At 45.4% G+C, this 144179-nt stretch overlaps 1 pseudogene; it reads right to left on the reverse strand.

Moving 5' to 3' along the window:
- Nucleotides 1-1761: 1761 nt before the first annotated feature.
- Nucleotides 1762-96430, reverse strand: LOC135530260 (multidrug and toxin extrusion protein 1-like; annotated as a pseudogene).
- Between the last annotated feature and the right edge of the window lie 47749 nt (nucleotides 96431-144179).

Genomic DNA, 144179 nt, shown 5'->3' on the forward strand with positions numbered 1-144179 from the left:
CTGGCTATACAAATTCTTATCTAGTTAATAACCAGTAAATTACATTATTAAGACGACATAATGTGCCAAATGTTGCCTTCTGGGTTAGTGATCATTCCCTTCTATTGTCCATGATTAAATGTCCACAGCAGTGACATGGCTGTGTGTATGGCTGTGTGAGTACCATCTTTGGTTTAAATACATATGGCTCATGTATATGTGGTTGACTGTAACCTCCTGTACTGTATATGTATATTTGGGTCATACAGTAACTCCTGTATGACTGAGTACCATCTTTGGTTTAAATACATATGGCTCATGTAATAATAATAATATAATAATATATCCCATTTAGTACCATCTTTGGTTTAAATACATATGGCTCATGTATATATGGTTGACTGTAATCTCCTGTACTGTATATGTGGTTGACTGTAACTTCCTGTATATGTGGTTGACTGTAACTTCCTGTATATGTGGTTGACTGTAACCTCATGTACTGTATATGTGGTTGACTGTAACCTCCTGTACTGTATATGTGGTTGACTGTAACTTCCTGTATATGTGGTTGACTGTAACTTCCTGTATATGTGGTTGACTGTAACTTCCTGTATATGTGGCTGTGGGTAACCTCCTGTATTGTATATGTGGCTGTAGTAACCTCCTGTATTGTATATGTGGCTGTGGGTAACCTCCTGTATTGTATATGTGGCTGTGGGTAACCTCCTGTATATGTGGCTGTGGGTAACCTCCTGTATTGTATATGTGGCTGTGGGTAACCTCCTGTATATGTGGCTGTAGTAACCTCCTGTACTGTATATGTGGCTGTAGTAACCTCCTGTACTGTATATATGGCTGTAGTAACCTCCTGTACTGTATATGTGGCTGTAGTAACCTCCTGTATTGTATATGTGGCTATTGGTAACCTCCTGTACTGTATATGTGGCTGTAGTAACCTCCTGTACTATATATGTGGCTCTAGTAACCTCCTGTACTATATATGTGGCTGCGGGTAACCTCCTGTATTGTATATGTGGCTGTAGTAACCTCCTGTACTATATATGTGGCTGCGGGTAACCTCCTGTATTGTATATGTGGCTGTAGTAACCTCCTGTATTGTATATGTGGCTGTGGGTAGCCTCCTGTACTGTATATGTGGCTGTAGTAACCTCCTGTATTGTATATGTGGCTGCTGTAACCTCCTGTATATGTGGTTGTGAGTAACCTCCTGTATATGTGGCTGTGGGAACCTCCTGTATATGTGGCTGTGGGTAACCTCCTGTACTGTATATATGGCTGTAGTAACCTCCTGTACTGTATATGTGGCTGTGGGAACCTCCTGTACTGTATATGTGGCTGTAGTAACCTCATGTATTGTATATGTGGCTGTAGTAACCTCCTGTATTGTATATGTGGCTGTAGTAACCTCCTGTATTGTATATGTGGCTGTAGTAACCTCCGTACTACATGTGGCTGTGGGTAACCTCCTGTACTGTATATGTGGCTGTAGTAACCTCCTGTACGGGATATATGTGGCTGTGGGTTATCTCTTTGGCTCAGTTTATACATGAGCAGCAGGTTGAGCAGTTCACTGAGGATGATTCCAGCAGTGAGGATGAGGAACATGAGGATGACAACCAGCCCACGACGAAGAACCAGCTGTCTGACAGTCAACCCACCGCACTGACCACCGGCCCCGCCAGTCTCTAACTCCCCCCCCGCTCTTCCCCCTGTCCCCACCCAGCCCCTCCACGTCCGTCTTCCTCCCCAGGGCTCTCGCCGTCAGAACGCCCGACCAGCCTAGAGGATTACACAATCATGTAAAGTTACACCATGTAAAGACATAGGGCTGCTGTAAAAAAAACAAGCATGTCAAAGCTTTCAGAGCTCTATATGTCAAGTGTCATACCGTATATGTAATCATGGAACTCGGAATATATGGAACTATCGGATTTACAATATATGGAACCCTAAAATTTGGTTTATATGTAATCATGGAACTCGGAATATATGGAACTATCGGATTTACAATATATGGAACCCTAAAATTTGGTTTATATGGAACCATGAAACTTGGAATGTATGGAACCTGGGATTTAGAATATGTGGAACCGTGGGATTTAGAATATATGGAACCGGGTGGGATTTAGATTATACGGAACCATGGGATTTAGAATATATGGAAACCGTAAAACTTGGAATATATGGAACCGTGATTTGAATATAATGAACATTGGGATTTAGGGATTATATAGAACAGTAAACTTGGAATATATGGAAATGTAAAATTTGGAATATATGGAACTGTCGGATTTAGAATATACGGAACATTGGGATTTAGAATATGGAACCGGATTTAGAATATATGGAACCGTGGGATTTAGAATATATGGAACCGTGAGATTTAGAATATATGGAACCGTGGGATTTAGAATATGTGGAACAGTGGGATTCAGAATATATGGAACTGTGGGATTTAGAATATGTGGAACCGTGGGATTTAGAATATATTGAACCGTGGGATTTAGAATATATGGAACCGTAAAATATGGAATATATAGAACCGTAAAACTTGAATCTGTGGAACCGTGGGATTTTGAATATATGGAACAGTGGGATTTAGAATATATGGAACCAAAACTTGGAATATATGGAACCGTTGGATTTAGAATATATGGAACCGTAAAACTTGGAATATATAGAACCGTAAAACTTGGAATATGTGGAACCGTAAAACTTGGAATATATGGAACCGTAAAACTTGGAATATATGGAACCGTGGGATTTTGAATATATGGAACAGTGGGGATTTAGAAGATATGGAGCAAGTAAAACTGGAATATGGAACCGTGGGATTTTGAATATACGGAACAGTGATTTAGAATATATGGAACCGTAAAACTTGGAATATATGGAACCGTAAAACTTGGAATATATGGTACCGTGCGATTTAGAATATATGGAACCGTGGGATTTAGAATATGTGGAACCGTGGATTTAGAATATATGGAACCGTGGGATTTAGAATATGTGGAACAGTGATTCAGAATATATGGAACTGTGGGATTTAGAATATGTGGAACCGTGGGATTTAGAATATATGGAACTGTGGGATTTAGAATATGTGGAACCGTGGGATTTAGAATATATTGAACCGTAAAACATGGAATATATAGAACCGTAAAACTTGGAATCTGTGGAACCGTTGGATTTAGAATATATGGAACCATGGGATTTAGACTATATGGAACCGTAAAACTTGGAATATATAGAACCGTAAAACTTGGAATATGTGGAACCGTAAAACTTGGAATATGTGGAACCTTTAAAACTTGGAATATATGGAACTGTAGGAATTAGAATATATGGAACCGTGAATTTAGAATATATGGAACCGTGAATTTAGAACATATGGAACCGTGGGATTTAGACTATATGGAACTGTAAAACTTGGAATATTTGGAACCGGGGGTTTTAGAATATATGGAACCGTGGCATTTAGAATATGGAACCGTGGAATTTAGAATATATGGAACTGTGGGATTTAGAATATATGGAACCGTGGGATTTAGAATATATGGAACCGTAAAACTTGGAATATATGGAACAGTGGGATTTAGAATATATGGAACTGTAAAACTTGGAATATATGGAACCGTGCGATTTAGAATATATGGAACCGTGGAATTTAGAATATATGGAACGTAAACTTGGAATATATGGAACCATGCGATTTAGAATATATGGAACCTATGGGATTTAGAATATATGGAACCGTGAGATTTAGAATATATGGAACCGTGGGATTTAGAATATATGGAACCGTGGAATTTAGAATATATGGAACCGTGGAATTTAGAATATATGGAACTGTGGGATTTAGGAAATGTATGGAACCGTGGGATTAGAGTATATGGAACAGTGGGATTTAGAAAATATGGAACTGTGTGATTTAGAATATATGGAACCGTGATTTTGAATATATGGAACCGTGAGATTGAGCATATATGAAACTGTGGGATTTAGAATATATGGAACCGTGGGATTTAGAATGTATGGAACCGTGAGATTGAGCATATATGAAACTGTGGGATTTAGAATATATGGAACCGTGGGATTTAGAATGTATGGAACCGTGGGACGGCTGGGAATGTTACTCTCTTCTCCAGTCCAAACTGCTCTTCTTTCCTTTCAGGGAGCTGGACTCCTGCCCTCTCCAGAGCCTGACAACACACACATGTTGGTTTTACTATCCTTTGGGAACAAATTATTCCCATTCAAAATACTATTTTCCTTAACCCCAACCCTTAACCTAACACTTCAATTGCATTGTTCCTTGTGGGGTCCGTTCAAATGTCTCCACTTGTGCAAATTTTCAAAGTTTCACTATCCTTGTGGGCACACACACACACACACACACACACACACACACACACACACACACACACACACACACACACACACACACACACACACACACACACACACACACACACACACACACACACACACACACACACACACACACACACACACACACACACACAGAGAGAGAGCAGGGCCTGATGAGACAAATCAGCTGTTAGAGGCAACTCGTGAGGTTAAAACACAACATAAATAGTGACTGACCTCTGACTGGCTTTTTTTCCAGTCCAGTTTACACAGCAGAACTACCAAGAACAAGGACTGGATTAACACACAGGTGAACAGGCCTATCCACAAACCTGAGAAGAAGAGAGAGAGGGGGAGGGGGAAAAGAGGGAGAATAGGGGAGGCAGAGAGAGAGAATAGAGAGAGGGGGGAAAAGTGGGAGAATAGGGGAAGCAGAGAGAGAGAATAGAATAGAGAGAGGGGGAGGGGGAAAAGAGGGAGAATAGGGGAGGCAGAGAGAGAGAATAGAAAGAGAGAGGGAGAGGGGAAAGAGGGAGAATAGGGGAGGCAGAGAGTGGAGAATAGAAGAGAGAGGAGAGGGGGAAAAGAGGGAGAATAGGGGGAGGCAGAGAGAGAGAATAGAAAGAGAGAGGGGGAAAAGAGGGAGAATAGGGGAGGCAGAGAGAGAGAATAGAAAGAGAGAGGGAGGGGGAAAAGTGGGAGAATAGGGGAAGCAGAGAGGGAGAGTGGGAGAATAGCAAGAGAGACAGAGGGGAAAAGAGGGAGAATAGGGGAGGCAGAGAGAGAGAATAGCAAGAGAGACAGAGGGGGAAAGAGGAGAATAGGGAGGCAGAGAGAGAGGGTATATTACCATGTTGTCTCTCCTCTACTCACCTCTGATATATTACCATGCTGTTATTTATCCTCTACTCACCTATGATGCCCATCTTGTTAGGGAACATGAGAGAGACTCCGATGGGAAGCCAATGAAGTAGTACCCCACCAGATTACAACGCTCCAATCTTCTGCTTTCCTGCTCCACGCACGACACCGCCCATCACGCCCTGTCACGACAAACACATTACGCCCTGTCACGACACACACATCACGCCTGTCACGACACACACATCACTCCCTGTCACGACACACATCACTCCCTGTCACGACACAGCCCATCACGCCTGTCACGACACACATCACGCCCTGTCACGACACACACATCACGCCCTGTCACGACACACACAACTCCCTGTCACGACACACACATCACCCTGTCACGACACACACATCACTCCCTGTCACGACACACACATCACTCCCTGTCACGACACACACATTACTACCTGTCACGACAAAGCCCATCACGCCCTGTCACGACACACATCACGCCCTGTCCCGACAAACACATTACGACCTGTCACGACAAAGTCCATCACTCCCTGTCACGACACACACATCACTCCCTGTCACGACAAAGCCCATCACGCCCTGTCACGACAAACACATTACGCCCCCTGTCACGACAAAGCCCATCACGCCCTGTCACGACACACACATCACTCCCTGTCACGACAAAGTCCATCAAGCCCTGTCACGACACACACATCACGCCTGTCACGACACACACATCACTCCCTGTCACGACAAAGCCCATCACGCCCAGTCACGACACACACATCGCGACCTGTCACGACAAACACATTACGCCCTGTCACGACAAAAGCCCATCACGTCCTGTCACGACACACACATCACTCCCTGTCACGACAAAGCCCATCACGCCTGTCACGACACACACATCACGCCCTGTCACGACACACACATTACGCCATGTCACGACAAAGCCCATCACGGCCTGTCACGACACACACATCACTCCCTGTCACGACAAAGCCCATCACGCCCCTGTCACGACACACACATCACGCCCTGTCACGACACACACATTACGCCCTGTCACGACAAAGCCCATCATGCCCTGTCACGACACACACATCACTCCCTGTCACGACAAAGCCCATCACGCCCTGTCACGCAGCACACACATCACGCCTGTCACGACACACACATTACGCCCTGTCACGACAAAGCCCATCATGCCCTGTCGACACATCACGCCTGTCACGACAAAGCCCATCACGCCCTGTCAAGACACACTCATCACGCCCTGTCACGACACACATCACGCCCTGTCATGACACACATAACTTCCTGTCACGACACAGCCCATCACGCCCTGTCACGACACACACATCACTCCCTTTCACGACAAAGCCCATCACGCCCTGTCACGACAAACACATCACTCACTGTCACGACAAAGCCCATCACGCCCCTGTCACGACACACACATCACTCCCTGTCACGACACACACATCACGCCCTGTCACGACACACACATCACGCCCTGTCACGACACACACATCACGCCCTGTCACGACACACACATAACTCCCTGTCACGACACACACATCACTCCCTGTCACGACACACACATCACTCCCCCTGTCACGACACACATCACTACCTGTCACGACAAAGCCCATCACGCCCTGTCACGACACACACATCACGCCCTGTCACGACACACACATCACGCCCTGTCCCGACAAACACATTACGACCTGTCACGACAAAGCCCATCACGCCCTGTCACGACACACACATCACTCCCTGTCACGACAAAGCCCATCACGCCCTGTCACGACAAACACATTACGCCCTGTCACGACAAAGCCCATCACGACCTGTCGACACACACATCACGCCCTGTCACGACACACACATCACGCCCTGTCACGACACACACATCCCGCCCCTGTCACGACACACACATTACGCCCTGTCACGACACATACATCCCGCCCCTGTCGACACACACATCACGCCCTGTCACGACACACACATCACGCCCTGTCACGACACACACATCCCGCCCTGTCACGACACACACATCACGCCCTGTCACGACACACACATCCCGCCCTGTCACGACACACATCACGCCCTGTCACGACACACACATTATGCCATGTCACGACACACATCACTCCCTGTCACGACGCACACATCACGCCCTGTCACGACACACACATCACGCCCTGTCACGGCACACACATTACGCCCTGTCACGACACTGCCCATCACGCCCTGTCACGACACACACATCACGCCCTGTCACGACACACACATCACGCCCTGTCACGACACACACATAACTCCCTGTCACGACACACACATCACTCCCTGTCACGACACACACATCACTCCCTGTCACGACACACACATCACTACCTGTCACGACAAAGCCCATCACGCCCTGTCACGACACACACATCACGCCCTGTCACGACACACACATCACGCCTGTCCCGACAAACACATTACGACCTGTCACGACAAGGCCCATCACGCCCTGTCACGACACACACATCACTCCCTGTCACGACAAAGCCCATCACGCCCTGTCACGACAAACACATTACGCCCTGTCACGACAAAGCCCATCACGCCCCTGTCACGACACACACATCACTCCCTGTCACGACAAAGCCCATCACGCCCCTGTCACGACACACACATCGCGCCCCTGTCACGACAAACACATTACGCCCTGTCACGACAAAGCCCATCACGCCTGTCACGACACACATCACTCCCTGTCACGACAAAGCCCATCACGCCCTGTCACGACACACACATCACGCCCTGTCACGACACACACATTACGCCATGTCACGACAAAGCCCATCACGCCCTGTCACGACACACACATCACTCCCTGTCACAACAAAGCCCATCACGCCCTGTCACGACACACACATCACGCCCTGTCACGACACACACATTACGCCTGTCACGACAAAGCCCATCATGCCCTGTCACGACACACACATCACTCCCTGTCACGACAAAGCCCATCACGCCCTGTCACGACACACACATCACTCCCTGTCACGACAAAGCCCATCACGCCTGTCACGACACACACATCACTCCCTGTCACGTCAAAGCCCATCACGCCCTGTCACGACACACACATCACTCCCTGTCACGACAAAGCCCATCACGCCCTGTCACGACACACACATCACGCCCTGTCACGACACACACATTACGCCCTGTCACGACAAAGCCCATCACGCCCTGTCACGACACACACATCACTCCCTGTCACGACAAAGTCCATCACGCCCTGTCACGACACACACATCACGCCCTGTCACGACACACACATCACTCCCTGTTAAGACACACACATCACTCCCTGTCACGACACACACATTACGCCCTGTCACGACAAAGCATATCACTCCCTGTCACGACACACACATCACTCCCTGTCACGACACACACATTACGCCCTGTCACGACACATACATCCCGCCCTGTCACGACACACACATCACTCCCTGTTAAGACACACACATCACTCCCTGTCACGACACACACATTACGCCCTGTCACGACAAAGCACATCACTCCCTGTCACGACACACACATCACTCCCTGTCACGACACACACATTACGCCTGTCACGACACATACATCCCGCCCTGTCACGACACACACATCACGCCCTGTCACGACACACACATCACTCCCTGTCACTACACACACATCACGCCCTGTCACGACACACATCACTCCCTGTCACGACAAAGCCCATCACGCCCTGTCACGACACACACATCACGCCCTGTCATGACACACACATTACGCCCTGTCACGACAAAGCCCATCATGCCCTGTCACGACACACACATCACTCCCTGTCACGACAAAGCCCATCACGCCCTGTCACGACACACACATCACTCCCTGTCACGACAAAGCCCATCACGCCCTGTCACGACACACACATCACTCCCTGTCACGTCAAAGCCCATCACGCCCTGTCACGACACACACATCACTCCCTGTCACGACAAAGCCCATCACGCCCTGTCACGACACACACATCACGCCCCTGTCACGACACACACATTACGCCCTGTCACGACAAAGCCCATCACGCCCTGTCACGACACACACATCACTCCCTGTCACGACAAAGTCCATCACGCCCTGTCACGACACACACATCACGCCCTGTCACGACACACACATCACTCCCTGTTAAGACACACATCACTCCCTGTCACGACACACACATCACTCCCTGTCACGGCAAAGCCCATCACGCCCTGTCACGACACACACATCACTCCCTGTCACGACAAAGCCCATCACGCCCTGTCACGACACACACATCACTCCCTGTCACGTCAAAGCCCATCACGCCCTGTCACGACACACATCACTCTCTGTCACGACAAAGCCCATCACGCCCTGTCACGACACACACATCACTCCCTGTCACGACACACACATTACGCCCTGTCACGACACATACATCCCGCCCTGTCACGACACACACATCACGCCCTGTCACGACACACACATCACTCCCTGTCACTAAACACACATCACGCCCTGTCACGACACACACATCACGCCCTGTCACGACACACACATCACGCCCTGTCACGACACACACATCACGCCCTGTCACAACACAAATATCACTCCCTGTCAAGACACACACATCGCGCCCTGTCACGACACACACATCACGCCCTGTCACGACACACACATCACACCCTGTCACGACACACACATTATGCCATGTCACGACACACACATCACTCCCTGTCACGACCCACACATCACGCCCTGTCACGACACTCACATCACGCCCTGTCACGGCACACACATTACGCCCTGTCACGACACTGCCCATCACGCCCTGTCACGACACACACAATCTCACCACGAATGTGTCTGCCAGATGGAAGAAGCCATACAGGATCATGATTTCAGCCACCCTCTTCACAATGTCCCTGGAACACACAGAGAGACAGGTTCTTTCAGGTCTAAGGGGCCACTGGATTCTACTAGAGTGGTCCCAGACCTGTTGGTGCTAACATTCCAAACAAACTGGCCCCCAGGCTAAGGGGCTACTGGGTTCTACTAGAGTGGTCCCAGACCTGTTGGTGCTAACATTCCAAACAAACTGGCCCCCAGGCTAAGGGGCTACTGGGTTCTACTAGAGTGGTCCCAGACCTATTGGTGCTAACATTCCAAACAAACTGGCCTCCAGGCTAAGATACTACAGAGATCTATGGGTTCATAACGCCTACAGTGTCATGCTGTTGGTGAAGCAAGTTATAACATGATTACTGGATGTTACGGAAGTTATGTGATGTCTGTGTGTCTACAAGATGTCACGCACACACACACACAGACACATACACACACACACACACACACACACACACACAGACACACAGACACACAGACACACACACACACACACACACACACACACACACACAGGTGGGTGTGTGTCTACAAGATGTCACGCGCACACACACACACACAGACACACAGACACACACACACACACAGACACAGACACACAGACACAGACACAGACACAGACAGACACACAGACAAAGACACACACACACACACACACACACACACACACACACACACACACACACACACACACACACACACACACACACACACACACACACACACACACACACACACACAGGTTTCTAAAGTTAATCAGTGTGGTGGGTGTGTGTCTGCACTCACTGATCTGTGGTGAAGATGTACGCCATCACGTCTTTAGTCACGAGGACGAACGTACTGACAAAACACGAGACGATGACTGGACAGAAAAGACAAAGAGTTAGTAACCATTCTGACAATCATTAATATTATTCAAGAAACAAAGTCACCCTCTATATACAGTGCATTCAGAAAGTATTCAGACCCCTTGACCTTATCCTCACTTTGTTACATTACGGCCTTATTCTAAAATGGATTAAATAAAACATTTTCTCATAATGACAAAAAGAAAACAAGTTTTTTTTTGTGCGAAAATTCTGACAGAGCTCTAGAGTTGAACTGACCCCACTCCTGCAGGCAGTCAGCTGCCCAGCCTAGGGGTAAGAGGTCAGGGATCACCCCCACCAATAGAAACGTCTCAGAATCCGTAGATGGCAGGTTAGTGGAGTGATACAGGACCTGTCATGCTTGGTCCATTAAGATCTGGCCAATATTAGAGCCATGCTAGCATCACTAGCTAGTTGCTGCTACGTACATGCACAGATGGAGGCAACCTTCCCAGACAGCTTGGCCTGTTCTGTGTTCCCTGCACCCAGAGCGTTGCCCACCCTCACACTGGCTGCTACTGAGAATCCAAGAGGAAACTGAAAGAGGACGATGTGGGGAGAGAAGGAGAGAGACAGAGAGAGAGACAGAGAGAGAGAGAGAGAGAGAGAGAGAGAGACAGAGAGACAGAGACAGAGAGAGAGAGAGAGACAGAGAGAGAGAAAGACAGAGACAGAGAGATGTGAGCTAGAAAAATAACATTTTTGTTCTAAATATCATGATGTAATGTATCTTAGTGTAATGTTAGCTAGCTGATAGACAGTGTGGTGTTACCATGGTAGAGAGCTGATAGACAGAGTGATGTTACCATGTTAGCTAGCTGATAGACAGTGATGTTACCATGGTAGCTAGCTGATAGATAGTGTGATGTTACCATGTTAGCTAGCTGATAGACAGTGTGGTGTTACCATGGTAGAGAGCTGATAGACAGAGTGATGTTACCATGTTAGCTAGCTGATAGACAGTGATGTTACCATGGTAGCTAGCTGATAGATAGTGTGATGTTACCATGGTAGCTAGCTGATAGATAGTGTGATGTTACCATGGTAGCTAGCTGATAGATAGTGTGATGTTACCATGGTAGCTAGCTGATAGACAGAGTGATGTTACCATGGTAGCTAGCTGATAGACAGTGTGATGTTACAATGGTAGCTAGCTGATAGACAGTGTGATGTTACCATGGTAGCTAGCTGATAGACAGTGTGATGTTACCATAGTAGATAGCTGATAGACAGTGTAATGTTACCATTGTAGATAGCTGATAGACAGTGTGATGTTACCATGTTAGCTAGCTGATAGACAGTGTGATGTTACCATGTTAGCTAGCTGATAGACAGTGTGATGTTACCATGGTAGCTAGCTGATAGACAGTGTGATGTTACCATGTTAGCTAGCTGATAGACAGTGTGATGTTACCATGGTAGCTAGCTGATAGACAGTGTGATGTTACCATGGCAGATAGCTAATAGACAGCGTGATGTTACCATGGTAGCTAGCTGATAGACAGTGTGATGTTAGCATGCAGGTGATGGTAGCTAGCAAATAGACAGTGTGACATTACCATGGTAGCTAGCTGATAGACAGTGTGATGTTACCATGGTAGCTAGCTGATAGACAGTGTGATGTTACCATGTTAGCTAGCTGATAGACAGTGTGGTGTTACCATGGTAGCTAGCTGATAGACAGTGTGATGTTACCATGGTAGATAGCTAATAGACAGCGTGACGTTACCATGGTATCTAGCTGATAGACAGTGTGATGTTACCATGTAGGTGATGACAGCTAGCTGATAGACAACAGACTGAGCCCCCAACTCCACCTCACTGATAAGACCTAAGAGAGGGGAGAGGCAGAAGATGGGAAGATAAGGAGAGATGAAGAAATTGGAGAGGGGAGAGATGGACAGAGAAGGGGACATAGGAAGAGAGGGAATATACATAAGATAGAGAAGGGAAGGGGGAAGAGAGAAAGGGAGAGAGAATGGAGAGAGACAGGAGAGAATGGAGAGTGAAAGGGGTGATGAGGAGAGAGGGGTCATGAGAAGAGAGGGGTGATGAGAAGAGAGGGGTGATGGGGAAACAGGGGTGATGAGGAGAGAGGGAAGATATGGAGAGAGGGGTGATGAGGAGAGAAATGGAAGATATGGAGAGAAGGGCGATGAGGAGGAAGGGGTGATGAGGAGAGAGGGAAGATATGGAGAGATGGGTGATGAGGAGAGAGGGGTGATGAGGAGAGAGTGATGATGAGGAGAGAGGGGTGATGAGGAGAGAGGGGTGATGAGGAGAGAGTGATGATGAGGAGAGAGGAGTGATGAGGAGAGAAAGGGAAGATATGGAGAGAGGGGTGATGAGGAGAGAGGGGTGATGAGGAAAAAGAGGAGAGCGGGAGAGAGGAGAGTGGGGAGAGAGGAGATTGGAGAGAGAGGAGTGATGAGGAGAGAAAGGGAACATTACGAGAGAGGGGTGATGAAGAGAAATATAGAGAGAGGGGGAGAGAGGCAGAGGGAAATAGAGGAAAGAAGGTGAGTGGGAAGATATGGAGAGAGGGGTGATGAGGAGAAAGGGAAGATACGGAGAGAGGGGTGATGAGGAGAGAGGGAAGATATGGAGAGATGGGTGATGAGAAGAGGAAGATATGGAGAGGGGTGATGAGGAGAGAGGGAAGATATGGAGAGGGGTGATGAGAAGAGAGGGAAGATATGGAGAGATGGGTGATGAGGAGAGAGGGAAGATATGGAGAGGGGTGACGAGAAGAGAGTGAAGATATGGGAGAGGGGTGATGACAAGAGAGGGAAGATATGGAGAGAGGGGGTGATGAGGAGAGGGAAGATATGGAGAGAGTGATGATGAGGAGAGAGGGGTGATGAGGAGAGAAAGGGAACATATGGAGAGAGGGGTGATGAAGAGAGAGTGATGCTGAGGAGAGAGGGATGATGAGGAGAGAGGGGTGATGAGAGAGAGGGTGATGAGGAAAGAGAGGAGAGAGGGGGAGAGAGGAGAGTGGGGAGAGAGGAGAGCGGGGAGAGAGGAGTGATGAGGAGAGAAAGGGAACATTACGAGAGAGGGGTGATGAAGAGAAATAGAGAGAGAGGGGGAGAGAGGCAGAGGGAAATAGAGGAAAGAAGGTGAGTGGGAAGATATGGAGAGAGGGGTGATGAGGAGAAAGGGAAGATACGGAGAGAGGCGTGATGAGGAGAGGGAAGATATGGAGAGAGGGGTGATGAGAAGAGGGAAGATATGGAGAGGGGTGATGAGGAGAGAGGGAAGATATGGAGAGGGGTGATGAGAAGAGAGGGAAGATATGGAGAGAGGGGTGATGAGAAGAGGGAAGATATGGAGAGAGGGGTGATGAGAAGAGGGAAGATATGGAGAGGGGTGATGAGGAGAGAGGGAAGATATGGAGAGGGGTGATGAGAGAGAGGGAAGATATGGAGAGAGGGGTGATGAGAAGAGGGAAGATATGGAGAGGGGTGATGAGAAGAGAGGGAAGATATGGAGAGGGGTGATGAGAAGATAGGGAACATATGGAGAGATGGGTGATGAGGAGAGAGGGAAGATATGGAGAGGGGTGACGAGAAGAGAGGGAAGATATGGAGAGAGGGGTGATGAGAAGAGAGGGAAGATATGGAGAGAGGGGTGATGAGAAGAGAGGGAATATATGGAGAGAGGGGTGATGAGGAGAGAGGGAAGATATGGAGAGAGTGATGATGAGGAGAGAGGGGTGATGAGGAGAGAAAGGGAACCTTATGTAGAGAGGGGTGATGAAGAGAGAGTGATGATGAGGAGAGAGGGGTGATGAGGAGAGAGGGGTGATGAGGAGAGAAAGGAACATAAGGAGAGAGGGGTGATGAGGAGAGAGTGATGATGAGGAGAGAGGGGTGATGAGGAGAGGGGGTGATGAGGAGAGAGGGAAGATATGGAGAGAGGGGTGATGAGGAGAGAGGGAAGATATGGAGAGATGGGTGATGAGAAGAGAGGGGTGATGAGGAGAGAGGGGTAATGAGGAGAGAAAGGGAACATAAGGAGAGAGGGTGATGAGGAGAGAGTCATGATGAGGAGAGAGGGGTGATGAGGAGAGAGGGGTGATGAGGAGAGAGGGAAGATATGGAGAGAGGGGTGATGAGGGAGAGGGAAGATATGGAGAGATGGGTGATGAGAAGAGAGGGGTGATGAGGAGAGAGGGGTAATGAGGAGAGAAAGGGAACATAAGGAGAGAGGGGTGATGAGGAGAGAGTCATGATGAGGAGAGAGTCATGATGAGGAGAGAGGGGTGATGAGGAGAGGGGTGATGAGGAGAGAGGGGTGATGAGGAGAGAAAGGGAACATAAGGAGAGAGGGTGATGAGGAGAGAGGGGAGATATGGAGAGAGGGTGATGAGGAGAGAGGGAAGATATGGAGAGATGGGTGATGAGAAGAGAGGGGTGATGAGGAGAGAGGATGGATGAAGAGATAAAGGGAACATAAGGAGAGAGGGGTGGTGAGGAGAGAGTGATGATGAGGAGAGAGGGTGATGAGGAGAGAAGGGTGATGAGGAGAGAGGGGTGATGAGGAGAGAAAGGGAACATAAGGAGAGAGGGGTGATGAGGAGAGAGGGGAAAGAAGGTGAGTGGGAAGATATGGAGAGAGGGGTGATGAGAGAGAGGGGTGATGAGGAGAGAGGGGTGATGAGGAGAGAAAGGGAATATAAGGAGAAAGGGGTGATGAGGAGAGAGGGGTGATGAGGAGAGAGGGGTGATGAGGAGAGAAAGGGAACATAAGGAGAGAGGGGTGATGAGGAGAGAGTGATGAGGAGGAGAGAGGGGTGATGAGGAGAGAAAGGGAACATAAGGAGAGAGGGATGATGAGGAGAGAGTGATGATGAGGAGAGAGGGGGTGATGAGGAGAGAGGGATGATGAGGAGAGAGGGGTGATGAGGAGAGAGTGATGATGAGGAGAGAGTGATGATGAGGAGAGAGGGGTGATGAGGAGAGAGTGATGATGAGGAGAGAGTGATGATGAGGAGAGAGTGATGATGAGGAGAGAGTGATGATGAGGAGAGAGGGGTGATGAGGAGAGAGTGATGATGAGGAGAGAGTGATGATGAGGAAAGAGTGATGATGAGGAGACGGGAGAGAGGAGAGCAGGGAGAGAGGGTGAGAGAGGAGAGCGGGGAGAGAGGAGAGCGGGGAGAGGGAGAGTGGAGAGAGGAGAGCGGGGAGAGAGGAGAGCGGGGAGAGAGGAGAGCGGGGAGAGAGTGGAGAGAGGAGCCGAACATATTGTAAAGTCACCTTGTTCTATAGATTTACATGGTTATCAAAACGCCAGGGTAAACCTACACTGAACACAGCCCTTATTTGAAGTGTTTTTAAAATCCCCTATGTGAAGAATTCATTGTGGAAAAACGATTGGACCCATTTCCCTGTTTGGCTGCTAGGTTTTATGGGTATTATAACACTTCCAGTGTGGGGCTGTATAATAGGGCAGAAACCTTCCCAAACTCGGCCCGAGGGACCCCAAGGGGTGCACGTTTTGGTTATTGCCCTAACACTAAACAGCTGATTGAAATCATCATGAAGCTTTGATCATTTAAATCAGCTGTGTAATGTTAGGGCATCAACTAACCGTGCACCCCTTGGGATCCCGGCGACCAACGTTTGGGAAACGCTGGAATATGGTGCCATTTTGGACATAGGCGGAATTATTCTTATTATGATATACAACAGTACCTGCCAGGAAACCGCCGATCTCATAGGTCCACCATTCCAGACACAGCATTAGCATACTTGGGATGGCCAGTGAGATGAACTGACCCCACTCCTGCAGGCAGTCAGCTGACCAACCTAGGGGTAAGAGGTCAGGGTGAGGAACTGACCCAATTTCTGCAGGTAGTCAGCTGACCAACCTAGGGGTAAGAGGTCAGGGTGAGGAACTGACCCCATTCCTGCAGGTAGTCAGCTGACCAACCTAGGGGTAAGAGGTCAGGGTGAGGAACTGACCCCATTCCTGCAGGTAGTCAGCTGACCAACCTAGGGGTAAGAGGTCAGGGTGAGGAACTGACCCCATTCCTGCAGGTAGTCAGCTGACCAACCTAGGGGTAAGAGGTCAGGGTGAGGAACTGACCCCATTCCTGCAGGTAGTCAGCTGACCAACCTAGGGGTAAGAGGTCAGGGTGAGGAACTGACCCCATTCCTGCAGGCAGTCAGCAGACCAACCTAGGGGTAAGAGGTCAGGGTGAGGAACTGACCCCATTCCTGCAGGTAGTCAGCTGACCAACCAAGGGGTAAGAGGTCAGGGATCACCCCACCAATAGAAATGTCTCAGAAAGCGTAGATGGCAGGTTAGTGGAGTGATACAGAACCTTTTGAGACGGCAGGTTAGTGGAGTGATACAGAACCATTGAGATGGCAGGTTAGTGGAGTGATACAGAACCATTGAGACGGCAGGTTAGAGGTGATATAGGACCTTTGATATGGCAGGTCAGAGGTGATACAGAACCTTTGAGATGGCAGGTTAGAGGTGATACAGAACCTTTGAGAAGGCAGGTTAGAGGTGATACAGAACCTTTGAGATGGCAGGTTAGTGGAGTGATACAGAACCTTTGAGATGGCAGGTTAGTGGAGTGATACAGAACCTTTGAGACGGCAGGTTAGTGGAGTGATACAGAACCTTTGAGATGGCATGTTAGTGGATTGATAAAGAACCTTTGAGATGGCAGGTTAGAGGAGTGATACAGAACCTTTGAGACGGCAGGTTAGAGGTGATACAGAACCTTTGAGATGGCAGGTTAGAGGTGATACAAACCTTTGATATGGCAGGTTAGTGGAGTGATACAGAACCATTGAGACGGCAGGTTAGTGGAGTGATACAGAACCTTTGATATTGCAGGTTAGTGGAGTGATACAGAACCTTTGAGATGGCAGGTTAGAGGTGATACAGAACCTTTGAGATGGCAGGTTAGAGGTGATACAGAACCTTTGATATGGCAGGTTAGAGGTGATACAGAACCTTTGATATGGCAGGTTAGAGGTGATACATAACCTTTGAGATGGCAGGTTAGTGGAGTGATACAGAACCTTTGAGATGGCAGGTTAGTGGAGTGATACAGAACCTTTGATATGGCAGGTTAGAGGTGATACATAACCTTTGAGATGGCAGGTTAGAGGTGATACAGAACCTTTGAGATGGCAGGTTAGAGGTGATACAGAACCTTTGAGATGGCAGGTTAGTGGAGTGATAAAGAACCTTTGAGACGGCAGGTTAGAGGTGATACAGAACCTTTGAGATGGCAGGTTAGAGATGATACAGAACCTTTGATATGGCAGGTTAGTGGAGTGATACAGAACCTTTGATATGGCAGGTTAGTGGAGTGATACAGAACCTTTGAGATGGCAGGTTAGAGGTGATACAGAACCTTTGAGATGGCAGGTTAGTGGAGTGATACAGAACCTTTGAGACGGCAGGTTAGTGGAGTGATACAGAACCTTTGAGACGGCAGGTTAGAGGTGATACAGAACCTTTGATATGGCAGGTTAGAGGAGTGATACAGAACCTTTGATATGGCAGGTTAGAGGTGATACAGAACCTTTGAGATGGCAGGTTAGTGGAGTGATACAGAACCTTTGAGATGGCAGATTAGTGGAGTGATACAGAACCTTTGAGATGGCAGGTTAGTGGAGTGATCCAGAACCTTTGAGATGGCAGGTTAGTGGAGTGATACAGAACCTTTGATATGGCAGGTTAGAGGTGATACAGAACCTTTGAGATGGCAGGTTAGAGGTGATACAGAACCTTTGATATGGCAGGTTAGTGTAGTGATACAGAACCATTGAGAAGGCAGGTTAGTGGAGTGATACAGAACCTTTGAGATGGCAGGTTAGTGGAGTGATACAGAACCATTGAGACGGCAGGTTATTGGAGTGATACAGAACCTTTGATATGGCAGGTTAGAGGTGATGCAGAACCTTTGAGACGGCAGGTTAGTGGAGTGATACAGAACCTTTGAGATGGCAGGTAGGTGGAATGATACAGTATCATTGAGACTGCAGGTTGGTGGAGTGATACAAAAACTATGAGATGGCAGGTTAGTGGAGTGATACAGAACCTTTGAGATGGCAGGTTAAAGGTGATACATAACCTTTGAGAGCGGCAGGTTAGAGAAGTGATAACAAAATCTTTGAGATAGCAGGTTAGAGGAGTGAAACAGAACCTTTGATATGGCAGGTTAGAGGAGTGATACAGAACCTTTGAGATGGCAGGTTAGAGGAGTGATACAGAACCTTTGAGACGGCAGGTTAGAGGTGATACAGAACCTTTGAGATGGCAGGTTAGTGGAGTGATACAGAACCATTGAGACGGCAGGTTAGTGGAGTGATACAGAACCTTTGATATGGCAGGTTAGTGGAGTGATACAGAACCTTTGATATGGCAGGTTAGTGGAGTGATACAGAACCTTTGAGACGGCAGGTTAGTGGAGTGATACAGAACCTTTGAGATGGCAGGTTAGTGAGTGATACAGAACCTTTGATATGGCAGGTTAGTGGAGTGATACAGAACCTTTGAGATGGCAGGTTAGAGGTGATATAGGACCTTTGATATGGCAGGTTAGAGGAGTGCTACAGAACCTTTGATATGGCAGGTTAGTGGAGTGATACAGAACCTTTGAGACGGCAGGTTAGAGGTGATACAGAACCTTTGAGACGGCAGGTTAGTGGAGTGATACAGAACCATTGAGCCGGCAGGTTAGTGGAGTGATACAGAACCTTTGAGATAGCAGGTTAGTGGAGTGATACAGAACCTTTGATATAGCAGGTTAGTGGAGTGATACAGAACCTTTGAGATGGCAGGTTAGTGGAGTGATACACAGCCTTTGATATGGCAGGTTAGTGGAGTGATACAGAACCTTTGATATGGCAGGTTAGTGGAGTGATACAGAACCTTTGATAAGGCAGGTTAGTTGAGTGATACAGAACCTTTGATATGACAGGTTAGTGGAGTGATACAGAACCTTTGATATGGTAGGTTAGTGGAGTGATACAGAACCTTTGATATGGCAGGTTAGTGGAGTGATACAGAACCTTTGATATGGCAGGTTAGTGGAGTGATACAGAACCTTTGAGCCGGCAGGTTAGTGGAGTGATACAGAACCTTTGAAATGGCAGGTTAGAGGTGAAACAGAACCTTTGTGATGGCAGGTTAGTGTAGTGATACAGAACCTTTGATGTGGCAGGTTAGTGGAGTGATACAGAACCTTTGAAATGGCAGGTTAGAGGTGAAACAGAACCTTTGTGATGGCAGGTTAGTGGAGTGATACAGAACCTTTGAGATGGCAGGTTAGTGGAGTGATACAGAACATTTGAGACGGCAGGTTTGAGGTGATACAGAACCTTTGAGACGGCAGGTTAGAGGTGATACAGAACCTTTGAGATGGCAGGTTAGTGGAGTGATACAGAACCTTTGATATGGCAGGTTATTGGAGTGATACAGAACCTTTGAGATGGCAGATTAATGGAGTGATACAAAACCTTTGAGATGGAGATTAGAGGTGATACAGAATCTTTGATATGGCAGGTTAGAGGTGATACAGAACCTTTGATATGGCAGGTTAGTGGAGTGATACAGAACCTTTGATATGGCAGGTTAGAGGTGAAACAGAACCTTTGATATGGCAGGTTAGTGGAGTGATACAGAACCTTTGAGACGGCAGGTTAGAGGTGATACAGAACCTTTGATATGGCAGGTTAGAGGAGTGATACAGAACCTTTGATATGGCAGGTTAGAGGTGAAACAGAACCTTTGATATGGCAGGTTAGTGGAGTGATACAGAACCTTTCAGATGGCAGGTTAGTGGAGTGATACAGAACCTTTGAGACGGCAGGTTAGAGGTTATACAGAACCTTTGATATGGCAGTTTAGAGGAGTGATACAGAACCTTTGATATGGCAGGTTAGAGGTGAAACAGAACCTTTGATATGGCAGGTTAGTGGAGTGATACAGAACCTTTGAGATGGCAGGTTAGTGGAGTGATACAGAACCTTTGAGACGGCAGGTTAGAGGTGATACAGAACGTTTGATATGGCAGGTTAAAGGAGTGATACAGAACCTTTGATATGGCAGGTTAGAGGTGATACAGAACCTTTGAGATGGCAGGTTAGTGGAGTGATACAGAACCTTTGATATGGCAGGTTAGTGGAGTGATACAGAACCTTTGAGATGGCAGGTTAGTGGAGTGATACAGAACCTTTGAGACGGCAGGTTAGAGGTGATACAGAACGTTTGATATGGCAGGTTAAAGGAGTGATACAGAACCTTTGATATGGCAGGTTAGAGGTGATACAGAACCTTTGAGATGGCAGGTTAGTGGAGTGATACAGAACCTTTGAGATGGCAGGTTAGTGGAGTGATACAGAACCTTTGAGATGGCAGGTTAGTGGAGTGATACAGAACCTTTGATATGGCAGGTTAGAGGTGATACAGAACCTTTGAGATGGCAGGTTAGAGGTGATACAGAACCTTTGATATGGCAGGTTAGTGGATTGATACAGAACCATTGAGACGGCAGGTTAGTGGAGTGATACAGAACCTTTGAGATGGCAGGTTAGTGGAGTGATACAGAACCATTGAGACGGCAGGTTATTGGAGTGATACAGAACCTTTGATATGGCAGGTTAGAGGTGATACAGAACCTTTGAGACGGCAGGTTAGTGGAGTGATACAGAACCTTTGAGATGGCAGGTAGGTGGAATGATACAGAACCATTGAGACGGCAGGTTAGTGGAGTGATACAGAACCTTTGAGATGGCAGGTTAGTGGAGTGATACAGAACCTTTGAGATGGCAGGTTAGTGGAGTGATACAGAACCTTTGAGACGGCAGGTTAGTGGAGTGATACAGAACCTTTGATATGGCAGGTTAAAGGTGATACATAACCTTTGAGATGGCAGGTTAGAGGAGTGATACAGAACCTTTGAGATGGCAGGTTAGAGGAGTGATACAGAACCTTTGAGATGGCAGGTTAGTGGAGTGATACAGAACCTTTGATATGGCAGGTTAGTGGAGTGATACAGAACCATTGAGACGGCAGCTTAGTGGAGTGATACAGAACCTTTGATATAGAAGGTTAGTGGAGTGATACAGAACCTTTGAGACGGCAGGTTAGTGGAGTGATACAGAACCTTTGAGATGGCAGGTTAGTGGAGTGATACATAACCTTTGAGATGGCAGGTTAGAGGTGATATAGGACCTTTGATATGGCAGGTTAGAGGAGTGATAAAGAACCTTTGAGATGGCAGGTTAGAGGAGTGATACAGAACCTTTGAGACGGCAGGTTAGAGGTGATACAGAACCTTTGAGATGGCAGGTTAGTGGAGTGATACAGAACCATTGAGCCGGCAGGTTAGTGGAGTGATACAGAACCTTTGAGATAGCAGGTTAGTGGAGTGATACAGAACCTTTGATTCAGCAGGTTAGTGGAGTGATACAGAACCTTTGAGACCTTAGGTTAGTGGAGTGATACAGAACCTTTGAGATAGCAGGTTAGTGGAGTGATACAGAACCTTTGATTTAGCAGGTTAGTGGAGTGATACAGAACCTTTGAGACGGCAGGTTAGTGGAGTGATACAGAACCTTTGAGATGGCAGGTTAGTGGAGTGATACAGAACCTTTGATATGGCAGGTTAGTGGAGTGATACAGAACCTTTGATGTGGCAGGTTAGTGGAGTGATACAGAACCTTTGATATGGCAGGTTAGTGGAGTGATACAGAACCTTTGATATGGCGGGTTAGTTGAGTGATACAGAACCTTTGATATGACAGGTTAGTGTAGTGATACAGAACCTTTGATATGGCAGGTTAGTGGAGTGATACAGAACCTTTGATATGGCAGGTTAGTGGAGTGATACAGAACCTTTGAGATGGCAGGTTAGTGGAGTGATACAGAACCTTTGAGACGGCAGGTTTGTGGAGTGATACAGAACCTTTGAAATGGCAGGTTAGAGGTGAAACAGAACCTTTGTGATGGCAGGATAGTGTAGTGATACAGAACCTTTGATGTGGCAGGTTAGTGGAGTGATACAGAACCTTTGATATGGCAGGTTAGTGTAGTGATACAGAACCTTTGATGTGGCAGGTTAGTGGAGTGATACAGAACCTTTGATATGGCAGGTTAGTGGAGTGATACAGAACCTTTGATATGGCAGGTTAGTGGAGTGATAGAGAACTTTTGATATGGCAGGTTAGTGGAGTGATAGAGAACCTTTGATATGGCAGGTTAGTGGAGTGATACAGAAAATTTGAGACGGCAGGCTAGTGGAGTGATATAGAACCTTTGATATGGCAGGTTAGTGGAGTGATACAGAACCTTTGATATGGCAGGTTTGAGGTGATACAGAACCTTTGAGACGGCAGGTTAGAGGTGATACACAACGTTTGATATGGCAGGTTAGTGGAGTGATACAGAACCTTTGATATGGCAGGTTAGAGGTGATACAGAACCTTTGAGATGGCAGGTTAGTGGAGTGATACAGAACCTTTGATATGGCAGGTTATTGGAGTGATACAGAACCTTTGAGATGGCAGATTAATGGAGTGATACAGAACCTTTGAGATGGAGATTAGAGGTGATACAGAATCTTTGATATGGCAGGTTAGAGGTGATACAGAACCTTTGATATGGCAGGTTAGTGGAGTGATACAGAACCTTTGATATGGCAGGTTAGTGGAGTGATACAGAACCTTTGAGATGGCAGGTTTGTGGAGTGATACAGAACCTTTGATATGGCAGGTTAGTGGAGTGATACAGAACCTTTGATATGGCAGGTTAGTGGAGTGATACAGAACCTTTGAGATGGCAGGTTTGTTGAGTGATACAGAACCTTTGAGATGGCAGGTTAGAGGTGAAACAGAACCTTTGTGATGGCAGGTTAGTGTAGTGATACAGAACCTTTGATGTGGCAGGTTAGTGGAGTGATACAGAACCTTTGATATGGCAGGTTAGTGGAGTGATACAGAACCGTTGAGATGGCAGGTTAGAGGTGATACAGAATCTTTGATATGGCAGGTTAGAGGTGATACAGAACCTTTGAGACGGCAGGTTAGTGGAGTGATACAGAACCTTTGAGATGGCAGGTTAATGGAGTGATACAGAACCTTTGAGACGGCAGGTTAGAGGTGATACAGAACCTTTGAGATGGCAGGTTAAAGGTGATACATAACCTTTGAGATGGCAGGTTAGAGGAGTGATACAGAACCTTTGAGATGGCAGGTTAGAGGAGTGAAACAGAACCTTTGAGATGGCAGGTTAGTGGAGTGATACAGAACCTTTGATATGGCAGGTTAGTGGAGTGATACAGAACCATTGAGACGGCAGGTTAGTGGAGTGATACAGAACCTTTGATATGGCAGGTTAGTGGAGTGATACAGAACCTTTGATATGGCAGGTTAGTGGAGTGATACAGAACCTTTGAGACGGCAGGTTAGAGGTGATACAGAACCTTTGAGATGGCAGGTTAGTGGAGTGATACAGAACCATTGACCCGGCAGGTTAGTGGAGTGATACAGAACCTTTGATATAGAAGGTTAGTGGAGTGATACAGAACCTTTGAGACGGCAGGTTAGTGGAGTGATACAGAACCTTTGAGATGGCAGGTTAGAGGAGTGATACAGAACCTTTGAGACGGCAGGTTAGAGGTGATACAGAACCTTTGAGATGGCAGGTTAGTGGAGTGATACAGAACCATTGAGCCGGCAGGTTAGTGGAGTGATACAGAACCTTTGAGATAGCAGGTTAGTGGAGTGATACAGAACCTTTGATTTAGCAGGTTAGTGGAGTGATACAGAACCTTTGAGACGGCAGGTTAGTGGTGTGATACAGAACCTTTGAGATGGCAGGTTAGTGGAGTGATGCAGAACCTTTGAGACGGCAGGTTAGAGGTGATACAGAACCTTTGAGATGGCAGGTTAGTGGAGTGATACAGAACCATTGACCCGGCAGGTTAGTGGAGTGATACAGAACCTTTGATATAGCAGGTTAGTGGAGTGATACAGAACCTTTGATATGGCAGGTTAGTGGAGTGATACAGAACCTTTGATTTAGCAGGTTAGTGGAGTGATACAGAACCTTTGAGACGGCAGGTTAGTGGAGTGATACAGAACCTTTGAGACGGCAGGTTAGAGGTGATACAGAACGTTTGATATGGCAGGTTAAAGGAGTGATACAGAACCTTTGATATGGCAGGTTAGAGGTGATACAGAACCTTTGAGATGGCAGGTTAGTGGAGTGATACAGAACCTTTGAGATGGCAGGTTAGTGGAGTGATACAGAACCTTTGAGATGGCAGGTTAGTGGAGTGATACAGAACCTTTGATATGGCAGGTTAGAGGTGATACAGAACCTTTGAGATGGCAGGTTAGAGGTGATACAGAACCTTTGATATGGCAGGTTAGTGGATTGATACAGAACCATTGAGACGGCAGGTTAGTGGAGTGATACAGAACCTTTGAGATGGCAGGTTAGTGGAGTGATACAGAACCATTGAGACGGCAGGTTATTGGAGTGATACAGAACCTTTGATATGGCAGGTTAGAGGTGATACAGAACCTTTGAGACGGCAGGTTAGTGGAGTGATACAGAACCTTTGAGATGGCAGGTAGGTGGAATGATACAAAACCATTGAGACGGCAGGTTAGTGGAGTGATACAGAACCTTTGAGATGGCAGGTTAGTGGAGTGATACAGAACCTTTGAGATGGCAGGTTAGTGGAGTGATACAGAACCTTTGAGACGGCAGGTTAGTGGAGTGATACAGAACCTTTGATATGGCAGGTTAAAGGTGATACATAACCTTTGAGATGGCAGGTTAGAGGAGTGATACAGAACCTTTGAGATGGCAGGTTAGAGGAGTGATACAGAACCTTTGAGATGGCAGGTTAGTGGAGTGATACAGAACCTTTGATATGGCAGGTTAGTGGAGTGATACAGAACCATTGACCCGGCAGGTTAGTGGAGTGATACAGAACCTTTGATATAGAAGGTTAGTGGAGTGATACAGAACCTTTGAGACGGCAGGTTAGTGGAGTGATACAGAACCTTTGAGATGGCAGGTTAGTGGAGTGATACATAACCTTTGAGATGGCAGGTTAGAGGTGATATAGGACCTTTGATATGGCAGGTTAGAGGAGTGATAAAGAACCTTTGAGATGGCAGGTTAGAGGAGTGATACAGAACCTTTGAGACGGCAGGTTAGAGGTGATACAGAACCTTTGAGATGGCAGGTTAGTGGAGTGATACAGAACCATTGAGCCGGCAGGTTAGTGGAGTGATACAGAACCTTTGAGATAGCAGGTTAGTGGAGTGATACAGAACCTTTGATTCAGCAGGTTAGTGGAGTGATACAGAACCTTTGAGACCTTAGGTTAGTGGAGTGATACAGAACCTTTGAGATAGCAGGTTAGTGGAGTGATACAGAACCTTTGAGACGGCAGGTTAGTGGAGTGATACAGAACCTTTGAGATGGCAGGTTAGTGGAGTGATACAGAACCTTTGATATGGCAGGTTAGTGGAGTGATACAGAACCTTTGATGTGGCAGGTTAGTGGAGTGATACAGAACCTTTGATATGGCAGGTTAGTGGAGTGATACAGAACCTTTGATATGGCGGGTTAGTTGAGTGATACAGAACTTTTGATATGGCAGGTTAGTGGAGTGATAGAGAACTTTTGATATGGCAGGTTAGTGGAGTGATAGAGAACCTTTGATATGGCAGGTTAGTGGAGTGATACAGAAAATTTGAGACGGCAGGCTAGTGGAGTGATATAGAACCTTTGATATGGCAGGTTAGTGGAGTGATACAGAACCTTTGATATGGCAGGTTTGAGGTGATACAGAACCTTTGAGACGGCAGGTTAGAGGTGATACACAACGTTTGATATGGCAGGTTAGTGGAGTGATACAGAACCTTTGATATGGCAGGTTAGAGGTGATACAGAACCTTTGAGATGGCAGGTTAGTGGAGTGATACAGAACCTTTGATATGGCAGGTTATTGGAGTGATACAGAACCTTTGAGATGGCAGATTAATGGAGTGATACAGAACCTTTGAGATGGAGATTAGAGGTGATACAGAATCTTTGATATGGCAGGTTAGAGGTGATACAGAACCTTTGATATGGCAGGTTAGTGGAGTGATACAGAACCTTTGATATGGCAGGTTAGTGGAGTGATACAGAACCTTTGAGATGGCAGGTTTGTGGAGTGATACAGAACCTTTGATATGGCAGGTTAGTGGAGTGATACAGAACCTTTGATATGGCAGGTTAGTGGAGTGATACAGAACCTTTGAGATGGCAGGTTTGTTGAGTGATACAGAACCTTTGAGATGGCAGGTTAGAGGTGAAACAGAACCTTTGTGATGGCAGGTTAGTGTAGTGATACAGAACCTTTGATGTGGCAGGTTAGTGGAGTGATACAGAACCTTTGATATGGCAGGTTAGTGGAGTGATACAGAACCGTTGAGATGGCAGGTTAGAGGTGATACAGAATCTTTGATATGGCAGGTTAGAGGTGATACAGAACCTTTGAGACGGCAGGTTAGTGGAGTGATACAGAACCTTTGAGATGGCAGGTTAGTGGAGTGATACAGAACCTTTGAGACGGCAGGTTAGAGGTGATACAGAACCTTTGAGATGGCAGGTTAAAGGTGATACATAACCTTTGAGATGGCAGGTTAGAGGAGTGATACAGAACCTTTGAGATGGCAAGTTAGAGGAGTGATACAGAACCTTTGAGATGGCAGGTTAGTGGAGTGATACAGAACCTTTGATATGGCAGGTTAGTGGAGTGATACAGAACCATTGAGACGGCAGGTTAGTGGAGTGATACAGAACCTTTGATATGGCAGGTTAGTGGAGTGATACAGAACCTTTGAGACGGCAGGTTAGAGGTGATACAGAACCTTTGAGATGGCAGGTTAGTGGAGTGATACAGAACCATTGACCCGGCAGGTTAGTGGAGTGATACAGAACCTTTGATATAGAAGGTTAGTGGAGTGATACAGAACCTTTGAGACGGCAGGTTAGTGGAGTGATACAGAACCTTTGAGATGGCAGGTTAGAGGAGTGATACAGAACCTTTGAGACGGCAGGTTAGAGGTGATACAGAACCTTTGAGATGGCAGGTTAGTGGAGTGATACAGAACCATTGAGCCGGCAGGTTAGTGGAGTGATACAGAACCTTTGAGATAGCAGGTTATTGGAGTGATACAGAACCTTTGATTTAGCAGGTTAGTGGAGTGATACAGAACCTTTGAGACGGCAGGTTAGTGGAGTGATACAGAACCTTTGAGATGGCAGGTTAGTGGAGTGATGCAGAACCTTTGAGACGGCAGGTTAGAGGTGATACAGAACCTTTGAGATGGCAGGTTAGTGGAGTGATACAGAACCATTGACCCGGCAGGTTAGTGGAGTGATACAGAACCTTTGATATAGCAGGTTAGTGGAGTGATACAGAACCTTTGATATGGCAGGTTAGTGGAGTGATACAGAACCTTTGATTTAGCAGGTTAGTGGAGTGATACAGAACCTTTGAGACGGCAGGTTAGTGGAGTGATACAGAACCTTTGAGACGGCAGGTTAGAGGTGATACAGAACCTTTGAGATGGCAGGTTAGTGGAGTGATACAGAACCATTGACCCGGCAGGTTAGTGGAGTGATACAGAACCTTTGATATAGAAGGTTAGTGGAGTGATACAGAACCTTTGAGACGGCAGGTTAGTGGAGTGATACAGAACCTTTGAGATGGCAGGTTAGAGGAGTGATACAGAACCTTTGAGACGGCAGGTTAGAGGTGATACAGAACCTTTGAGATGGCAGGTTAGTGGAGTGATACAGAACCATTGAGCAGGCAGGTTAGTGGAGTGATACAGAACCTTTGATTTAGCAGGTTAGTGGAGTGATACAGAACCTTTGAGACGGCAGGTTAGTGGAGTGATACAGAACCTTTGAGATAGCAGGTTAGTGGAGTGATACAGAACCTTTGATTTAGCAGGTTAGTGGAGTGATACAGAACCTTTGATATGGCACGTTAGTGGAGTGATACAGAACCTTTGATGTGGCAGGTTAGTGGAGTGATACAGAACCTTTGATATGGCAGGTTAGTGGAGTGATACAGAACCTTTGATATGGCGGGTTAGTTGAGTGATACAGAACCTTTGATATGACAGGTTAGTGTAGTGATACAGAACCTTTGATATGGCAGGTTAGTGGAGTGATACAGAACCTTTGATATGGCAGGTTAGTGGAGTGATACAGAACCTTTGAGATGGCAGGTTAGTGGATTGATACAGAACCTTTGAAATGGCAGGTTAGAGGTGAAACAGAACCTTTGTGATGGCAGGTTAGTGTAGTGATACAGAACCTTTGATGTGGCAGGTTAGTGGAGTGATACAGAACCTTTGATATGGCAGGTTAGTGTAGTGATACAGAACCTTTGATGTGGCAGGTTAGTGGAGTGATACAGAACCTTTGATATGGCAGGTTAGTGGAGTGATAGAGAACTTTTGATATGGCAGGTTAGTGGAGTGATAGAGAACCTTTGATATGGCAGGTTAGTGGAGTGATACAGAACCTTTGAGACGGCAGGCTAGTGGAGTGATATAGAACCTTTGATATGGCAGGTTAGTGGAGTGATACAGAACCTTTGATATGGTAGGTTCGTGGAGTGATACAGAACCTTTGATATGGCAGGTTTGAGGTGATACAGAACCTTTGAGACGGCAGGTTAGTGGAGTGATACAGAACCTTTGAGATAGCAGGTTAGTGGAGTGATACAGAACCTTTGATTTAGCAGGTTAGTGGAGTGACACAGAACCTTTGAGACGGCAGGTTAGTGGAGTGATACAGAACCTTTGATATGGCACGTTAGTGGAGTGATACAGAACCTTTGATGTGGCAGGTTAGTGGAGTGATACAGAACCTTTGATATGGCAGGTTAGTGGAGTGATACAGAACCTTTGATATGGCGGGTTAGTTGAGTGATACAGAACCTTTGATATGACAGGTTAGTGTAGTGATACAGAACCTTTGATATGGCAGGTTAGTGGAGTGATACAGAACCTTTGATATGGCAGGTTAGTGGAGTGATACAGAACCTTTGAGATGGCAGGTTAGTGGATTGATACAGAACCTTTGAGACGGCAGGTTTGTGGAGTGATACAGAACCTTTGAAATGGCAGGTTAGAGGTGAAACAGAACCTTTGTGATGGCAGGTTAGTGTAGTGATACAGAACCTTTGATGTGGCAGGTTAGTGGAGTGATACAGAACCTTTGATATGGCAGGTTAGTGTAGTGATACAGAACCTTTGATGTGGCAGGTTAGTGGAGTGATACAGAACCTTTGATATGGCAGGTTAGTGGAGTGATAGAGAACTTTTGATATGGCAGGTTAGTGGAGTGATAGAGAACCTTTGATATGGCAGGTTAGTGGAGTGATACAGAACCTTTGAGACGGCAGGCTAGTAGGAGTGATATAGAACCTTTGATATGGCAGGTTAGTGGAGTGATACAGAACCTTTGATATGGTAGGTTCGTGGAGTGATACAGAACCTTTGATATGGCAGGTTTGAGGTGATACAGAACCTTTGAGACGGCAGGTTAGAGGTGATACACAACGTTTGATATGGCAGGTTAGTGGAGTGATACAGAACCTTTGATATGGCAGGTTAGAGGTGATACAGAACCTTTGAGATGGCAGGTTAGTGGAGTGATACAGAACCTTTGATATGGCAGGTTATTGGAGTGATACAGAACCTTTGAGATGGCAGATTAATGGAGTGATACAGAACCTTTGAGATGGAGATTAGAGGTGATACAGAATCTTTGATATGGCAGGTTAGAGGTGATACAGAACCTTTGATATGGCAGGTTAGTGGAGTGATACAGAACCTTTGATATGGCAGGTTAGTGGAGTGATACAGAACCTTTGAGATGGCAGGTTTGTTGAGTGATACAGAACCTTTGAGATGGCAGGTTAGAGGTGAAACAGAACCTTTGTGATGGCAGGTTAGTGTAGTGATACAGAACCTTTGATGTGGCAGGTTAGTGGAGTGATACAGAACCTTTGATATGGCAGGTTAGTGTAGTGATACAGAACCTTAGATGTGGCAGGTTAGTGGAGTGATACAGAACCTTTGAGATGGCAGGTTAGAGGTGATACAGAATCTTTGATATGGCAGGTTAGAGGTGATACAGAACCTTTGATATGGCAGGTTAGTGGAGTGATACAGAACCTTTGATATGGCAGGTTAGAGGTGAAACAGAACCTTTGATATGGCAGGTTAGTGGAGTGATACAGAACCTTTGATATGGCAGGTTAGTGGAGTGATACAAAACCTTTGAGATGGCAGGTTAGTGGAGTGATACAGAACCTTTGAGATGGCAGGTTAGTGGAGTGATACAGAACCTTTGAGATGGCAGGTTAGTGGAGTGATACAGAACCTTTGAGATGGCAGGTTAGAGGAGTTAGAGGCAGGTTAGAGGAGTGATACAGAACCTTTGAGATGGCAGGTAGGTGGAGTGATACAGAACCTTTGAGATGGCAGGTTAGAGGTGATACATAACCTTTGAGATGGCAGGTTAGAGGAGTGATACAGAACCTTTGTTATGGCAGGTTAGAGGTGATACATAACCTTTGAGATGGCAGGTTAGTGGAGTGATACAGAACCTTTGAGATGGCAGGTTAGTGGAGTGATACAGAACCTTTGAGATGGCAGGTTAGAGGTGATACAGAACCTTTGAGATGGCAGGTTAGAGGTGATACAGAACCTTTGAGATGGCAGGTTAGAGGTGATACAGAACCTTTGAGATGGCAGGTCAGTGGAGTGATACAGAACCTTTGAGACGGCAGGTTAGTGGAGTGATACAGAACCTTTGAGACGGCAGGTTAGAGGTGATACAGAACCTTTGATATGGCAGGTTAGAGGAGTGATACAGAACCTTTTATATGGCAGCTTAGAGGTGAAACAGAACCTTTGAGATGGCAGGTTAGAGGTGATACAGAACCTTTGAGATGGCAGGTTATTGGAGTGATACAGAACCTTTGAGATGGCAGGTTAGTGGAGTGATACAGAACCTTTGAGATGGCAGGTTAGAGGTGAAACAGAACCTTTGATATGACAGGTTAGAGGTGAAACAGAACCTTTTACTGTAGGGTTTCTCAATACTGATCCTTAGCACTCAGCCTTAGTGCTACACACGGATTCAAACTTATGGCTTGATGATACATTGATTAGTTGAATCAAGTATGTTAGTGCTACTGCCAAAACCAGAAATGTGCATCCCTTTTGGTTACCAGGAGCAGGATTGGGAAACCCTATAGTGCATGTGAACAGAACAGACTGCTACTCCTCTCTCAGATAGATGATCTGTTCACACACAGTTGGACTCTGGCATGGGACCGGAGCTCAAATACAACCTCAACATTATAGACCATCTCTGACCAAACTACAACTAAAGGAGACCAGTTATGTCATAACGTGAACAAAGCCTTCCTGTTCTGTTCTGACCTCCCTCCCTCCCTCCCAGGTGGTTAAAGAGTAACATTGTGATATAACATCTCCTGTCACGTATTACTATTACACTGAGACACTAGGGTCAATTTAGGCTGACCAGGAGAGGACATCTGCCCTGAGCTCACTGCTTTTAAGGGTACGTGGTGGGGGCTAGGTCGTAGTGGCGAGGGGAATGTGCTGGGGATAAGGTCATAGTGGCTAGGGGAATGTGCTGGGGATTAGGGCGTAGTGGCTAGGGGAATGTGCTTGGGATTAGGTCGTAGTGGCTAGGGGAATGTGCTGGGGATTAGGTCGTAGTGGCGTAGGGGGAATGTGCTGTGGATTAGGTCGTAGTGGCTAGGGGAATGTGCTGGGGATTAGGTCATAGTGGCTAGGGGAATGTGCTGGGGATTAGGGCGTAGTGGCTAGGGGAATGTGCTTGGGATTAGGTCGTAGTGGCTAGGGGAATGTGCTGGGGATTAGGTCGTAGTGGCGAGGGGAATGTGCTGTGGATTAGGTCGTAGTGGCTAGGGGAATGTGCTGGGGATTAGGTCGTAGTGGCGGGGAATGTGTTGGGGATCAGGGCGTAGTGGCTAGGGGAATGTGCTGGGGATTAGGTCATAGTGGCTAGGGGAATGTGCTGGGGATTAGGTCGTAGTGGCGAGGGAATGTGCTGAGGATTAGGTCGTAGTGGCTAGGGGAATGTGTTGGGGATTAGGTCGTAGTGGCGAGGGGAATGTGCTGGGAATTAGGTCGTAGTGGCTAGGGGAATGTGCTGGGGATTAGGTCGTAGTGGTGAGGGGAATGTGCTGGGGATTAGGGCGTAGTGGCTAGGGAATGTGCTGGGGATTAGGTCGTAGTGGCTAGGGGAATGTGCTGGGGATTAGGTCGTAGTGGCGAGTGGAATGTGCTGGGGATTAGGTCGTAGTGGCTAGGGGAATGTGCTGGGGATTAGGTCGTAGTGGCGGGGAATGTGCTGGGGATTAGGTCGTAGTGGCTAGGGGAATGTGCTGGGGATTAGGTCGTAGTGGCGAGGGGAATGTGCTGGGGATCAGGGCGTAGTGGCTAGGGGAATGTGCTGGGGATTAGGTCGTAGTGGCTAGGGGAATGTGCTGGGGATTAGGTCGTAGTGGCGAGGGAATGTGCTGGGGATTAGGTCGTAGTGGCTAGGGGAATGTGCTGGGGATTAGGTCGTAGTGGCTAGGGGAATGTGCTGGGGATTAGGTCGTAGTGGCGAGGGGAATGTGCTGGGGATTAGGTCGTAGTGGCGGGGAATGTGCTGGGGATTAGGTCGTAGTGGCGAGGGGAATGTGCTGGGGATTAGGTCGTAGTGGCGAGGGGAATGTGCTGGGGATTAGGTCGTAGTGGCGAGGGGAATGTGCTGGGGATTAGGTCGTAGTGGCTAGGGGAATGTGCTGGGGATTAGGTCGTAGTGGCTAGGGGAATGTGCTGGGGATTAGGTCATAGTGGCTACGGGAATGTGCTGGGGATTCGGTCGTAGTGGCTACGGGAATGTGCTGGGGATTAGGTCGTAGTGGCGAGGGGAATGTGCTGGGGATTAGGTCGTAGTGGCGAGGGATTAGGGTGTGCTGGGGGGAATGTGCTTTTGATTAGGTCGTAGTGGCGAGGGGAATGTGCTGGGGGGCTAGGTCGTAGTGGCTAGGGGAATGTGCTGGGGATTAGGTCGTAGTGACTAGGGGAATGTGCTGGGGATTAGGTCGTAGTGGCTAGGGGAATGTGCTGGGGATTAGGTCGTAGTGGCTAGGGGAATATGCTGGGGATTAGGTCGTAGTGGCTAGGGGAAGGTGCTGGGGATTAGGTCGTAGTGGCTAGGGGAATGTGCTGGGGATTAGGTCGTAGTGGCTAGGGGAATGTGCTGGGGATTAGGTCGTAGTGGCTAGGGGAATGTGCTGGGGATTAGGTCGTAGTGGCTAGGGGAATGTGCTGGGGATTAGGGCGTAGTGGCGAGGGGAATGTGCTGTGGATTAGGGCGTAGTGGCTAGGGGAATGTGCTGGGGATTCGGTCGTAGTGGCTACGGGAATGTGCTGGGGATTAGGTCGTAGTGGCTAGGGGAATGTGCTGGGGATTAGGTCGTAGTGGCGAGGGGAATGTGCTTTTGATTAGGTCGTAGTGGCGAGGGGAATGTGCTGGGGGCTAGGTCGTAGTGGCTAGGGGAATGTGCTGGGGATTAGGTCGTAGTGACTAGGGGAATGTGCTGGGGATTAGGTCGTAGTGGCTAGGGGAATGTGCTGGGGATTAGGTCGTAGTGGCTAGGGGAATATGCTGGGGATTAGGTCGTAGTGGCTAGGGGAAGGTGCTGGGGATTAGGTCGTAGTGGCTAGGGGAATGTGCTGGGGATTAGGTCGTAGTGGCTAGGGGAATGTGCTGGGGATTAGGTCGTAGTGGCTAGGGGAATGTGCTGGGGATTAGGTCGTAGTGGCTAGGGGAATGTGCTGGGGATTAGGGCGTAGTGGCGTAGTGGGGGAATGTGCTGTGGATTAGGTCGTAGTGGCTAGGGGAATGTGTTGGGGATTAGGCCGTAGTGGCTAGGGGGATGTGCTGGGGATTAGGTCGTAGTGGCTAGGGGAATGTGCTGGGGATTAGGTCGTAGTGGCTAGGGGAATGTGCTGGGGATTAGGTTGTAGTGGCTAGGGGAATGTGCTTGGGATTAGGTCGTAGTGGCTAGGGGAATGTGCTGGGGATTAGGTCGTAGTGGCTAGGGGAATGTGCTGGGGATTAGGGCGTAGTGGCTAGGGTAATGTGCTAGGGATTAGGGCGTAGTGGCTAGGGGAATGTGCTGGGGATTAGGGCGTAGTGGCTAGGGGAATGTGCTGGGGATTAGGGCGTAGTGGCTAGGGGAATGTGCTGGGGATTAGGGCGTAGTGGCTAGGGGAATGTGCTAGGGATTAGGGCGTAGTGGCTAGGGGAATGTGCTGGGGATTAGGGCGTAGTGGCTAGGGGAATGTGCTAGGGAATTAAGGTGTAGTGGCTAGGGGAATGTGCTAGGGATTAGCGCGTAGTGGCTGGGGGAATGTGCTGGGGATTAGGGCGTAGTGGCTAGTGGAATGTGCTAGGGATTAGGGCATAGTGGCTAGGGGAATGTGCTAGGGATTAGGGCGTAGTGGCTAGGGGAATGTGCTAGGGATTAGGGCGTACTGGCTAGGGGAATGTGCTAGGGATTAGGGCGTAGTGGCTAGAGGAAGGTGCTAGGGATTAGCGCGTGGTGGCGAGGGACAGGTGTTGGGGTTAGGGTGTAGTGGCTCGGGGAATATGCTAGGGATTAGGGCGTAGTGGCGAGGGGAATGTGCTGGGGATTAGGGCGTAGTGGCTAGGGGCTAGTGTTTAGTTAATAGGTGCTTGTGGTTAGGGGTTAGAGTTACACATACCTTCCCAGGTGGCCTTGTGCAGACCCTGCCAGACAATATAGCAGTAGAGAAAGACAGCCAGGGAGTACTGGGAGATGGAGTTGGCTGCAGCAGAACCACTGAGACAGAGATTTTTAAAGTCAAGTAGTACTGGGAGATGGAGTTGGTTATTATAGAACCACTGAGACAGACAGAGAAATATATATATATATATACAGTACCAGTCAAAATTCTGGACACACCTACTCATGCAAGGGTTTTTCTTTATTTGAACTACTTTCCACATCGTATAATTATTATAATTTTTTTTACCTTTATTTAACTAGGCAAATCAGTTAAAACCTCTTATGGATAGGTGAGACGCTAGCGTCTCAACTGGCCAATTGCCAGGGGAAATGCAGAGCGCGGGATTCAAATAAAATGCTATAAAATTCTAACTTTCATTAAATTACACATGTAAGATACTCAATTAAAGCTACACTCGTTGTGAATCCAGCCAACATGTCAGATTTAAAAAAATGCTTTTCGGCGAAAGCATAAGAAGCTATTATCTGATCGCCTGCACCATCTGCACCAGCAGTAAACAAAGGAGCTAGCATATTACAACCCTGCAGGCGCTACACAAAACACTGAAATAAAATATAAAACATGCATTACCTTTGACGAGCTTCTTTTGTTGGCACTCCAATATGTCCCATAAACATCACAATTTGTCCTTTTGTTCGATTAATTCCATCCATATATATCGAAAATGTCCATTTATAAAGTACGTTTGATCAACAACAAAAAACAGCTTACAAAAACGCAACGTCACTACAAAATATTTAAAAAGTTGCCTATAAACTTTGCCAAACTATTTAAAACTACTTTTGTAATACAACGTTAGGTATTTTTAAACGTTAATAATCGATCAAATTGTAGACGGGGCAATCTGTATTCAATATAGGAACGAAAAGAAACCAGCACTGCTTTTCACGTCTTGCGCAACTCACAAAAGTGTCCTCAGTTCCGAGTTGGCCTACTTTCTCATAGCACAAAGGAATAACCTCAACCATATTCCAAAGACTGGCGACATCATGTGGAAGCGGTAGAAACTGAAAACAGGTTCCTATTAAATATCCAATGGCAAAGACAATTTAGTGAACAGAGAGGGCGAAAAAAATTCAAATCTGAACAGTTAGTCCTCTGGGTTTTGCCTGCTACATAAGTTCTGTTATACTCACAGACATGATTCAAACAGTTTTAGAAACTTTTCTATCCAAATCTATTAATAATATGCATATCGTATATTCTTGGCATGAATAGCAGGAAGTTGAAATTGGGCACGCTATTTATCCAAAAGTGAAAATTCTGCCCCTAGCTTTAAGAAGTTTTAAGACCAAATTGTTATTTTCAATGACGGCCTAGGAACAGTGGGTTAACTGCCGTGTTCAGGAGGAGAACAACAGATTTGTACCTTGTCAGTTCGGGATTTGACACTACAACCTTTCGGTTAATAGTCCAACGTTCTAACCACTAGGCTATCTGCCGCATGCCTAAGGCATGTTCACGCAGATGAGCAGGGACCCTGGCCATCTTTCTTTTAGTGTTTTTCAGAGTCAGTAGAAAGGCCTCCTTAGTGTCAAAAGTTTTCATGACTGTGACCTTGATTGCCTAACGTCTGTAAGCTGTTAGTGTCTTAATGACCGTTCCACAGGTGCATGTTTATTAATTGTTTATGGTTCATTGAACAAGCATGAGAAACAGTGTTTAAACCCTTTACAATGAAGACCTGTGAAGTTACTTGGATTTTTACGAATTATCTTTGAAAGACAGGGTCCTGAAAAAGGCTGTGTTTAAATGCATGTCAACGGAAAAGCAAAACTATTTAGATTCGTGTTTATTTGAAGAGGAAAATCTGAGCACTTAATTAACACAAACATACTGCATAGGAAACACAGCAGGAAAAAACAGACAGAAACAGTCAGACAGATACCTCCCATCCCATAATAGAAACAGTCAGACAAATAACCCCCATCCCATAATAGAAACAGTCAGACAAATACCTCCCATCCCATAATAGAAACAGTCAGACAGACACCTCCCATCCCATAATAGAAACAGTCAGACAGATACCTACCCTCCCATAATAGAAACAGTCAGACAGATACCTACCCTCCCATCCCATAATAGAAACAGTCAGACAGATACCTCCCATCCCATAATAGAAACAGTCAGACAAATACCTACCCTCCCATCCCATAATAGAAACAGTCAGACAAATACCTCCCATCCCATAATAGAAACAGTCAGACAGATACCTACCCTCCCATCCCATAATAGAAACAGTCAGACAGATACCTCCCATCCCATAATAGAAACAGTCAGACAAATACCTCCCATCCCATAATAGAAACAGTCAGACAAATACCTCCCATCCCATAATAGAAACAGTCAGACAGATACCTCCCATCCCATAATAGAAACAGTCAGACAGATACCTACCCTCCCATCCCATAATAGAAACAGTCAGACAGATACCTACCCTCCCATCCCATAATAGAAACAGTCAGACCGATACCTACCCTCCCATCCCATAATAGAAACAGTCAGACAGATACCTCCCATCCCATAATAGAAACAGTCAGACCGATACCTACCCTCCCATCCCATAATAGAAACAGTCAGACAGATACCTCCCATCCCATAATAGAAACAGTCAGACAGATACCTCCCATCCCATAATAGAAACAGTCAGACAGATACCTACCCTCCCATCCCATAATAGAAACAGTCAGACAGATACCTACCCTCCCATCCCATAATAGAAACAGTCAGACAGATACCTACCCTCCCATAATAGAAACAGTCAGACAGATACCTCCCATCCCATAATAGAAACAGTCAGACAGATACCTACCCTCCCATCCCATAATAGAAACAGTCAGACCGATACCTACCCTCCCATCCCATAATAGAAACAGTCAGACCGATACCTACCCTCCCATCCCATAATAGAAACAGTCAGACAGATACCTCCCATCCCATAATAGAAACAGTCAGACAGATACCTCCCATCCCATAATAGAAACAGTCAGACCGATACCTACCCTCCCATCCCATAATAGAAACAGTCAGACAGATACCTACCCTCCCATCCCATAATAGAAACAGTCAGACCGATACCTACCCTCCCATCCCATAATAGAAACAGTCAGACAGATACCTCCCATCCCATAATAGAAACAGTCAGACCGATACCTACCCTCCCATCCAATAATAGAAACAGTCAGACAGATACCTCCCCTCCCATCCCATAATAGAAACAGTCAGACAGATACCTACCCTCCCATCCCATAATAGAAACAGTCAGACAGATACCTCCCATCCCATAATAGAAACAGTCAGACCAGATACCTACCCTCCCATCCCATAATAGAAACAGTCAGACAGATACCTCCCATCCCATAATAGAAACAGTCAGACAGATACCTCCCATCCCATAATAGAAACAGTCAGACAGATACCTACCCTCCCATCCCATAATAGAAACAGTCAGACAGATACCTACCCTCCCATCCCATAATAGAAACAGTCAGACAGATACCTACCCTCCCATAATAGAAACAGTCAGACAGATACCTCCCTCCCATCCCATAATAGAAACAGTCAGACCGATACCTACCCTCCCATCCCATAATAGAAACAGTCAGACCGATACCTACCCTCCCATCCCATAATAGAAACAGTCAGACAGATACCTCCCATCCCATAATAGAAACAGTCAGACAGATACCTCCCATCCCATAATAGAAACAGTCAGACCGATACCTACCCTCCCATCCCATAATAGAAACAGTCAGACAGATACCTCCCATCCCATAATAGAAACAGTCAGACAGATACCTACCCTCCCATCCCATAATAGAAACAGTCAGACAGATACCTACCCTCCCATCCCATAATAGAAACAGTCAGACAGATACCTCCCATCCCATAATAGAAACAGTCAGACAGATACCTCCCCTCCCATCCCATAATAGAAACAGTCAGACAGATACCTCCCCCTCCCATCCCATAATAGAAACAGTCAGACAGATACCTACCCTCCCATCCCATAATAGAAACAGTCAGACAGATACCTCCCATCCCATAATAGAAACAGTCAGACCGATACCTCCCATCCCATAATAGAAACAGTCAGACCGATACCTACCCTCCCATCCCATAATAGAAACAGTCAGACAGATACCTACCCTCCCATCCCATAATAGAAACAGTCAGACAGATACCTCCCATCCCATAATAGAAACAGTCAGACAGATACCTCCCATCCCATAATAGAAACAGTCAGACAGATACCTCCCATCCCATAATAGAAACAGTCAGACAGATTCCTCCCATCCCATAATAGAAACAGTCAGACAGATACCTCCCATCCCATAATAGAAACAGTCAGACAGATACCTACCCTCCCATCCCATAATAGAAACAGTCAGACAGATACCTCCCATCCCATAATAGAAACAGTCAGACAGATACCTCCCATCCCATAATAGAAACAGTCAGACAGATACCTCCCATCCCATAATAGAAACAGTCAGACAGATACCTCCCATCCCATAATAGAAACAGTCAGACAAATACACTCCCATCGCATACTAGAAACAGTCAGACAGATACCTCCCATCCCATAATAGAAACAGTCAGACAGATTCCTCCCATCCCATAATAGAAACAGTCAGACAGATACCTCCCATCCCATAATAGAAACAGTCAGACAGATTCCTCCCATCCCATAATAGAAACAGTCAGACAGATACCTCCCATCCCATAATAGAAACAGTCAGACAGATACCTCCCATCCCATAATAGAAACAGTCAGACAAATACCTCCCATCCCATAATAGAAACAGTCAGACCGATACCTACCCTCCCATCCCATAATAGAAACAGTCAGACAGATACCTCCCCTCCCATCCCATAATAGAAACAGTCAGACAGATACCTCCCATCCCATCCCATAATAGAAACAGTCAGACAGATTCCTCCCATCCCATAATAGAAACAGTCAGACAGATACCTCCCATCCCATAATAGAAACAGTCAGACAGATACCTACCCTCCCATCCCATAATAGAAACAGTCAGACAGATACCTCCCATCCCATAATAGAAACAGTCAGACCGATACCTACCCTCCCATAATAGAAACAGTCAGACAGATACCTACCCTCCCATCCCATAATAGAAACAGTCAGAGATATCTACCCTCCCATCCCATAATAGAAACAGTCAGACAAATACCTCCCATCCCATACTAGAAACAGTCAGACAGATACCTCCCATCCCATAATAGAAACAGTCAGACAGATACCTACCCTCCCATCCCATAATAGAAACAGTCAGACAGATACCTCCCATCCCATAATAGAAACAGTCAGACAGATACCTACCCTCCCATCCCATAATAGAAACAGTCAGACAGATACCTACCCTCCCATCCCATAATAGAAACAGTCAGACAAATACCTCCGATCCCATAATAGAAACAGTCAGACAGATACCTACCCTCCCATCCCATACTAGAAACAGTCAGACAGATATCTCCCATCCCATACTAGAAACAGTCAGACAGATACCTACCCTCCCATCCCATAATAGAAACAGTCAGACCGATACCTACCCTCCCATCCCATAATAGAAACAGTCAGACAGATACCTCCCATCCCATAATAGAAACAGTCAGACAGATACCTCCCATCCCATAATAGAAACAGTCAGACAGATACCTCCCATCCCATAATAGAAACAGTCAGACAGATACCTCCCATCCCATAATAGAAACAGTCAGACAGATACCTACCCTCCCATCCCATAATAGAAACAGTCAGACAGATACCTCCCCTCCCATCCCATAATAGAAACAGTCAGACAGATACCTCCCATCCCATAATAGAAACAGTCAGACAGATTCCTCCCATCCCATAATAGAAACAGTCAGACAGATACCTCCCATCCCATAATAGAAACAGTCAGACAGATACCTACCCTCCCATCCCATAATAGAAACAGTCAGACAGATACCTCCCATCCCATAATAGAAACAGTCAGACCGATACCTACCCTCCCATCCCATAATAGAAAGAGTCAGACAGATACCTACCCTCCCATCCCATAATAGAAACAGTCAGAGAGATATCTACCCTCCCATCCCATAATAGAAACAGTCAGACAAATACCTCCCATCCCATAATAGAAACAGTCAGACAGATACCTCCCATCCCATACTAGAAACAGTCAGACAGATACCTCCCATCCCATAATAGAAACAGTCAGACAGATACCTACCCTCCCATCCCATAATAGAAACAGTCAGACAGATACCTCCCATCCCATAATAGAAACAGTCAGACAGATACCTACCCTCCCATCCCATAATAGAAACAGTCAGACAGATACCTACCCTCCCATCCCATAATAGAAACAGTCAGACAAATACCTCCGATCCCATAATAGAAACAGTCAGACAGATACCTACCCTCCCATCCCATAATAGAAACAGTCAGACAGATACCTCCCATCCCATAATAGAAACAGTCAGACAGATACCTACCCTCCCATCCCATACTAGAAACAGTCAGACAGATACCTCCCATCCCATACTAGAAACAGTCAGACAGATACCTACCCTCCCATCCCATAATAGAAACAGTCAGACCGATACCTACCCTCCCATCCCATAATAGAAACAGTCAGACAGATACCTCCCATCCCATAATAGAAACAGTCAGACAGATACCTCCCATCCCATAATAGAAACAGTCAGACAGATACCTCCCATCCCATAATAGAAACAGTCAGACAGATACCTCAAATCCCATAATAGAAACAGTCAGACAAATACCTCCCATCCCATAATAGAAACAGTCAGACAGATACCTACCCTCCCATCCCATAATAGAAACAGTCAGACAGATACCTCCCATCCCATAATAGAAACAGTCAGACAGATACCTACCCTCCCATCCCATAATAGAAACAGTCAGACAGATACCTCCCATCCCATAATAGAAACAGTCAGACCGATACCTACCCTCCCATCCCATAATAGAAACAGTCAGACAGATACCTACCCTCCCATCCCATAATAGAAACAGTCAGAGAGATATCTACCCTCCCATCCCATAATAGAAACAGTCAGACAAATACCTCCCATCCCATACTAGAAACAGTCAGACAGATACCTCCCATCCCATAATAGAAACAGTCAGACAGATACCTACCCTCCCATCCCATACTAGAAACAGTCAGACAGATACCTCCCATCCCATAATAGAAACAGTCAGACCGATACCTACCCTCCCATCCCATAATAGAAACAGTCAGACAGATACCTCCCATCCCATAATAGAAACAGTCAGACAGATACCTCCCATCCCATAATAGAAACAGTCAGACAGATACCTCCCATCCCATAATAGAAACAGTCAGACAGATACCTCCCATCCCATAATAGAAACAGTCAGACAGATACCTCCCATCCCATAATAGAAACAGTCAGACAAATACCTCCCATCCCATAATAGAAACAGTCAGACCGATACCTACCCTCCCATCCCATAATAGAAACAGTCAGACAGATACCTCCCCTCCCATCCCATAATAGAAACAGTCAGACAGATACCTCCCATCCCATAATAGAAACAGTCAGACAGATTCCTCCCATCCCATAATAGAAACAGTCAGACAGATACCTCCCATCCCATAATAGAAACAGTCAGACAGATACCTACCCTCCCATCCCATAATAGAAACAGTCAGACAGATACCTCCCATCCCATAATAGAAACAGTCAGACCGATACCTACCCTCCCATCCCATAATAGAAACAGTCAGACAGATACCTACCCTCCCATCCCATAATAGAAACAGTCAGAGAGATATCTACCCTCCCATCCCATAATAGAAACAGTCAGACAAATACCTCCCATCCCATACTAGAAACAGTCAGACAGATACCTCCCATCCCATAATAGAAACAGTCAGACAGATACCTACCCTCCCATCCCATAATAGAAACAGTCAGACAGATACCTCCCATCCCATAATAGAAACAGTCAGACAGATACCTACCCTCCCATCCCATAATAGAAACAGTCAGACAGATACCTACCCTCCCATCCCATAATAGAAACAGTCAGACAAATACCTCCGATCCCATAATAGAAACAGTCAGACAGATACCTACCCTCCCATCCCATACTAGAAACAGTCAGACAGATACCTCCCATCCCATACTAGAAACAGTCAGACAGATACCTACCCTCCCATCCCATAATAGAAACAGTCAGACCGATACCTACCCTCCCATCCCATAATAGAAACAGTCAGACAGATACCTCCCATCCCATAATAGAAACAGTCAGACAGATACCTCCCATCCCATAATAGAAACAGTCAGACAGATACCTCCCATCCCATAATAGAAACAGTCAGACAGATACCTCAAATCCCATAATAGAAACAGTCAGACAAATACCTCCCATCCCATAATAGAAACAGTCAGACAGATACCTACCCTCCCATCCCATAATAGAAACAGTCAGACAGATACCTCCCATCCCATAATAGAAACAGTCAGACAAATACCTCCCATCCCATAATAGAAACAGTCAGACAAATACCTCCCATCCCATAATAGAAACAGTCAGACAGATACCTCCCCTCCCATAATAGAAACAGTCAGACAGATACCTCCCATCCCATAATAGAAACAGTCAGACAGATTCCTCCCATCCCATAATAGAAACAGTCAGACAGATACCTCCCATCCCATAATAGAAACAGTCAGACAGATACCTACCCTCCCATCCCATAATAGAAACAGTCAGACAAATACCTCCCATCCCATAATAGAAACAGTCAGACAAATACCTCCCATCCCATAATAGAAACAGTCAGACAGATACCTCCCATCCCATAATAGAAACAGTCAGACAAATACCTCCCATCCCATCCCATAATAGAAACAGTCAGACAGATACCTCCCATCCCATAATAGAAACAGTCAGACAAATACCTCCCATCCCATAATAGAAACAGTCAGACAAATACCTCCCATCCCATAATAGAAACAGTCAGACAAATACCTCCCATCCCATAATAGAAACAGTCAGACAAATACCTCCCATCCCATAATAGAAACAGTCAGACAGATACCTACCCTCCCATCCCATAATAGAAACAGTCAGACAGATACCTCCCATCCCATAATAGAAACAGTCAGACAAATACCTCCCATCCCATAATAGAAACAGTCAGACAAATACCTCTCATCCCATAATAGAAACAGTCAGACAAATACCTCCCATCCCATAATAGAAACAGTCAGACAGATACCTCAAATCCCATAATAGAAACAGTCAGACAAATACCTCCCATCCCATAATAGAAACAGTCAGACAGATACCTACCCTCCCATCCCATAATAGAAACAGTCAGACAGATACCTCCCATCCCATAATAGAAACAGTCAGACAGATACCTACCCTCCCATCCCATAATAGAAACAGTCAGACAGATACCTCCCATCCCATAATAGAAACAGTCAGATCCCCAGTCAGACAGATATACCTACCCTCACATCCCATAATAGAAACAGTCAGACAGATACCTACCCTCCCATCCCATAATAGAAACAGTCAGAGAGATATCTACCCTCCCATCCCATAATAGAAACAGTCAGACAAATACCTCCCATCCCATACTAGAAACAGTCAGACAGATACCTCCCATCCCATAATAGAAACAGTCAGACAGATACCTACCCTCCCATCCCATAATAGAAACAGTCAGACAGATACCTCCCATCCCATAATAGAAACAGTCAGACAGATACCTACCCTCCCATCCCATAATAGAAACAGTCAGACAGATACCTACCCTCCCATCCCATAATAGAAACAGTCAGACAAATACCTCCGATCCCATAATAGAAACAGTCAGACAGATACCTACCCTCCCATCCCATACTAGAAACAGTCAGACAGATACCTCCCATCCCATACTAGAAACAGTCAGACAGATACCTCCCATCCCATAATAGAAACAGTCAGACAGATACCTCCCATCCCATAATAGAAACAGTCAGACAGATACCTCCCATCCCATAATAGAAACAGTCAGACAGATACCTCCCATCCCATAATAGAAACAGTCAGACAAATACCTCCCATCCCATAATAGAAACAGTCAGACCGATACCTACCCTCCCCATACAGAGTCCGATATCCCCAGTACCCTCCCATCCCATAATAGAAACAGTCAGACAGATACCTCCCCTCCCATCCCATAATAGAAACAGTCAGACAGATACCTCCCATCCCATAATAGAAACAGTCAGACAGATTCCTCCCATCCCATAATAGAAACAGTCAGACAGATACCTCCCATCCCATAATAGAAACAGTCAGACAGATACCTACCCTCCCATCCCATAATAGAAACAGTCAGACAGATACCTCCCATCCCATAATAGAAACAGTCAGACCGATACCTACCCTCCCATCCCATAATAGAAACAGTCAGACAGATACCTACCCTCCCATCCCATAATAGAAACAGTCAGAGAGATATCTACCCTCCCATCCCATAATAGAAACAGTCAGACAAATACCTCCCATCCCATACTAGAAACAGTCAGACAGATACCTCCCATCCCATAATAGAAACAGTCAGACAGATACCTACCCTCCCATCCCATAATAGAAACAGTCAGACAGATACCTCCCATCCCATCCCATAATAGAAACAGTCAGACAGATACCTACCCTCCCATCCCATAATAGAAACAGTCAGACAGATACCTACCCTCCCATCCCATAATAGAAACAGTCAGACAAATACCTCCGATCCCATAATAGAAACAGTCAGACAGATACCTACCCTCCCATCCCATAATAGAAACAGTCAGACAAATACCTCCGATCCCATAATAGAAACAGTCAGACAGATACCTACCCTCCCATCCCATAATAGAAACAGTCAGACAGATACCTACCCTCCCATCCCATAATAGAAACAGTCAGACAAATACCTCCGATCCCATACTAGAAACAGTCAGACAGATACCTACCCTCCCATCCCATAATAGAAACAGTCAGACAGATACCTACCCTCCCATCCCATAATAGAAACAGTCAGACAGATACCTCCCATCCCATAATAGAAACAGTCAGACAGATACCTCCCATCCCATAATAGAAACAGTCAGACAGATACCTCCCATCCCATAATAGAAACAGTCAGACAGATACCTCAAATCCCATAATAGAAACAGTCAGACAAATACCTCCCATCCCATAATAGAAACAGTCAGACAGATACCTACCCTCCCATCCCATAATAGAAACAGTCAGACAGATACCTCCCATCCCATAATAGAAACAGTCAGACAGATACCTCCCATCCCATAATAGAAACAGTCAGACAAATACCTCCCATCCCATAATAGAAACAGTCAGACAAATACCTCCCATCCCATAATAGAAACAGTCAGACAGATACCTCCCCTCCCATAATAGAAACAGTCAGACAGATACCTCCCATCCCATAATAGAAACAGTCAGACAGATTCCTCCCATCCCATAATAGAAACAGTCAGACAGATACCTCCCATCCCATAATAGAAACAGTCAGACAGATACCTACCCTCCCATCCCATAATAGAAACAGTCAGACAAATACCTCCCATCCCATAATAGAAACAGTCAGACAAATACCTCCCATCCCATAATAGAAACAGTCAGACAGATACCTCCCATCCCATAATAGAAACAGTCAGACAAATACCTCCCATCCCATCCCATAATAGAAACAGTCAGACAGATACCTCCCATCCCATAATAGAAACAGTCAGACAAATACCTCCCATCCCATAATAGAAACAGTCAGACAAATACCTCCCATCCCATAATAGAAACAGTCAGATCCCATCTAGAAACAGTCAGACTCCCATCCCATAATAGAAACAGTCAGACAAATACCTCCCATCCCATAATAGAAACAGTCAGACAAATACCTCCCATCCCATAATCCCATAATAGAAACAGTCAGACAGATACCTCCCATCCCATCCCATAATAATAGAAACAGTCAGACAAATACCTCCCATCCCATAATAGAAACAGTCAGACAAATACCTCCCATCCCATAATAGAAACAGTCAGACAAATACCTCCCATCCCATAATAGAAACAGTCAGAGAAATACCTCCCATCCCATAATAGAAACAGTCAGACAAATACCTCCCATCCCATAATAGAAACAGTCAGACAAATACCTCCCATCCCATAATAGAAACAGTCAGACAAATACCTCCCATCCCATAATAGAAACAGTCAGACAGATACCTCCCATCCCATAATAGAAACAGTCAGACAAATACCTCCCATCCCATAATAGAAACAGTCAGACAAATACCTCCCATCCCATACTAGAAACAGTCAGACAAATACCTCCCATCCTATAATAGAAACAGTCAGACAAATATCCCCTCCCATCCCATAATAGAAACAGTCAGACAAATACCTCCCATCCCATAATAGAAACAGTCAGACAGATACCTCCCATCCCATAATAGAAACAGTCAGACAAATACCTCCCATCCCATAATAGAAACAGTCAGACAAATACCTCCCATCCCATAATAGAAACAGTCAGACAAATACCTCCCATCCCATAATAGAAACAGTCAGACAGATACCTCCCATCCCATAATAGAAACAGTCAGACAAATACCTCCCATCCCATACTAGAAACAGTCAGACAAATACCTCCCATCCCATAATAGAAACAGTCAGACAATAATAGAAACAAACAGATACCTCCCATCCCATAATAGAAACAGTCAGACAGATACCTCCCATCCCATAATAGAAACAGTCAGACAGATACCTCCCATCCCATACTAGAAACAGTCAGACAGATACCTCCCATCCCATACTAGAAACAGTCAGACAGATACCTCCCATCCCATAATAGAAACAGTCAGACAGATACCTCCCATCCCCTCCCATCCCATAATAGAAACAGTCAGACAGATACCTCCCATTCCATAATAGAAACAGTCAGACAGATACCTACCCTCCCATCCCATAATAGAAACAGTCAGACAGATACCTCCCATCCCATAATAGAAACAGTCAGACCGATACCTACCCTCCCATCCCATAATAGAAACAGTCAGACAGATACCTACCCTCCCATCCCATAATAGAAACAGTCAGACAAATACCTCCCATCCCATAATAGAAACAGTCAGACAAATACCTCCCATCCCATAATAGAAACAGTCAGACAAATACCTCCCATCCCATAATAGAAACAGTCAGACAGATACCTCAGACAAATACCTCCCATCCCATAATAGAAACAGTCAGACAAATACCTCCCATCCCATACTAGAAACAGTCAGACAAATACCTCCCATCCCATACTAGAAACAGTCAGACAAATACCTCCCATCCCATAATAGAAACAGTCAGACAAATACCTCCCATCCCATAATAGAAACAGTCAGACAGATACCTCCCATCCCATAATAGAAACAGTCAGACAGATCAGACAAATACCTCCCATCCCATAATAGAAACAGTCAGACAGATATCTACCCTCCCATCCCATAATAGAAACAGTCAGACAGATACCTACCCTCCCATCCCATAATAGAAACAGTCAGACAAATACCTCCCATTCCCAGTCAGACATACATAATAGAAACAGTCAGACAGATACCTCCCATCCCATAATAGAAACAGTCAGACAAATACCTCCCATCCCATACTAGAAACAGTCAGACAAATACCTCCCATCCCATAATAGAAACAGTCAGACAGATACCTCCCATCCCATAATAGAAACAGTCAGACAAATACCTCCCATCCCATAATAGAAACAGTCAGACAAATACCTCCCATCCCATAATAGAAACAGTCAGACAAATACCTAGAAACCCATCCCATAATAGAAACAGTCAGACAAATACCTCCCATCCCATACTAGAAACAGTCAGACAAATACCTCCCATCCCATAATAGAAACAGTCAGACAAATACCTCCCATCCCATAATAGAAACAGTCAGACAAATACCTCCCATCCCATAATAGAAACAGTCACACAGATACCTCCCATCCCATAATAGAAACAGTCAGACAGATACCTCCCATCCCATAATAGAAACAGTCAGACAAATACCTCCCATCCCATAATAGAAACAGTCAGACAAATACCTCCCATCCCATAATAGAAACAGTCAGACAGATACCTCCCATCCCATAATAGAAACAGTCAGACAAATACCTCCCATCCCATAATAGAAACAGTCAGACAAATTCCTCCCATCCCATAATAGAAACAGTCAGACAAATACCTCCCATCCCATAATAGAAACAGTCAGACAAATACCTCCCATCCCATAATAGAAACAGTCAGACAAATACCTCCCATCCCATAATAGAAACTGTCAGACAAATACCTCCCATCCCATAATAGAAACAGTCAGACAAATACCTCCCATCCCATAATAGAAACAGTCACACAGATACCTCCCATCCCATAATAGAAACAGTCAGACAGATACCTCCCATCCCATAATAGAAACAGTCAGACAAATACCTCCCATCCCATAATAGAAACAGTCAGACAAATACCTCCCATCCCATAATAGAAACAGTCAGACAGATACCTCCCATCCCATAATAGAAACAGTCAGACAGATACCTCCCATCCCATAATAGAAACAGTCAGACAGATACCTCCCATCCCATAATAGAAACAGTCAGACAGATACCTCCCATCCCATAATAGAAACAGTCAGACAGATCCCATCCCATAATAGAAACAGTCAGACCTCCCATCCCATAATAGAAACAGTCAGACAAATACCTCCCATCCCATAATAGAAACAGTCAGACAAATACCTCCCATCCCATAATAGAAACAGTCAGACAAATACCTCCCATCCCATAATAGAAACAGTCAGACAGATACCTCCCATCCCATAATAGAAACAGTCAGACAAATACCTCCCATCCCATAATAGAAACAGTCAGACAGATATCCCATAATAGAAACAGTCAGACAGATACCTCCCATCCCATAATAGAAACAGTCAGACAAATACCTCCCATCCCATAATAGAAACAGTCAGACAGATACCTACCCTCCCATCCCATAATAGAAACAGTCAGACAAATACCTCCCATCCCATAATAGAAACAGTCAGACAAATACCTCCCATCCCATAATAGAAACAGTCAGAATAGAAATAGTCAGATCCCATCCCATAATAGAAACAGTCCCATCCCATCCCATAATAGAAACAGTCAGACAAATACCTCCCATCCCATAATAGAAACAGTCAGACAAATACCTCCCATCCCATAATAGAAACAGTCAGACAAATACCTCCCATCCCATAATAGAAACAGTCAGACAAATACCTCCCATCCCATAATAGAAACAGTCAGACAAATACCTCCCATCCCATAATAGAAACAGTCAGACAAATACCTCCCATCCCATAATAGAAACAGTCAGACAAATACCTCCCATCCCATAATAGAAACAGTCAGACAGATACCTCCCATCCCATAATAGAAACAGTCAGACAAATACCTCCCATCCCATAATAGAAACAGTCAGACAAATACCTCCCATCCCATACTAGAAACAGTCAGACAAATACCTCCCATCCCATAATAGAAACAGTCAGACAAATACCTCCCATCCCATAATAGAAACAGTCAGACAAATACCTCCCATCCCATAATAGAAACAGTCAGACAGATACCTCCCATCCCATAATAGAAACAGTCAGACAGTCAGACAAATACCTCCCATCCCATAATAGAAACAGTCAGACAAATACCTCCCATCCCATAATAGAAACAGTCAGACAAATACAGACTCCCATCCCATAATAGAAACAGTCAGACAGATACCTCCCATCCCATAATAGAAACAGTCAGACAAATACCTCCCATCCCATACTAGAAACAGTCAGACAAATACCTCCCATCCCATACTAGAAACAGTCAGACAAATACCTCCCATCCCATAATAGAAACAGTCAGACAAATACCTCCCATCCCATAATAGAAACAGTCAGACAGATACCTCCCATCCCATACTAGAAATAGTCAGACAGATCCCATCCCATAATAGAAACAGTCAGACAGATACCATCCCATCCCATAATAGAAACAGTCAGACAGATATCCCATCCCATAATAGAAACAGTCAGACCCTCCCATCCCATAATAGAAACAGTCAGACAGATACCTCCCATCCCATAATAGAAACAGTCAGACCGATACCTACCCTCCCATCCCATAATAGAAACAGTCAGACAGATACCTACCCTCCCATCCCATAATAGAAACAGTCAGACAAATACCTCCCATCCCATAATAGAAACAGTCAGACAAATACCTCCCATCCCATAATAGAAACAGTCAGACAAATACCTCCCATCCCATAATAGAAACAGTCAGACAGATACCTCCCATCCCATAATAGAAACAGTCAGACAAATACCTCCCATCCCATACTAGAAACAGTCAGACAAATACCTCCCATCCCATACTAGAAACAGTCAGACAAATACCTCCCATCCCATAATAGAAACAGTCAGACAAATACCTCCCATCCCATAATAGAAACAGTCAGACAGATACCTCCCATCCCATACTAGAAACAGTCAGACAGATACCTCCCATCCCATAATAGAAACAGTCAGACAGATATCTACCCTCCCATCCCATAATAGAAACAGTCAGACAGATACCTACCCTCCCATCCCATAATAGAAACAGTCAGACAAATACTTCCCATCGCATAATAGAAACAGTCAGACAGATACCTCCCATCCCATAATAGAAACAGTCAGACAAATACCTCCCATCCCATAATAGAAACAGTCAGACAAATACCTCCCATCCCATAATAGAAACAGTCAGACAAATACCTCCCATCCCATAATAGAAACAGTCAGACAGATACCTCCCATCCCATAATAGAAACAGTCAGACAAATACCTCCCATCCCATAATAGAAACAGTCAGACAAATACCTCCCATCCCATAATAGAAACAGTCAGACAAATACCTCCCATCCCATAATAGAAACAGTCAGACAAATACCTCCCATCCCATAATAGAAACAGTCAGACAAATACCTCCCATCCCATAATAGAAACAGTCAGACAAATACCTCCCATCCCATAATAGAAACAGTCAGACAGATACCTCCCATCCCATAATAGAAACAGTCAGACAAATACCTCCCATCCCATAATAGAAACAGTCAGACAAATACCTCCCATCCCATAATAGAAACAGTCAGACAAATACCTCCCATCCCATAATAGAAACAGTCAGACAAATACCTCCCATCCCATAATAGAAACAGTCAGACAAATACCTCCCATCCCATAATAGAAACAGTCAGACAGATACCTCCCATCCCATAATAGAAACAGTCAGACAAATACCTCCCATCCCATAATAGAAACAGTCAGACAAATACCTCCCATCCCATAATAGAAACAGTCAGACAAATACCTCCCATCCCATAATAGAAACAGTCAGACAGATACCTCCCATCCCATAATAGAAACAGTCAGACAAATACCTCCCATCCCATAATAGAAACAGTCAGACAAATACCTCCCATCCCATACTAGAAACAGTCAGACAAATACCTCCCATCCCATAATAGAAACAGTCAGACAAATACCTCCCATCCCATAATAGAAACAGTCAGACAGATACCTCCCATCCCATACTAGAAATAGTCAGACAAATACCTCCCATCCCATAATAGAAACAGTCAGACAGATACCTACCCTCCCATCCCATAATAGAAACAGTCAGACAGATACCTCCCATTCCATAATAGAAACAGTCAGACAGATACCTACCCTCCCATCCCATAATAGAAACAGTCAGACAGATACCTCCCATCCCATAATAGAAACAGTCAGACCGATACCTACCCTCCCATCCCATAATAGAAACAGTCAGACAGATACCTACCCTCCCATCCCATAATAGAAACAGTCAGACAAATACCTCCCATCCCATAATAGAAACAGTCAGACAAATACCTCCCATCCCATAATAGAAACAGTCAGACAACCTCCCATCCCATAATAGAAACAGTCAGACAGATACCTCCCATCCCATAATAGAAACAGTCAGACAGATACCTCCCATCCCATAATAGAAACAGTCAGACAAATACCTCCCATCCCATACTAGAAACAGTCAGACAAATACCTCCCATCCCATACTAGAAACAGTCAGACAAATACCTCCCATCCCATAATAGAAACAGTCAGACAAATACCTCCCATCCCATAATAGAAACAGTCAGACAGATACCTCCCATCCCATACTAGAAACAGTCAGACAGATACCTCCCATCCCATAATAGAAACAGTCAGACAGATATCTACCCTCCCATCCCATAATAGAAACAGTCAGACAGATACCTACCCTCCCATCCCATAATAGAAACAGTCAGACAAATACTTCCCATCGCATACTAGAAACAGTCAGACAGATACCTCCCATCCCATAATAGAAACAGTCAGACAAATACCTCCCATTCCATACTAGAAACAGTCAGACAAATACCTCCCATCCCATAATAGAAACAGTCAGACAGATACCTCCCATCCCATAATAGAAACAGTCAGACAAATACCTCCCATCCCATACTAGAAACAGTCAGACAAATACCTCCCATCCCATAATAGAAACAGTCAGACAAATACCTCCCATCCCATAATAGAAACAGTCAGACAAATACCTCCCATCCCATAATAGAAACAGTCAGACAAATACCTCCCATCCCATAATAGAAACAGTCAGACAAATACCTCCCATCCCATAATAGAAACAGTCAGACAAATACCTCCCATCCCATAATAGAAACAGTCAGACAAATACCTCCCATCCCATAATAGAAACAGTCAGACAAATACCTCCCATCCCATAATAGAAACAGTCAGACAAATACCTCCCATCCAATAATAGAAACAGTCAGACAAATACCTCCCATCCCATAATAGAAACAGTCAGACAAATACCTCCCATCCCATAATAGAAACAGTCAGACAAATACCTCCCATCCCATAATAGAAACAGTCAGACAGATACCTCCCATCCCATAATAGAAACAGTCAGACAAATACCTCCCATCCCATAATAGAAACAGTCAGACAAATACCTCCCATCCCATACTAGAAACAGTCAGACAAATACCTCCCATCCCATAATAGAAACAGTCAGACAAATACCTCCCATCCCATAATAGAAACAGTCAGACAGATACCTCCCATCCCATAATAGAAACAGTCAGACAAATACCTCCCATCCCATAATAGAAACAGTCAGACAAATACCTCCCATCCCATAATAGAAACAGTCAGACAAATACCTCCCATCCCATAATAGAAACAGTCAGACAGATACCTCCCATCCCATAATAGAAACAGTCAGACAAATACCTCCCATCCCATACTAGAAACAGTCAGACAAATACCTCCCATCCCATACTAGAAACAGTCAGACAAATACCTCCCATCCCATAATAGAAACAGTCAGACAAATACCTCCCATCCCATAATAGAAACAGTCAGACAGATACCTCCCATCCCATACTAGAAATAGTCAGACAGATACCTCCCATCCCATAATAGAAACAGTCAGACAGATACCTACCCTCCCATCCCATAATAGAAACAGTCAGACAGATACCTCCCATCCCATAATAGAAACAGTCAGACAGATACCTACCCTCCCATCCCATAATAGAAACAGTCAGACAGATACCTCCCATCCCATAATAGAAACAGTCAGACCGATACCTACCCTCCCATCCCATAATAGAAACAGTCAGACAGATACCTACCCTCCCATCCCATAATAGAAACAGTCAGACAAATACCTCCCATCCCATAATAGAAACAGTCAGACAAATACCTCCCATCCCATAATAGAAACAGTCAGACAAATACCTCCCATCCCATAATAGAAACAGTCAGACAGATACCTCCCATCCCATAATAGAAACAGTCAGACAGATACCTCCCATCCCATAATAGAAATAGTCAGACAGATACCTCCCATCCCATAATAGAAACAGTCAGACAGATACCTACCCTCCCATCCCATAATAGAAACAGTCAGACAGATACCTCCCATCCCATAATAGAAACAGTCAGACAAATACCTCCCATCCCATAATAGAAACAGTCAGACAGATACCTCCCATCCCATAATAGAAACAGTCAGACAAATACCTCCCATCCCATACTAGAAACAGTCAGACAAATACCTCCCATCCCATACTAGAAACAGTCAGACAAATACCTCCCATCCCATAATAGAAACAGTCAGACAAATACCTCCCATCCCATAATAGAAACAGTCAGACAGATACCTCCCATCCCATACTAGAAATAGTCAGACAGATACCTCCCATCCCATAATAGAAACAGTCAGACAGATACCTACCCTCCCATCCCATAATAGAAACAGTCAGACAGATACCTCCCATCCCATAATAGAAACAGTCAGACAGATACCTACCCTCCCATCCCATAATAGAAACAGTCAGACAGATACCTCCCATCCCATAATAGAAACAGTCAGACCGATACCTACCCTCCCATCCCATAATAGAAACAGTCAGACAGATACCTACCTCCCATCCCATAATAGAAACAGTCAGACAAATACCTCCCATCCCATAATAGAAACAGTCAGACAAATACCTCCCATCCCATAATAGAAACAGTCAGACAAATACCTCCCATCCCATAATAGAAACAGTCAGACAGATACCTCCCATCCCATAATAGAAACAGTCAGACAAATACCTCCCATCCCATACTAGAAACAGTCAGACAAATACCTCCCATCCCATACTAGAAACAGTCAGACAAATACCTCCCATCCCATAATAGAAACAGTCAGACAAATACCTCCCATCCCATAATAGAAACAGTCAGACAGATACCTCCCATCCCATACTAGAAACAGTCAGACAGATACCTCCCATCCCATAATAGAAACAGTCAGACAGATATCTACCCTCCCATCCCATAATAGAAACAGTCAGACAGATACCTACCCTCCCATCCCATAATAGAAACAGTCAGACAAATACTTCCCATCGCATACTAGAAACAGTCAGACAGATACCTCCCATCCCATACTAGAAACAGTCAGACAGATACCTACCCTCCCATCCCATAATAGAAACAGTCAGACAGATACCTCCCATCCCATAATAGAAACAGTCAGACCGATACCTACCCTCCCATCCCATAATAGAAACAGTCAGACAGATACCTACCCTCCCATCCCATAATAGAAACAGTCAGACAAATACCTCCCATCCCATACTAGAAACAGTCAGACAGATACCTCCCATCCCATAATAGAAACAGTCAGACAAATACCTCCCATCCCATAATAGAAACAGTCAGACAAATACCTCCCATCCCATACTAGAAACAGTCAGACAAATACCTCCCATCCCATAATAGAAACAGTCAGACAAATACCTCCCATCCCATAATAGAAACAGTCAGACAAATATCCCATCCCATAATAGAAACAGTCAGACAGATACCTCCCATCCCATAATAGAAACAGTCAGACAAATACCTCCCATCCCATAATAGAAACAGTCAGACAAATACCTCCCATCCCATAATAGAAACAGTCAGACAAATACCTCCCATCCCATAATAGAAACAGTCAGACAGATACCTCCCATCCCATAATAGAAACAGTCAGACAAATACCTCCCATCCCATAATAGAAACAGTCAGACAGATACCTCCCATCCCATCCCATAATAGAAACAGTCAGACAGATACCTCCCATCCCATAATAGAAACAGTCAGACAGATATCTACCCTCCCATCCCATAATAGAAACAGTCAGACAGATACCTCCCATCCCATAATAGAAACAGTCAGACAGATACCTCCCATCCCATAATAGAAACAGTCAGACAGATACCTCCCATCCCATAATAGAAACAGTCAGACAGATACCTACCCTCCCATCCCATAATAGAAACAGTCAGACAGATACCTACCCTCCCATCCCATAATAGAAACAGTCAGACAGATACCTCCCATCCCATAATAGAAACAGTCAGACAAATACCTCCCATCCCATAATAGAAACAGTCAGACAAATACCTCCCATCCCATAATAGAAACAGTCAGACAGATACCTCCCCTCCCATCCCATAATAGAAACAGTCAGACAGATACCTACCCTCCCATCCCATAATAGAAACAGTCAGACAGATACCTCAGACCCTCCCATCCCATAATAGAAACAGTCAGACAGATACCTACCCTCCCATCCCATAATAGAAACAGTCAGACAGATACCTACCCTCCCATCCCATAATAGAAACAGTCAGACAGATACCTCCCATCCCATAATAGAAACAGTCAGACAGATACCTACCCTCCCATCCCATAATAGAAACAGTCAGACAGATACCTACCCTCCCATCCCATAATAGAAACAGTCAGACCGATACCTCCCATCCCATAATAGAAACAGTCAGACAGATACCTCCCATCCCATAATAGAAACAGTCAGACAGATACCTACCCTCCCATCCCATAATAGAAACAGTCAGACAGATACCTCCCATCCCATAATAGAAACAGTCAGACCGATATACCTAGTCAGACCTCCCATCCCATAATAGAAACAGTCAGACAGATACCTACCCTCCCATCCCATAATAGAAACAGTCAGACAGATACCTCCCATCCCATAATAGAAACAGTCAGACCGATACCTACCCTCCCATCCCATAATAGAAACAGTCAGACAGATACCTACCCTCCCATCCCATAATAGAAACAGTCAGACAAATACCTCCCATCCCATACTAGAAATAGTCAGACAGATACCTCCCATCCCATATTAGAAACAGTCAGACCGATACCTACCCTCCCATCCCATAATAGAAACAGTCAGACAGATACCTCCCATCCCATAATAGAAACAGTCAGACAGATACCTACCCTCCCATCCCATAATAGAAACAGTCAGACAGATACCTACCCTCCCATCCCATAATAGAAACAGTCAGACAGATACCTCCCATCCCATAATAGAAACAGTCAGACAGATATCTACCCTCCCATCCCATAATAGAAACAGTCAGACAGATACCTACCCTCCCATCCCATAATAGAAACAGTCAGACAAATACCTACCCTCCCATCCCATAATAGAAACAGTCAGACAGATACCTCCCATCCCATAATAGAAACAGTCAGACAAATACCTCCCATCCCATAATAGAAAACAGTCAGACAGATACCTCCCATCCCATAATAGAAACAGTCAGACAAATACCTCCCATCCCATAATAGAAACAGTCAGACAGATACCTCCCATCCCATAATAGAAACAGTCAGACAGATACCTCCCATCCCATAATAGAAACAGTCAGACAGATACCTACCCTCCCATCCCATAATAGAAACAGTCAGACAAATATCTACCCTCCCATCCCATAATAGAAACAGTCAGACAGATACCTACCCTCCCATAATAGAAACAGTCAGACAGATACCTACCCTCCCATCCCATAATAAAAAACAGTCAGACCGATACCTCCCCTCCCATCCCATAATAGAAACAGTCAGACAGATACCTCCCATCCCATAATAGAAACAGTCAGACCGATACCTACCCTCCCATCCCATAATAGAAACAGTCAGACAGATACCTCCCATCCCATAATAGAAACAGTCAGACCGATACCTACCCTCCCATCCCATAATAGAAACAGTCAGACCGATACCTACCCTCCCATCCCATAATAGAAACAGTCAGACAGATACCTCCCATCCCATAATAGAAACAGTCAGACAGATACCTCCCATCCCATAATAGAAACAGTCAGACAGATACCTCCCATCCCATAATAGAAACAGTCAGACCGATACCTCCCATCCCATAATAGAAACAGTCAGACAGATACCTCCCATCCCATACTAGAAACAGTCAGACAGATACCTACCCTCCCATCCCATAATAGAAACAGTCAGACAGATACCTCCCATCCCATAATAGAAACAGTCAGACCGATACCTACCCTCCCATCCCATAATAGAAACAGTCAGACAGATACCTACCCTCCCATCCCATAATAGAAACAGTCAGACAAATACCTCCCATCGCATACTAGAAACAGTCAGACAGATACCTCCCATCCCATAATAGAAACAGTCAGACAAATACCTCCCATCCCATAATAGAAACAGTCAGACAAATACCTCCCATCCCATACTAGAAACAGTCAGACAAATACCTCCCATCCCATAATAGAAACAGTCAGACAAATACCTCCCATCCCATAATAGAAACAGTCAGACAAATACCTCCCATCCCATAATAGAAACAGTCAGACAGATACCTCCCATCCCATAATAGAAAAAGTCAGACAAATACCTCCCATCCCATAATAGAAACAGTCAGACAAATACCTCCCATCCCATAATAGAAACAGTCAGACAAATACCTCCCATCCCATAATAGAAACAGTCAGACAGATACCTCCCATCCCATAATAGAAAAAGTCAGACAAATACCTCCCATCCCATAATAGAAACAGTCAGACAAATACCTCCCATCCCATAATAGAAACAGTCAGACAAATACCTCCCATCCCATAATAGAAACAGTCAGACAGATACCTCCCATCCCATCATAGAAACAGTCAGACAAATACCTCCCATCCCATAATAGAAACAGTCAGACAGATACCTCCCATCCCATCCCATAATAGAAACAGTCAGACAGATACCTCCCATCCCATAATAGAAACAGTCAGACAGATACCTCCCATCCCATAATAGAAACAGTCAGACAGATACCTACCCTCCCATCCCATAATAGAAACAGTCAGACAGATACCTCCCATCCCATACTAGAAACAGTCAGACAGATACCTCCCATCCCATAATAGAAACAGTCAGACAGATATCTACCGTCCCATCCCATAATAGAAACAGTCTGACAGATACCTCCCATCCCATAATAGAAACAGTCAGACAGATACCTACCCTCCCATCCCATAATAGAAACAGTCAGACAGATACCTACCCTCCCATCCCATAATAGAAACAGTCAGACAGATACCTCCCATCCCATAATAGAAACAGTCAGACAAATACCTCCCATCCCATAATAGAAACAGTCAGACAAATACCTCCCATCCCATAATAGAAACAGTCAGACAGATACCTCCCCTCCCATCCCATAATAGAAACAGTCAGACAGATACCTACCCTCCCATCCCATAATAGAAACAGTCAGACAGATACCTCCCTCCCATCCCATAATAGAAACAGTCAGACAGATACCTACCCTCCCATCCCATAATAGAAACAGTCAGACAGATACCTACCCTCCCATCCCATAATAGAAACAGTCAGACAGATACCTCCCATCCCATAATAGAAACAGTCAGACAGATACCTACCCTCCCATCCCATAATAGAAACAGTCAGACAGATACCTACCCTCCCATCCCCATAATAGAAACAGTCAGACCGATACCTCCCATCCCATAATAGAAACAGTCAGACAGATACCTCCCATCCCATAATAGAAACAGTCAGACAGATACCTCCCATCCCATAATAGAAACAGTCAGACCGATACCTACCCTCCCATCCCATAATAGAAACAGTCAGACAGATACCTACCCTCCCATCCCATAATAGAAACAGTCAGACAGATACCTCCCATCCCATAATAGAAACAGTCAGACCGATACCTACCCTCCCATCCCATAATAGAAACAGTCAGACAGATACCTACCCTCCCATCCCATAATAGAAACAGTCAGACAAATACCTCCCATCCCATACTAGAAACAGTCAGACAGATACCTCCCATCCCATAATAGAAACAGTCAGACCGATACCTACCCTCCCATCCCATAATAGAAACAGTCAGACAGATACCTCCCATCCCATAATAGAAACAGTCAGACAGATACCTACCCTCCCATCCCATAATAGAAACAGTCAGACAGATACCTACCCTCCCATCCCATAATAGAAACAGTCAGACAGATACCTCCCATCCCATAATAGAAACAGTCAGACAGATATCTACCCTCCCATCCCATAATAGAAACAGTCAGACAGATACCTACCCTCCCATCCCATAATAGAAACAGTCAGACAAATACCTACCCTCCCATCCCATAATAGAAACAGTCAGACAGATACCTCCCATCCCATAATAGAAACAGTCAGACAAATACCTCCCATCCCATAATAGAAACAGTCAGACAGATACCTCCCATCCCATAATAGAAACAGTCAGACAAATACCTCCCATCCCATAATAGAAACAGTCAGACAGATACCTCCCATCCCATAATAGAAACAGTCAGACAGATACCTCCCATCCCATAATAGAAACAGTCAGACAGATACCTACCCTCCCATCCCATAATAGAAACAGTCAGACAAATATCTACCCTCCCATCCCATAATAGAAACAGTCAGACAGATACCTACCCTCCCATAATAGAAACAGTCAGACAGATACCTACCCTCCCATCCCATAATAAAAAACAGTCAGACCGATACCTCCCCTCCCATCCCATAATAGAAACAGTCAGACAGATACCTCCCATCCCATAATAGAAACAGTCAGACAGATACCTCCCATCCCATAATAGAAACAGTCAGACCGATACCTACCCTCCCATCCCATAATAGAAACAGTCAGACAGATACCTCCCATCCCATAATAGAAACAGTCAGACCGATACCTACCCTCCCATCCCATAATAGAAACAGTCAGACCGATACCTACCCTCCCATCCCATAATAGAAACAGTCAGACAGATACCTCCCATCCCATAATAGAAACAGTCAGACAGATACCTCCCATCCCATAATAGAAACAGTCAGACAGATACCTCCCATCCCATAATAGAAACAGTCAGACAAATACCTCCCCTCCCATCCCATAATAGAAACAGTCAGACCGATACCTACCCTCCCATCCCATAATAGAAACAGTCAGACAGATACCTCCCATCCCATAATAGAAACAGTCAGACAGATTCCTCCCATCCCATAATAGAAACAGTCAGACCGATACCTCCCATCCCATAATAGAAACAGTCAGACAGATACCTACCCTCCCATAATAGAAACAGTCAGACAGATACCTCCCATCCCATAATAGAAACAGTCAGACAGATACCTACCCTCCCATAATAGAAACAGTCAGACCGATACCTCCCATCCCATAATAGAAACAGTCAGACAGATACCTACCCTCCCATAATAGAAACAGTCAGACCGATACCTACCCTCCCATCCCATAATAGAAACAGTCAGACAGATACCTCCCATCCCATAATAGAAACAGTCAGACAGATACCTCCCATCCCATAATAGAAACAGTCAGACAGATACCTACCCTCCCATCCCATAATAGAAACAGTCAGACAGATACCTCCCCTCCCATCCCATAATAGAAACAGTCAGACAAATACCTCCCATCCCATAATAGAAACAGTCAGACCGATACCTACCCTCCCATCCCATAATAGAAACAGTCAGACCGATACCTACCCCTCCCATCCCATAATAGAAACAGTCAGACCGATACCTACCCTCCCATCCCATAATAGAAACAGTCAGACAGATACCTCCCATCCCATAATAGAAACAGTCAGACCGATACCTACCCTCCCATCCCATAATAGAAACAGTCAGACAGATACCTACCCTCCCATCCCATAATAGAAACAGTCAGACAGATACCTACCCTCCCATCCCATAATAGAAACAGTCAGACAGATACCTCCCATCCCATAATAGAAACAGTCAGACAGATACCTCCCATCCCATAATAGAAACAGTCAGACAGATACCTCCCATCCCATAATAGAAACAGTCAGACAGATACCTCCCATCCCATAATAGAAACAGTCAGACAGATACCTCCCATCCCATAATAGAAACAGTCAGACAGATACCTACCCTCCCATCCCATAATAGAAACAGTCAGACAGATACCTACCCTCCCATCCCATAATAGAAACAGTCAGACAGATACCTACCCTCCCATCCCATAATAGAAACAGTCAGACAAATACCTCCCATCCCATAATAGAAACAGTCAGACAGATTCCTCCCATCCCATAATAGAAACAGTCAGACAGATACCTACCCTCCCATCCCATAATAGAAACAGTCAGACAGATACCTCCCATCCCATAATAGAAACAGTCAGACAGATTCCTCCCATCCCATAATAGAAACAGTCAGACAGATACCTACCCTCCCATCCCATAATAGAAACAGTCAGACAAATACCTCCCATCCCATAATAGAAACAGTCAGACAGATATCTACCCTCCCATCCCATAATAGAAACAGTCAGACAGATACCTCCCATCCCATAATAGAAACAGTCAGACAGATTCCTCCCATCCCATAATAGAAACAGTCAGACAGATACCTACCCTCCCATCCCATAATAGAAACAGTCAGACAGATACCTCCCATCCCATAATAGAAACAGTCAGACAGATACCTCCCCTCCCATCCCATAATAGAAACAGTCAGACAGATACCTACCCTCCCATCCCATAATAGAAACAGTCAGACAGATACCTCCCATCCCATAATAGAAACAGTCAGACAGATACCTCCCATCCCATAATAGAAACAGTCAGACAGATACCTCCCATCCCATAATAGAAACAGTCAGACAGATATCTCCCATCCCATAATAGAAACAGTCAGACAGATACCTACCCTCCCATCCCATAATAGAAACAGTCAGACAGATACCTACCCTCCCATCCCATAATAGAAACAGTCAGACAAATACCTCCCATCCCATAATAGAAACAGTCAGACCGATACCTACCCTCCCATCCCATAATAGAAATAACCCCTGAGATGAAACTCCTCCCGGAGGTCGCAGCCATTTACTTGGCTGATTTCTCTGAGTTGAAAACAGTGTTGGAATGGGTGGTGTGGGCTGGAGGTCATTTGGCTGGCGGGGTTTGTGCTGTATAGCACGTTTGCTCAGTAGAGAGAGTTTTGGATAGGAGTATCCAATCAGTTTAGATGCCGTGAACAAATGAAATAGTATAGTTTAGCCTACTTCAATGACATGTATTCTAACAGCCTAGTATAGGTAACCTACTCCTACAAGAATTGTTCCAAAATGGCGTAGCAGTGGGTCGTGAGTTTGGTCTTGTCTTGTCCTGTCCCGTGTAAATATCGTTTTCCTCATTTTTTTCTATGTATACTTTAATCTCACTTTCCATCCAAGGACTGAATATACTCTCCTGCAACCCGCCTCACACAATGTGGTATGGATCTGCTATTTCTATTACCGGAACCTCCTTCAGAAGCTAGCCAGCTAACTAGCTACTAGTTAGTAGTCATCGGCACCGCAGTACCTCCAGGCTCTGATCAGGCCCTACACCCAAGCAAGGGCACTGCGTTCATCCACCTCTGGCCTGCTCGCCTCCCTACCACTGAGGAAGTACAGTTCCCGCTCAGCCCAGTCAAAACTGTTCGCTGCTCTGGCCCCCCAATGGTGGAACAAACTCCCTCACGACGCCAGGACAGCGGAGTCAATCACCACCTTCCGGAGACACCTGAAACCCCACCTCTTCAAGGAATACCTAGGATAGGATAAGTAATCCTTCTCACCCCCCTTAATGATTTAGATGCACTATTGTAAAGTGGCTGTTCCACTGGATGTCAGAAGGTGAATTCACCAATTTGTAAGTCGCTCTGGATAAGAGCGTCTGCTAAATGACTTAAATGTTGTGTAAATGTCATCTAGCTGGTCTGTCATAATGGGGCGGCAGGGTAGCCTAGTGGTTAGAGCGTTGGACTAGTAACCGGAAGATTGCAAGGTCAAACCCCGAGCTAACAAGGTACAAATCTGTCGTTCTACCCCTGAACAGGCAGTTAGCCTAGGAACAGTGGGTTGTCATTGAAAATAAGAATTTGTTCTTACTGACTTGCCAAGTCAAATAAAAAGGAGGCATGAGGACTGCAGATGTGGCCAGGGCAACAAACTGCAATGTCTGTACTGTGAGATGCCTAAGACAGCGCTACAGGGAGACAGGACGAACTGCTGGACGTCCTCGCAGTGGCAGACCACGTGTAACAACACCTGCACAGGATCGGTACATCCAAATTTCACACCTGCGGGACAGGTACAGGATGGCAACAACAACTGCCCGAGTTACATCAAGAACGCACAATCCCAATGCTCAGACTGTCTGCAATAGGCTGGACTGAGGGCTTGTAGGCCTGTTGTTCGGCAGACATCACCGGCAACAACATTGCCACCGTCGATGGACCAGACAGGAGTATCAAAAACTTCTCTTCACTGACGAGTCGCGGTTTTGTCTCACCAGGGGTAATGGTCGGATTTGCGTTTATCGTCAAAGGAATGAGCGTTACACCGAGGCCTGTGCTCTGGAGCGGGATCGATTTGGAGGTGGAGGGTCCGTCATGGTCTGGGGCCACTCCTCACAGCATCATCAGACTGAGCTTGTTGTCTGTCATTGTAGGCAATCTCAACGCTGTGCGTTACAGGGAAGACATCCTCCTCCCGCATGTGGTACCATTCCTGCAGGCTCATCCTGACATGACCCTCCAGCATGACAATGCCACCATCAATCTCAATCCCATTGAGCACGTCTGGGACCTGTTGGATCGGAGTGTGAGGGCGAGGGCCATACCCCCCAGAAATGTCCTGGAACTTGCAGGTGCCTTGGTGGAAGAGTGGAGTAACATCTCACAGCAAGAACTGGCAAATCTGGTGCAGTCCATGAGGAGGAGATGCACTGCAGTACTTAATGCAGCTGGTGACCACACTAGATACTTACTGTTACTTTGATTTTTACCCCTCCTTTGTAGAGGGACACATTATTCCATTTCTGTTAGTCACATGTCTGTGAAACTTGTTCAGTTTATGTCTCAGTTGTTGAATCTTGTTATGTTCATACACATATTTACACATGTTAAGTTTGCTGAAAATAAACACAGTTGACAGTGAGAGGACGGTTCTTTTTATGCTGAGTTTATATCATTTCCTTAATGATGATAAGGTATGACATTGAATAAATAAGGTAAGATGAATAGCCTGAGTAGGTATTCAATAGAGACATTGGTGATTTTACCGCTGTAAATCAGATGGAAATGATGAGGTTATTGTCATTGATTTGACCACTAATTACATGTGTTAAATGTAGGCCTATGAACTGGGCAGCTAGTAGGCTATTGCTAATAGTAATGTTCTGGCCAGCCAACTAGCAACAAACTCAGAAAAAAATTGTCTGAAGGCCAAACCTAGTAGCCAACCTCTGTTGTATTTTTAACCAATAAGGCCCAAGGAGGTGTGGTGTATATGGCTGATATACCACAGCTAAGGGCTGTTCTTAAGCACGACGCAATGTGGAGTGCCTGGACACAGCCCTTAGCCGTGGTATATTGACCATATATCACAAACCCCAGGTGCCTTACTGCTATTATAAACTGGTTACCAACGTAGTTCGATCAGGAAAAATACATGTTTTCTCATACCCGTGGTATACGGTCTGATATACCATGGCTTTCAACCAATCAGAACTCAGGGCTCAAACCACGCAGTTTCTAATGTAAATTCAATCACCCCCTTCACCATCATCATCATTCAGATCATTCAACATGTGTAGATACAGTGCTAAACTTGAAGTTAAATGATTATGTTTCTCACCAGCGTGCTATGAAGAGGAATCAAAGATCAAACATAGCCTAACAACATGGCAAACGGGACAATTGTGACATTCGTTTCAATAGAATTACTACATTTTCAATTCAGGCTTGCCGAACAAAATATCGAAGGGCATATCAGATGGTCTGCTTTGCTCATATCAGCTACACCAAGCATAGGGTTGTCATGAGATTGAAATGGGGAAATAAAAGGCATGTGGGAAAAATATAAAATAGCTCCACTACGATGAAATGTATATATTTAATGTATTAATTGAATGGTGATGACAGCCTTTCAGGAGATACATTTAAAATCATGTTTTAATGGGATTTTCTCCACCCTGCACCATGAGTTCTATTTCAAATATGTCTCCCAGTGTGGCTGTTCCTGGGGGGAATCCAGAGTTGGAGACCTCTGGTATCTACACTGAATGTATGGTATGTATGACTCACGCTACGCCCAGGTCCAGCACAAAGAGGAAGATGTAGTTGATGAGAGCATTGAGAATGTTCCCCACCAATCCTACTAGCACGGTAGGCCAGATGATACCCTGTAGGACGAAACACAACATTATCTATAGACCCTCCACTCATATTACCACTGTAGGGACAGATGTTACCCTGTAGGACGAAACACAACATTATCTATAGACCCACCACCCCTATTACCACTGTAGGGACAGATGTTATCTATAGACCCTCCAGTCCTATTACCACTATAGGGACAGATGTTACCCTGTAGGACGAAACACAACATTATCTATAGACCCACCACTCCTATTACCACTGTAGGGACAGATGTTATCTATAGACCCTCCACTCCTATTACCACTGTAGGGACAGATGTTATTATCTATAGACCCACCACTCCTATTACCACTAGAGGGACAGATGTTATCTATAGACCCTCCACTCCTATTACCACTGTAGGGACAGATGTTATCTATAGACCCTCCACTCCTATTACCACTATAGGGACAGATGTTATCCATAGACCCTCCACTCCCTATTACCACTAGAGGGACAGATGTTATCTATAGACCCTCCACTCCTATTACCACTGTAGGGACAGATGTTATCTATAGACCCTCCACTCCTATTACCACTATAGGGACATATGTTATCTATAGACCCACCACTCCTATTACCACTATAGGGCCAGATGTTATCTATAGACCCTCCACTCCTATTACCACTGTAGGGACAGATGTTATTCTCTATAGACCCAACACTCCTATTACCACTATAGTGACAGATGTTATTCTCTATAGACCCACCACTCCTATTACCACTAGAGGGACAGATGTTATCTATAGACCCTCCACTCCTATTACCACTGTAGGGACAGATGTTATCTATAGACCCTCCACTCCTATTACCACTATAGAGCCAGATGTTATCTATAGACCCTCCACTCCTATTACCACTGTAGGGACAGAAGTTATTCTCTATAGACCCACCACTCCTATTACCACTAGAGGGACAGATGTTATCTATAGACCCTCCACTCCTATTACCACTGTAGGGACAGATGTTATCTATAGACCCTCCACTCCTATTACCATTGTAGGGACAGATGTTATCTATATACCCTCCACTCCTATTACCACTGTAGGGACAGATGTTATCTATAGACCCACCACTCCTATTACCACTGTAGGGACAGATGGTATCTATAGACCCTCCACTCCTATTACCACTGTAGGGACAGATGTTATCTATAGACCCACCACTCCTATTACCACTATAGGGCCAGATGTAATCTATAGACCCTCCACTCCTATTACCACTGTAGGGACAGATGTTATTCTCTATAGACCCAACACTCCTATTACCACTATAGTGACAGATGTTATTCTCTATAGACCCACCACTCCTATTACCACTAGAGGGACAGATGTTATCTATAGACCCTCCACTCCTATTACCACTGTAGGGACAGATGTTATCTATAGACCCTCCACTCCTATTACCACTATAGAGCCAGATGTTATCTATAGACCCTCCACTCCTATTACCACTGTAGGGACAGAAGTTATCTATAGACCCTCCACTCCTATTACCACTGTAGGGACAGATGTTATCTATAGACCCTCCACTCCTATTACCACTGTAGGGCCAGATGTTATCTGTAGACCCACCACTCCTATTACCACTGTAGGGACAGATGTTATCTATAGCCCCATCACTACTATTACCACTGTAGGGACAGATGTTGTCTATAGACCCACCACTCAATACATTTCAGATATAGAGACCTGTCAGCTGTCCAGAACAAAACATTATCTAAAGACCTGTCCTCCTGATCAATACATTATCTAAAGACATCCTCCTGATCAATACATTATCTAAAGACATGTCCTCCTGATCAATACATTATCTATAGACATGTCCTCCTGATCAATACATTTTCTTAAAACCTGTCCTGATCAATACATTTTCTAAAGACCTGTCCTGATCAATACATTTTCTAAAGACCTGTCCTGATCAATACATTTTCTAAAGACCTGTCCTGATCAATACATTTTCTTAAAACCTGTCCTGATCAATACATTTTCTAAAGACCTGTCCTGATCAATAGATTTTCTAAAGACCTGTCCTGATTAATAGATTATCTAAAGACCTGTCCTGATCAATACATTTTCTAAAGACCTGTCCTGATTAATAGATTATCTAAAGACATGCCCTCCTGATCAATACATTATCTAAAGACATGTCCTCCTGATTATTACATTATCAGCCTCCAGTATTTATGCTGCAGTAGTTTATGTGTCGGGGGGGCTAGGGTCAGTCTGTTATATCTGGAGTATTTCTCCTGTCTGATCCAGTGTCCTGTTTGAATTTAAGGATGCTCTCTCTTTCTTTCTTTCTCTCTCTCGGAGGACCTGAGCCATCGGACCATGCCTCAGGACTAGTCTGAATGATCAGCTAGAAAAGCCAACTGACATTTACTCCTGAGGTGTTGACCTGTTGCACCCTCTACAACCACTGTGATTATTATTATTATTTGATCCTGCTGGTCATCTATGAACATTTGAACATCTTGGCCATGTTCTGTTATAATCTCTACCTGCCCAGTCCAGGAGAGGACTGGCCAACACTCACAGCCTGGTTCCTCTCTAGGTTTCTTCATAGGTTCTGGCCTTTCTAGAGAGTTTCTAGGGAGCCACCGTGCTTCTACACCTGCATTGCTTGCTGTTTGGGGTTTTAGGCTGGGTTTCTGTATAGCACTTTGAGATATCAGCTGATGTACGAAGGGCTTTATAAATACATTTGATTGACTACCTAAAGACCTGTCATGATCATTAAAGTATCGAAAAACCTGTCCTTCTGATCAAAACATTATCTGAAGACATGCCCTTCTAATCAATACATTATATAAAGAGCTGTACTGGTCAATACATTATATAAAGACCGGTCCTGATCAATACATTATCTAAAGATATGTCCATCTGATCAATACATTATCTAAAGACCAGTCCTGATCAATACGGGCGGCAGGGTAGCCTAGTGGTTAGAGCATTGGACTAGTAACCGGAAGGTTGCAAGTTCAAAACACCCGAGCTGACAAGGTCCATATCTGTCGTTCTGCCCCTGAACAGGCAGTTAACCCACTGTTCCTAGGCCGTCATTGAAAATAAGAATTTTTTCTTAACCCTCCCGTGGTCCTGGGGTCAGGGTGACCCAGGTCCTGTGTGTGGAGAGCTCCTGCTCTGCGCTCGCGGGTCAGAGCGACCGTGCCAGCCACTGGCGAGGCGTGTGCCGTTGAGCGTAGTAGAGAGTCTGCCAGTGTGGGGAGGTTGTGCCCGGTTCCCCCGCTCTGCGCTCTGCGCTCACGGGTCAGAGCGAACCTGCCAGCCACTGGCGAGGCGTGTGCCGTTGAGCGTAGTAGAGAGTCTGCGAGTGTGGCGAGGCTGTGCCCGGCACCCCGCTCTGTGCTCTGTGCTCTGGGCTCGCCGCTCTTGGGTCAGAGCGACTCAGCCAGCCGCTACACAGGTCCGGACGTGCCTCACTGTGTGCTAGAGAGCAGCCAAAGTGTTAGAGTGGCGCTCTGCGCTCAGAGCGACCCTGCCAGCCACTGGCGAGGCGTATGCCGTTGAGCGTAGTAGAGTGTCTGCGAGTGTGGTGAGGTTGTGTCCGGCTCCCCGCTCTGCGCTCTGTGCTCCGGCCTCCCCGCTCTGCGCTCGTGGGTCAGAGAGACCCTGCCAGCTGCTACACAGGTCCAGACGTGCCCCGCTGTGTGCTAGAGAGCAGCCAAGTGTTATAGTTGTGCTCTGCGCTCTGTGCTCTGTGAGTCAGAGCGACCCTGTCAGCCACTGGCAAGGTGTATGCCATTGAGCGTAGTAGAGTGCTCGTGGGTCAGAGCGACCCAGCCAGCCGCTGCACAGGTCCAGACGTGCTCCGCTGTGTGCTAGAGAGCAGCCGAGTGTTATTGTTGCTCGGGTGGGGTGGGTCAACTGCTCACGGCTACACACGCGCGCAAGCGAGCCTCGTGCATTTTCGGGTCTCGGTCTCCAGCGTAAGCCGGCCGGCCGGCCCTACGAAGAGAGGATACTAATATTGTCAGCGGCACCCAGCCACACACACATACACACACACACAGACGGGGAGGAATACAACCCCGAGCACCGCGGGGTTGACGATGCCTCTTCTCCCTCTTCTGAGGAAGAGCCCGAGGAAGAGCCGCCTGAGGACGAGCCCGAGGACGAGCACGAGGACCGATGCGAGGAAGAGATCACCTCGGCCCCGGACCAACGGGAGACACCATTGCTGTCGAAAAACGGCAAAATCGAGTGGTCCCCGTGGCCTATGGCCACGCCCGGGCCGGACCAGACTCCGGGCCCCACGGCCTATGCCACGATCCAGGCCCGCGACATTGTGTCCGCCTTCCACCTGCTTGTCACACCGGCGATAGAAAGGATAATTGTGGAAATGACGAACCTGCACGGGGCCAGAAAATACGGCGACGGCTGGCGACCCATGGACGCCACGGACCTGCGCGCCTACGTAGGGCTGCTGATCCTAGCGGGCGTCTACAGGTCCCGAGGCGAGGCCGCGGCAAGCCTGTGGGACGCCGAGAGCGGCAGGACCGTGTTCCTAGCCACCATGCCGCTCAAGGTCTTTCACAGGTATTCGAGGCTGCTGCGGTCGACGGCCGCCAGTCGAGACCCGCCAGACTCGCCACGGACAAACTCGCAGCCGGGAGGTCTGGGACCTGTGGGAGCGCGGCTGCCGGCCCTCTACAACCCGGGGCCCGACGTGACAGTGGACGAGCAACTGGTCCCGTTCAGAGGTACTGTGCTTGTGTGTGTGTGCGTAGCAGCACTGGCAGCGTGTGTAACACAAAAGGCCCTTGGCCCCCGTGACACAGTAACGACACTAATCTCTTGTCCCCTTTCCAAAAGGCCGCTGTCCTTTCCGTCAGTACATCCCCAGCAAGCCAGCGAAATACGGCATCAAGTCATGGATGGCCTGCAACGCCAAGTCCAGCTACGCTTGGAAGATGCAAGTGTACACCGGCAAGGCGGCCGGCGGAGGCCCTGAGAAGAACCAGGGGATGCGCGTCGTCCTCGATCTCACAACGGGGCTGAGCGGTCGCAACGTCAGCTGCGACAACTTCTTCACCTCCTACAACCTGGGCCAGCGGCTCCTCGAGAGGAACCTCACCATGGTGGGCACGGTGAGAAAGAACAAGGCCGAGCTCCCGCCCGCGCTGCTCGAGTCCAGGGGCAGACAGGTCCTGTCCTCCAGGTTCGCCTTCACGCCCACCGCCACTCTGGTTTCCTACCTGGCAAAGAAAAACAAGAACGTGCTACTTTTGAGCACGCTGCACATATAGGGCCACATTAGCGATCGCCGCGACAGGAAGCCGGCCGTCATCCTAGACTACAACTGTGGACAACCTAGACAAGGTGGTCGGCACCTACAGCTGCAGACGGATGACTGCCCGCTGGCCCCTGGTCATCTTCCACAACATCCTCGACGTGTCCTCCTACAACGCCTTTGTCATATGGCGAGAGATCAAGCCAGACTGGATGCCTCGCAAGCAGAACAAGCGCAGGGTGTTCCTCGAGCAGCTGGGAAAGGCACTTGTGAAGCCGCTGATCCAAAGAAGGCAGCATCTGCCCCGCACCGAAGCGGCGTCAGCGCTTGTCAAAGTCCTAAAGAGTGCTACGGCGGTGGCAGCAGCAGCGCCTCGTGATCAACAGCGCGAGGGCCCCGCTGCTGGCACGGCCACTGCCCCGCTCGTTGCCCCGGCCACCGTAAGAGGAAGAGGTGTCAGCTCTGCACACCCAAGAAGGACTCCAAGACACACACGGTGTGCTGCTGGTGTAAGAAATACATCTGCAAAGGCTGTTCACACGCCTACTGTCACACATTGGGCCTTTAGCCAGGACGGGACAGGGTGACACAGGAGGACGCGGGGACTAGACAGAATACGAGGACGAAGGGAGGGTTAACTGACTTGCCTGGTTAAATAAAGGAAAAATAAATAAAATACATTATCTAAAGACCTGGTGTACTAATGTAAGAAATAACACGTAAAAAAACAAAAAAACTGCATAGTTTCCTAGGAACGCGAGACGAGCCGGCCATCTCTGTCGGCGCCGGAAGCCACGAGGCATGGTGCGATGAAAGAAACATACAGGAACTCAAATCCTTCTGTTCACCTGATTTAGAATTCCTCACAATCAAATGTAGACCGCATTATCTACCAAGAGAATTCTCTTCGATTATAATCACAGCCGTATATATCCCACCCAAAGCAAACACATCGATGGCTCTGAACGAACTTTATTTAACTCTTTGCAAACTGGAAACCATTTATCCGGAGGCTGCATTCATCGTTGTTGGGGATTTTAACAAGGCTAATCTGAAAACAAGACTCCTAAATTTTATCAGCATATCGATTGCGCAACCAGGGGCGGAAAAACCTTGGATCACTGTTACTCTAACTTCCGCGACGCATATAAGGCCCTGCCCCGCCCCCTTTCGGAAAAGCTGACCACGACTCCATTTTGCTGATACCTGCCTACAGACAAAAGCTAAAAAAAGAAGCTCCCACGCTGAGGTCTGTCCAACGCTGGTCCGACCAAGCTGACTCCACACTCCAAGACTGCTTCCATCACGTGGACTGGGACATGTTTCGTATTGCGTCAAATAACAACATTGACGAATACGCTGATTCGGTGTGCGAGTTCATTAGAACGTGCGTTGAAGATGTCATTCCCATAGCAACGATTAAAACATTCCCTAACCAGAAACCTTGGATTGATGGCAGCATTCGCGTGAAACTGAAAGCACGAACCACTGCTTTCAATCAGGGCAAGGTGTCTGGTAACATGTCTGAATACAAACAATGCAGCTATTCCCTCCGTAAGGCTATCAAACAAGCTAAGCGTCAGTATAGAGACAAAGTAGAATCCCAATTCAACGGCTCAGACACAAGAGGCATGTGGCAGGGTCTACAGTCAATCACGGACTACAGGAAGAAATCCAGCCCAGTCACGGACCAGGATGTCTTGCTCCCAGGCAGACTAAATAACTTTTTGCCCGCTTTGAGGACAATACAGTGCCACTGACACTGCCTGCAACGGAAAATGCGGTCTCTCCTTCACTGCAGCCGAGGTGAGTAAAACATTTAAATGTGTTAACCCTCGCAAGGCTGCAGGCCCAGACGGCATCCCCAGCCGCGCCCTCAGAGCATGCGCAGACCAGCTGGCTGGTGTGTTTACGGACATATTCAATCAATCCCTATACCAGTCTGCTGTTCCCACATGCTTCAAGAGGGCCACCATCGTTCCTGTTCCCAAGAAAGCTAAGGTAACTGAGTTAAACGACTACCGCCCGTAGCACTCACTTCCGTCATCATGAAGTGCTTTGAGAGACTTGTCAAGGACCATATCACCTCCACCCTACCTGACACCCTAGACCCACTCCAATTTGCTTACCGCTCAAATAGGTCCACAGACGATGCAATCTCAACCACACCGCACACTGCCCTACCCCATCTGGACAATAGGAATACCTATGTGAGAATGCTGTTCATCGACTACAGCTCGCCATTCAACACCATAGTACCCTCCAAGCTCGTCATCAAGCTGGAGACCCTGGGTCTCGACCCCGCCCTGTGCAACTGGGTACTGGACTTCCTGACGGGCCGCCCCCAGGTGGTGAGGGTAGGTAACAACATCTCCTCCCCGCTGATCCTCAACACTGGGGCCCCACAAGGGTGCGTTCTGAGCCCTCTCCTGTACTCCCTGTTCACCCACGACTGCGTGGCCACGCACGCCTCCAACTCAATCATCAAGTTTGCGGACGACACAACAGTGGTAGGCTTGATTACCAACAACGACGAGACGGCCTACAGGGAGGAGGTGAGGGCCCTCGGAGTGTGGTGTCAGGAAAATAACCTCACAATCACCGTCAACAAAACTAAGGAGATGATTGTGGACTTCAGGAAACAGCAGAGGGAACACCCCACTATACACATCGATGGAACAGTAGTGGAGAGAGTAGCAAGTTTTAAGTTCCTCGGCATACACATCACAGACAAACTGAATTGGTCCACTCACACAGACAGCATCGTGAAGAAGGCGCAGCAGCACCTCTTCAACCTCAGGAGGCTGAAGAAATTCGGCTTGTCACCAAAAGCACTCACAAACTTCTACAGATGCACATCGAGAGCATCCTGGCGGGCTGTATCACCGCCTGGTACGGCAACTGCTCCGCCCTCAACCGTAAGGCTCTCCAGAGGGTAGTGAGGTCTGCACAACGCATCATCGGGGGCAAACTACCTGCCCTCCAGGACACCTACACCACCCGATGTTACACAGGAAGCGGCCTCACACAGGAAGCGGCGCAGGTCCTAATCCAGGCACTTGTCATCTCCCGTCTGGATTACTGCAACTCGCTGTTGGCTGGGCTCCCTGCCTGTGCCATTAAACCCCTACAACTCATCCAGAACGCCGCAGCCCGTCTGGTGTTCAACCTTCCCAAGTTCTCTCACGTCACCCCGCTCCTCCGCTCTCTCCACTGGCTTCCAGTTGAAGCTCGCATCCGCTACAAGACCATGGTGCTTGCCTACGGAGCTGTGAGGGGAACGGCACCGCAGTACCTCCAGGCTCTGATCAGGCCCTACACCCAAACAAGGGCACTGCGTTCATCCACCTCTGGCCTGTTCGCCTCCCTACCACTGAGGAAGTACAGTTCCCGCTCAGCCCAGTCAAAACTGTTCGCTGCTCTGGCCCCCCAATGGTGGAACAAACTCCCTCACGACGCCAGGACAGCGGAGTCAATCACCACCTTCCGGAGACACCTGAAACCCCACCTCTTCAAGGAATACCTAGGATAGGATAAGTAATCCTTCTCACCCCCCTCCCCCTTAATGATTTAGATGCACTATTGTAAAGTGGCTGTTCCACTGGATGTCAGAAGGTGAATTCACCAATTTGTAAGTCGCTCTGGATAAGAGCGTCTGCTAAATGACTTAAATGTAAATGTAAATGTAATGTTGTTGTCCTTGATGATCTTCATGGCCTTCCTGTGGCATAGGAAGGTGTCCTGGAGGGCAGGTAGTTTGCCCCCGGTGATGCGTTGTGCAGACCTCACTACCCTCTGGAGAGCCTTACGGTTGTGGGCGGAGCAGTTGCCGTACCAGGCGGTGATACAGCCCGACAGGATACTCTCGATTGTGCATCTGTAGAAGTTTGTGAGTGCTTTTGGTGACAAGCCGAATTTCTTCACCCTCCTGAGGTTGAAGAGGTGCTGCTGCGCCTTCTTCACGATGCTGTCTGTGTGGGTGGACCAATTCAGTTTCTCTGTGATGTGTACGCCGAGGAACTTAAAACTTGCTACTCTCCAGAGGGTAGTGAGGTCTGCACAACGCATCACCGGGGCAAACTACCTGCCCTCCAGGACACCTACACCACCCGATGTTACAGGAAGGCCATAAAGATCATCAAGGACATCAACCACCCGAGCCACTGCCTGTTCACCCCGCTATCATCCAGAAGGCGAGGTCAGTACAGGTGCATCAAAGCTGGGACCGAGAGACTGAAAAACAGCTTCTATCTCAAGGCCATCAGACTGTTAAACAGCCACCACTAACATTGAGTGGCTGCTGCCAACACACTGACACTGACTCAACTCCAGCCACTTTAATAATGGGAATTGATGGGAAATGATGTAAATATATCACTAGCCACTTTAAACAATGCTACCTTATATAATGTTACTTACCCTACATTATTCATCTCATATGCATACCTATATACTGTACTCTATATCATCGACTGCATCCTTATGTAATACATGTATCACTAGCCACTTTAACTATGCCACTTTGTTTACATACTCATCCCATATGTATATACTGTACTCGATACCATCTACTGTATCTTGCCTATGCTGCTCTGTACCATCACTCATTCATATATCCTTATGTACATATTCTTTATCCCCTTACACTGTGTATAAGACAGTAGTTTAGGAATTGTTAGTTAGATTACTTGTTGGTTATTACTGCATTGTCGGAACTAGAAGCACAAGCATTTCGCTACACTCGCATTAACATCTGCTAACCATGTGTATGTGACAAATAAAATTTGATTTGATTTGATTTGATTTGTCATCCAGATCAATAGATTATCTGAAGACCTGTCCTAAAGCTCAATACATTTTCTAAAGACATGTCCTCAAGATCAATACATAATCTAAAGACATCCTCCTGATCAATACATTATTTAAAGACATGTCCTCCTGATCAATACATTATCTATAGACATGTACTCCTAATCAATACATTATGTAAAGACCTGTCCTCCAGATCAATGCATTATCAAAGGCCATGTCTGTCTGATCAATACATTATCTAAAGACATGTCATCCAGATCAATACATTATCTAAAGACATGTCCTCCTGATCAATACATTATCTAAAGACATGTCCTCCAGATCAATACATTACAAAAAAGACCTGTCCTCCTGATCAATACATTATCAAAGGCCATGTCTGTCTGATCAATACATTATCTAAAGACATGTCATCCAGATCAATACATTATCTAAAGACATGTCCTCCAGATCAATACATTACAAAAAGACCTGTCCTCCTGATCAATACATTATCAAAGGCCATGTCTTCCTGATCAATACATTATCTAAAGACATGTCCTCCAGATCAATACATTATCTAAAGACATGTCCTCCTGATGATGGGGCTGTAATACACTGCACCTGATTCTGCAGATATTTCCCCTGCAGCAGGAACATGAAGGCAGCCTGCAGAGACAGAGAGGAGTCTGAGATGAGAATAGAGAGTGAATAGAAGAGAGAAAGAGAGAAGGCATGTAGAGAGAGAGAGAGAGAGACAGAGAGATGAGAGAGAGAGAGAGAGAGAGAGAGAGAGAGAGAGAGAGAGAGAGAGAGAGAGCAGACAGAGGAGAGCAGCAAGACAACAGAGACAGAAATGTCAGAGAGAACTCACCGGCAAGGCTGGCATGAAGATCATCACATACAGCTGGGAGAGCCTGGAAAACAAGATGTTGAATCACGTTGAATCACAATGAATCATGATGCTATATGCTCTAAGAAGTCAGATGGTTCAGTTAGTACAGTGACATTATGTAGTCAGATGGTTCAGTTAGCACAGTGACATTATGTAGTCAGATGGTTCAGTTAGCACAGTGACATTATGTAGTCAGATGGTTCAGTGACATTATGTAGTCAGATGGTTCAGTTAGTACAGTGACATTATGTAGTCAGTTAGTACAGTGACATTATGTAGTCAGATGGTTCAGTTAGTACAGTGACATTATGTAGTCAGATGGTTCAGTTAGTATAGTGATGTAATGTAGTCAGATGGTTCAGTTAGCACAGTGACATTATGTAGTCAGATGGTTCAGTGACATTATGTAGTCAGATGGTTCAGTTAGTACAGTGACATTATGTAGTCAGTTAGCACAGTGACATTATGTAGTCAGATGGTTCAGTGACATTATGTAGTCAGATGGTTCAGTTAGTACAGTGACATTATGTAGTCAGTTAGTACAGTGACATTATGTAGTCAGATGGTTCAGTTAGTACAGTGACATTATGTAGTCAGATGGTTCAGTTAGTATAGTGATGTAATGTAGTCAGATGGTTCAGTTAGCACAGTGACATTATGTAGTCAGATGGTTCAGTGACATTATGTAGTCAGATGGTTCAGTTAGTACAGTGACATTATGTAGTCAGATGGTTCAGTTAGTACAGTGATGTAATATAGTCAGATGGTTCAGTTAGCACAGTGACATTATGTAGTCAGATGGTTCAGTGACATTATGTAGTCAGATGGTTCAGTTAGTACAGTGACATTATGTAGTCAGTTAGTACAGTGACATTATGTAGTCAGATGGTTCAGTTAGTAAAGCACAGTGACATTATGTAGTCAGATGGTTCAGTTAGTACAGTGACATTATGTAGTCAGATGGTTCAGTTAGTACAGCACATTGACATTATGTAGTCAGATGGTTCAGTTAGTACAGTGGCGTAATGTAGTCAGATGGTTCAGTTAGCACAGTGACGTTATGTAGTCAGATGGTTCAGTTATTAAAGCACAGTGGCGTTATGTAGTCAGATGGTTCAGTAAGTAAAGCACAGTGACATGATGCAGTCAGATGGTTCAGTTAGTACAGTGATGTAATGTAGTCAGATGGTTCAGTTAGCACAGTGACATTATGTAGTCAGATGTTTCAGTGACATTATGTAGTCAGATGGTTCCGTTAGTACAGTGACATTATGTAGTCAGATGGTTCAGTTAGCACAGTGACATTATGTAGTCAGATGGTTCAGTTAGCACAGTGACATTATGTAGTCAGATGGTTCAGTGACATTATGTAGTCAGATGGTTCAGTTAGTACAGTGACATTATGTAGTCAGTTAGTACAGTGACATTATGTAGTCAGATGGTTCAGTTAGTACAGTGACATTATGTAGTCAGATGGTTCAGTTAGTACAGTGATGTAATGTAGTCAGATGGTTCAGTTAGCACAGTGACATTATGTAGTCAGATGGTTCAGTGACATTATGTAGTCAGATGGTTCAGTTAGTACAGTGACATTATGTAGTCAGTTAGTACAGTGACATTATGTAGTCAGATGGTTCAGTTAGTACAGTGACATTATGTAGTCAGATGGTTCAGTTAGTACAGTGATGTAATGTAGTCAGATGGTTCAGTTAGCACAGTGACATTATGTAGTCAGATGGTTCAGTGACATTATGTAGTCAGATGGTTCAGTTAGTACAGTGACATTATGTAGTCAGTTAGTACAGTGACATTATGTAGTCAGATGGTTCAGTTAGTAAAGCACAGTGACATTATGTAGTCAGATGGTTCAGTTAGTACAGTGACATTATGTAGTCAGATGGTTCAGTAAGTACAGCACAGTGACATTATGTAGTCAGATGGTTCAGTGACATTATGTAGTCAGATGGTTCAGTTAGTACAGTGGCGTAATGTAGTCAGATGGTTCAGTTAGCACAGTGACATTATGTAGTCAGATGGTTCCGTTATTAAAGCACAGTGGCGTTATGTAGTCAGATGGTTCAGTAAGTAAAGCACAGTGACATTATGTAGTCAGATGGTTCAGTTAGTACAGTGATGTAATGTAGTCAGATGGTTCAGTTAGCACAGTGACATTATGTAGTCAGATGGTTCAGTGACATTATGTAGTCAGATGGTTCAGTTAGTACAGCACAGTGACGTTATGTAGTCAGATGGTTCAGTTAGCAAAGTGACATTATGTAGTCAGATGGTTCAGTTAGTAAAGCACAGTGACATTATGTAGTCAGATGGTTCAGTTAGTACAGTGACATTATGTAGTCAGATGGTTCAGTTAGTACAGCACAGTGACATTATGTAGTCAGATGGTTCAGTTAGTAAAGCACAGTGGCGTTATGTAGTCAGATGGTTCAGTTATTAAAGCACAGTGGCGTTATGTAGTCAGATGGTTCAGTTAGTAAAGCACAGTGACATTATGTAGTCAGATGGTTCAGTTAGTACAGTGACATTATGTAGTCAGATGGTTCAGTTAGTACAGTGATGTAATGTAGTCAGATGGTTCAGTTATTAAAGCACAGTGGCGTTATGTAGTCAGATGGTTCAGTTAGTAAAGCACAGTGACGTTATGTAGTCAGATGGTTCAGTTAGTACAGTGACATTATGTAGTCAGATGGTTCAGTTAGTACAGCACAGTGACGTTATGTAGTCAGATGGTTCAGTTAGTACAGTGACATTATGTAGTCAGATGGTTCAGTTAGTACAGTGACATTATGTAGTCAGATGGTTCAGTTAGTAAAGCACAGTGACATTATGTAGTCAGATGGTTCAGTTAGTACAGTGACATTATGTAGTCAGATGGTTCAGTTAGTACAGTGACATTATGTAGTCAGATGGTTCAGTTAGTACAGCACAGTGACATTATGTAGTCAGATGGTTTAGTTAGTAAAGCACAGTGACGTTATGTAGTCAGATGGTTCAGTTAGTACAGTGACATTATGTAGTCAGATGGTTCAGTTAGTACAGTGACATTATGTAGTCAGATGGTTCAGTTAGTAAAGTGACATTATGTAGTCAGATGGTTCAGTTAGTACAGTGACATTATGTAGTCAGATGGTTCAGTTAGTACAGTGACATTATGTAGTCAGATGGTTCAGTTAGTAAAGCACAGTGACGTTATGTAGTCAGAAGGTTCAGTTAGCACAGCACAGTGACATTATGTAGTCAGATGGTTCAGTTAGTACAGTGATGTAATGTAGTCAGATGATTCAGTCAGTACAGTGACATTATGTAGTCAGATGGTTCAGTTAGTACAGTGATGTTATGTAGTCAGATGGTTCAGTTAGTAAAGCACAGTGACATTATGTAGTCAGATGGTTCAGTTAGTACAGTGACATTATGTAGTCAGATGGTTCAGTTAGTACAGTGACATTATGTAGTCAGATGATTCAGTTAGTACAGTGACGTAATGTAGTCAGATTGTTCAGTTAGTTCAGTGACATTATGTAGTCAGATGGTTCAGTTAGCACAGTGACATTATGTAGTCAGATGGTTCAGTTAGTACAGTGACATTATGTAGTCAGATGGTTCAGTTAGTACAGCACAGTGACATTATGTAGTCAGATGGTTCAGTTAGTACAGTGATGTAATGTAGTCAGATGGTTCAGTCAGTACAGTGACATTATGTAGTCAGATGGTTCAGTTAGTACAGTGATGTTATGTAGTCAGATGGTTCAGTTAGTAAAGCACAGTGACATTATGTAGTCAGATGGTTCAGTTAGTACAGTTACGTTATGTAGTCAGATGGTTCAGTTAGTTCAGTGGCGTAATGTAGTCAGATGTTTAAGTTAGTACAGTGACATTATGTAGTCAGATGGTTCAGTTAGTTCAGTGATGTAATGTAGTCAGATGGTTCAGTTAGTACAGTGACATTATGTAGTCAGATGGTTCAGTTAGTACAGTGGCGTAATGTAGTCAGATGTTTAAGTTAGTACAGTGACATTATGTAGTCAGATGGTTCAGTTAGTAAAGCACAGTGACATTATGTAGTCAGATGGTTCAGTTAGTAAAGCACAGTGACATTATGTAGTCAGATGGTTCAGTCAGTACAGTGACATTATGTAGTCAGATGGTTCAGTTAGCACAGTGACATTATGTAGTCAGATGGTTCAGTTAGCACAGTGACATTATGTAGTCAGATGGTTCAGTTAGCACAGTGACATTATGTAGTCAGATGGTTCAGTTAGTACAGCACAGTGACATAATGTAGTCAGATGGTTCAGTTAGTACAGTGACATAATGTAGTCAGATGGTTCAGTTAGCACAGTGGCGTTATGTAGTCAGATGATTCAGTTAGTACAGTGACATTATGTAGTCAGATGGTTCAGTTAGTACAGCACAGTGACATTATGTAGTCAGATGGTTCAGTTAGTACAGTGACATTATGTAGTCAGATGGTTCAGTTTGCACAGTGACATTATGTAGTCAGATGGTTCAGTTGCACAGTGACATTATGTAGTCAGATGGTTCAGTTAGCACAGTGACGTTATGTAGTCAGATGGTTCAGTTAGCACAGTGACATTATGTAGTCAGATGGTTCAGTTAGCACAGTGACATTATGTAGTCAGATGGTTCAGTTAGTACAGTGACGTTATGTAGTCAGATGGTTCAGTTAGTACAGTTAAATTATGTAGTCAGGTGGTTCAGTTAGAACAGCACAGTGACATTTTGTGTGCGTGGTGTGTGAGTGCGCTTCTGTCTGACCTGGCGACCTCCGGGCTCTGTTTAACAGCCAATAGGATGGGTTCAGTGTTTATGAGGAGAGCCCAGCAGGGGAAGCAGGCCAGAAGCAGAATCAGAACCCCCTTTGTAGAATCATGCCAACACGATTCATATTACCACTCCCAAATGTCTACACAGAGAGAGAGAGAGAGAGACAGAGAGAGAGAGAGAGAGAGAGAAAAAGTGAGAGAAAGTGAGAGAGACAGAGGGGGGCAGAGAGATAGCGAGAAGATTAACGCTCCCAAACCTTTCCATAAAAGACAAACACTGGATGATATATTCACACATTGATAAGAGTGACCATCCCAATCCACCAATGACCACAGAGAGACAGAGGGGGCAGAGAGATAGCGAGAAGATTAACGCTCCCAAACCTTTCCTGGATGATATATTCACACATTGATAAGAGTGACCATCCCAATCCACCAATGACCACAGAGAGACAGAGGGGGGCAGAGAGATAGCGAGAAGATTAACGCTCCCAAACCTTTCCTGGATGATATATTCACACATTGATAAGAGTGACCATCCCAATCCACCAATGACCACAGAGAGACAGAGGGGGGCAGAGAGATAGCGAGAAGATTAACGCTCCCAAACCTTTCCTGGATGATATATTCACACATTGATAAGAGTGACCATCCCAATCCACCAATGACCACAGAGAGACAGAGGGGGGCAGAGAGATAGCGAGAAGATTAACGCTCCCAAACCTTTCCTGGATGATATATTCACACATTGATAAGAGTGACCATCCCAATCCACCAATGACCACAGAGAGACAGAGGGGGGCAGAGAGATAGCGAGAAGATTAACGCTCCCAAACCTTTCCTGGATGATATATTCACACATTGATAAGAGTGACCATCCCAATCCACCAATGACCACAGAGAGACAGAGGGGGCAGAGAGATAGCGAGAAGATTAACGCTCCCAAACCTTTCCTGGATGATATATTCACACATTGATAAGAGTGACCATCCCAATCCACCAATGACCACAGAGAGACAGAGGGGGGCAGAGAGATAGCGAGAAGATTAACGCTCCCAAACCTTTCCTGGATGATATATTCACACATTGATAAGAGTGACCATCCCAATCCACCAATGACCACAGAGAGACAGAGGGGGGCAGAGAGATAGCGAGAAGATTAACGCTCCCAAACCTTTCCTGGATGATATATTCACACATTGATAAGAGTGACCATCCCAATCCACCAATGACCACAGAGAGACAGAGGGGGGCAGAGAGATAGCGAGAAGATTAACGCTCCCAAACCTTTCCTGGATGATATATTCACACATTGATAAGAGTGACCATCCCAATCCACCAATGACCACAGAGAGACAGAGGGGGGGCAGAGAGATAGCGAGAAGATTAACGCTCCCAAACCTTTCCTGGATGATATATTCACACATTGATAAGAGTGACCATCCCAATCCACCAATGACCACAGAGAGACAGAGGGGGCAGAGAGATAGCGAGAAGATTAACGCTCCCAAACCTTTCCTGGATGATATATTCACACATTGATAAGAGTGACCATCCCAATCCACCAATGACCACAGAGAGACAGAGGGGGGCAGAGAGATAGCGAGAAGATTAACGCTCCCAAACCTTTCCTGGATGATATATTCACACATTGATAAGAGTGACCATCCCAATCCACCAATGACCACAGAGAGACAGAGGGGGGCAGAGAGATAGCGAGAAGATTAACGCTCCCAAACCTTTCCTGGATGATATATTCACACATTGATAAGAGTGACCATCCCAATCCACCAATGACCACAGAGAGACAGAGGGGGGGCAGAGAGATAGCGAGAAGATTAACGCTCCCAAACCTTTCCTGGATGATATATTCACACATTGATAAGAGTGACCATCCCAATCCACCAATGACCACAGAGAGACAGAGGGGGCAGAGAGATAGCGAGAAGATTAACGCTCCCAAACCTTTCCTGGATGATATATTCACACATTGATAAGAGTGACCATCCCAATCCACCAATGACCACAGAGAGACAGAGGGGGGGCAGAGAGATAGCGAGAAGATTAACGCTCCCAAACCTTTCCTGGATGATATATTCACACATTGATAAGAGTGACCATCCCAATCCACCAATGACCACAGAAAGACAGAATATCAACAGTAAACCAATTCAGGTGAGCACACCTGTCCAGGGAACGTACCTGAGATATGAGAGTGTCACAGGCTGATGCCAGGCCAGAGCCAATGGAGAGGCCGGTGACATTGATCACCTGGAGACAACCAGAAGAGGCAGGTACATATGAACCAGATATAGACTTGGTGGAAATTAACCAGGTATAGACTTGGTGGATATGAAACAGGTATAGACTTGGTGGATATGAACCAGGTATAGACTTGGTGGATATGAAACAGGTATAGACTTGGTGGATATGAACCAGATATAGACTTGGTGGACATGAACCAGATATAGACTTGGTGGATATGAACCAGGTTTGTGGATATGAACCAGGTATAGACTTGGTGGATATGAACCAGGTATAGACTTGGTGGATATGAACCAGGTGTAGACTTGGTGGATATGAACCAGGTATAGTCTTGGTGGATATGAACCAGGTATAGACTTGGTGGATATGAACCAGGTATAGACTTGGTGGATATGAACCAGATATAGACTTGGTGGACATGAACCAGATATAGACTTGGTGGATATGAACCAGGTTTGTGGATATGAACCAGGTATAGACTTGGTGGATATGAACCAGGTGTAGACTTGGTGGATATGAACCAGGTATAGACTTGGTGGATATGAACCAGGTATAGACTTGGTGGATATGAACCAGGTATAGACTTGGTGAATATGAACCAGGTATAGACTTGGTGGATATGAACCAGGTATAGACTTGGTGGATATGAACCAGGTATAAACTTGGTGGATATGAACCAGGTATAGACTTGGTGGATATGAATCAGGTTGGTGGATATGAACCAGGTTGGTGGATATAAACCAGGTATAGGCTTGGTGGATATGAACCAGGTATAGGTTTGGTGGATATGAACCAGGTATAGACTTGGTGTATATGAACCAGGTATAGTCTTGGTGGATATGAACCAGGTATAGACTTGGTGGATATGAACCAGGTATAGACTTGGTGGATATGAACCAGGTATAAACTTGGTGGATATGAACCAGGTATAGACTTGGTGGATATGAATCAGGTTGGTGGATATGAACCAGGTTGGTGGATATAAACCAGGTATAGGCTTGGTGGATATGAACCAGGTATAGGCTTGGTGTATATGAACCAGGTATAGACTTGGTGGATATGAACCAGGTATAGTCTTGGTGGATATGAACCAGGTATAGTCTTGGTGGATATGAACCAGGTATAGTCTTGGTGGATATGAACCAGGTATAGTCTTGGTGGATATGAACCAGGTATAGACTTGGTGGATATGAACCAGGTATAGACTTGGTGGATATGAACCAGATATAGACTTGGTGGATATGAACCAGGTATAGTCTTGGTGGATATGAACCAGGTATAGACTTGGTGGATATGAACCAGGTATAGACTTGGTGGATATGAACCAGGTTGGTGGATATGAACCAGGTATAGACTTGGTGGATATGAACCAGGTTGGTGGATATGAACCAGGTATAGACTTGGTGGATATGAACCAGGTATAGACTTGGTGGATATGAACCAGGTATAGACTTGGTGGAAATGAACCAGGTTAGTGGATATGAACCAGGTGTAGACTTGGTGGATATGAACCAGGTATAGACTTGGTGGATATGAACCAGGTATAGGCTTGGTGGATATGAACCGGGTATAGACTTGGTGGATATGAACCAGGTGTAGACTTGGTGGATATGAACCAGGTATAGACTTGGTGGATATGAACCAGATATAGACTTGGTGGACATGAACCAGGTATAGACTTGGTGGATATGAACCAGGTATAGACTTGGTGGATATGAACCAGGTATAGACTTGGTGGATATGAACCAGGTATAGGCTTGGTGGAAATGAACCAGGTTAGTGGATATGAACCAGGTGTAGACTTGGTGGATATGAACCAGGTATAGACTTGGTGGATATGAACCAGGTATAGACTTGGTGGATATGAACCAGATATAGACTTGGTGGACATGAACCAGGTATAGACTTGGTGGATATGAACCAGGTATCGACTTGGTGGATATGAACAAGGTGTAGACTTGGTCGATATGAAACAGGTTACTGGATATGAACCAGGTATAGACTTGGTGGATATGAACCAGGTATAGACTTTGTGGATATGAAACAGGTTACTGGATATGAAACAGGTATAGACTTGGTGGATATGAACCAGGTGTAGACTTGGTGGATATGAACCAGGTATAGACTTTGTGGATATGAAACAGGTTACTGGATATGAAACAGGTATAGACTTGGTGGATATGAACCAGGTGTAGACTTGGTGGATATGAAACAGGTATAGACTTGGTGGATATGAACCAGGTATAGTCTTGGTGGATATGAACCAGGTATAGACTTGGTGGATATGAACCAGGTATAGACTTGGTGGATATGAACCAGGTATAGACTTGGTGGATATGAACCAGGTATAAACTTGGTGGATATGAACCAGGTATAGACTTGGTGGATATGAATCAGGTTGGTGGATATGAACCAGGTTGGTGGATATGAACCAGGTATAGGCTTGGTGGATATGAACCAGGTATAGACTTGGTGGATATGAACCAGGTATAGACTTGGTGGATATGAACCAGGTATAGACTTGGTGGATATGAACCAGGTATAGACTTGGTGCCACGCCCTGGTCTTAGTATTTTGTGTTTTTCTTTATCTATTTAGTCAGGCCAGGGTGTGACATGGGGTTTTGTATGTGGTGTGTTTTGTCTTGGGGTTTTTCACATGTATTGGGATGGTAGCTTAGTGGGGTGTTCTAGGTGAATCTATGGCTGTCTGAAGTGGTTCTCAATCAAAGGCAGGTGTTTATCGTTGTCTCTGATTGGGAACCATATTTAGGCAGCCATATTCTTTGAGTGTTTTGTGGGTGATTGTCCTTATTGTCCTTATGTCCTTTTCCTGTCCTTGTTCGGTGTTAGTTTACACCAGTATAGGCTGTTTTCGGTTTTCTTGTTACGTTTGTTGTTTTTTGTATTTTGATTCAGGTTTACTTTTGTCTATTAAACATGGATCTAAATCTACACGCCGCATTTTGGTCCGACTCTCCTTCGCCTATAGAAAACCGTAACAGAATCACCCACCACAACAGGACCAAGCGGCGTGGTGATAGGCAGCGGCAGCAGGAGCAACAAAGTTTGGAGTATATGACTTGGGAGGAAATAGACAGGTGGGCGGTCGACCCAGGGAGAGTGCCGGAGTCCGCCTGGTATTCGCTGGAGCAGTGCGAAAAGGGTTATAGGAGAATGGAGTTGGAGAGACAAGCACGGCGGCGCGGAAGGAAGCCCGAGAGTCAGCCCCAAAAATTTCTTGGGGGGGGTCTCAAGGAGAGTGTGGCAGAGTCAGGAGTCAGACCTGAGCCATCGTGTTAGTCGGCTGGTGAAGATTGTGCCAGCCTCACGCACCAGGTCTCCTGTGCACCTCCCTAGCCTTGCACGTCCTGTGCCAGCCCTGCTCTCAAGATCTCCAGTACGCCTTCACGGTCCAGCCCATCCTGTGCCACATCACACACCAGCCCTCCGGTGGCAGCTCCCCGCACCAGGCTTCCTGTGCGTGTCCTCGCGCAGTACCACCAGTGCCAGCACCACGCACCAGGCCTTCAATGCGCTTCGCCTGTCCAGTGCTGCCGGATTCTCCCGCCTGTTCAGCGCTGCCAGAGCCTTCCTCCTCTCCTGCGCTGCCGGAGTCTCCCGCCTGTTTAGCGCTGCCAGAGCCTTCTTCCTCTACAGCGCTACTGGAGTCTCCTGCCTGTTCAGCGCAGCCAGACCCGCCAGTCAGCATGGAGCAGCCAGACCCGCCAGTCAGCATGGAGCAGCCAGAGCCACCAGTCAGCATGGAGCATCGGCGGCGAGGGTGGCCTATCTAAGGACGCGAGGAAGAGGGACTAAGACTTTGTTAGAGTGGGGTCCATGTCCCGTGCCGGAGCTGCCACCGTGGAGAGACGCCCACCCGGACCCTCCCCTATGGGTTTAGGTGTGCGGCCGGGAGTCTGCACCTTGGGGGGGGGGTTCTTTCACGCCCTGGTCTTAGTATTTTGTGTTTTTCTTTATCTATTTTGTCAGGCCAGGGTGTGACATGGGTTTTTGTATGTGGTGTGTTTTGTCTTGGGGTTTTTCACATGTATTGGGATGGTAGCTTAGTGGGGTGTTCTAGGTGAATCTATGGCTGTCTGAAGTGGTTCTCAATCAAAGGCAGGTGATTATCGTTGTCTCTGATTGGGAACCATATTTAGGCAGCCATATTCTTTGAGTGTTTCGTGGGTGATTGTCCTTATTGTCCTTATGTCCTTTTCCTGTCCCTGTTCGGTGTTAGTTTACACTAGTATAGGCTGTTTTCGGTTTTCTTGTTACGTTTGTTGTTTTTTGTATTTTGATTCGTGTTTACTTCTGTCTATTAAACATGGATCGCAATCTACACGTCGCATTTTGGTCCGACTCTCCTTCGCCTATAGAAAACCCTAACACTTGGATATGAACCAGGTATAGGCTTGGTGTGTATGTTCCGTCTATACAGAGAACACTAACAAAATTACACTGAAGATAAATGGAAAAACTACAGCCTAACTTTCATTAATTAAATTAAGGAAAGTTATTTAAAATACATCCCGTTTACATAAAGCATATTAACTAAGATCTGGGTTAAAGAGACATCCTTTTCTATGTTATTGTTTGTGAGACATTAACTGCTATGGACCTATTATTAATTACCAACGATTGTCAAAGAGCAAACCAAGAGATAATCCCTGCTCTGCTCGATAAATAGACGTGTCCTGTATTCTGTTGAACTGTATTGTGAAGGTTGTCTTTCCTCACAGCTATAGCCAGCGCCAACCCAGCCATACATACACACTACCTTTCAAAAGTTTGTGGTCAGTTAGAAATGTCCTTGTTTTGAAAGAAAAGTACATTTTGTTCCATTAAAAAACATCATTGATCAGGAAGACAGTGTAGACATCGTTAATGTTGTAAATTACTATTGTAGCTGGAAACAGCAGATTTTTTAATGGAAAATCTACACAGTCGTACAGAGGCCAATAATCAGCAACCATCACTCCTGTGTTCCAATGGCACATTGTGTTAGCTAATCCAAGTTTATCATTTTAAAATGAGAAAACCCTTTTGCAATCATGTTAGTACAGCTGAAAACTGTTGTTCTGATTAAAGAAGCAATAAAACTGGCCTTTTTTAGACTAGTTGAGAATCTGGAGCATCAGCATTTGTGGGTTCAATTACAGGCTCAAAACGTCCAGAAACGACTCTCCATTGAGGAGATGACTCTGGGTTGCTGGCCTTCTAGGCAAAGAAAAAAAGCCATATCTCAGACTGGCCAATAAAAATAAAAGATTAAGATGGATAAAAAAACACAGACACTGGATAGAGCAACTCTCCCTAGAAAGCCAGCATCCCGGAGACGCCTCTACACTTTTGAGGTTGAGACTGGTGTTTTGTGGGTACTATTTAATGAAGCTGCCAGTTGAGGACTTGTGAGGTGTCTGTTTCTCAAACTAGACACTCTAATGTACTTGCCCTCTTGCTCAGTTGTGCACCGGGGCCTCCCACTCCTCTTTCTATTCTGGTTAGAGCCAGTTTGCGCTGTTCTGTGAAGGGAGTAGTACACAGCGTTGTACAAGATCTCACAGTCTTGGCAATTTCTCTCATGGCATAGCCCTCATTTCTCAGAACAAGAATAGACTGACGAGTTTCAGAAGAAAGGTATTTGTTTTTGGCTGTTTTGAGCCTGTAATTGAACACACGGGCGGCAGGGTAGCCTAGTGGTTAGAGCGTTGGACTAGTAACCGGAAGTTTGCGAGTTCAAACCCCGAGCTGACAAGGTACAAATCTGTCGTTCTGCCCCTGAACAGGCAGTTAACCCACTGTTCCTAGGCCATCATTGAAAATAAGAATTTGTTCTTAACTGACTTGCCTGGTTAAATAAAGGTAAAATAAAACACAACTGCTGATGCTCCACATACTCAACTAGTCTAAAGAAGGCCAGTTTTATTGCTTCTTTAATCAAAACAACAGTTTTCAGCTCTGCTAACATAATTGTAAAAGGGTTTTCTAATAATCAATTAGCCTTTAAAATTATAAACTTGGATTAGCTAACACAAAGTGCCATTGGAACACAGGGGTGATGGTTGCTGATTACTGGCCTCTGTACGACTATGTAGATATTCCATGAAAATCTGCCGTTTCCAGCCACCAATAGTCATTTACAACATTAACCATGTCTACACTGTATTTCTGATCAAGTTGATGTTATTTTAATGGACAAAAAAATGTTTTTTTCAAAAACAAGGACATTTATAAGTGACCGCAACTTTTGTTAATATGGATGGATGGATAAGATAGATGGATAAAATAGATGGATAAAATAGATAGATAGATGGATAAGATAGATGGATAAAATAGATGGATAAAATATATAGATAGATGGATAAAATAGATGGATAAAATATATAGATAGATGGATAAAATAGATAGATAGATGGATAGATAGATGGATAAAATAGATAGATAGATGGATAAGATAGATGGATAAGAAAGACGGATAAGATAGATGCATAAAATAGATAGAGTTGTAAGAAAAAGTATGTGAACCCTTTGGAATTACCTGGTTATCTGATCTTCCTCTAAGTCACAACAGACACAATGTGCTTAAACTAATAACACACAAATTATTGCATTTTTCTTGCCTATATTGAATACATAACTTAAATATTCACAGTGTAGGTTGGAAAAAGAATGTGAAACCCCCTAGGCTATTTGGAGTCAGGAGTCACCTATCCTGGAGTCCAATCAATGAGATGAGATTGGAGATGTTGGTTCGAGCTGCACTGGAATATAAAATAGACTCACAAAATGTGAGTTTACTATTCACATGAAGCATTGCCTGATGTGAACTATGCCTCGAACAAATGAGATCTCAGAAGACCTAAGATTAAGAATTGTTGACATGCATAAAGCTGGAAAGGGTTACAAAAGTATTTCTAAAAGCCTTGATGTTCATCAGTCTTTGCTGCCTCAGGGCCTGGATAGCTTGATGTCATCGACTACCTGTTCACACCGCTACCATCCAGAAGGCGAGGTCAGTACAGGTCCCATCAAAGCTGGGACCGAGAGACTGAAAAACAGCTTTAGCTCAAGGTCACCAGACTGTTAAACAGCAATCACTTAGAGTGGCTGCTGCCTACATTGAGCCCCAATCACAGGCCACTTTAATAAATGGATCACAAGACACATTATAAAATGCACACTAAATAATGCAACTTTAATAATGTTTACATATCTTACATTACTCATATTATATGCATACACAGTATTTTCATCATAGCACTGAGACTGCACTTGTAAAGGTGGTAAATTACCTTCTAATGGCTTCAGACCGAGACTCTGCATCTGTCCTCGTGCTCCTAGACCTTAGTGCTGCTTTTGATACCATCAATCACCACATTCTTTTGGAGAGATTGGAAACTCAGATTGGTCTACACGGACAAGTTCTGGCCTGGTTTAGATCTTATCTGGAGGAAAGACATCAGTTTGTCTCTGAACGGTTTGTCCTCTGACAAATCAACTGTACATTTCGGTGTTCCTCAAGGCTCCGTTTTAGGACCACTATTGTTTTCACTATATATTTTACTTCTTGGTGATGTCATTCGTAAACATAATGTTAACTTTTCACTGCTATGCGGATGACACACAGCTGTACATTTCAATGAAACAAGGTGAAGCCAAAAAATTGCCCTCCCTGGAAGCCTGTGTTTCAGGCATAAGGAAGTGGATGGCTGCAAATGTTCTACTTTTAAACTCGGACAAAACAGAGATGTTTGTTCTAGGTCCCAAGAAACAAAGAGATCTTCTGTTGAATCTGACAATTCATCTTGATGGCTGTACAGTCGTCTCAAATACAACTGTGAAGGACTCGGCGTTACTCTGGACCTTGATCTCTCTTTTGCCGAACATATCAAGACTTAAAAGGACAGCTTTTTTCCATCTTCGTAACATTGCAAAAATGATGCAGAAAAATGTATCCATGCATTTTTTACTTCTAGGTTAGACTACTGCAACTGCTGATTTCAAGCTTTTACTGATAAACTACACAGCATTACATGGGCTTGCTCCTAACTATCTTTCCGATTTGGTCCTGCCGTACATACCTACATGTACGCTAAGGTCACACGACGCAGGGCTCCTTATTGTCCCAGGAATCTCTAAGCAAGCAGCTGGAGGCAGGGCTTTCTCCTATAGAGCTCCATTTTTATGGAATGGTCTGCCTACCCATGTGAGAGACGTAGACTCGGTCTCAACGTTTAAGTCGTTACTGGAGACTCATCTCTTCAGTGGTTCATATGATTGAGTGTAGTCTGGCCCAGGAGTGTTAAGGTGAACGGAAAGGCTCAGGAGCAACGAACCGCCCTTGCTGTCTCTGCCTGGGTAGTTCCCCTCTTTCCACTGGGATTCTCTGCCTCTAACCCTATTACAGGGGCTGGGTCACTGGCTTACTGGTGCTCTTCCATGCCGTCTCTAGGAGGGGTGCGTCGCTTGAGTGAGTTGAGTTGGGTTGTGCCGTGGCAGAGATCTTTGTGGGCTATACTCAGCCTCGTCTCAGGATGGTAAGTGGATGGTTGAATATATCCCTCTAGTGGTGTGGGGGCTGTGCTTTGGCAAAGTGGGTGGGGGTATATCCTGCCTGTTTAGCCCTGTCCGGGGGTATCGTCGGATGAGGTCACGGTGTCTCCCGACCCCTCCTGTCTCTGCCTCCAGTATTTATGCTGCAATAGTTTGTGTCATTGGGGCTAGTGTCAGTCTGTTATTTCTGGAGTATTTCTCCTGTCTTATCCGGTGTCCTGTGTGAATTTAAGTATGCTCTCTCTAATTCTCTCTCTCTAGTTCTCTCTCTCGGAGGACATGAGCCCTAGGACCATGCTTGCTGTTTGGGGCTTTAGGCTGTGTTTTTGTACAGCACTTTGAGATATCAGCTGATGTAAGAAGGGCTATATAAATAAATTGGATTGATTGTTTGATTTATACCATCTACTGCATCTTGCCTATGCCGCTCGGCCATCACTCATCCATATATTTATATGTATTCTCATTCACCCCTTATTATGTGTGTATTAGGTAGTTGTTTACATGGTTTGTTCAATAAAGACATGAAAACGTATAATTGTATGTGGGTTATTAGTTTAACCAGACTGTGTTTGTCTATTGTTATAGAGGAGGAAGATCAGATTGACCAATTTATGCAGAAATCCAGGTAATTCCAAAGGGTTCACATCCTTGTTCTTACCACGGTAGGTAGGTAGGTAGGTAGGTAGGTAAGAAGGTAGGTAAGAAGGTAAGAAGGTAAGAAGGTAGGTAGGTAGGTAGGTAGGTAGGTAGGTAGGTAGGTAGGTAGGTAAGAAGATAGGTAGGTAGGTAGGTAGGTAGGTAGGTAAGAAGGTAGGTAGGTCGGTAGGTAGGTAGGTTTTTTAGGTAGGTAGGTAGGTAGGTAGGTAGGTAGGTAGGTAGGTAGGTAGGTAGGTAGGACGGTAGGTAGGATTGTATCACCGCTATAGCCAGTGCCACCCCAGCCAGCTCAGTCTTCCCCAGGTGACCACAGAACACGGTGCTGACAAAACTGATCAGAAAGATCATTAGCTGGGATATAACCTGGAGAGAACAGAGGAAATTATCACCATCATCATGCCTCATGTGAGCAGAAGAATAGCAGTTCAGCAACACTCATATTTATATTATAAAGAAAATATATGGAACAACTAAAGATTCAGAAACAAAATACATTATCATCACCATAACAACGGACCAATCACTGCAACAGTTACTTTGGTGTGATCTAAAGGAATGACATTTCAGTAACACCCGGTAATTATTAGAGACAACGTTCTTAGCCTGCAGTCTCACCACCGGTCCCGCTAGTTTCAGAATTTGGCCGATCTCTTCTTTATAATGCACGGGGATCCAGCCTCTGATCCGCCTCAGACAGCCGCAGCAAAACACGGGTGACTCTATCTTGGATTCGGTTCCCGAAGCTTCATCACTTTTAGAATGTCCGTTCACTACGTTAACCGCGACAGCATTTGATTTAGAATGATCCATTATGTGGAAGAGAGAGCGCGCAAAGGAGATATATGCGGCTGTAATGTTTGCCCAACCAACTTCAGAAACTCTTGTTGATACAGAGCGGTCCTTTGGCGTGTCTGAGTGGAGAGTAACAAACGAAAAATGTAGAGCGCTCAGTCGGCTACAGCCGCATGTGTTGGAGTTTGGGGCGTATTCTCGTCACCGTTAACCCCGTCACGAGGATATTGCGTAAGGAGCCTACATCCTTGTTGAAGAGACCTTTTGGTGGGATGGCTTGTGGGGAATGTATGGGTGTCCGAGCGGTGTGTTAATAGTTTAAACAGACGTCTCGGTGCATTCAGCATGTCAACATTTCTTGCAAAACGAGTAGTGCTGAAGTCAATCTCTCCTCCACTTTGAGCCTTGTCAGATTTACATGCATAATACCAGTGGTGGAAAAAGTACTCAATTGTCAGTCTTGAATAAAAGTAAATATACCTTAATACAAAATGACTCAAGTAAAAGTGAAAGAGGCCTAGTAAAATACTACTTGAGTAAAAGTATTTGGTTTTAAATATATTTAAGTATCAAAAGTAAAAATATAAATCATGTTAACTTTCTTATATTTTGCAAACCAACCAAACCTTGTTTTTATTTTATTTACAGATAGCCAGGGGCACACTCCAACACTCAGACTAATTTGCATATGACCCATTTGTGTTTAGTGAGTCCTCCAGATCAGAGGCAGTAGGGATGTTCTCTGTTTAGTGAGTCCTCCAGATCAGAGGCAGTAGGGATGACCAGGGCTGTTCTCTGTTTAGTGAGTCCTCCAGATCAGAGGCAGTAGGGATGACCAGGGCTGTTCTCTGTTTAGTGAGTCCTCCAGATCAGAGGAAGTAGGGATGACCAAGGATGTTCTCTGTTTAGTGAGTCCTCCAGATCAGAGGAAGTAGGGATGACCAGGGATGTTCTCTGTTTAGTGAGTCCTCCAGATCAGAGGCAGTAGGGATGACCAGGGATGTTCTCTGTTTAGTGAGTCCTCCAGATCAGAGGAAGTAGGGATGACCAAGGATGTTCTCTGTTTAGTGAGTCCTCCAGATCAGAGGAAGTAGGGATGATCAGGGATGTTCTCTGTTTAGTGAGTCCTCCAGATCAGAGGCAGTAGGGATGCCCAGGGATGTTCTCTGTTTAGTGAGTCCTCCAGATCAGAGGAAGTAGGGATGACCAAGGATGTTCTCTGTTTAGTGAGTCCTCCAGATCAGAGGAAGTAGGGATGACCAGGGCTGTTCTCTGTTTAGTGAGTCCTCCAGATCAGAGGCAGTAGGGATGTTCTCTGTTTAGTGAGTCCTCCAGATCAGAGGAAGTAGGGATGTTCTCTGTTTAGTGAGTCCTCCAGATCAGAGGAAGTAGGGATGACCAGGGCTGTTCTCTGTTTAGTGAGTCCTCCAGATCAGAGGCAATAGGGATGACCAGGGATGTTCTCTGTTTAGTGAGTCCTCCAGATCAGAGGCAGTAGGGATGACCAGGGATGTTCTCTGTTTAGTGAGTCCTCCAGATCAGAGGCAGTAGGGATGATCAGGGATGTTCTCTGTTTAGTGAGTCCTCCAGATCAGAGGCAGTAGGGATGACCAGGGATGTTCTCTGTTTAGTGAGTCCTCAGATCAGAGGCAGTAGGGATGACCAGGGATGTTCTCTGTTTAGTGAGTCCTCCAGATCAGAGGCAGTAGGGATGACCAGAGATGTTTTCTTGTGTGACCTTTTTACCTGTCAAAATGTAAAGACTACTTTTCGGGAAATGTATGGAGTAGGAAGTACATTATTTTCTTTAGAAATGTAGTGAGGGAAAAGGAAAAGTTGCCAAAAATATAAATACCAAAGTAAAGTGCAGATACACTTAAAAACGACTTAAGTAGTATTTTAAAGTATTTTTACTTAAGTACTTTACACCACTGCATATTACTAATGTTAGCTCTCCGCATACATTTAAGGGCCATGTTCTGAGCCAATTGTAATTTTCCGAGGTCCCTCTTTGTGGCACCTGATCAAACACCTGAACAGAAGTCCAGGTGCGACAAAACTGGAGCCTGTAGGAACTGCCTTGTTGATAGTGTTGTTTAGAAGGTAGAAACTAGGGCCTGTAGGACCTGCCTTGTTGATAGTGTTGTTAAGAAGGTAGAAACTAGGGCCTGTAGGACCTGCCTTGTTGATAGTGTTGTTAAGAAGGTAGAAACTAGAGCCTGTAGGACCTGCCTTGTTGATAGTGTTGTTAAGAAGGTTGAAACTAGGACCTGTAGGACCTGCCTTGTTGATAGTGTTGTTAAGAAGGTAGAAACTAGGGTCTGTAGGACCTGCCTTGTTGATAGTGTTGTTAAGAAGGTAGAAACTAGAGCCTGTAGGACCTGCCTTGTTGATAGTGTTGTTAAGAAGGTAGAAACTAGGACCTGTAGGACCTGCCTTGTTGATAGTGTTGTTAAGAAGGTAGAAACTAGGACCTGTAGGACCTGCCTTGTTGATAGTGTTGTTAAGAAGGTAGAAACTAGGGCCTGTAGGACCTGCCTTGTTGATAGTGCTGTTAAGAAGGTAGAAACCAGGGCCTGTATGACCTGCCTTGTTGACAGTTTAAGAAGGCAGAGCAGCGCATTATTATAGACAGACTTCTCCCCATCTTAGCTACTGTTGCATCAATATGTTTTGACCATGACAGTTTACAATCCAAGGTTACCCCAAGCAGTTTAGTCATCTCAACTTGCTCAATTTCCACATTATCCATTACAAGATTTAGTTAAGGTTTAGGGTTTAGTAAAGGATTTGTCCCAAATACTTTTAGTTTTTAAAAATTTTAAGATTAACTTATTCCCTGCAACCCATTCTGAACCTAACTGCAGCTCTTTGTTTAGTGCGCTTCCGAGTATGCTCCCCACGTCACTACAGACACTGGTTCGATTCCAGGCTGTATCACAACCGGCCGTGATTGGGAGTCCCATAGGGACAGCGTCGTCCGGGTTTAGCCGCTGTAGGCTGTCATTGTAAATAATATTTGTTTTCTCTACTGACTTGCCTAGTTAAATAAAGGTTCAATAAAATAAATAAATACAAACCTAGTCGTACCAGAGGAGCACTGGGAGTCAGGTGAAGAACGGAGGCTATGCTTGGGGGACCAGGAATAAAGCACGGAGGCTATGCTTGGGGGACCAGGAATAAAGAACGGAGGCTATGCTTGGGGGACCAGGAATAAAGCACGGAGGCTATGCTTGGGGGCCAGGAATAAAGAACGGAGGCTATGCTTGGGGGACCAGGAATAAAGCACAAGTGAATTTGTAAATGGACTTTTTCATAACACAGTGCCACCGACGCGGCCTGCTACCAAGGACTTTGGCCCCCCCTCTCCTTCTCTATGGCCGATGTGAGTAAGACATTTAAACATGTTAACCCTCACAAGGCTGCCGGCCCAGAAGGCATGTCTAGCCTCGTTCTCAGAGCAGGCGCAGACCAGCTGCGTGGTGTGTTTACGGACATATTCAATCTCTCCCTATCCCACTCTGCTGTCCCCACATGCTTCAAGATGGCCACCATTGTTCCTGTACCCAAGAAGGGAAATGTAACCAAACTAAATGGCTATCACCCCTTAGCACTCACTTCTGTCATCATGAAGTGCTTTGTGAAACTAGTCAAGAATCATATCACATCCACCTTACCTGTCACCCTAGACCCACTTCAATTTGCGTACTTCCCCAATAGGTCCACAGACGATGAAATCGCCATCACACTGCACACTGCCCTATCCCATCTGGACAAGAGGAATACCTATGTAAGAATGCTGTTCATTGACGACAGCTCAGCATTCAACACCATAGTACCCACCAAACTCATCATTAAGTTTGAGTCGCTTGGTCTTGTCCCCGTCCTGTGCAACTTCACCTGGACTTCCAGACGGGCCGCCCCAGGTGGTGAAGGTATGAAACAACATCTCCACTCCTGCTGATCCTCAACACTGGGGCCCCAAAAGGGTGTTCATTCCCTTCCTTTACTCCCTGTCCACCCATGATAGATACTGCTGCACTGTCAGAACTAGAAACACAAGGATTTTGTTACACTCACAATAACATCTGCTAACCATGTGTGTGACCAATAAAATTTGATTTGATTTGTGTACTTCCCACTGTGAAGCATGGAGGAGGAGGTGTGATGGTGTGGGAGTAATTTTATGGTGACACTGTTGGTGATTTATTTAGATTTCAAGACACACTTAACCAGCATGGCTACCACAGCATTCTGCAGCGATATGCCATCCCATCTGGTTTGCGCTTAGTGGGACTGTCATTTGTTTTTCAACAGGACAAAAACACATCTCCAGACTGTGCAAGGGCTATTTGACCGACTCAACCTCAACCCAATTGAGATGGCTTGGGATGAGTTGGACCGCAGAGTGAAGGAAAAGCAGTCAGCAAGTGCTCAGCATATGTGGGAACTCCTTCAAGACTGTTGGAAAAGCATTCCAGGTGAATCAAATCAAATCAAATTTTATTTGTAACATACACATGGTTAGCAGATGTTAATGCGAGTGTAGCGAAATGCTTGTGCTTCCAGATCCGACAATGCAGTAAAAACCAATAAGTAATCTAACTAACAATTCCAAAACTAATTTCTTATACACAGTGTAAAGGGATAAAGAATATGTACATAAAGATATGAATGAGTGATGGTGCAGAGCAGCATAGGCAAGATACAGTAGATGGTATCGAGTACAGTATATACATATGAGATGAGTATGTAAACAAAGTGGCATAGTTAAAGTGGCTAGTGATACATGTATTACATAAGGATGCAGTAGATGATAGAGTACAGTATATACGTATACATATGAGATGAATAATGTAGGGTATGTAAACATTATATTAGGTAGCATTGTTTAAAGTGGCTAGTGATATATTTAACATCCTTTCCCATCAATTCCCATTATTGAAGTGGCTGGAGTTGAGTCAGTGTGTTGGCAGCAGCCACTCAATGTTAGTGGTCTGATGGCCTTGAGATAGAAGCTGTTTTTCAGTCTCTCGGTCCCAGCTTTGATGCACCTGTACTGACCTTGCCTTCTGGATGATAGCGGGGTGAACAGGCAGTGGCTCGGGTGGTTGATGTCCTTGATGATCTTTATGGCCTTCCTGTAACATCGGGTGGTGTAGGTGTCCTGGAGGGCAGGTAGTTTGCCCCGGTGATACGTTGTGCAGACCTCACTACCCTCTGGAGAGCCTTACGGTTGTGGGCGGAGCAGTTGCCATACCAGGCGGTGATACAGTCCGCCAGGATGCTCTCGATTGTACATCTGTAGAAGTTTGTGAGTGCTTTTGGTGACAGGCCAAATTTCTTCAGCCTCCTGAGGTTGAAGAGGCGCTGCTGCGCCTTCTTCACGATGCTGTCTGTGTGAGTGGACCAATTCAGTTTGTCTGTGATGTGTATGCCGAGGAACTTAAAACTTACTACCCTCTCCATTACTGTTCCATTGATGTGGATAGGGGTGTTCCCTCTGCTGTTTCCTGAAGTCCACAATCATCTCCTTAGTTTTGTTGACGTTGAGTGTGAGGTTATTGTCCTGACACCACACTCCGAGGTCCCTCACCTCCTCCCTGTAGGCCGTCTCGTCTTTGTTGGTGATCAAGCCTACCACTGTTGTGTTGTCCGCAAACTTGATGATTGAGTTGGAGGCGTGCGTTGCCGCTCAGTCGTGGGTGAACCGGGAGTACAGGAGAGGGCTCAGAACGCACCCTTGTGGGGCCCCAGTGTTGAGGATCAGCGGGGTGGAGATGTTGTTGCCTACCCTCACCACCTGGGGGCGGCCCGAAGCTGGTTGAGGGAATGCCAATAGTGTGCAAACCTGTCATCAAGACAAACGATGGCTACTTTGAAGAATATAAAATGTATTTTAATTTGTTTAACATTTTTTGGTTACGACATGATTCCATGTGTGTTATTTCATAGTTTTGATATCTTCACTACTATTCTACAATGTAGAAAATAGTAAAAATAAAGAAAAACCCTTGAATGAGTAGGTGTGTCCAACCTTTTTACTGGTACTGTGTATACACTGTAGTGTCCACTCAGGTACATCCACCTAGTGCGGGTCAGACCCCTCTTTATCTCCAGAACAGCATGAATTCTTCAAGACATGGAAACAGTGCTTAATTGCTGTCAAGGGATGGAACTTTTGCCAGGAAAACTTTCCCCTCACCATTACACCACCGCCACCACCCTGTACCATTGACACCATGCAAGATGGGGCCATGGGCTCGTGCTTCTTTTGACAAATCCTAACTCTGCCATCAGCATGATGCAACAGGAACCAGGATTCGTCAGAACGTGCAACATTTCTCCACTCCTCAATTGTCCAGTGTTTGTGTTCCCGTGCCAACTGGAGCCACTTATTCTTGTTTTTAGATGATAGGAGTGGTTGTCTACTGCAATAGCACATCTGTGACAATGACCAACGAGTTGTGCGTTCCGAGAGGCCTTTCTTCTCACCACTGTTGTCCTGCACAGTTATTTGCCTGTTTGTGGCCTGCCTGTTAGCTTGCAAGATTCTAAACCCTAGACACTGTCCTGTGTGAAAAGCTGTTTCTGAGATACTAAACCAACGCGCCTCTCACCGACGATCATACCACACTCAAAGTCGCTTTGGTCACTCGTTTTACCCATTCTTTCATTCAATGGAACATTAACTGAATGCCTTGATGCCTGTCTGCCTGCTTTATATAGTAAGCCGTTGGCCACCCTGACTCACTGTCTGTAGGAGCGAACCATTTTTGTGAACGGGGGAGGCAAAAAATTATAAATAATAATAAACTGGACCCTGAGTTTATATTCCTGTTTGATATGTATTTATGTAATTATATAGGACATGTTATCCTTTATCACATGCCAGTGTTTTTCTCTCCAATCTATGTATCTTACATTACGATGAGGTATTTTAGACCTTAGACCTTAGATCTAGTTAGATTGCATCATATTACCTTTTCAATATTAGTTATCCATCACAATAAAACTGTTATCTTGAGCATCATTGTCATCTATTAATATGCCCGGGTATGATAGTTGTATAAATTAATCACAATGTAAACCTACTCATTAGAAGAAAGCAACATTAGCAGCCCTGATGCAACATTATCTTCAAAGTGAAACAACACTATTCTGGCTTAATATAATAATTAATAATTCCTAAACAGTCAGTAAAATAGCTTATAGCCATAAAAAAAAATGTTGTTGCCTGTCTGATATCATGCATGCAAGTTGACCTGTCATGTCCACAATGATGAAGTAGCAGACCAAGCAATACCCTGTACATTAGGATCATTATTCTGGTAGGTGTTAACTTCATTAACAGGTCCTGAGAAGATTGATTTTGTTACATGGGGCGGCAGTTTGCCTAGAGGTTAATTGAACTGAAAGGTTGCTGATTTGAATCCCTTAGCCGATTAGGTGAAAATCTCTCTGTGCCATTGAGCAAGGCACTTAACCTTCACTCTGGGTAAGAGTGTCTGATAAATGGAATGCATTATGTAAAGGTAGATATGTAGGGTGGAATGCATTATGTAAAGGTAGATATGTAGGGTGGAATGCATTATGTAAAGGTAGATATGTAGGGTGGAATGCATTATGTAAAGGTAGATATGTATAGAGGTGGAATGCATTATGTAAAGGTAGATATGTAGGGTGGAATGCATTATGTAAAGGTAGATATGTAGGGTGGAAAGCTTTATGTAAATGTAGATATGTATAGGGGTGGAAAGCTTTATGTAAAGGTAGATATGTAGGGTGGAATGCATTATGTAAAGGTAGATATGTATAGAGGTGGAATGCATTATGTAAAGGTAGATATGTAGGGTGGAATGCATTATGTAAAGGTAGATATGTAGGGTGGAAAGCTTTATGTAAATGTAGATATGTATAGGGGTGGAAAGCTTTATGTAAAGGTAGATATGTAGGGTGGAATGCATTATGTAAAGGTAGATATGTATAGAGGTGGAATGCATTATGTAAAGGTAGATATGTAGGGTGGAAAGCTTTATGTAAATGTAGATATGTATAGAGGTGGAAAGCTTTATGTAAAGGTAGATATGTAGGGTGGAATGCATTATGTAAAGGTAGATATGTATAGAGGTGGAATGCATTATGTAAAGGTAGATATGTAGGGTGGAATGCATTATGTAAAGGTAGATATGTATAGAGGTGGAATGCATTATGTAAAGGTAGATATGTAGGGTTGAATGCATTATGTAAAGGTAGATATGTAGGGTGGAATGCATTATGTAAAGGTAGATATGTAGGGTGGAATGCATTATGTAAAGGTAGATATGTATAGAGGTGGAATGCATTATGTAAAGGTAGATATGTAGGGTGGAATGCATTATGTAAAGGTAGATATGTAGGGTGGAAAGCTTTATGTAAATGTAGATATGTATAGGGGTGGAAAGCTTTATGTAAAGGTAGATATGTAGGGTGGAATGCATTATGTAAAGGTAGATATGTATAGAGGTGGAATGCATTATGTAAAGGTAGATATGTAGGGTGGAATGCATTATGTAAAGGTAGATATGTAGGGTGGAAAGCTTTATGTAAATGTAGATATGTATAGGGGTGGAAAGCTTTATGTAAAGGTAGATATGTAGGGTGGAATGCATTATGTAAAGGTAGATATGTATAGAGGTGGAATGCATTATGTAAAGGTAGATATGTAGGGTGGAAAGCTTTATGTAAATGTAGATATGTATAGAGGTGGAAAGCTTTATGTAAAGGTAGATATGTAGGGTGGAATGCATTATGTAAAGGTAGATATGTATAGAGGTGGAATGCATTATGTAAAGGTAGATATGTAGGGTTGAATGCATTATGTAAAGGTAGATATGTAGGGTGGAATGCATTATGTAAAGGTAGATATGTAGGGTGGAATGCATTATGTAAAGGTAGATATGTATAGAGGTGGAATGCATTATGTAAAGGTAGATATGTAGGGTGGAATGCATTATGTAAAGGTAGATATGTATAGAGGTGGAATGCATTATGTAAAGGTAGATATGTAGGGTTGAATGCATTATGTAAAGGTAGATATGTAGGGTGGAATGCATTATGTAAAGGTAGATATGTAGGGTGGAATGCATTATGTAAAGGTAGATATGTATAGAGGTGGAATGCATTATGTAAAGGTAGATATGTAGGGTTGAATGCATTATGTAAAGGTAGATATGTAGGGTTGAATGCATTATGTAAAGGTCGATATGTAGGGTGGAATGCATTATGTAAAGGTAGATATGTATAGAGGTGGAATGCATTATGTAAAGGTAGATATGTAGGGTGGAATGCATTATGTAAAGGTAGATATGTAGGGTGGAATGCATTATGTAAAGGTAGATATGTAGGGTTGAATGCATTATGTAAAGGTAGATATGTATAGAGGTGGAATGCATTATGTAAAGGTAGATATGTAGGGTGGAATGCATTATGTAAAGGTCGATATGTAGGGTGGAATGCATTATGTAAAGGTAGATATGTATAGAGGTGGAATGCATTATGTAAAGGTAGATATGTAGGGTGGAATGCATTATGTAAAGGTAGATATGTAGGGTGGAATGCATTATGTAAAGGTAGATATGTAGGGTTGAATGCATTATGTAAAGGTAGATATGTATAGAGGTGGAATGCATTATGTAAAGGTAGATATGTAGGGTGGAATGCATTATGTAAAGGTAGATATGTATAGAGGTGGAATGCATTATGTAAAGGTAGATATGTAGGGTTGAATGCATTATGTAAAGGTCGATATGTAGGGTGGAATGCATTATGTAAAGGTAGATATGTAGGGTGGAATGCATTATGTAAAGGTAGATATGTATAGGGGTGGAATGCATTATGTAAAGGTAGATATGTATAGAGGTGGAATGCATTATGTAAAGGTAGATATGTAGGGTGGAATGCATTATGTAAAGGTAGATATGTAGGGTGGAATGCATTATGTAAAGGTAGATATGTAGGGTGGAATGCATTATGTAAAGGTAGATATGTATAGAGGTGGAATGCATTATGTAAAGGTAGATATGTAGGGTGGAATGCATTATGTAAAGGTAGATATGTATAGAGGTGGAATGCATTATGTAAAGGTAGATATGTAGGGTGGAATGCATTATGTAAAGGTAGATATGTATAGAGGTGGAATGCATTATGTAAAGGTAGATATGTAGGGTTGAATGCATTATGTAAAGGTAGATATGTATAGAGGTGGAATGCATTATGTAAAGGTAGATATGTATAGAGGTGGAATGCATTATGTAAATGTAGATATGTATAGGGGTGGAAAGCTTTATGTAAAGGTAGATATGTAGGGTTGAATGCATTATGTAAAGGTAGATATGTAGGGTTGAATGCATTATGTAAAGGTAGATACAGTGCCCCTTTCAAAAAATGTAGAACTAAGAACAGATATACAGTGGGCCAAAAAAATATTTAGTCAGTCACCAATTGTACAGTTCTCCCACTTAAAAAGATGAGAGAGGCCTGTAATTTTCATCATATGTACACTTCAACTATGACAGACAACATGAGAAACAAATCCAGAAAATCACATTTTAAGATTTTTATGAATTTATCTGCAAATTCTGTTATTAAATTATGGAAAATGTGTATTTGGTCACCTACAAACAAGCAAGATTTCTGAATCTCACAGACCTGTAACTCCTCTTTAAGAGGCTCCTCTGTCCTCCACTCGTTACCTGTATTAATGGCACCTGTTTGAACTTGTTATCAGTATAAAAGATACGTGTCCACAACCTCAAACAGTCCAACTCCAAACTCCACTATGGCCAAGACCAAAGAGCTGTTAAAGGACACCAGAAACAAAATTGTAGACCTGCACCAGGCTGGGAAGACTGAATCTGCAATAGGTAAGCAGCTTGCTTTGAAGAAATCAACTGTGGGAGCAATTATTAGGAAATGGAAGACATACAAGACCACTGATGATCTACCTAGATCTGGGGCTCCACGCAGGATCTCACCCCGTGGGGTCAAAATGATCACAAGAACAGTGAGCAAAAATCCCTGAACAACACGGGAGGACCTAGTGAATGACCTGTACAGAGCTGGGACCAAAGTAACAAAGCCTACCATCAGCAAGGGCATTGAAGATGAAATGTGGCGGGGTCTTTCAGCATGACAATGATCCCAAACCTACCGCCCGGGCAACATTACATTACATTACATTTAAGTCATTTAGCAGACGCTCTTATCCAGAGCGACTTACAAATTGGTGAATTCACCTTCTGACATCCAGTGGAACAGCCACTTTACAATAGTGCATCTAAATCATTAAGGGGCGGGGGGTGAGAAGGATTACTTATCCTATCCTAGGTATTCCTTGAAGAGGTGGGGTTTCAGGTGTCTCCGGAAGGTGGTGATTGACTCCGCTTACGAAGGAGTGACTTCGTAAGAAGCATTTCAAGGTCCTGGAGTGGCCTAGCCAGTCTCCAGATCTCAACCCCATCACTGCTCTAGAGGAGATCTGCATGGAGGAATGGGCCAAAATACCAGCAACAGTGTGTGAAAATATTGTGAAGACTTACAGAAAACGTTTGACCTCTGTCAAAATCCTACAATGTGATTTTCCAGATTTTTTTCTTCTCATTTTGTCTGTCATAGTTGAAGTGTACCTATGATGAAAATTACAGGCCTCTCTCATCTTTTTAAGTGGGAGAACTTGCACAATTGGTGGCTGACAAAATACTTTTTTGCCCCACTGTATGTATAGAGGTGGAATGCATTATGTAAATAGTAGACAGTAACAGCAGTATACTTTGGCAGAAGTCGTGACAAGTAAACTGTAGGTAGGGGTAAAGGATAGATAATAGACAGTAACAGCAGTATACTGTAGGTAGGGGTAAAGGATAGATAATAGACAGTAACAGCAGTATACTGTAGGTAGGGGTAAAGGATAGATAATAGACAGTAACAGCAGTATACTGTAGGTAAGGGTAAAGGATAGATAATAGACAGTAACAGCAGTATACTGTAGATAGGGGTAAAGGATAGATAATAGACAGTAACAGCAGTATACTTTAGGTAGGGGTAAAGGATAGATAATAGACAGTAACAGCAGTATACTGTTGGTAGGGGTAAAGGATAGATAATAGACAGTAACAGCAGTATACTGTAGGTAGGGGTAAAGGATAGATAATAGACAGTAACAGCAGTATAATGTAGGTAGGGGTAAAGGATAGATAAGACAGTAACAGCAGTATACTGTAGGTAGGGGTAAAAGATAGATAATAGACAGTAACAGCAGTATACTGTAGGTAGGGGTAAAGGATATATAATAGACAGTAACAGCAGTATACTGTAGGTAGGGGTAAAGGATAGATAATAGACAGTAACAGCAGTATACTGTAGGTAGGGGTAAAGGATAGATAATAGACAGTAACAGCAGTATACTGTAGGTAGGGGTAAAGGATAGATAATAGACAGTAACAGCAGTATACTGTAGGTAGGGGTAAAGGATAGATAATAGACAGTAACAGCAGTATACTGTAGGTAGGGGTAAAGGATAGATAATAGACAGTAACAGCAGTATACTGTAGGTAGGGGTAAAGGATAGATAATAGACAGTAACAGCAGTATACTGTAGGTAGGGGTAAAGGATAGATAATAGACAGTAACAGCAGTATACTGTAGGTAGGGGTAAAGGATAGATAATAGACAGTAACAGCAGTATACTGTAGGTAGGGGTAAAGGATAGATAATAGACAGTAACAGCAGTATACTGTAGGTAGGGGTAAAGGATAGATAATAGACAGTAACAGCAGTATACTGTAGGTAGGGGTAAAGGATAGATAATAGACAGTAACAGCAGTATGCTGTAGGTAGGGGTAAAGGATAGATAATAAACAGTAACAGCAGTATACTGTAGGTAGGGGTAAAGGATAGATAATAGACAGTAACAGCAGTATACTGTAGGTAGGGGTAAAGGATAGATAATAGACAGTAACAGCAGTATACTGTAGGTAGGGGTAAAGTGACTAGACAACAGAATAGGTAAACAGTAACAGCAGCGTATTTAATCAGTCAAAAGAGTTGGTGCAAATAGGGTCAATGAGAGTCCGGGTAGCTAGTTGGTTAACTATTTAACAAACTGTATAGCAGTCTTGTGGCTTGGGAATAGAAGCTGTCCTGTTGGTTTCAGACTTTGTGCATCGGTAGCATGGAATAGCAGAGAGAACAGTCTATGACTTGGGTGGATGGAGTCTTTGACAATATTTATAGGTCCTGGATGACAGGGAGCTTGGTCAGCTCCAGTGATTTACTGTTCGCACAACCCTTTATAGCGAATTGCGTTTGGATGCCAAGCAGTTGCCATACCAAGCGATGATCAAATCAAATTTATTTATATAGCCTTTCTTAAATCAGCTGATATCTCAAAGTGATGTACAGAAACCCAGCCTAAAACCCCAAACAGCAAACAATGCAGGTGTAGAAGCATGGTGGCTAGGAAAAACTCCCTAGAAAGGCCAAAACCTAGGAAGAAACCAAGAGAGGAACCAGGAACCGTCCGGTGAACAGGTCAGGGCTATGTTCAGGTCGGAAGTTTACATACACCTTAGCCAAATACATTTAAACTCAGTTTTTCACAATTCCTGACATTTAATCCTAGTAAAAATTGTCTTAGGTCAGTTAGGATCACCACTTAATTTTAAGAATATGAAATGTCAGAATAATAGTAGAGAGAATGATTTATTTCAGCTTTTATTTATTTCATCACATTCCCAGTGGGGCAGAAGTTTACATACTCAATTAGTATTTGTTGGCATTGCCTTTAAATTGTTTAACTTAACTTTCGGGGAGCCTTCCACAAGCTTCCCAAAATAAATTGGGTGAATTTTGGCCCATTCCTCCTGACAGAGCTGGTGTAGCTTAGTCAGGTTTGTATGCCTCCTTGCTCGCACATGCTTTTCAGTTCTGTCCACAAATGTTCTATAGGATTGAGGTCAGGGCTTTGTGATGGCCACTCCAATACCTTGACTTTGTTGTCCTTAACCTCTTACATCTATGGGGGCGCTATTTCATTTTTGGATGAAAAACGTTCCCGTTTTAAACAAGATATTTTGTCACAAAAAGATGCTCGACTATGCATATTCTCTGTGCGTGCCCTAGAACGTGAGCTTCAGGCAAAACCAAGATAAGATGGCATCCAGGAAATGACAAGGATTTTTGAGGCTCTGTTTTGTCTCCTTATATGGCTGTGAATGCGAGAGGAGTGAGTCAACCCTTTCTGTCGTTTCCCCAAGGTGTCTGCAGCATTGTGACGTATTTGTGGGCAGATCATTGGAAGATTGACCATAAGAGACCACATTTACCAGGTGTCCGCCCGGTGTCCTGCGCCGAAATTGGTGCGCAAAAGTCACCTGCCAGTATTTTTCCATGCGATACAGAGAGGAAAGCAAGCTTCCACGAACTGCATATCAATGAAGAGATATGTGAAAAAACACCTTGAGGATTGATTCCAAACAACGTTTGCCATGTTTCGGTCGATATTATGTAGTTAATCCGGAAAAAGTTTTACGTTGTAGGTGACTGAATTTTCGGTTCGTTTCGGTAGCCAGACGCAATGTAGAAAACGGAACGGAATTTCTCCTACACACAGACGCTTTCAGGAAAAACTGCGCATTTGGTATGTAACTGAGAGTCTCCTCATTGAAAACATCAGAAGCTCTTCAAAGGTAAATGATTTTATTTATTTGGTTATCTGTTTTTTTGTGAAAATGTTGCGTGCTAAATGCTACTCAAAATGCTATGCTAGCTTTGCATACTCTTACACAAATTAGTCAATTTCTATGGTTCAAAAGCATATTTTGAAAATCTGAGATGACAGTGTTGTTAAGAAAAGGCTAAGCTTGAGAGCAGACGCATTGTTTTCATTTTATTTGCGATTTTCAGAAATCGTTAACGTTGCGTTATGCTAATGAGCCTGAGGCTTTAGTCACAAACCCGGATCCGGTATGGGGAGTTTCAAGAAGTTAAGCCATTATGCCATAACTTTGGAAGTATGCTTGGGGTCATTGTCCATTTGGAAGACCCATATGTGACCAAGCTTTAACTTTTAACTGATGTCTTGAGATGTTGCTTCAATATATCCACATAATTTTCCTCCCTCATGAAGCCATCTATTTTGTGAAGTGCACCAGTCCCTCCTGCAGCAAAGCACCCCAAAAGATGATTCTGCCACCTCCGTGCTTCACGGTTGGGATGGTGTTCTTTGGCTTGCAATCCTCCCCCTTTTTCCTCCAAACATAACGATGGTCATTATGGCCAAGCAGTTCTATTTTTTTCCATCAGACCAGAGGACATTTCTCCACAAAGTACGATCTTTGTCCCCATGTGCAGTTGCCAACCGTAGTCTGACTTTTCTATGGCGGTTATGGAGCAATGGCTTCTTCCTTGCTGAGCAGACTTTCAGGTAATGTCGATACAGTGAATATAGAAACTTATATACAGGTACTTTTTTTACCTGTTTCCTCCAGCATCTTTAAATCAAATCAAATCAAATTGTATTTGTCACATACACATGGTTAGCAGATGTTAATGCGAGTGTAGCGAAATGCTTGTGCTTCTAGTTCCGACAATGCAGGAAACGCCAACGAGTAATCTAACTAACAATTCCAAAACTACTACCTTATACACACAAGTGTAAAGGGATAAAGAATATGTACATAAAGACATATTAATGAGTGATGGTACAGAGCGGCATAGGCAAGATGCAGTAGATGGTATCGAGTACAGTATATACATATGAGATGAGTATGTATGTCACGTTCTGACCATCGTTCGTGTGTGTTTTCCTTGTTTTAGTGTTGGTCAGGACGTGAGCTGGGTGGGCATTCTATGTTGTGTGTCTGGTTTGTCCATTTCTATGTTAGGCCTGATATGGTTCTCAATCAGAGGCAGGTGTTAGTCATTGTCTCTGATTGGGAACCATATTTAGGTAGCCTGTTTTGTGTTGGGTTTTGTAGGTGATTGTTCCTGTCTTTGTGTTTGTGGCACCAGATAGGACTGTTTTGGTTTTTGCACGTTCCTTGTTTTGTAGATTGTCGTACTTTCATCTTTATTAAAGATGCACAAAACTAACCACGCTGCATTTTGGTCCGCCTCTCTTTCCCCACAAGAAAACCATTACAATGTAAACAAAGTGGCATAATTTAAAGTGGCTAGTGATACAGGTATTACATAACGATGCAGTCGATGATATAGAGTACAGTATATACGTATACATATGAGATAAATAATATAGGGTATGTAAACATTATATTAAGTAGCATTGTTTAAATTAGAGCTAGGGCTACTTTTTTCAACATTTTGTTAAAAATCGCGCAACATTTCAACGTCCTGCTACTCATACCAGGAATATAGTATATGCATATGATTAGTATGTGTGGATAGAAAACACTCTGAAGTTTCTAAAACTGGTTGAACCACGGCTGTGACTATAACAGAACGTGTGTCTCGGTGAAAACCCCAAGGAAAACTGTTCACCCAAAAGAAAAAAATATCAATGCGCCAGTTGCCTGTATTGTCTATGGGAAGAGAAAATAGATAGCTCCCAGTTGACAATTCCTACAGCTTCCACGCGATGTCGCCAGTCTTGGCAATTGGTGTGATGTTATTCCTTGGTTCAACGAAGAAGAGGCACTTCCTGTCATCACTGCATCACAAAGGAAGTTTTGGTAGAGAGAATATCGACCATCGTCTCAAGACTTAATGCTATCGAATACAGATCGCCCCGTGATGAATTCGATCGCGTATTAACGTTTACTAATACCTAAAGTTGGATTACAAAAGTAGTTTGAAGTGTTTTGTCAAAGTTTATAGGCAACTTTTTTTATTTTAAAAATAACGATCTGTATTCAAAAGGCACAAGTTTGGGAAACGTAGTCAACTTCTCCGGTTCCATTGTTTACAGCTGTGGACTTGACAAACCGGATGTAGCTATTACTCAGATGACCAACGATTGAGTTGAATCGAAATCACAACACTGGCGACATCGTGTGGAAGCTATAGGAACTGTATTCTCAGCCTTAAGTATTTTTCCTTCCAATAGACAATACATGGACTGGCGGATTGATTTTTCTCCGTCGATTTAGTGACCAGGTTTTCTGGCGATTTTGACCACGGAACGCGTTCTGTTATAGTCACAGACACCATTGAACCAGTTCTAGAAACTTCAGAGTGTTTTCTATGCACACATACTAATCATTACATTTACATTTAAGTCATTTAGCAGACGCTCTTATCCAGAGCGACTTACAAATCATATGCATATACTATATTCCTGGCATGAGTAGCAGGACGTTGAAATGTTGCGCGATTTTTAACAGAATGTTGAAAAAAGTAACCCGATCTCTAAGAGGTTTTAACAGTCTGATGGCCTTGAGATAGAAACTGTTTTTCAGTCTCTCGATCCCAGCTTTGACCTCGCCTTCTGGATGATAACGGGGTGAACAGGCAGTGGCTCGGGTGGTTGTTGTCCTTGATGATCTTCATGGCCTTCCTGTGGCATAGGAAGGTGTCCTGGAGGGCAGGTAGTTTGCCCCCGGTGATGCGTTGTGCAGACCTCACTACCCTCTGGAGAGCCTTACGGTTGTGGGCGGAGCAGTTGCCGTACCAGGCGGTGATACAGCCCGACAGGATACTCTCGATTGTGCATCTGTAGAAGTTTGTGAGTGCTTTTGGTGACAAGCCGAATTTCTTCACCCTCCTGAGGTTGAAGAGGTGCTGCTGCGCCTTCTTCACGATGCTGTCTGTGTGGGTGGACCAATTCAGTTTGTCTGTGATGTGTACGCCGAGGAACTTCACAAGGTCCTTTGCTGTTGTTCTGGGATTGATTTGAACTTTTCGCACCAAAGTACGTTCATCTCTAGGAGACAGAACGCTTCTCCTTCCTGAGCAGTATGATGGCTGCGTGGTCCCATGGTGTTTATACTTGCGTACTATTGTTTGTACAGATGGACGTGGTACCTTCAGGAGTTTGGAAATTGCTCCAGACTTGTGGAGGTCAAAAATTTCGTTTGAGGTCTTGGCTGAATTCTTTTGATTTTCCCTTGATGTCAAGCAAAGAGGCACTGAGTTTGAAGGTAGGCCTTGAAATACATCAACAGGTACACCTGCAATTGACTCAAATTATGTAAATTTGCTAAGTGTATGTAAACTTCCTACTTCAACTGTACATTGCATTGATTGATTAAGATGTAGTTGAAATAAACATCTGCATTTTGAGTCTTTTTTAATCATTATTTTATTAATAAAAACAAAGACGATGAGGAACAAATACTGTACATGCGTCTTTCTTTTGGAAATATATATATATATATATATATATATATATATATATATATATATATATATATATATATATCATTAACTATTATAAGGTTGATTAAAAATAGTGGACGATATTGACACTTCCATTATCCTCCGTAATTTCCCATCCAAGTTGTCAGAGCCAGGTAGCTTCATCAAAATATGTTGGAGCGAACCATTGAGGAAAGCTCAGCATTGCATGTAGATAGGTTTGGATGCTGGGCTGAAGTAGCAAGGACATGGACATTAAGAGAAGATGATATCCAGGCCACATGACACCCAGACCATACTCTATTTTTGAAAGGGGGTGTATGCCTTATGGCTAACGAGGCATGGTGCGATGAAAGAAACATACAGGAACTCAAATCCTTCTGTTCACCTGATTTAGAATTCCTCACAATCAAATGTAGACCGCATTATCTACCAAGATCTCTCTTCGATTATAATCACAGCCGTATATATCCCCCCAAGCAGACACATCGATGGCTCTGAACGAACTTTATTTAACTCTTTGCAAACTGGAAACCATTTATCCGGAGGCTGCATTCATTGTTGCTGGGGATTTTAACAAGGCTAATCTGAAAACAAGACTCCCTACATTTTATCAGCAAATCGATTGCGCAACCAGGGGTGGAAAAACCTTGGATCACTGTTACTCTAACTTCCGCGACGCATATAAGGCCCTGCCCCGCCCCCTTTCGGAAAAGCTGACCACGACTCCATTTTGCTGATACCTGCCTACAGACAAAAATTTAAAAAGAAGCTCCCACTCTGAGGTCTGTCCAACGCTGGTCCGACCAAGCTGACTCCACACTCCAAGACTGCTTCCATCACGTGGACTGGGACATGTTTCAGTATTGCGTCAGATAACAACATTGACGAATACGCTGATTCGGTGTGCGAATTCATTAGAACGTGCGTTGAAGATGTCGTTCCCATAGCAACGATTAAAACATTCCCTAACCAGAAACCGTGGATTGATGGCAGCATTCGCGTGAAACTGAAAGTGCGAACCACTGCTTTCAATCAGGGCAAGGTGTCTGGTAACATGACCGAATACAAACAGTGCAGCTATTCCCTCCGTAAGGCTATCAAACAAGCTAAGCGTCAGTACAGAGACAAAGTAGAATCTCAATTCAACGGCTCAGACACAAGAGGCATGTGGCAGGGTCTACAGTCAATCACGGACTACAGGAAGAAATCCAGCCCAGTCACGGACCAGGATGTCTTGCTCGCAGGCAGACTAAATAACTTTTGCCCGCTTTGAGGACAATACAGTGCCACTGACACGGCCTGCAACGGAAACATGCGGTCTCTCCTTCACTGCAGCCGAGGTGAGTAAAACATTTAAACGTGTTAACCCTCGCAAGGCTTCAGGCCCAGACGGCATCCCCAGCCGCGCCCTCAGAGCATGCGCAGACCAGCTGGCTGGTGTGTTTACGGACATAGTCAATCAATCCCTATACCAGTCTGCTGTTCCCACATGCTTCAAGAGGGCCACCATTGTTCCTGTTCCCAAGAAAGCTAAGGTAACTGAGCTAAATGACTACCGCCCCGTAGCACTCATTTCCGTCATCATGAAGTGCTTTGAGAGACTAGTCAAGGACCATATCACCTCCACCCTACCTGACACCCTAGACCCACTCCAATTTGCCTACCGCCCAAATAGGTCCACAGACGATGCAATCTCAACCACACTGCACACTGCCCTAACCCATCTGGACAAGAGGAATACCTATGTGAGAATGCTGTTCATCGACTACAGCTCGGCATTTAACACCATAGTACCCTCCAAGCTCGTCATCAAGCTCGAGACCCTGGGTCTCGACCCCGCCCTGTGCAACTGGGTACTGGACTTCCTGACGGGCCGCCCCCAGGTGGTGAGGGTAGGTAACAACATCTCCTCCCCGCTGATCCTCAACACTGAGGCCCCACAAGGGTGCGTTCTGAGCCCTCTCCTGTACTCCCTGTTCAACCACGACTGCGTGGCCATGCATGCCTCCAACTCAATCATCAAGTTTGCGGATGACACAACAGTGGTAGGCTTGATTACCAACAACGACGAGACGGCCTACAGGGAGGAGGTGAGGGCCCTCGGAGTGTGGTGTCAGGAAAATAACCTCACACTCAACGTCAACAAAACTAAGGAGATGATTGTGGACTTCAGGAAACAGCAGAGGGAACATCCCCCTATCCACATCGATGGAACAGTAGTGGAGAGAGTAGCAAGTTTTAAGTTCCTCGGCATACACATCACAGACAAACTGAATTGGTCCACTCACACAGACAGCATCGTGAAGAAGGCGCAGCAGCGCCTCTTCAACCTCAGGAGGCTGAAGAAATTCGGCTTGTCACCAAAAGCACTCACAAACTTCTACAGATGCACAATCGAGAGCATCCTGGCGGGCTGTATCACCGCCTGGTACGGCAACTGCTCCACCCTCCACGCACAACGCATCACCGGGGCAAACTACCTGCCCTCCAGGACACCTACACCACCCGATGTTACAGGAAGGCCATAAAGATCATCAAGGACATCAACCACCCGAGCCACTGCCTGTTCACCCCGCTATCATCCAGAAGGCGAGGTCAGTACAGGTGCATCAAAGCTGGGACCGAGAGACTGAAAAACAGCTTCTATCTCAAGGCCATCAGACTGTTAAACAGCCACCACTAACATTGAGTGGCTGCTGCCAACACACTGACACTGACTCAACTCCAGCCATTTTAATAATGGGAATTGATGGGAAATGATGTAAATATATCACTAGCCACTTTAAACAATGCTACCTTATATAATGTTACTTACCCTACATTATTCATCTTATATGCATACGTATATACTGTACTCTATATCATCGACTGCATCCTTATGTAATACATGTATCACTAGCCACTTTAACTATGCCACTTTGTTTACATACTCATATGTATATACTGTACTCGATACCATATACTGTATCTTGCCTATGCTGCTCTGTACCATCACTCATTCATATATCCTTATGTACATATTCTTTATCTCCTTACACTGTGTATAAGACAGTAGTTTAGGAATTGTTAGTTAGATTACTTGTTGGTTATTACTGCATTGAAGCACAAGCATTTCGCTACACTCGCATTAACATCTGCTAACCATGTGTATGTGACAAATAAAATTTGATTTGATTTGATTTTACGTGCATTCATGACAGCTGAACGTGCTATGGTCAGCAGAATACAGGAAGAAAGATGTAGGCACGATAACTGATGACTAACACGTAAAACATAAGCATGCAGTACATACATTATTTTTAGAACATGGAAAGAGTTCTGCCATCGTTGTAACCAAAAGCAGATACTAAGGGGGAGTAACTTTATTTACATATGTGATGTACACAAACACTATGTATGTATAAAAGCAGAGCCAGTGTTAAGAAGGGGCGGCTGTTCCGCAGACCAGCATGGCTCTTAATAACTTGTATTCAAGTCTACAGGGTAGCTGGCCCCAGGTGTATCATGGTAGATTACCTTACAGGGTAGCTGGCCCCAGGTGTATCATGGTAGATTACCTTACAGGGTAGCTGGCCCCAGGTGTATCATGGTGTATTACCTTACAGGGTAGCTGGCCCTAGGTGTATCATGGTGGATTACCTTACAGGGTAGCTGGCCTCAGGTGTATCATGGTGGATTACCTTACAGGGTAGCTGGCCCCAGGTGTATCATGGTGGATTACCTTACAGGGTAGCTGGCCCCAGGTGTATCATGGTGTATTACCTTACAGGGTAGCTGGCCTCAGGTGTATCATGGTGTATTACCTTACAGGGTAGCTGGCCCCAGATGTATCGTGGTGTGTGTTACCTTACAGGGTAGCTGGCCCCAGGTGTATCATGGTGTGGATTACCTTACAGGGTAGCTGGCCCCAGGTGTATTATGGTGTGTGTTACCTTACAGGGTAGCTGGCCCCAGGTGTATCATGGTGGTTTACCTTACAGGGTAGCTGGCCCCAAGTGTATCATGGTGGTTTACCTTACAGGGTAGCTGACCCCAGGTGTATCATGGTGTGGATTACCTTACAGGGTAGCTGGCCCCAGGTGTATTATGGTGTGTGTTACCTTACAGGGTAGCTGGCCCCAGGTGTATCATGTTGGATTACCTTACAGGGTAGCTGGCCCCAGGTGTATCATGTTGGATTACCTTACAGGGTAGCTGGCCCCAGGTGTATTATGGTGGATTACCTTACAGGATAGCTGGCCCCAGGTGTATCATGGTGGATTACCTTACAGGGTAGCTGGCCCCAGGTGTATCATGGTGGATTACCTTACAGGGTAGCTGGCCCCGGCTGTATCATGGTGTATTACCTTACATGGTAGCTGGCCCCAGGTGCATCATGGTGTATTACCTTACAGGGTAGCTGGCCCCAGGTGTATCATGGTGGATTACCTTACAGGGTAGCTGGCCCCAGGTGTATCATGGTGTATTACCTTACAGGGTATCTGGCCCTGGCTGTATCATGGTGGATTACCTTACAGGGTAGCTGGCCCCAAGTGTATCATGGTGGTTTACCTTACAGGGTAGCTGGCCCCAGGTTTATCATGGTGTGGATTACCTTACAGGGTAGCTGGCCCCAGCTATATCATGGTGGATTACATTAGAGGGTAGCTGGCCCCAGGTGTATCATGGTGTGGATTACCTTACAGGGTAGCTGGCCCCAGGTGTATCATGTTGGATTACCTTACAGGGTAGCTGGCCCCAGGTGTATCATGTTGGACTACCTTACAGGGTAGCTGGCCCCAGATGTATCGTGGTGTGTGTTACCTTACAGGGTAGCTGGCCCCGGCTGTATCATGGTGGATTACCTTACAGGGTAGCTGGCCCCAGGTGTATCATGTTGGACTACCTTACAGGGTAGCTGGCCCCAGATGTATCGTGTTGGATTACCTTACAGGGTAGCTGGCCCCAGGTGTATCATGGTGTATTACCTTACAGGGTAGCTGGCCCCAGGTGTATCATGGTGTATTACCTTACAGGGTAGCTGGCCCCAGGTGTATCATGGTGTATTACCTTACAGGGTAGCTGGCCCCAGGTGTATCATGGTGTATTACCTTACAGGGTAGCTGGCCCTGGCTGTATCATGGTGTATTACCTTACAGGGTAGCTGGCCCCAGGTGTATCATGGTGGATTACCTTACAGGGTAGCTGGCCCCAGGTGTATCATGGTGTATTACCTTACAGGGTATCTGGCCCTGGCTGTATCATGGTGGATTACCTTACAGGGTAGCTGGCCCCAAGTGTATCATGGTGGTTTACCTTACAGGGTAGCTGGCCCCAGGTTTATCATGGTGTGGATTACCTTACAGGGTAGCTGGCCCCAGCTATATCATGGTGGATTACATTAGAGGGTAGCTGGCCCCAGGTGTATCATGGTGTGGATTACCTTACAGGGTAGCTGGCCCCAGGTGTATCATGTTGGATTACCTTACAGGGTAGCTGGCCCCAGGTGTATCATGTTGGACTACCTTACAGGGTAGCTGGCCCCAGATGTATCGTGGTGTGTGTTACCTTACAGGGTAGCTGGCCCCGGCTGTATCATGGTGGATTACCTTACAGGGTAGCTGGCCCCAGGTGTATCATGTTGGACTACCTTACAGGGTAGCTGGCCCCAGATGTATCGTGTTGGATTACCTTACAGGGTAGCTGGCCCCAGGTGTATCATGGTGTATTACCTTACAGGGTAGCTGGCCCCAGGTGTATCATGGTGTATTACCTTACAGGGTAGCTGGCCCCAGGTGTATCATGGTGTATTACCTTACAGGGTAGCTGGCCCCAGGTGTATCATGGTGTATTACCTTACAGGGTAGCTGGCCCTGGCTGTATCATGGTGTATTACCTTACAGGGTAGCTGGCCCCAGGTGTATCATGGTGTACAGCTGGCTGTTGGGAAAATTATGATTAAATTACTCAACAAATCATTTTAAATGGAACTGTAACTAAATAAACTTATACTCTGTTGTATTATATCTGATTAACAATATCAGTTCATAAGAAGGCATTGTGTGACATGGACAAGGAGTAATTAAAGTTAATGAACACCATTCCAACTAGGCAGAAACGAATGGGTTGTGGATTAATTAAGCAGATAAGGTAGTTAACCTATGGTTGATCCGACGAAACTGAGCTCTGGGGTTTTTAGATAAGGAAGTGAGTGCATTCCTAGGTTTTCTGTTAATTAGAACTGTCAGCTAAGTGGTGATCGATAATGTTGGCGGGTCAAAAGTTAATTCAGTTATGTTGTGTGACCTGTGAGTGTGTTAGTAAGTTAGAATGAACTAGAGGGGATTCTGTTAAGCAATGAAATGACGTCATGTTTTGTATATAAACTGTTGATCGTGGTGAAGTGGCAGCGCGCGCCGAGAATAAATTCTGTTGCCTATTATTGAAATGTCTGGTCTATTTTATGGAAACAAGAATCTTACAAATTCTCATAAAATAAGATTAAGGGTTTTCAATTCATAAAAACACATTGGCATAATTAAATTACAGTAACACTGGCCCCAGGTGTATCATGGTGTGGATTACCTTACAAGGTAGCTGGCCCCAGGTGATAACTGGAGACGTGGTCAAATGTCTGAATGCTCTCATTAACCCTCTCTTCCTCTATCTGGTTGGCGTGGCGTGTTATGGTCTTCATTATTGTCGTCACACCTCCCTCGTCCTCTATAGGGTCATGGTTCAGGTGTCAGGGTTCTATTGCAGCCAACCTACAAAGCATTACATGGGCTCGTAATTGTACCTAGAATTTCTAAGCAAACAGCTGGAGGCAGGACTTTCTCCTATAGAGCTCCATTTTTATGGAATGGTCTGCCTACCCATGTGAGAGTCGCAGACTCGGTCTCAACGTTTAAGTCGTTACTGGAGACTCATCTCTTCAGTGGGTCATATGATTGAGTGTAGTCTGGCCCAGGAGTGTTAAGGTGAACGGAAAGGCTCTGGAGCAACGAAACGCCTTTGCTGTCTCTGCCAGGCCGGTTCCCCTCTTTCCACTGGGATTCTCTGCCTCTAACTCTATTACATGGGCTGAGTCACTGGATTACTGGTGCTCTTCCATGCCGTCCCTAGGAGGGGTGCGTCACTTGAGTGGGTTGAGTCACTGACGTGATCTTCCTGTCTGGGTTGGCGCCCCGCCTTGGGTTGTGTCCGTGGCGGAGATCTTTGTGGGCTATACTCGGCCTTGTGTCAGGATGGTAAGTTGGTGGTTGAAGTTATCCCTCTAGGGGTGTGGGGGCTGTGCTTTGGCAAGGTGGGTGGGGTTATATCCTGCCTGTTTGGCCCTGTCCGGGGGTATCATCGGATGGGGCCACAGTGTCTCCTGACCCCTCCTGTCTCAGCCTCCAGTATTAATGCTGCAGTAGTTTATGTGTCGGGGGCTAGGGTCAGTTTGTTATATCTGGAGTACTTCTCCTGTCTTATCCGGTGTCCTGTGTGAATTTAAGTATGTTCTCTCTAATTCTCTATTTCTATCTTTCTTTCTCTCTCTCGGAGGACCTGAGCCCTGGACCATGCCTCAGGACTACCTGGCATGATAACTCCTTGCTGTCTCCAATCCACCTGGTCGTGCTGCTGCTCCAGTTTCAACTGTTCTGCCTGTGACTATGGAACCCTGACCTGTTCACCGCACGGTTCCAGAAGTTAAAGGAGTTCCGTTTTTGTTCCCCACAGGATACAGCAAGACCCGGAGCCCAGAAGACGATTTCCCGGAGAGGGTCTCATGGGGGAGACCTTTTCTTTTGGTTTGTTATTCAAATAAACACCCTTGAATCCGAGCTAATCCTACTCTGTCCGTGTCTGATCTGTGTAAATATTTTGACCAAACCCCCTGTTCTGCCACACTGACTCAGTACATATCTCTGTCTCTGACTGTCTCAGTGATTCTATAGCAGCCAACTCCATCTCCCAGTACTTCCTGGCTGAAAAAAAAACGTGTTTACATGACCAAATACATGAATGAGTTGAGGTGGAGGAAGCCAGCCTGCCAGTCAGAGAAGAGAAACAGTGTTGTATGGTGAAAACAGACCAGCAACCAAAATGTGGAGGAAGCCAGCCTGCCAGTCAGAGATGAGAGATAGTTTTGGCTGATGTGGCAACCCTTTATAGCCTACAGGCCAAGCCTACCCAAGTTTGTCACATCAGCTGACAATCCTCCCAGCTCTACCCACTGTCCACCTGCAACAAGCAGACTAGTGTTATGGGTGTAATATAGCACGTTGGTGCCATCTTTTGGTAAATGTTAATTATTGCAACACATTTAACATCCAAACATGGTGTCAGAAGTGGGATAACTATCCATGATTTCCGCAAATTAGAGCAAACTGTTCTGGTTTACAAAATATGTCCCCATGAGTAAAATGTTGCCTTAATTCCCATTAGCTACAGTAAGTTTGCTAGTTAGCAGTTAGCTTCAATGTTGTTAGAACATTCCTCCTCCTGCTGTTATGAAGGTAGACGCGTAGACGTTTGTTGAGAGAATTTGACCTGACGCTGGTCTTGGCAGTGGAAACATGCTGTGCAGCAGAGCGTGACCTGATGCTGGTCTTGGCAGTGGAGACATGCCGTACAACAGAGCGTGGCCTGATGCTGGTCTTGGCAGTGGAAACATGCCGTACAACAGAGCGTGACCTGATGCTGGTCTTGGCAGTGGAGACATGCCGACAAGTAGAGCATGACCTGATGCTGGTCTTGGCAGTGGAAACATGCCGTACAACAGAGCGTGGCCTGATGCTGGTCTTGGCAGTGGAGACATGCCGTGCAGCAGAGTGTGGCCTGATGCTGGTCTTGGCAGTGGAGACATGCCGTGCAGCAGAGTGTGGCCTGATGCTGGTCTTGGCAGTGGAAACATGCCGTACAACAGAGTGTGGCCTGATGCTGGTCTTGGCAGTGGAAACATGCCGTACAACAGAGCGTGACCTGGTGCTGGTCTTGGCAGTGGAGACATGCCGACAAGTAGAGCATGACCTGATGCTGGTCTTGGCAGTGGAGACATGCCGACAAGTAGAGCATGACCTGATGCTGGTCTTGGCAGTGGAAACATGCCGACAAGTAGAGCATGACCTGATGCTGGTCTTGGCAGTGGAGACATGCCGACAAGTAGAGCGTGACCTGATGCTGGTCTTGGCAGTGGAGACATGCCGACAAGTAGAGCCTGACCTGATGCTGGTCTTGGCAGTGGAAACATGCTGTGCAGCAGAGCGTGACCTGATGCTGGTCTTGGCAGTGGAGACATGCCGTACAACAGAGCGTGGCCTGATGCTGGTCTTGGCAGTGGAAACATGCCGTACAACAGAGCGTGACCTGATGCTGGTCTTGGCAGTGGAGACATGCCGTGCAGCAGAGTGTGGCCTGATGCTGGTCTTGGCAGTGGAGACATGCCGTGCAGCAGAGTGTGGCCTGATGCTGGTCTTGGCAGTGGAGACATGCGTGCAGCAGAGTGTGGCCTGATGCTGGTCTTGGCAGTGGAAACATGCCGTACAACAGAGTGTGGCCTGATGCTGGTCTTGGCAGTGGAAACATGCCGTACAACAGAGCGTGACCTGGTGCTGGTCTTGGCAGTGGAGACATGCCGACAAGTAGAGCATGACCTGATGCTGGTCTTGGCAGTGGAGACATGCCGACAAGTAGAGCATGACCTGATGCTGGTCTTGGCAGTGGAAACATGCCGACAAGTAGAGCATGACCTGATGCTGGTCTTGGCAGTGGAGACATGCCGACAAGTAGAGCGTGACCTGATGCTGGTCTTGGCAGTGGAGACATGCCGACAAGTAGAGCCTGACCTGATGCTGGTCTTGGCAGTGGAAACATGCTGTGCAGCAGAGCGTGACCTGATGCTGGTCTTGGCAGTGGAAACATGCCGACAAGTAGAGCATGACCTGATGCTGGTCTTGGCAGTGGAGACATGCCGACAAGTAGAGCGTGACCTGATGCTGGTCTTGGCAGTGGAGACATGCCGACAAGTAGAGCCTGACCTGATGCTGGTCTTGGCAGTGGAAACATGCTGTGCAGCAGAGCGTGACCTGATGCTGGTCTTGGCAGTGGAGACATGCCGTACAACAGAGCGTGGCCTGATGCTGGTCTTGGCAGTGGAAACATGCCGTACAACAGAGCGTGACCTGATGCTGGTCTTGGCAGTGGAGACATGCCGACAAGTAGAGCATGACCTGATGCTGGTCTTGGCAGTGGAGACATGCCGTACAACAGAGCGTGGCCTGATGCTGGTCTTGGCAGTGGAGACATGCCGTGCAGCAGAGCGTGACCGGGCGCTGGTCTTGGCAGTGGAGACATGCCGTGCAGCAAAGCTTACTGATATACATATAAGGTCCATAGAGCTAGAAAGGCAACATTTGGACAATGTCAATGTTACATTCAGGAAGCCAGTAATTACATTGCCACTGCTAATGCTAATACCTCAGTCAACTCCGCAATAGACAGCCCCAATACGTGCAGATAGTGGCATTTCTCGTGGACGGGGAAAGAACACTGCCTGCCCTGTGGTACAGCTAATCACTTTGCGAGGGTCTGCATGAAAAGCAAGAGAAATGAGGGTAAAGTCCATTGAAACAAACACAGATGAAGGGAACAACCACACACAGAAGGATGTCTATGCTAGCGAGTGCTTAGGGGCAGTGAGGGCCAAAGGAAAAAGTGGTTTGTCTTAATAACCACAGCAATACCAACTAGATTCAGGGGCCAGAGACAAAACCACACAGAGTAGCACCAAGATGAAACTGTTTTCAGGCCTGATTATTGACCTTGTTAGGCCTGCTTGTGACATTGTGTTGTGCGTGGCCAGAGTTTAAACTAGTTGAGGCTAGTCAACAGCCATTACTGTCAGGGTCCACATGCGAGTACCTCAGATTATCTTCACCATCCCAGCAGACCTTAAATATACAAAGTCCAGGCCATGGAGCAAGGAGACACTGTCTTCAATGCACCGGTCCAATCAGATCCCGGCGAAGTCCACCTTAAGTTGGACGCAGCAGTTCAGCCTGTCCAGTGTGCACCCCGCAATGCACCAGTGGCCATGAAGCAGCTGCGAAGGCTCAACTTGACAAATATGAAGCAGATGGCCACATCATATCCGTCACCGAGCCTGCAGACTGGATACGTAGTATGGTTATCGTCAACCTCATCGTCAAGAATCCAGACAAGCTACGGATATGCATCGATCCTAAACACCTCAACCAGGCTCTGCGATGTTCACATTACATTATGCCCACATTGGAGGATGTTCTTTACAAGCTCCCGAAGGCCAGAGTCTTCACCCTCATGGACGCTAGAGATGCCTCCTGCAGTGCAAGCTCGACGAGCCCAGCAGCTACATGACCACCTTTTGGACACCCTGGGGCAGGAAGAGGTGGTTGCAGCTCCCATTTGCGGTCTCCGTGGCTCAAGAGGTGTATCAGCGGAAACAGCACACGCTGCTGATGGGACTGAGTGGCGTGGAACCCATAGCAGATGGCGTGGAACCCATAGCAGATGGCATCCTCGTTGTGGGGACAGTGATGAGGAGGCAGAATGTGACCATGAAGCCAAGCTGCTGGACCTGATGGACAGATGCAGACAGGTCGAGCTAAGGCTAAGCATAAAAATCGTCAACTCAAAGTGCCAGATGTTTGCTTTCTTGGCCACATCTTGTCCTCCACCGGATTGAAGGCGGATCCTGAGAAAGTGAAGGATATATTGGACATGCCCCCCATCTGATGTTAAGGCAGTGCAGCCTTTCTATTCGTCACCTACCTGGCCAAGTTCCTACCGCTCTGAGGTGTGTGAGCCACTAAAGAGGCTCATGGACAAGGATGCCATCTGGCATTGGCTTCCAAAACACGGCACAGAGGTGAGGCAAATAAAGCAACTGCTCACCCAGACACCTGGTCACCCAGACACCTGGTCACCCAGACACCTGGTCACCCAGACACCTGGTCACCCAGACACCTGCTCACCCAGACACCTGCTCACCCAGACACCTGGTCACCCAGACACCTGCTCACCCAGACACCTGCTCACCCAGACACCTGGTCACCCAGACACCTGGTCACCCAGACACCTGGTCACCCAGACACCTGGTCACCCAGACACCTGCTCACCCAGACACCTGGTCACTCAGACACCTGGTCACCCAGACACCTGCTCACCCAGACACCTGCTCACCCAGACACCTGGTCACCCAGACACCTGGTCACCCAGACACCTGGTCACCCAGACACCTGCTCACCCAGACACCTGCTCACCCAGACACCTGGTCACCCAGACACCTGGTCACCCAGACACCTGGTCACCCAGAAACCTGGTCACCCAGACACCTGCTCACCCAGACACCTGGTCACCCAGACACCTGGTCACCCAGACACCTGGTCACCCAGACACCTGCTCACCGAGACACCTGCTCACCCAGACACCTGGTCACCCAGACAACTGTACTGCGATACTACAATGTGTGAAAACCTGTCACGATTCAGAGTGACTCAAGCCAGTATAGACTTGGTTGTTGTCCTCATGCAGGATGGCCATCCTGTGGCATTCGCCTCTAGGGCACTCACCCCAACAGAGCAGAGCTATGCCCAGATAGAGGAGTGACTCAGCATTGTGTTTGCTTGCCAATGCTTCCTCAACTACCTGTACAGATAAGACAACATTACCGCGGAGACAGATCGCAAGCCACTTGTTGCTGTATTCAGCAAGCATCTTCTGGACACCCTAAAATGACTGCAAAGCATGTTACTGGCTATACAAAGATACAACCTCATGGTGTTGTATAGGACAGGATATGTATGTGAGTGACATGCTCAGCAGGCCTGCGGCATCAGACACACACACGTACACACACACACACGTACACACACACACACACACCCAAACACTCAGCAGGAATACTGCATCAGACACACACACACACACACAAACATTCAGCAGGAATACTGCATCAGACACACACACACACACACACAAACATTCAGCAGGAATACTGCATCAGACACACACACACACACACACAAACATTCAGCAGGAATACTGCATCAGACACACACACACACTTAGCAGTGATACCACCCCAACACTCATTAGGGATACTAACTCGACACTCGGCAGGGATACTACATCAACACTCAGCAGGGATACCACATCAACACTCAGCAGGGATACTACATCAACACTCAGCAGGGATACTACCTCAACACCCAGCAGGGATACTACCTCAACACTCAGCAGGGATACTACCTCAACACCCAGCAGGGATACTACCTCAACACTCAGCAGGGATGCTACCTCAACACTCAGCAGGGATACCACCTCAACACTCAGCAGGGATACTACCTCAACACTCAGCAGGGATACTACCTCGACACTCAGCAGAGATACTACCTCGACACTCAGCAGGGATACTACCTCAAAGCCCATTAGGGATACCACCTCAACACTCAGCAGTGATACTACCTCAATACTCAGCAGGGATACTACCTCAACACTCAGCAGGGATACTACCTCAACACTCAGCAGGGATACTACCTCGACACTCAGCAGGGATACTACCTCAAAGCCCATTAGGGATACCACCTCAACACTCAGCAGTGATACTACCTCAATACTCAGCAGGGATACTACCTCAACACTCAGCAGGGATACTACCTCAACACTCAGCAGGGATACTACCTCAAAGCCCAGCAGGGATACTACCTCAACACTCAGCAGGGTTACTACCTCAACACTCAGCAGGGATACTACCTCAACACTCAGCAGGGATACTACCTCAACACTCAGCAGGGATACTACCTCAACACTCAGCAGGGATACTACCTCAACACTCAGCAGGGATACTACCTCAACACTCAGCAGGGATACTACCTCAACACTCAGCAGGGATACTACCTCAACACTCAGCAGGGATACTACCTCAACACTCAGCAGGGATACTACCTCAACACTCAGCAGGGATACCACCTCAACACTCAGCAGGGATACTACCTCAACACTCAGCAGGGATACTACCTCAACACTCAGCAGGGATACTACCTCAACACTCAGCAGGGATACTACCTCAACACTCAGCAGAGATACTAAAAAGTGAAGAGAGTATCAAAATGTGTTGTTTATTTTATACCTGGAAAAAAACTAAACTGTTCATGTTGAATATTATCACTAGGTTTGTTTTGATAGTGATTTGACATCTCCTATTTTGTAAAATGGAAGATATTATGGGTGTGAGATGGCACGTTGATGCCATCTGTTGGTAAATGTTAATTATTGCAACACCAGTGTTTTGTTTACCAGTGTTCTTGATATACCCGGATGCATTGCATTGTGCTGAACAAGACTGGTTACTCGCGTCAATGACTCAGTCTCGTCATTTACCATCCAAACAACTACAATACAGGACAGACAGAGTGGGAGGGACGTCACAGTGTGTATTCTAGAGTGGTTGGTTTTCAAAATGGGAAAAAAAAATCCTTAACAGTTTAAGTTAAACACTAGACAAACTGTAACAAGGTCTTACAATTACATAACTAGTTTATTAACTATATATTTATTTAAATAGGCATACTTTTGCATAAAGGAATACATTTACCACGGTACGTAACTTCCCCCATGATGGATGTTCTGAATGTCGCGTCAAGCCAAACATTGACATTTACTTGTTTATTTGGATCCTTTTGCAGAAGCAGCAGCTACTCTTCCTGGTGTCCACAAAAACACAAAACATGAAAAGTAACAAAGAACTGATACACTGAAAGATACAATGATTTACAAACAATACAACAACAAAAACAAACCTCCCGCGGACCGCCATTTGGGGAACTCTGATACACAGTCAAGTTAGTTCTGACAGGATGACCGGGAGAGGTAGGTGAGGCCAAATGTAAGATAAGAGCCATTATGAGAGATGTGTGGCAGAAGAGGTGGGAAGCCAAAGCCGGCATTTAGATGCTGCCAAAGAAAGTGCGGTGGAATGAGATTCAAAGGTCAGATTAGGAATAAGAGATGGTGTTTGCTCGGCCGCGACTTTGCTCGGACATTGCACATTGAACTCATCATTACATCTGGTTGGCAAGCATGTAAAAGTATTGTTGTAAGTACCGGAACATAGAAGAGAGGGAAATATTGATGGGTATTGAGGTTGGACGGGGATGGATGTGGGTTGAAAGGGATTTGGGGTATTAGCAAGGGTCTGTTAGAAGTTAATAGGGCTCTTTTTTCTTAGCAGTACAGGATTAGGTAGGAGGGTTAAATTTCACAATGTTTGTTTCTTTATTAATTTAGTCTGTAACCTGTGATTGACTACACAATCCAGTACAGTAGGTGGTGGCATGCACCTCTAATGTTTGTTTGCGGACCGCCATAATACCATAGAAGAAGACCAGGAGCGGTTTTGCTATAGAAGAATACATAGAACGGGCATGGAAGCTCTAACCTTGGCAATTGGCTGGTAAACCTGTGAATCATGGGTACACTCTCAATGGCTGCCTGGTATTGTGATGTATTCATTTCCATGGTATTTAGGAATGTTCTATGAACTGATTCTGGATTGCCATGGTAATGTAGAATGTTCATTCCGTGATACGGCTCATGGAATGGAATGTGTAAGGGACTATCAACGAGGGGCCATGCGTTCTATGGAATATAATCAACGACGTGGAAGGTGTGTTCTACTCACCTTCCACAGCAGGGTACACTTCCTGCTTTTACTTCCTGGCATGGGTACACTGAAAATGGCTGCCAATACACCCATTATGCCACCATTGACATGAACAAAGACATCCTTTTTATTCATTCTTATTTCTATGGGTTTTGCATGGGTGCGTGAATAGCATACATTACTGTTAGGACTGCTGGTAGATCGAGAGCCATGTTTAATTAACTGCTTCAAACTGGCAGTGAATAGTGAGGATGTGGCGATGGAGGATGTGGCGATGGAGGATGTGGCGATGGAGGATGTGGAGATGGAGGATGTGGCGATGGAGGATGTGGAGATGGAGGATGTGGAGATGGAGGATGTGGAGATGGAGGATGTGGAGATGGAGGATGTGGAGATGGAGGACGTGGCGATGGAGGATGTGGAAATGGAGGATGTGGAAATGGAGGATGTGGAAATGGAGGATGTGGAGATGGAGGATGTGGCGATGGAGGATGTGGCGATGGAGGATGTGAAGATGGAGGATGTGGAAATGGAGGATGTGGAGATGGAGGATGTGGAAATGGAGGATGTGGAGATGGAGGATGTGGAGATGGAGGATGTGGAGATGGAGGATGTGGAAATGGAGGATGTGGCGATGGAGGATGTGGAAATGGAGGATGTGGCGATGGAGGATGTGGAGATGGAGGATGTGGAAATGGAGGATGTGGAAATGGAGGATGTGGAAATGGAGAATGTGGAGATGGAGGATGTGGCGATGGAGGATGTGGCGATGGAGGATGTGGCGATGGAGGATGTGAAGATGGAGGATGTGGAAATGGAGGATGTGGAGATGGAGGATGTGGAGATGGAGGATGTGGAGATGGAGGATGTGGAGATGGAGGATGTGGCGATGGAGGATGTGGAAATGGAGGATGTGGCATCAATTTCCGGTTCCGGGTTGGAGCGAGCGGTCGCATCTACACTTCGGTCCGCAGGTAGTATAACTTTTCATTGCATTTTCATTATAGTACAACGGTTTGATTTGTCTAATCTTAGCAATTGCTTCTTAGCTAGCTACATAGCCGTCTTTGTATCAAAGATAATTGCGTAATTATCGTATTTCGTCGTCCTAACGTAGTCTACACTGCTATCTGCCCAGCAGCTAGCTAACGTCCACCAGCACTGTAGAAACTATTACACTCAACTGAGCGACTCGATTAGTGTAGTGTTAGCTAGCTACATAGTTGTCTTTGCTGTCTTCGTATCCAAGATAATTGTGTAGTTTAGAGTGTGTAGACTTAGAGTGATTATCTTAATTTACCGAGGTTAGCTAGCCAGCTATTTGTCGTCCTTAACGTAGGAGATACTGATAGCTAGCTAGCCAACAGCTAGCCAACGTCTACCGAATAGAACTTCAACAACCCGGTCAACATTCCGCTTCGCTCCACAGGTAGTATCACGGAACGACTTGATTAGTGTAATGTCATCAACGCAGCCACTGCCAGCTAGCCTACAAAGTCAACAACGCAGCCACTGCCAGCTAGCCTACTCCAGCAGTACTGTATCATTTCAATCATTTTAGTCAATAAGATTCTCGCTACGTAAGCTTAACTTTCTGAACATTCGAGACGTGTAGTCCACTTGTCATTCCAATCTCCTTTGCATTAGCGTAGCCTCTTCTGTAGCCTGTCAACTATGTGTCTATCTATCCCTGTTCTCTCTTCTCTGCACAGACCATACAAACGCTCCACACCGCGTGGCCGCGGCCACCTAATCTGGTGGTCCCAGCGCGCACGACCCACGTGGAGTTCCAGGTCTCCGGTAGCCTCTGGAACTGCCGATCTGCGGCCAACAAGGCAGAGTTCATCTCAGCCTATGCCTCCCTCCAGTCCCTCGACTTCTTGGCACTGACGGAAACATGGATCACCACAGATAACACTGCTACTCCTACTGCTCTCTCTTCGTCCGCCCATGTGTTCTCGCACACCCCGAGAGCTTCTGGTCAGCGGGGTGGTGGCACCGGGATCCTCATCTCTCCCAAGTGGTCATTCTCTCTTTCTCCCCTTACCCATCTGTCTATCGCCTCCTTTGAATTCCATGCTGTCACAGTTACCAGCCCTTTCAAGCTTAACATCCTTATCATTTATCGCCCTCCAGGTTCCCTCGGAGAGTTCATCAATGAGCTTGATGCCTTGATAAGCTCCTTTCCTGAGGACGGCTCACCTCTCACAGTCCTGGGCGACTTTAACCTCCCCACGTCTACCTTTGACTCATTCCTCTCTGCCTCCTTCTCTCCACTCCTCTCCTCTTTTGACCTCACCCTCTCACCTTCCCCCCCTACTCACAAGGCAGGCAATACGCTCGACCTCATCTTTACTAGATGCTGTTCTTCCACTAACCTCATTGCAACTCCCCTCCAAGTCTCCGACCACTACCTTGTATCCTTTTCCCTCTCGCTCTCATCCAACACTTCCCACACTGCCCCTACTCGGATGGTATCGCGCCGTCCCAACCTTCGCTCTCTCTCCCCCGCTACTCTCTCCTCTTCCATCCTATCATGTCTTCCCTCTGCTCAAACCTTCTCCAACCTATCTCCTGATTCTGCCTCCTCAACCCTCCTCTCTTCCCTTTCTGCATCCTTTGACTCTCTATGTCCCCTATCCTCCAGGCCGGCTCGGTCCTCCCCTCCCGCTCCGTGCCTCGACGACTCATTGCGAGCTCACAGAACAGGGCTCCGGGCAGCCGAGCGGAAATGGAGGAAAACTCGCCTCCCTACGGACCTGGCATCCTTTCACTCCCTCCTCTCTACATTTTCCTCCGCTGTCTCTGCTGCTAAAGCCACTTTCTACCACTCTAAATTCCAAGCATCTGCCTCTAACCCTAGGAAGTTCTTTGCCACCTCCTCCCTCCTGAATCCTCCTCCCCCTCCCCCCCTCCTCCCTCTCTGCAGATGACTTTGTCAACCATTTTGAAAAGAAGGTCGACGACATCCGATCCTCGTTTGCTAAGTCAAACGACACCGCTGGTTCTGCTCACACTGCCCTACCCTGTGCTCTGACCTCTTTCTCCCCTCTCTCTCTAGATGAAATCTCGCTTCTTGTGATGGCCGGCCACCCAACAACCTGCCCGCTTGACCCTATCCCCTCCTCACTTCTCCAGACCATTTCCGGCGACCTTCTCCCTTACCTCACCTCGCTCATCAACTCATCCCTGACCGCTGGCTACGTCCCTTCCGTCTTCAAGAGAGCGAGAGTTGCACCCCTTCTGAAAAAACCTACACTCGATCCCTCCGATGTCAACAACTACAGACCAGTATCCCTTCTTTCTTTTCTCTCCAAAACTCTTGAACGTGCCGTCCTTGGCCAGCTCTCCCGCTATCTCTCTCAGAATGACCTTCTTGATCCAAATCAGTCAGGTTTCAAGACTAGTCATTCAACTGAGACTGCTCTTCTCTGTATCACGGAGCGCTCCGCACTGCTAAAGCTAACTCTCTCTCCTCTGCTCTCATCCTTCTAGACCTATCGGCTGCCTTCGACACTGTGAACCATCAGATCCTCCTCTCCACCCTCTCCGAGTTGGGCATCTCCGGCGCGGCCCACGCTTGGATTGCGTCCTACCTGACAGGTCGCTCCTACCAGGTGGCGTGGCGAGAATCTGTCTCCTCGCCACGCGCTCTCACCACTGGTGTCCCCAGGGCTCTGTTCTAGGCCCTCTCCTATTCTCGCTATACACCAAGTCACTTGGTTCTGTCATAACCTCACATGGTCTCTCCTATCATTGCTATGCAGACGACACACAATTAATCTTCTCCTTTCCCCCTTCTGATGACCAGGTGGCGAATCGCATCTCTGCATGTCTGGCAGACATATCAGTGTGGATGACGGATCACCACCTCAAGCTGAACCTCGGCAAGACGGAGCTGCTCTTCCTCCCGGGGAAGGACTGCCCGTTCCATGATCTCGCCATCACGGTTGACAACTCCATTGTGTCCTCCTCCCAGAGCGCTAAGAACCTTGGCGTGATCCTGGACAACACCCTGTCGTTCTCAACTAACATCAAGGCGGTGGCCCGTTCCTGTAGGTTCATGCTCTACAACATCCGCAGAGTACGACCCTGCCTCACACAGGAAGCGGCGCAGGTCCTAATCCAGGCACTTGTCATCTCCCGTCTGGATTACTGCAACTCGCTGTTGGCTGGGCTCCCTGCCTGTGCCATTAAACCCCTACAACTCATCCAGAACGCCGCAGCCCGTCTGGTGTTCAACCTTCCCAAGTTCTCTCACGTCACCCCGCTCCTCTGCTCTCTCCACTGGCTTCCAGTTGAAGCTCGCATCCGCTACAAGACCATGGTGCTTGCCTACGGAGCTGTGAGGGGAACGGCACCGCAGTACCTCAGGCTCTGATCAGGCCCTACACCCAAACAAGGGCACTGCGTTCATCCACCTCTGGCCTGCTCGCCTCCCTACCACTGAGGAAGTACAGTTCCCGCTCCAGCCCAGTCAAAACTGTTCGCTGCTCTGGCCCCCAATGGTGGAACAAACTCCCTCACGACGCCAGGACAGCGGAGTCAATCACCACCTTCCGGAGACACCTGAAACCCCACCTCTTCAAGGAATACCTAGGATAGGATTAAGTAATCCTTCTCACCCCCCTTAAATGATTTAGATGCACTGTTGTAAAGTGGCTGTTCCACTGGATGTCAGAAGGTGAATTCACCAATTTGTAAGTCGCTCTGGATAAGAGCGTCTGCTAAATGACTTAAATGTAAATGTAAAATGCGATGGAGGATGTGGAGATGGAGGATGTGGAGATGGAGGATGTGGAAATGGAGGATGTGGCGATGGAGGATGTGGGGATGGAGGATGTGGAGATGGAGGATGTGGAGATGGAGGATGTGGAGATGGAGGATGTGGAGATGGAGGATGTGGCGATGGAGGATGTGGAGATGGAGGATGTGGAGATGGAGGATGTGGCGATGGAGGATGTGGCGATGGAGGATGTGGAGATGGAGGATGTGGAAATGGAGGATGTGGAGATGGAGGATGTGGCGATGGAGGATGTGGCGATGGAGGATGTGGCGATGGAGGATGTGAAGATGGAGGATGTGGAGATGGAGGATGTGGAGATGGAGGATGTGGAGATGGAGGATGTGGAGATGGAGGATGTGGAGATGGAGGATGTGGCGATGGAGGATGTGGAAATGGAGGATGTGGCGATGGAGGATGTGGAGATGGAGGATGTGGAGATGGAGGATGTGGAGATGGAGGATGTGGCGATGGAGGATGTGGCGGTGGAGGATGTGGAGATGGAGGATGTGGAGATGGAGGATGTGGCGATGGAGGATGTGGAGATGGAGGATGTGGAGATGGAGGATGTGGCGATGGAGGATGTGGCGATGGAGGATGTGGAGATGGAGGATGTGGAGATGGAGGATGTGGAGGTGGAGGATGTGGAGATGGAGGATGTGGCGATGGAGGATGTGGCGATGGAGGATGTGGTGATGGAGGATGTGGAAATGGAGGATGTGGAAATGGAGGATGTGGCGCTGGAGGATGTGGAAATGGAGGATGTGGAGATGGAGGATGTGGAAATGGAGGATGTGGAGATGGAGGATGTGGCGATGGAGGATGTGGCGATGGAGGATGTGGCGCTGGAGGATGTGAAGATGGAGGATGTGGAGATGGAGGATGTGGAGATGGAGGATGTGGAGATGGAGGATGTGGAGATGGAGGATGTGGAGATGGAGGACGTGGCGATGGAGGATGTGGAAATGGAGGATGTGGAAATGGAGGATGTGGAGATGGAGGATGTGGCGATGGAGGATGTGGCGCTGGAGGATGTGGCGATGGAGGATGTGGCGTTGGAGGATGTGGGGAGAAGGTTGGAGGAGCAGAATAATGGCGGAAGCAGAAGTGCTGGTAGATTCTGATGGCGCATTGAGTGAGTGGGAGACTGGCAATGAAGAATAGAGCAAAAATATTTATTGTTGGAGTGTGATTTGTTAATAATGATGTATACTTGGGGAGATCCATTTCAGTTCACATAGATGATAAAGGAGGCATTAGGAAAAGTAGAATCAGTCAGTTACCAGTAGGGATTTGGTTCTGATTTCATGTGTCTTGGGAAGAACAGCAGAAGAAAGCTTAAGTCAGCGACATCTGAAGTGGAGAACTTTGATTTTCGGAGCAGTGCACCAATTAAAGATATGAAATCAGGAGTATCGCTGAACATTGAGGCTTCATGTCTAAAGAAGAAGATTCCAGGAGTGGTGGGAGCACGTTGCCTGCAGCGTGTAGTGGAGGGAAAGAAGGAAGAAAGACAGTCTGTTTTACTCATGTTTGATGAAGAGTCTGCCTACACATGTAAAAATGAAATAGTTTGTACGTTACAGTGCCGTAATTGCAGAAACTATTGCCATGTCTCAAGTGTGCGTCAATGGAATCAACATGTAGTTGAAGAATCTGGTAATGTACGGTGTAGCAATTGTGGTGTAAATCACATTGCCGTATTTCTAGAGAGCCCCAACAGGATAAAGGAGTTTGAAGTTGCAAGGATCCAAGATGTACTATAGGTCTCCTACATAGAGGTACAGAAAATAGTTGAAGGAGCAAGTGGAGCTGAGGAAGCAGTGGATTACCTGCATCCCGGTCAGAATATTGTTCAACAGTTGAGTGATATGGATTCGTTGATTGTAAAGACGGTGGATTATGTGGCATTGTTTTCGCAGGTCATTAATTGTAAACAAACAAAAAAGAGGTCCAAATAACTGGACAGAATTTTGGGTGTGGCTGAAAGATTTTAGGTCTGCAGGAATAAATAGAGGTTTTTATTGTCACACTGGATAGGTGCAGTGAAATGTGTTGTTATTGTCACACTGGATAGGTGCAGTGAAATGTGTTGTTATTGTCACACTGGATAGGTGCAGTGAAATGTGTTGATATTGTCACACTGGATAGGTGCAGTGAAATGTGTTGATATTGTCACACTGGATAGGTGCAGTGAAATGTGTTGATATTGTCACACTGGATAGGTGCAGTGAAATGTGTTGATATTGTCACACTGGATAGGTGCAGTGAAATGTGTTGATATTGTCACACTGGATAGGTGCAGTGAAATGTGTTGATATTGTCACACTGGATAGGTGCAGTGAAATGTGTTATTGTCACACTGGATAGGTGCAGTGAAATGTGTTGATATTGTCACACTGGATAGGTGCAGTGAAATGTGTTGATATTGTCACACTGGATAGGTGCAGTGAAATGTGTTGTTATTGTCACACTGGATAGGTGCAGTGAAATGTGTTGTTATTGTCACACTGGATAGGTGCAGTGAAATGTGTTATTGTCACACTGGATAGGTGCAGTGAAATATGTTATTATCACACTGGATAGGTGCAGTGAAATGTGTTATTGTCACACTGGATAGGTGCAGTGAAATGTGTTATTGTCACACTGGATAGGTGCAGTGAAATTTGTTATTATCACACTGGATAGGTGCAGTGAAATGTGTTATTGTCACACTGGATAGGTGCAGTGAAATGTGTTATTGTCACACTGGATATGTGCAGTGAAATGTGTTATTGTCACACTGGATAGGTGCAGTGAAATGTGTTATTGTCACACTGGATAGGTGCAGTGAAATGTGTTATTGTCACACTGGATAGGTGCTGTGAAATGTGTTGTTTTAACAGTGGAAGCATTTCAGGGAATAGTGAATAAAGATGTTCCCCTCTCCCAGGCCCCTGAACAGGATTTGACTTGGACTGTTTTTTATCTCTATTTTTGTTCAAAATATTGTACATTCCACAAATTACATTTGCATTTTTTCTACAGTTTACTGCCTGTATATTAGGTGGCGGAATGGACATTAAATGGACATTATATCGCCATGATGCCAAAGAAGAAGAAGAAGCAACATTCATGCCTGGAGTGGAAGTTTAAGCCAAATGATTAACGGTAAGAAGAAAAGACTATGTTTTACTGTGGTTTGATGAAGTGGTTCTCCTGAATCATGTAGATCCTGGATATGTGAGATACGAGGTGAGGCCGTATGTTCCTCTCTCATCAACAAGCTGTTTTAGCCCACAGAACTGCTGCTGATTGGATGTTTGTCTGTTTGTCGCACTGTTCTCGGCAAACTCTAGACACTGGCATGCGTCAAAAAACCCAGGAAGCCATTTCAGAGATACTGGAGCCGGCGTATCTGGCACTGAAAATCATTTATTTATTTTATTGAACCTTTAATTAATGAGGCAAGTCAGTTAAGACCAAATTCTTAATGCTACCATGTTGTGGTCATGTTGCTACCATGCTGTGTTGTCATGTGTTGCTGCAATGCTAGGTTGTTGTATTAGGTCTCTCTTTATGTAGTGTTGTGTTGTCTCTCTTGTCGTGATGTGTGTTTTGTCCTATACTTCTATCTAATTTATTATTATTATACATTTGTTTCATCCCCGTCTCCGCAGGAAGGTCTTTTGCCTTTTGGTGGCCGTCATTGTAAATAAGAATTTGTCTAGTTAAATAATGGTTAAACAAAAATAAATAAAGATAAAAAAACACTGTTAAGCCTAAGTTCCAACGCTACCAGGCCCTGGCTAGCTACAGACTGACAACCTTCGGTCTCTGCTTGGCAACACAACACAGTCAACAACTACCTACAGGCTTGTTAATTAGAGTTACGCTGCTAGTAGCCAATAATAGTTGTTCCTGTCAGCGAACACGTTTAGCTCCTAAAATGTATGACTTTATCTAAATAGCCAGTCATTTAGCCAGCTAGCTAGCTATTTATGACTCTGCCAGAAATACAAATATCTGAATAAACATTGCTTTGACCTACATAATTACTGTTATCAACCAGAGAAACATTCAAGTCTTAGCTAAGATTCCTAGTTAGTTGTCTAATGCTAGTGGCAAACAGTCGAGTTGACTTCCTATTTGAAAAGATCTTGATGAGTAGAATAACTAGCTAGCTAACTAATTAACGTTATTATCCACCTGTAATCCGCCATCCCCAATCCCCAATCAAAGTAAGTACAGAATAACATATATTTTTTTACATTGACCCTTATTTCAATATTAATACTAATAACATGATGTTCTACTGGAAACCTTTATTTATGTACGTGGGTGTGTGTAATAATGCATCTCCCGCCATTGTGACACCCCCAGGTGTGATCTCTGTAGGAGATGGAGGAGAAGGACTCTGTCTTTGACCAATCACAGGGGGAGGAGAGAGGAAGAGGTTCAGCAATGGATTCTGAGTTAAAGCAGTTCATTTTGGGGTGGGGTGTAGAGGGAGGGGAGGGGTGGGGTGGGGTGTAGAGGGAGGGGAGGGGTGTATGTTTGTGTGTGTGGGCTTATAAATTGTTGCATTTTTTTGGTGTGGGGTCATGGAGTGTGTGTGGAGGTGGTGGGTGTTTGTGTTGATGATGCGTTGTGGGAAGCGTGGTTTCACTGAGTGTTGTGACACAGCGAATGTTTGGGAAGTGAGGTTTCACTGAGTGTTGTGATACAGAGAAGGTTTGGGAAGTGTGGTTTCACTGAGTGTTGTGACACAGAGAAGGTTTGGGAAGTGAGGTTTCACTGAGTGTTGTGACACAGAGAAGGTTTGGGAAGTGTGGTTTCACTGAGTGTTGTGACACAGAGAAGGTTTGGGAAGTGTGGTTTCAATGAGTGTTGTGACACAGAGAAGGTTTGGGAAGTGTGGTTTCACTGAGTGTTGTGACACAGAGAAGGTTTGGGAAGTGTGGTTTCACTGAGTGTTGTGACACAGAGAAGGGTTGGGAAGTGTGGTTTCACTGAGTGTTGGGACACAGAGAAGGTTTAGGCAGTGTGGTTTCACTGAGTGTTGTGACACAGAGAAGGTTTGGGAAGTGTGGTTTCACTGAGTGTTGTGACACAGAGAAGGTTTGGGAAGTGTGGTTTCACTGACTGTTGGGACACAGAGAAGGTTTGGGAAGTGTGGTTTCACTGACTGTTGGGACACAGAGAAGGTTTGGGAAGTGTGTTTGTCTTTTCAGTCCCTCTCTGGATGATGATGAATGTGTGGTCCCTAACCCTCCCTCTTCCTCCCATTCCCATTCCCTGCCCCTCCTTCTTCCTTCCCCCTCCCCTCTTCCTTCCACACCCCTCTTCCTGCCCCTCCATTCTTCTTCCTTCCCCTCCCCTCCCCCTCCCTCCCCTCCTCTCTTCCTTCCCACCCCCTCACCTCTTCCTTCACACCCCCTCTTCTGTCCCCTCCCCTCTTCCCTTCCCTCCCCCTCTTCCTTCCCCTCCCCTCTTCCTTCCCACCCCTCTTCCTTCCCCTCCCTCTTCCTTCCCCTCCCCTCTTCCTTCCCACCCCATCTTTCTTCCCCTCCCTTCTTCCTTCCCCTCCCCTCTTCCCTTCCCTCCCCACTTCCTTCCCTCCCCTCTTCCTTCTCCTCCCCTCTTCTGTCCCCTCCCTTCTTCCTTCCCCTCCCCTCTTCCCTCCACTCTTCCTTCCCCTCACCTCTTCCTTCCCTCCTCTTCCTTCCCCTCCTCTCTTATGTCCCCTTCCCTCTTCCTTCCCCTCCTCTTTTCCTTCCCCTCCCCTCTTCCTTCCCCTCCCCTCTTTCTTACCCTCCTCTCTTCTTTACCATCCCCTCTTCCTTCCCACCCCCACACCTCTTCATTCACACCCCCTCTTCTGTCCCATCCTCTCTTCCTTCCCCCTCTTCATTCCCCTCTCCTCTTCCTTCTTCCCTCCCCTCTTCCTTCCCACTCCTCAACTCTTCATTCACACCCCCTCTTCCTTCCCCTCCACTCGTCCTTCCCCTTCCCCTCTTCCTCCCCCTCCCCTCTTCCCTTCCCTCTTCCGTCCCTTTCCCCCTTGCTTCCCACCGTTCCTTTCCCTCCCTTCTTCCTTCCCACCCCTCTTCCTTCCCCTCCCCCTTCCTTCCCCTCTCCTCTTCCTTCCCCTCCCCCTTCCAATCCCTCCTTCTTCCTTTTCCTCCCCCTTTCTTCCCCTCCCCCTTCCTTCCCCCTTCCTTCCCCTCCCTTCTTCCTTCCCCTCCCCTTCCTTTCCCTCCCTTCTTCCTTCCCCCTCTTCCTTCCTTCCCCCCCCCCTTCCTTTCCCTCCCCTCTTCCATCCCTTCACCCCTTCCTTCCCCTCCCCCTTATTTCCCCTCCCCCTTACTCCCCCTTCCTTCCCCTCCCCCTCCTTCCCTGCTTTCACCCCTTTTTCCCCTACCCTTTCTTTCCCATCCCTCTTCCTTCCCCTCTCCACTTCCTTCCCCTCCCCCTTCCTCCCCCTCCCCCTTCTTTCCCCTCCCCTCGTCCCTTCCTTGCCCTCCCTCCCCCTCTTCCTTTCCTTCCCTCTCCCTCTCCCGTTCCTTCCCTCTCCCTTTCCTTTCCTCTTTCCTTCCCTCCCTGCTACTTTCCTTACCCTCCCCCTTCCTCCCCTCCCTCTCCCCTCCCCTCCCCTCTTCCTCCCCCTTCCTTGGATGAAACAATGAGTGAAACAATTAATTATAGGGTGGAAAAAGAGTTAATTATAGGACGAATGAAATGGAGAATTATAGGGTGGATGAAACAGTGAATTATAGAACGGAAGAAACAGTGAATGACTATTACAGGGTCTGAGTCACTGGCTTACTGGTGCTCTTCCATGCCGTCCCTAGGAGGGTGCGTCACTTGAGTGGGTTGAGTCACTGACGTGATCTTCCTGTCTGGGTTGGTTCCCCCTTGGGTTGTGCCGTGGCGGAGATATTTGTGGGCTATACTCAGCCTCGTCTCAGGATGGTAAGTTGGTGGTTGAATATATCCCTCTAATGGTGTGGGGGCTGTGCTGTGGCAAAGTGGGGGTTATATCCTGCCTGTTTGGCCCTGTCCGGGGTATCATCGGATGGGGCCACAGTGTCTCCTGACCCTCCTGCTCCAGTTTCAACTGTTCTGGCTGTGGTTACGGAACCCTGACCTGTTCACCGGACGTGCTACCTGTCCCAGACCTGCTGTTTTCAACTCTCTAGAGACAGCAGGAGCGGTAGAGCTACTCTTAATGATCGACTATGAAAAGCCAACTGACATTCACTCCCGAGGTGCTGACATGTTGCACCCTCTACAACCACTGTGATTATTATTATTTGACCCTGCTGGTCATCTATGAACATTTGAACATCTTGGCCATGTTCTGTTATAATCTCTACCCGGCACAGCCAGAAGAAGACTGGCCACCCCTCATAGCCTGGTTCCTCTCTTGATTTCTTCCTAGGTTTTGCCCTTTTCAGGGAGTTTTTCCTAGCCACCGTGCTTTTACACCTGCATTGCTTGCTGTTTGGGGTTTTAGGTTGAGTTTCTGTACAGCACTTTGAGATATCAGCTGATGCAAGAAGGGCTATATAAATACATTATAAATATATATATACAGTGCCTTGCGAAAGTATTCGGCCCCCTTGAACTTTGCGACCTTTTGCCACATTTCAGGCTTCAAAAATAAAGATATAAAGCTGTATTTTTTGTGAAGAATGAACAAGAAGTGGGACACAATCATGAAGTGGAACGACAGTTATTGGATATTTCAAACTTTTTTAACAAATCAAAAACTGAAAAATTGGGCGTGCAAAATTATTCAGCCCCTTAAGTTAATACTTTGTAGCGCCACCTTTTGCTGCGATTACAGCTGTAAGTCGCTTGGGGTATGTCTCTATCAGTTTTGCACATCGAGAGACTGAATTTTTTCCCATTCCTCCTTGCAAAACAGCTCGAGCTCAGTGAGGTTGGATGGAGAGCATTTGTGAACAGCAGTTTTCAGTTCTTTACACAGATTCTCGATTGGATTCAGGTCTGGACTTTGACTTGGCCATTCTAATACCTGGATATGTTTATTTTTTAACCATTCCATTGTAGATTTTGCTTTATGTTTTGGATCATTGTCTTGTTGGAAGACAAATCTCCGTCCCAGTCTCAGGTCTTTTGCAGACTCCATCATGTTTTCTTCCAGAATGGTCCTGTATTTGGCTCCATCCATCTGCCCATCAATTTTAAGCATCTTCCCTGTCCCTGCTGAAGAAAAGCTGGCCCAAACCATGATGCTGCCACCACCATGTTTGACAGTGGGTATGGTGTGGTCAGGGTGATGAGCTGTGTTGCTTTTATGCCAAACATAACGTTTTGCATTGTTGCCAAAAAGTTCAAATTTGGTTTCATTTGACCAGAGCACCTTCTTCCACATGTTTGGTGTGCCTCCCAGGTGGCTTGTGGCAAACTTTAACGACACTTTTGATGGATATCTTTAAGAAATGGCATTCTTCTTGCCACTCTTCCATAAAGGCCAGATTTGTGCAATATACGACTGATTGTTGTCCTATGGACAGAGTCTCCCACCTCAGCTGTAGATCTCTGCAGTTCATCCAGAGTGATCATGGGCCTCTTGGCTGCATCTCTGATCAGTCTTCTCCTTGTATGAGCTGAAAGTTTAGAGGGACGGCCAGGTCTTGGTAGATTTTCAGTGGTCTTATACTCCTTCCATTTCAATAGTATCTCTTGCACAGTGCTCCTTGGGATGTTTAAAGCTTGGGAAATATTTTTGTATCCAAATCCGGCTTTAAACTTCTTCACAACAGTATCTCGGACCTGCTTGGTGTGTTCCTTGTTCTTCATGATGCTCTCTGTGCTTTTAACGGAGACTATCACAGTGCAGGTGCATTTATACGGAGACTTGATTACACACAGGTGGATTGTATTTATCATCATTAGTCATTTAGGACAACATTGGATCATTCAGAGATCCTCACTGAACTTCTGGAGAGAGT

Source organism: Oncorhynchus masou, unplaced genomic scaffold (assembly GCF_036934945.1).
Source record: "Oncorhynchus masou masou isolate Uvic2021 unplaced genomic scaffold, UVic_Omas_1.1 unplaced_scaffold_1305, whole genome shotgun sequence".
NCBI lineage: Eukaryota > Metazoa > Chordata > Actinopteri > Salmoniformes > Salmonidae > Oncorhynchus > Oncorhynchus masou.